The 114,105-nt window shown below is 43.1% G+C and overlaps 7 protein-coding genes and 2 non-coding genes across 12 annotated transcripts; 5 read left to right on the top strand and 4 right to left on the bottom strand.

Moving 5' to 3' along the window:
* Positions 1-470: 470 nt before the first annotated feature.
* On the top strand, positions 471-2,294 carry rbm12ba (RNA binding motif protein 12Ba). Its single transcript, XM_056444383.1, has 2 exons — positions 471-518; positions 781-2,294. Exon 2 carries the CDS (start codon positions 806-808, stop codon positions 2,195-2,197), a length of 1,392 nt encoding a protein of 463 aa, XP_056300358.1. The 5' UTR covers positions 471-518; positions 781-805; the 3' UTR covers positions 2,198-2,294.
* Positions 2,295-5,131: 2,837 nt separating this feature from the next.
* si:ch211-197h24.6 (uncharacterized) lies at positions 5,132-10,705 on the bottom strand. Of its 2 annotated transcripts, XM_056443963.1 has the most exons (12): positions 10,628-10,705; positions 10,250-10,337; positions 8,908-8,938; positions 7,884-7,961; positions 7,663-7,802; positions 7,450-7,575; positions 6,783-6,828; positions 6,623-6,688; positions 6,127-6,518; positions 5,935-6,039; positions 5,621-5,720; positions 5,132-5,470 (listed from the first exon to the last, which is right to left on the bottom strand). In XM_056443963.1, exons 2-12 carry the CDS (start codon positions 10,319-10,321, stop codon positions 5,427-5,429), a joined length of 1,200 nt encoding a protein of 399 aa, XP_056299938.1. In that variant the 5' UTR covers positions 10,322-10,337; positions 10,628-10,705; the 3' UTR covers positions 5,132-5,426. The 2 variants fall into 2 exon arrangements, with proteins under 2 accessions (XP_056299938.1, XP_056299939.1); XM_056443964.1 differs by lacking the exons at positions 8,908-8,938; positions 10,628-10,705 and having other exon boundaries at positions 10,250-10,338.
* Positions 10,706-10,951: 246 nt separating this feature from the next.
* tex10 (testis expressed 10) lies at positions 10,952-21,336 on the top strand. Of its 2 annotated transcripts, none has more exons than XM_056444004.1 (16): positions 10,952-10,991; positions 12,082-12,285; positions 12,382-12,569; positions 12,685-13,011; positions 13,101-13,313; positions 13,447-13,699; positions 13,780-13,892; positions 14,050-14,297; positions 14,508-14,643; positions 16,129-16,298; positions 17,372-17,549; positions 18,407-18,623; positions 20,047-20,127; positions 20,228-20,412; positions 20,566-20,776; positions 20,880-21,336. In XM_056444004.1, exons 2-16 carry the CDS (start codon positions 12,103-12,105, stop codon positions 21,000-21,002), a joined length of 2,826 nt encoding a protein of 941 aa, XP_056299979.1. In that variant the 5' UTR covers positions 10,952-10,991; positions 12,082-12,102; the 3' UTR covers positions 21,003-21,336. The 2 variants fall into 2 exon arrangements, with proteins under 2 accessions (XP_056299979.1, XP_056299978.1); XM_056444003.1 differs by lacking the exon at positions 10,952-10,991 and adding an exon at positions 11,024-11,254.
* A 2-nt stretch (positions 21,337-21,338) lies between these two features.
* Positions 21,339-41,866, bottom strand: invs (inversin). Its single transcript, XM_056444002.1, has 19 exons — positions 41,804-41,866; positions 41,131-41,236; positions 35,930-36,029; positions 35,094-35,257; positions 33,625-33,798; positions 32,853-33,020; positions 32,544-32,724; positions 30,823-30,932; positions 30,465-30,636; positions 29,463-29,618; positions 29,183-29,304; positions 28,564-28,671; positions 28,373-28,479; positions 28,076-28,285; positions 26,896-27,107; positions 26,125-26,692; positions 25,346-25,497; positions 22,077-22,163; positions 21,339-22,006 (listed from the first exon to the last, which is right to left on the bottom strand). Exons 2-19 carry the CDS (start codon positions 41,131-41,133, stop codon positions 21,891-21,893), a joined length of 2,910 nt encoding a protein of 969 aa, XP_056299977.1. The 5' UTR covers positions 41,134-41,236; positions 41,804-41,866; the 3' UTR covers positions 21,339-21,890.
* trnat-ugu (transfer RNA threonine (anticodon UGU)) lies at positions 22,350-22,422 on the top strand. Its single transcript has one exon. It is a non-coding gene; the product is annotated as a tRNA-Thr (tRNA).
* trnat-ugu (transfer RNA threonine (anticodon UGU)) lies at positions 24,411-24,482 on the top strand. The gene has a single exon. It is a non-coding gene; the product is annotated as a tRNA-Thr (tRNA).
* Positions 41,867-42,081: 215 nt separating the features above from the next.
* erp44 (endoplasmic reticulum protein 44) lies at positions 42,082-53,980 on the top strand. The gene is made up of 11 exons (XM_056444163.1): positions 42,082-42,209; positions 44,440-44,512; positions 46,980-47,019; positions 47,354-47,469; positions 48,275-48,459; positions 48,552-48,667; positions 48,753-48,927; positions 49,140-49,251; positions 49,354-49,495; positions 51,716-51,818; positions 51,909-53,980. Exons 1-11 carry the CDS (start codon positions 42,150-42,152, stop codon positions 52,017-52,019), a joined length of 1,233 nt encoding a protein of 410 aa, XP_056300138.1. The 5' UTR covers positions 42,082-42,149; the 3' UTR covers positions 52,020-53,980.
* On the bottom strand, positions 53,521-63,209 carry stx17 (syntaxin 17). Its single transcript, XM_056444164.1, has 7 exons — positions 63,075-63,209; positions 62,155-62,363; positions 61,989-62,054; positions 59,961-60,293; positions 58,987-59,037; positions 56,644-56,730; positions 53,521-55,042 (listed from the first exon to the last, which is right to left on the bottom strand). The coding sequence occupies exons 2-7, from the start codon at positions 62,275-62,277 to the stop codon at positions 54,812-54,814; spliced, it is 891 nt and encodes a 296-aa protein (XP_056300139.1). The 5' UTR covers positions 62,278-62,363; positions 63,075-63,209; the 3' UTR covers positions 53,521-54,811.
* A 2,823-nt stretch (positions 63,210-66,032) lies between these two features.
* Positions 66,033-86,109, bottom strand: nr4a3 (nuclear receptor subfamily 4, group A, member 3). Of its 2 annotated transcripts, none has more exons than XM_056444053.1 (8): positions 85,999-86,109; positions 83,021-83,191; positions 78,566-79,398; positions 74,440-74,569; positions 73,574-73,737; positions 73,234-73,433; positions 70,214-70,392; positions 66,033-67,864 (listed from the first exon to the last, which is right to left on the bottom strand). In XM_056444053.1, the coding sequence occupies exons 3-8, from the start codon at positions 79,394-79,396 to the stop codon at positions 67,602-67,604; spliced, it is 1,767 nt and encodes a 588-aa protein (XP_056300028.1). In that variant the 5' UTR covers positions 79,397-79,398; positions 83,021-83,191; positions 85,999-86,109; the 3' UTR covers positions 66,033-67,601. The 2 variants fall into 2 exon arrangements, with proteins under 2 accessions (XP_056300028.1, XP_056300027.1); XM_056444052.1 differs by lacking the exon at positions 85,999-86,109 and adding an exon at positions 82,168-82,249 and having other exon boundaries at positions 83,021-83,081.
* Between the last annotated feature and the right edge of the window lie 27,996 nt (positions 86,110-114,105).

Raw genomic sequence — 114,105 nt, 5'->3', positions numbered from 1 at the left:
ATGTGATTATGAGGGGTGTTATAAAGCTGGATGGACTTTGTGTTTGGACGAAAAAGGCTGCACAAAGAATAATAACCAATGGGCTTGAGTGGTGGCATATAAAATGTGCTCTCTGTTGATTCATAAGTGCCAAGTGTTGGCTGAAGACTATTTACTCTTGATAGTGAAATATTGTGGGCCCTGTCCTTTCCTTTGACATTTTCGATCTGAGGGGGAAATGCATTATTCTTCAACTGTAAAAATGTTTGATGAGGTATATGTTTAAAAAAAAAGAAGAAGAACAGATCAGTGTGGACAAGACACAGTTCGGCTAAATGTGGTTTAATTTAAAATTCAGACAGAAACAAAAGTAATATATTATTGTCTTGACTTGCAGTTCACACTCCAGTCTGGTAGGTGGCGCTAACGTGCTTCAAACACATTACCAAGAAGGCAAAGACACGGGAGAGGTAAACGAAGAGAAACTAAAAAGTACGGGTAACAGCGCTCATTGCGCAGTTTGGACGAAGAAGTGAGAGGTGAGGAATCCGGTAAACTTCTCTTTCAGCATGTAGTCATGGCCAACCTGAGACATGACGCAGCGCCTGCAAACACATTAATTGTACTGTGTTTAGTATGTGTGCACATGCAACATAGAGGGGAAACTTGTTTTCAACATGTGACCGGGTTCTCTTTCGCTTTCACCACGTGTTTTTTTTTCGTGCCAGGTATCCTGTAGAAATATCGCAACGTTCAACATGTTACCGTGTCATTTTTCATCAATGTTGTCTTACTTTTCAGACACCACGTGGCCTGTCGTGGCAAAATGACCATAATCTTGCGATTGCAAGGCCTGGATGTAAAGGCAGGTACTGAAGATATACGGACGTTCTTCGAAGGCCTTCGCATACCTGATGGGGGAGTGTACATAGTGGGAGGACGTCTCAAAGAGGCTTTTATTGCATTCACCACTGAGAGAGATGCCCAGCTTGCCATGCGGTACACTGAGAAATTCCTCAAAGGATCTAAGGTGATTCTACACATAAGCAGCATGGCTGAACTGGAGCAAAAACTAAAGTCATCATTAAAGAGGAAGAAACAGTCCCACATGCAGCCGTCTGTGAAGAGACCACCGTCGACTACAGATGTGAATGTGCTACCTTTGAATGCACACCCTCTTAATCCAAATAGTGCAAATCTGCCTCCGCCGAGTAATCCTGAAATTAAGAACCTCCAACTCTCAAATGCACACTCACTTGATTCCAATGCTGCATTTCTTCTTGGGTTTTGTACTGTCCTTCAAGGTCTCCAGTCATCCCTTCAAAGTGAGAACAGTGTGGCACTGCCAAGAGTTGATTCTCCCAAGGCCGACGACACAGATGTGTGTGATGAAATGACACAAAAGCAAACTCTGGTCTCAAGGCCAGGCTATGTCAGACTCTTTGGTTTGCCAGCCTCCACTACAAAAGAGGACATATGCCAATTTTTCAAAGGGCTGACGGTACAGGAGGCCATAGTGAATGTTGAGTTGGGACGTAGCCACGCATGCCTTGTGAAGTTTGCAAACGTGCAGGACGCACGTGATGCTCTTCTCTTCAACCAACAGTCACTGGGCCCCATCTGTGTGGAGGTACGTGGAGCTACTGAGAAGATGTGGACTGCTTTTGCAGTTGGTGGGGAGAGTGTGACACCCAAGAAGAAACCTCTTGGTGGAACTGGATACCTCACAGAAAAAAACACTTCTGCAATGCAGTGCAAGAGACGAGCATTCAACAACCAGTTCCCATCACAATCTCTAAAAAAGCCAAGACATCCTCCAACTACGGAGTACATTGTCATGGTCAATCATATTCCCAACAGTATGACCAAGACTGAAATAAAAGAATTGTTTGGCTGTCCAAACATTGCACACTACAATATACAACATCTGCTTGACACGGAAGGCAAAAGGACAGCCACTGCTTTTCTTATTTTTAACCGCACTGAGGATTATGAGTACGCAATGAATCTCACCGGCTGCCATGTGGGCTCTAATGCCATTGCGGTCTCTTCAATCACAAAAACAATGATGTGTGACATGATGGCCAAAACGCATCACAAAAGTCTTGAGCAATGTCCGAAGACCGGCACCGAGAAGAACAAACCAAATGGAAAGAGTAAATCAAATCCATTAGACACCGGAAGAGCCACCGATCGTAAACCCGGACCCAGCAGCTAAGACGTGTCTGTCAGAAACATGCCTGCAGATGTACAGAAACACTGCATAAAAAAACTTTTCCGTACATACGGTGTGAAGGAGGGTAATATCAGCTCACTGCACGACGGTGAGGGCAACGGTATTGGCGAGGCTGTGGTTCAGTTTAAATCTCAAATACTCGCTGCACTGGCTCACAAGAGAAACGGTGAACTCTTCATGGGGACTAAAGTGCTTCTCACCCTCATAAATGTGACACATATGGAGGACATCTTGGCAAGAAATGTTTCAGGAAATTGAACATTATCGCTCACATGCAATCACAGGCCAAAGATTGATTCCACTTGCCTACCAACTGTAATTCTGCTTCGTAGCATCAACCAACCGAGTCTTAACCATGTCTTAAAATGTCCATGCGTTAAATAAAAAATGTTGGTACATTTAACTGCTCAGTGATGTGCTTCTATACCATTATAGATCTGCAACGTTGGAGCAGGAACCACAAGATAGAATAAAGTTCAACAGCAAAATTAAAAAGAATCATAGACATTAGGGCTGCACCTAACGATTATTTTGATAATCGATTAATCTGTTGATTATTTTATCGATTAATCGGATAAAAAACAAAAACACTGTAATTTTCAACCCTTTATTCAAAACAGGGTCCGTACGGTCATGGAAAACCTGGAAAAGTCATGGAATTTTTAAATGGCTATTAGCAGGCCTAGAAAAGTAATTGAAAAAAATAAAATCCCCAAATGTTTGGAAAAGTAATGCAAATTTGTTTTATTCAAATGTTAATTTTAGGGCTGTGAAACGATTAAAATTTTTAATCGGGTTAATCACAGGTTTTTGGGGATTAATCATGATTAATCACATATTACCGATATTCTCGGTATATTTTGTGAGAACATAGAGATTTATGACAAAAGACGGATATATACATTTATACATTCTTCTATACAATGGTGCTGCAACTCAGCAGTTATTTAGCAGTTTTCTTCCATCTGGAACATTAATACATCTTCATCCTAAACAGAATGACCCTCCTGTTACCTTTCGGGTCAATTTGACCCCAGGCTGTTTTTCACTGTGTCAAACATATAAGAAATATCAACTTTTTTATATATTTAAAGGGCTATTTAGGTAGTCAACAAACAAACATAAAGTACCTCACACTTAAACTTGGGAAGCAATATTAATTCTAATAATTTTCTGGAGGTTTTAATTGCTGGGGTCAAATTGACCCCGAGGGTAAAATATGTTAGTAAATGTAAAGGTAACAGGAGGGTTAAACAGAACATTTTTCTCTTGTTTGTCAACCATGAACTCCACCATGATACAATCTAAAGGCCTCTAGTCTTCCTCTAGCAGCTGCTGAGGCAAACTGACTGTGTGGGTTTTCTTCATGAACTGGGCCGTGATGAAAGGGACGGCGGGGACACCGCTGCAAAGCTGAAACCTCACCGGCCCGGACACGGGGACAGATTGACAAGTGACTTTTTTTTTGCTCGGTCCCGATGCGCGCGCACGGAGCTCTGTGGTGCGCGAGACGGAGATCGATAAGTGTTAACGCAACGCGAAGAGACAGAAATGACATGCTGCTGTGGAGATACGATCAACAACAGACGTTTAGTTTAATAAAAGAACAAAGACGTGCTCTAGAGAACATGTCAGGGGGCGGGCCAATCTTTTTAATGTCATGCGATCTACCAACACTACGCCGCGATCGACTGGCAGGTCGCGATCGACGTGTTGAGACCCTGATCTACAGGAAGTAAAAGTCGTCACAAGGTTTCCGTAGGTCAACCTGCGGAAGGATCATTACCGATGAACAGACCGTCTGCATGAGAGCGGACAGAGTTCAGATTGAAGTGGTGGATTGGAAGCTCATTTTGCAAGTGCCTTTTTTTTCGTCCCGTCGACCAACAACAGACGGATTGGAAGCTCATTCTGCGCATGCGTAAAATGCGTTTAAAAAAAAAAAACTAGTTAAACCTGAAATTGGATTAACTGAGTTAACGCGTTATTTTTCACAGCACTAGTTAATTTACACGGTATATATACGGTATGCTTTGGAATTCTGTTATTTTAAATACTACATCTTCTCACTTGTTCATGTATACACAGAGTTTTCATTAAATGTTTAATCATGGAAATTTGGTTTAAAGTCATGGAAAGGTCCTGGAGATCCACTGGTCAGCGTGAACCCTGTTCACTGGTCATGTGGATGAACCCGTCACAAACAGACTGACAGCGTTTACTCTCCTGAATTGGCTATTTATGGGTTAAACGCCTAATACGGTGAGGGGGCGTGGCTTATCTCCGTTGCCTTTCTCCATGGAAAAATATTTTCAGCCATCCGCCACGGAATAAAGAACCATGTTTTCTACGTTATAATCTTGTGGAAATGCCACACACGTCGTGACATGTAGCGCCCTGGTGTCTGGGGTCATGACGTCACCCGGAGGCGCACTTAGCTCCGTGAATGTCTCCGACTACGTGAAGGACTTCCGCATCCAGCGCCACGTGAGCAGCAGCAGCCAATTAGATTCATCAACAGAGGAGCAGCTCAGCGCTGATTGGCTCTCACAACGCAGCGTTCCGTCTCTCCCTCCACTCTGGTTTCTCCTGCGCCGCTCTGCGCTCAAATCTACTTTGTTTATACTCCGTGACTTCTTGAGCGCCGTAATAATCGCGCGACACAACGAATCCATAATGAAATTCGTTGCCAACTATTTTAATAATCGATTTTTATCGATTCGTTGTTGCAGCCCTAAACATGCTTTATCGCGTAAACCTGGGATGAAGTTATTTGTCCACTGAAACTTGCTCCACCAGTAGATGAGTGTCTAACACTTCTGGGACTATTTCAGAATGTATTTGGAAATACATTACCCACAACTGAAGAATGTGTTTTTAACGGAATGGTTTGCATTGAATGGATATCAAAACACGCACTTTCTCCATTTCTTTTAATACAACAGGGCCTTGGGAAATGAAAAATGGTCATACACTTGAGTTCAGTTTAAGCTGCTGAAAACATACACTTGTAATTCTATGTAAAACTTCCAAAGTAAGACATCTTTTCATTCTAACAAAGTTAACATTTTAAAAAAAAGAAGGAAAACTAAGAAGAAAATGAACAACTACGCCTAAATTCATAAACATTACCACAACATTTAATTTGACTGCTGCACATGTCTTAGGCAGACCGAGGGATGAGAAGATGACGTATCGCATCTTGGGATTGTCATTTGTAATACCTGGGCGGGCCATCAGAGTGCCTGGGTTGACCTGCAGAGACAACATGCCAAGAACAATCAAAAGACGGAACATAGAAAGATGTTTTTCACGTACATGTTGTCTTGAGCAACTGAGACGTCTCCAACTCTTTGAATCGTGGATGCATGAAATGTAAAAATTGAAGGGAGACTGTTTACACACCCAGGAGGCTAGTGGAAGGGAATCGGTCGCGACTGCTTAACAATCTGGGGGTTGGAGTGAAGTTCGTGGAGCTCATCAAAAAGTTGTTCGCACTGGGGCCCTGAGGAGGAAGTGAAGACAGAACATTTAGGAGGACGCAATGCACATGATGACAAATACACCGTTGCATCTTTCAATGAAGTCACCAGAATTCAACAACTGAGAAATCTCGACACATGCAAATCTGGTTTTCTGAGCTAGATCAAGGATTTATTTTTTAACACTGTTTTAAATATGAGAACAGGGCTGTGTTTGAGTATAAACAAGCTCCATACCCTTGATACACTCCTCAGTCTGTACTCCATCAGCACATCTGTCAGTTTCTGTGTCACCTTCAGCACCATCTGTGCGTCATTCTCATTCTCTATCCGGAAGGTATCCTAAAAAACACATTTAGAAAAGTTACTGCATGTAACATTGACACATTTATTATGTTGTGGAGGGACCCGAGGAATGAGATGCCATACCAGGTAGGTGAGAAGTGTATTAGAACGATTGCTACTTTCTGGCGCCGCTCCCATCAAGCCTGGCCTCTCCAGTGACTTGTCTATTGGTCTGTCCAATAAGCTCGTCCGGTACTCAGTGTGCATCCTGCCTGGGTTGTCCTCGAGGAGGCCACTCCTTCCATAGCCATCTCTTCCACCCCCTGGTCCAAAGCCATCTCCATGCCCAGGTGGGCGATGACCCAAAGCATCTGGGAAAGGTCTTCGATCCATACCAGAGCCAAGAGAATCTTGCCTGGCCGGGTAATCAAAGCCGCTGAAGTCAGGCTCCTCATAGTCTCCCACTGGATAGTCAGGGAAAAGACAACCCTGAGGAGCAAACTCCCCTGGAAACCTTGGGTCAGAGAACCTGGGACCTGAGAGACATGTGCCATTTAAATACATTGCATACAGTTATTAATCAGAAAACAGGCCTACATGCACAGCATTAGATTATGCGTCAAGGATAACAATGACTCACCAAAGGGTGGTCTCTTCGGTCCCATCCCGGGTGCTGTTGGAGGCATACATTTAGGAATAGCAGTACCTGTGAGAGAGGGAAAGGACACGAGACGTTCACAACTTAGTTACCGTCCAACGGGAAATCCTTTCTTACGAAGCTATTTCATAGAGTGACTTACGGAGTCCTTTAAAAGCAAGGACTTCACATGGCTCCTTCAGAATCACCTGTCGGTCACAACAGGAATAGACAAATGTCAAATCCACAATCATGATGTATTAAATAAATAAACCCACTGCTCAAATAGAAACGTGCAACATTTGTAGGGCTGTAGAGATTAAACGAGTGCAATTTTCTAAACAGATTCCCATTTCAGATTTTTTTTAAAGCCTGCTCTTCCAATTTGGCTGAATTAAGATTTCTTTTTCTAAATAAGAATTATAATGAACAGAAATAACACAAAACATGAAATCAATTGAATGTCAAACGTGCAAGAAAAAGAAAAGTATCTGGCTTCACTACTGCTGCAATGCACACACTCTTGTTTGATGGCTTTATAATGTAAAAAGCCGAAGTCTACAGTTCACCTTGCAATCGTTGAAATGGAAGGTAAACTATTCATTAATGCTGTGGTCACCTTAGGAGTTGTGATCCTGCCTCACAGTATTATCAACTACTTCTGTGTCCTGGTGCTTAATAAGCTTTCAAAATTATGGATGTTGCACTTTTTATTTCCTCTTCTCACCAGTGCTTTGACTTTATTTTCCAATGATTGATACAAAATACGCCAAGGAGGATAAAACAAGACTTTTCTGCCAATGCTGCTGTGATATGTGCCCAACACTCACCTTCAGGGTCCCACTTCCCTCTGCTTCCTGCACCGAAATGGAAATTTCTTTAATTGCCTTCCTTACAGCCGGGTCTTTGATGGCCTCTTCCTCCTCATATCTGACCTTGTCAGGATAGACATGTTTCTGTGTACAAGACAAACATTCGAATAGGACGAGTCATTTTGGAATATCAAACCTTTGGAGGCAGAATAAGAAACCAGCAACACTCACCAAGTATCTGAAGCTGTGTTTCCAGCCTTTGATGTGGGCAACCATATCATGCTGCAGGCGGGAGACGGCACAGAGTTTGCACTGGTAGTGTGGTGGGACGGATTTACTGGGGCTGCGGTACTCCCACACAAACTGAAGACCTGCAGACATCGACGGTCATTGATTATGGGAATGATATTCCATACAGAAGGGGAAGGCGGTAAAAAAAGCCTTCTGCTTACCTATGACGCACTCAGTGTTTCCCTTCAAAAGTTTGCTGAGCGAGGGCATGGTCTGGATAGACGCCCCTTTGGAGTATACTAGAATAAACAACAGTGGTCAACACGAAGCAAAGCTTTATAATGATCCACACAGAGAAACCTGTGATGGTAATAATCCTCGCTGAGAAGACAACAAAGTTAACAAATTGCATCCTGTGTCTGGTGATGACCAAAACATTTTATTCCGTCTAAATGAACTGAACAACCATTAGAAACCCAAACTCATGTGCACTTTTGAAGCCTGGGGGAAGAACGGGAACATCAGTTCTTGGCTAACCCCCATGCAGGCCCAGATTGGGCTGCAGGACTCCAGCTCCAACGATGCATTGCCTCTCACTGTGTCCAACCACAGGAGAATCACCTGTGTGTCGCGTTGATGAAGCAGTCCAAGTGCAAACACAATACAATCCTGCATAATCTGAAACAAGTAGGGTTATCAGATTAAAAAAATAATGTATTACAACCAAATATCACTCAAGCCAGTGTAGCACAGGCTTCTGAATAATACAAAAAGATTGCATTCAGCAGTGATCAAATATTTAATGGTGGGAAAGAAAAAAAAACTTCCCAGCACAAAAGTGCATTAAATCAGCAACCAGCATATGTGCCGCTGCTTTAAGGCCATGTGTCGGTGTCCCGCGGGACTAGTAGAGCCTGTGGTGCTGCTCTATCGCATCATTTTAGGAGAAGGGGTAGAACTTTCTAAGATTGTTCAGTATATTTCTTCTGAATCATCGAAGTGTTGACAATAATTTGAAAAGGGAAAGTTGTGGCAATATATTGGAAATAGTTTTGCATAATTTCTGCAGTGGTGATTTCCACAGATCAAAACTATGGATAGCAACACAACAGCCCCCCTCGCCCGTTTCTGAGAGTGCAAGTCTCAAAGAGTGGTGAACATGCCACCATCACCCATGATGTGAAGCAGGGAATCAAGATTTCAAGCTTCAACTCTCAGCACTGGCACTGTGTATAAAGGACTTACCTATGTCAGCAGAATGCTGCGGCTGCTTTTTCTGTCAATGGAGGGAATAAACCCACATGAAGGAGAGAGACACATACAGGCATTAGTGACAGGGTGACACTTAGCAGAGGACTGAACTCCTCATCTATGTCCGCCACATATGCCATAGCGCCAATAGTTTCCTTATTCTTTATGACCTCTGCATCAAGCAGTGTCAGTCAAAGAGACAGGTATGTAAATATAATATAATAATAAAGTAAAGTAGTCTGGTGACCAGTCTAAATTCTCAATAAATGAGAATATAGAACAGCAACATTTAAATTATCCGTTAGAAAGGGAGGCATTTGAAAGCTTTGATACTCTGAATGAAGGGTACATAAAAAAATGTCTTCAAACAGGTCGGCCATATTAACAAACCCTTTCACAGGATAAAGAAATCAAGATGTTGCAGAAAAGTGTGGCGTGTCTGGGAGCCCCTATTTCTAGGTTTGATTAGCAAACAGACAAGATCTGAAACCAACTAAATGTTGATCTCCTTTTTTAGGAGGAGCTAAGGTAAGGCATTATTTTATTTTGTGGCCTGGTTTGGGGTTTAGGGGTTATCTCTGGCAGTTATACAACCTGAGACATGTATTTCACAAGGGAATATCAAAATGCTGCATGTGGGTCATAAAAGCAAAATAAGCGGTAATGCGCGTGTTAGATGTAAATAACTTTTACAACAAATTCACCAGTTAATAGTGGGATTTCTTGTCCTGAAATCCATTAACTTTTAGTAATCACTGCATACATAGTCTGCTTTGCAGCCAAAAAACAGTCCCCCTCTAGGAGAGCTGCTACAGTCTTTATTATTGTGGACGTGACGGCACTCAGGTGTAAAAACTGAGTGACCATTAGACATTGGTTCGGAGAACCCAGGTCACAGTCCACATAAAACTAAATGTGAAATCTGAGAAAAAGTGTGAACTTTAAATCAGTTTCAGAACACTGAAGAAATGTTTGCATTGTGAAGCCACCAAAGTGGACTTTGCAAAACGGGTGCTGAGAAACTCCTTTAAACCACAGCAGTGATAACACTGGCCACATATGTGAAGCCCAGACCACTGAGTGGGGGTTTCAAACACCGGAGTGCAAAAACAACCGATCCTGAGAGCACAAAGGCTGGCACCAAGTCCAAGTGCCAAAGGACTGCTGCCGCCTGACTCCATCAGGCATCACAACAGCCCGTGTACAATATCACCAATAAGAAGAAACAATATTCAAAAAGAAATCATGTTTCCTCCATGAGCGGTCAGCATGACCCATGTGAGGTGTTTTTGTTTGTGCCGTTATTGGTTGCATACATTGTTATTGTGATACCTACCGTGCCATTTCTCATCTGGTATGACTGCGGCCCATGTTTTGCAGGCTGGTTGACTGAAGCATGAACCTCCATTTCCTCAGTTACTCTCCTGTGGGTCAAAGAAGAGGAATTTAAAACATTCATATGCCAACAAAGCCTCCCTTCGACGTAGAGACACGCTCTCATTAGTCGTTATTAAGTTATGATCCATGTTATGTTGTCCTCTTTGTAATTGTGTTGTTTCGTTTCATCGCAGGCCCAGCCGAGCCTTCATTTACCCGCTTCTTGACAATATTACGCTTGTTCTGAACAACATCGAAGCAAATACAAACGCCAAAGAACAAACATATCACCACTAGCTAAACAGCAAGACACTAAACTAACTATTACCGACCTTACCCGAGATATTTGATGCAAACTACGAGTTATCCGAAGCAAACGAGCGGCGGCGCAGGAACAGCGGTATGACGAAAAAAAGAGAAGACCAAAGCTGCTTCGGAGATATTAGGTGGCCTTGTTTTTTGCCAATCTAAAAAAAAGCCCAATTTAACTATTTTACATTTTCAATAAAAACACAAGTCAAATTAGGTTACATTTATTCGTGCATTTGTCAGGCATTTCCATGCCATTTACAATTTGACCATTTATTGTATTTATTATTAATTATAATGTTTCGAAGGCACTCGCCAGGATACCTTGGCAGTGCGTTCGTTTTGTATGCCGGGGCTTGCCGTTCCACCTTGCTGGAACTAAACGGAATCAGGTATTGAGCACGTTTATATTTCTCAGGCCACGAAGGGGAAACTTTTGTACTTAGTAAATTCCAATGACCAGTATAGGCTTTACGTATCGGCGGGGCAGCTTAGAAACGCTCGTGGGGTCCTAGTCGCGGTTACACGTTTTGTATCGTCAGCCTCGCAGCGGAGGACTGAGTTAGAGGACCCGAGGCTCAACACGAGATTGGAACAGAACATTTTATTTTCATATGTATTGACAATTTATAATCTTTACCGACACACATATCGGGTGAGTGTTTGATGCCATGTTAACCTATTACGAGAATAGCAGAGGATTACAAAAAAATAGGAAGTTAAATACATAAATAATGCATGATGCTGAACAATTAGCTAGCTACAAGCTAGCTAGCGTTAACTCAAGCGATCTGCCGTTGACAGAGGCGCCGCCTTTACGATTTAAACGCTCCCATAGAGAAACATCAGCAGTGTGTACAGACTACAATCAGGGATGGATTAACCAACGGGCCTACCGGGCCCAGGCCCAGGGGCCCATGAGCTCAGGGGGCCCCTGGGCCTGAGCCTCCGCGCGTGACGTCGCTGTTATTAACATTGTATTGATATGAATATGATGATATGACACGATACGCCGTAGCCGGTATATGCTGGGCATAAGTCATTCATGTCAGTAACAAGGCCCCAATAGTCCTACTGAGGGATGGATTACCGAACGAGCCTACCGGCACCAGGGGCCCATGAGCTCAGGGGGCCCCTAAACCAGAGCCTCTGCGTGAAGTCGCTTTTATTAACTTTGTATTGATATGATGATATGACACGATGCGCCATAGCCGGTATATGCTAGGCTTAAGTCATTCATGTCATGGTCATATAATTCGCGTTATGTTGTCTGCTCAGCTCCGGTATCGTTGTTCCATACGGACTGTTTTGTTAGGGATGTTTTTTTTGTTGCGGGGGGGGGGGGCCTTGACACGTCCAGGCCCAGGGGCCCGTGGTTTCTTAATCCGTCCATGACTACAATGCATTTTGAATACTCTATCTCTCCAGACCGAACATGTGCACTCAATGCTCACTCAGTTCCTCTCACCTGCCTGGTTACAGACAGCAGTCTAGACTGCTAAAATGAAGTCCAAGAAGAAGAAGAGACAGGATGACTTCCAGAAGGTCAAGTTAAAGGTGGGAAAGACGAAGCCCAAAGCTGATAATGCCACCAACACCAACTTCCGCTCAAAGGGGATAAATCTAACCCAGCAGCTGAAGAAAGACTCAAGTGGCCCCACCACGCAAAAAAATCTTGGTATCAATGTAAGATCTTGTCAGCAAACACATTATTTCACTCCATTCACGTTTGGACTACTATAATTTGTTTTGCTTTGTCTCCCTTTCCTTCTGCTGCACCAGGACCTCCTGTCTCAGCTCCACCATCACAATGCCAATATGAAAAATAGTGCCTTATTGGGTTTGAGAGAGTTGCTGTCCCATAATCCTTCTCTGTTAGAGCAGCATCTGTCTCGCCTGATTTCTGAAGTGGGGGCTGTTTTCACAGATAAGGATGGCAACGTTCGCGTGGCAGCTATTCGAGTGCTCAGGTTAGCGAAGCAGCAGTGATGCAGGAATGCAACAATACAGTAAAAAAACACATTGCTTTTATTTAGAAAAATAAAATGTGAATAACATGGGCTAAACTGTCCACAATCGTTCCAGGTTCATTGCACAGTCTGTGCCTGCAGAACGAGTGGCTCCATTTCACCCCGTCCTCAGTGCCCACCTAACTTGTGCTATGAGCCACATTGAGACAAGCATCCAGGAGGACTCCATTAAGATCCTGGATGTGTTGCTGGAGCACTACCCTGCTCTGCTAGCAGCACGGCCTGCAGTACTCCTCACTCACTTCTTGGAGTTGATCTCTCACAGACAAACCAGTGGAAAAGCCAAAAAGGCCCAGGATGCTAAGACACAGACCTGGGCACTGTCCATCAACCCTAACATGGCTGTAACTAATCAGCAGTGGCGGCTATCTGTGCTCACCAGGTATGAAAACCATGTGCAAACAGGTTTTAAAGAATTTAGTTATCAAATTCTAGCTGATAATGCTTTGGTTTGTGTCATTTGTATTTCAGGCTGGGGTGCTTTCTGCAAGCAGTAGTTGAGGAAAGACCGATGGAGGAAAGTGATATTTTTATTCCAACTGAAGGAGCATTTGGCTCCAGTGGAGAGAGCAACCTTACACCTCTGTATCTCAACTGGGAAGAACTCGCCTACAGCAAGGTCGGAGTGAAGGTGTATGAGCATTCTGGGTCCAAACCAACCCCCCAGTCCACCTTTAGACTCAGGTACCATCAAGGAATAGGAAACAGACAGGATTTAAATTAACTAGACTTAACAAATAAATAACAGTTTTTGTTGATTTTAAACAATTGGATTTAATCTGAATCATATTCTTTATTTTTTTCTCTCTCTGTATAGATCCGAGGTGAACCCTGGAAACACAATGGATGAAGGTCTGGACTCAGCTGAGACTGTTCAGAGCTTTGCAGCCACACTGGTGCCTCTTCTGCTTGAAGTGTGGGTAGAAGCCATTACCAGTGACTGTCCCTGGAACACCACTGAGGGCGCCCACCTGCTCAACCCAGATGCCATGTCAGTAATGTTCCAAGTGTTGTCTATTCTGCAACTCTTGAGAAAACTGGCACCACAGAGGGAGCACCAGGATGCACTGGTGAGAGGAGGAGAGGACAAGCATCACACGGTAGTTTTTGTACAAGAAACTGTTTTCTAAAAATCCTTGTCTTTGAGTAGGATGGATGGTTCTACAGAGAATACCTCAAAGATTTTAAGCAGCACTTCATGAAAAACTTTCCCTATGGTGCTCGGGACACACCAAAACATACCAAGAAGGTTGGTCTCAAAAGGTTAGTACGATCAATGTTTTAAAAAAATCCATTCTTTCTCCCTCCCTAATATTTTGAATTATCACTGTATAAACTCCCCCCGATCTGTAATCCTAACTTCTGCTATGAAGACTTGTACTTGCACAATCTACTGTAATCCTTCGGGTCTTCCTTTTAGGAGTAAGCAGACTGCAGCCGTCCCAGTGTTGACAGTGGAGCCTCTGGCCCTAAACATTACACTATGCCAAGTTATGGTTTCCCTCAGCCAGAAGCAAGGACTCGGCCGAGAGACAGATGGAGAATGGCTGACGCCTCTAAGGACATTTGTCCGTTACACTCTGGGCAGCGGCGTGAAACTGAGCTACAAGCAGCTCCACATGCTACTGGGTACCGTGTGGAAGATGGTGTTCACACAGAGAAGCAAAAGTAAGCTTGTGCTGATCTGATCTTTGTAAATGCAAAAGTGTAAGAGTTTATTAATGTTATTATTAGGCAAAGTGGACTACAGAACACACCTACATATTGGGATATATGTGTTCACTTCAGTTCTTTAGGACAATAATATATATATAGGTATCCATATTTTTCAACGTCATTTTAACAGTATTCTCTGTATGTGTGTTTGAATTTGTGCAGCGGTGACGGATGATCTGTTGGCGGCGGTGTATATCTACTATAAGCAGCGGACCCTGACTCTACAGACACGATCTCTGCTGCTTTCTTTTTACAGCAAGCTCTATCTGCAAGAACAAGGACATGCACACATAGCACGGTAACCTCAGACATTGTTTTTCAACTTGTGAGATCTGCAAACTGGGCATTTCCAATGCTTATTATACACAGCTAAGACAGCAATAGCTCCATATTGTAGATTAGCTGTTTTGAATATTTATAGTATAATAAATTAAAACTCATCTTGTAGATGAAAACACTATCATCGCACAATGGCATGATGGTTTTTCACACTCAGACTACATCTCACAACCTCAGTTTTTGTGCGTCATAAGCACAGACCAGTGACTGTTTAGGGAGCAATTTTGTTCAAATGCATGACGGGTTTACGAGCATCATGTGTTGTTTAGTCTCCATGAAATAACATCCTACTCGAGCTAATTCCTTCAGGGCTGTGCCATTGCCTAAGACTTGTATAAGGCAAAACTTTTTTCCACTTGGCTATTGTAGCGCTGCGTTAAAATTAGGGATGCACCGATCTGATCGGCGCCAATCCATATCGGCCGATATTCCCATTATCGGCGTTCTCAAAACGGCCGATCAGATGACGTAACATCTGCGAGAACTATCAGAGACGTTTCAATCGCGGCGCATCGCAACGGAGACAATGCGCCCGGCGAGGGCCGCAGAGTGAGAGGTCCACGAGGGGATCCTCACCACCGAGCGGCGTCCCCGTCCCCCGAGTTGAATCACTGGGTCAACTCAGCCGACTCTCACATGTCTGCCCCTATAGACTGATGTTCACGGTAAACACATTCGATCGGGAGCGCGTGAGGGTTTTGATAAAGTTAGCGGAAGGATTTAAGTGACAACATCCGGTTTTGCAAAGTTAGCGGAAAGAACCACGTGAAACAACATCCGTTTATCAAAATAAGATGTCGACAAATCATACACGAACATATAAAAGTAAACAATGAACTGATTTTGTATCTTTATAGATCGTTTCTGAGATTTAGCTTAAATTATGCTAACATTAAAACATTTTTACTGTACCAAGGAAGAGTTTATACAAATAAGTCAGACTTTTGTATGTTAAGAAAAGTCCTGTAAATAGATTTCCCCAAGAGTTCCAGGAAATGAATAATGCAGATGTGTTCCATACATATCTGAAATCCCCTACAATAGCAATCAAACAATTGTAATGTATCAATTAGGACATTTTTCAAAGTAAAAGTCCTAAATGTTTAAAGAAATCGGTAATTTCTTTAATGTTTGACTTGCTTTATATATGTATTTCCTCATAGTCCTAGGCAATAATGCTACACAATAAATAGAATGCTTCAATCGACACCGTGATCGGTATTATCGGATCGGCAGGTACTGATTTCAGTGATCGGTGATCGGCACCAAAAACCTGATCCGTGCATCTCTAGTTAAAATATTTCTTATTTATTTCTAGACCTTTACACATGTGACATGAACCTATTTACATCATTCTACTGTACCATTAAAAAAATATCCAGACACTTAATTCCAAACCGACGCTTGCTGCGTTTGGTTCTCCCCTCCCTCCGTCTCTCTGAAGGAGTAAGGTGCTGTGTCGTTGGTTGGAATCTCTTCCCATGCAGCTGTCCCTGCTGGGCCACCTTAACCCAACTCTCTCTGCACAACTCATCATGTCAATCCAGGCTGCCGCCTCTCGGAGACACAAAGAGCTGCTCAACAGCCTGCAAACACACGCCTGCACCCTCTACGGTACGCACACTCAATTAGAGGGACAATAAAGGGAGAATGATCATAGAGGTTTTCTGATATCAATTATAATTAATCATTTTAGATATAATCGTCAGATTTATATCGCAGCCATGCCTGAAAAGCAGACATCACCCACCCTCATAGGACAGAAAACCTTTATGGCATAGATGTTTGTGATTTGTTGCACCTCTGGATACAGATACACGTGTTTTCCATCAACAAGCAAACACCTGAAGTGGCAGCACGAATCGGGATGTGGACAGAGGTCCACGGTTTGAATCATTCAACCCAAAGATAGTCGCTGTAGTCTTGGAGAATTCTCTATCTGGCTTGTTCAAGACAATTCCAGCTCAGTTTTAGCTGCAGATTTAGAAGTAATTAAAGGGATATGCAGTCGGAGCTGATGCTGTAGTTTGATGCTTTTTATTTTAACAACTGAATTAATGAAAAGGATAATAATTAATACTTGTGTAAAAGACATTTTAATTTCCATGTACATTTAATACAATATAGAACGCAGCAACGATGGTCAGATTACCAAAGAGAAAAATGTTACTGTGCCAGCAGGATTATGAACCATATGTTACACCAGAGTTTCCCTAGGAGGCGGTGTAACTCCATGTTTCCCACCCCAGACAACTTTGTAAAACTGAACTACCACCAGAGATGAAAGGTGGTTATACGCCTGTACACAGCCACTGCTCTGAGGGTGAGAGGATAGTCGGCTTGTGTTGTGACCGAGTTGGGCCACGAGAGGAGGGGGTTGGACAGAAACTGCGGCAGAGCCAGCAATTCACCATCACAAGACTCCTTTTGTCCGAGGGCTTCTGACATCAGCATGTGCGTCAGAGACGGACGTAACGCCACACACACATTATCTGAGCCCTCACGGTCGTGGCTTTGCCTGTCTGTCTCTTTTGTCCTAGTTCGTACGTCTGGTTTTTTGGGTATCTCTTTGGTGTTCTTGAGAAAGCTTACTCTTGTATCCCCAGAGGGTGTAGTGTGTTGCTGTGTCTAAGTAATAACATGTGAAGTGTGTGTGTGTGTGTGTGTGTGTGTGTGGGCGTGTGAAGATCCACAGAAAGGAGTAATGGTGTTTTTACCAGTAGAGTCCCAGCAACGAATGGTCCAGCTACTCTACTTTCTACCCACGATGTCCCAGTCTCTTCTGGCCAACCTCAGCTACTGCTGCACCGCTGGACGAATCTCTGCCGGCCTCACTGCCTCTCTGATTCGTATCGTACACCTTCGGTGAGCTTGGAAAAACCCCGTACACATGTAGAGGCCACTTTAACTCAATGTATTGCCATATGTGTGTGAGGAGACAATCCTGTGAAGGAAAAAAAGCATTAACAGCGCAGGAATGCCCTCCCTTTTGGAGCCAAACAGTTCAACCGATCAGGAAATGGTGCTGGACACTCAAAGCACTCTATCCTGCCGCCCTCAGATGGCAGTATTGCGCTTTGACAGTTAGATCCCAGACATTTCTTCTGGTTTCTGACCTGCCTGTTGACATGTGCTGATGTGGATTCCCCGTATATTTAAAAATATTAAACTTACAGGTGACGATAAAATCTGTTTCTATATTTTAGCTCACCTCTGCCTGTGACAGTGTGTGCATCTGCATGCATTTGTGTCTCTGGCCTTCTGCTTGTACCAGTGTTGTACACATCTAGTGGGGAGGGATGTGTGTGTAATGGGTATGATACAAAGAGCTCTTTGGGATGCTGGAATGCAGAGTCGTCATGGAGTATCGAGGAGACTGTTCAGTCGGCATGTGCCCCCCCGGGCATCACAAAACACACTTGTTATTCACTCGCATTTCCTACTGTTACAGATCTATCCTCCCCTCGGGACAAGGAACTTTATTTCCATCCTCTATTATCCTCAATTTGATGCTCTCACAAAACAGGGCATCATGAAAAAGATCATAAGAAATGTGATGAGGAATGAATAACCAGGAAATTGTTATCTTTTGTAGATTAAGTACCATTTTTTTAAAGTTGCAAAATCTAGAAGCCATTAAAATGTTTGATACTCAGAAAGACATGGTTTTGGGATTAATGCCGATTTTGAGTCGATAATGGTTCACTGCTTGTGTTCTGTAGGTCGTCTTTTAGTGGCTGGTCGGTTGGGAGCCAGGAAGCGGCTCTGCAGGACGTGGACTACATCAGCTTCTTGTTTTCCACCCTGACGGGATTCTCGTCCGACAAGCTGGCCTCTCTGCAGGAGGCCAGCGACGCCCTTCCTCCCTCCCCTCTCTCGCCTCTCAGCCTCTACCCCACGCCGCTGGAGCAGTTCACGCACCACTGGGATGTTGTTGAGGTGCGTACACTGCACACTCATAATTACCTCCAACCTCGCATACGTTCTAACTTTTTCCATGACCACTGCCAATCAGAAAGATTTGGTCACAACTTTGAAAATGAACCTAGAAGGGACTTGGAGGCGAAGGAAGAGAAGACATTGTTTTGAAAATTGAAAAGTGTTGATATTCTGGACACAGCTCTGGTCTTTCCGTCTCCCTGGTCCCTCTCCGTCTCTCATATAGAGCTCAGAGGGTGGAAGCTTTATCGTCGCACTACGGCTGAGAGGGGAACCTTTATCGCGTTGCGCAGGTTGGAGATGCGTGGTTATCGGGCATAGCGGATATGCACAAATGCTAATGAGAGCCCATGGCATGATGGGAGTGTGACATTTCTGCACAGGAAATTACAGTTAACATTACTATGCCCTGGGGCAAGTGTGTGTGTGTGTCTGTGAGCAAGGGGGGGGCTTATAATCACTTATTCAGCTCCTCAATTAAGCCCTCAGATCCTGCCTCTCTCATCTCCCTGTCTGAGTCAATCACAGGCAAGTGACGGGAAGGAGGAGGGAGGGGCCACGTGGTGGTGAGGGGGGTGGCATTAAGGGACGGACTGTGTCAACTCTGGTTCGACTAATGAGACAGGATTGTTTTTAATGACGGCGAGAATGCCAACAGGTGCACCGTTCTGACACGCATTGGCTCGCAACTCACTCCTGCACTTCAGCACGCAATTTGATAAAAGCTAATGAGAATTTGATTTGGATTTAAAGTTAATGAGGAAAAGCGTAGCCTTATTTTTCACTTGTAAAAAGTTTGTCGCAGCATCTCGTTACCCTCCCTGTAAGAATGAAATGTACATCCTGTTTAGTGAATCTTTAAATAGGTAACAACGAAGTGAAGGCCTTACCTTGTTCAGACGGGGATGTAGAAATGTGCTTTCTTTATTTCCAATGCGCCGTCTATTTACAGCAGTGACGTGGTTAAAGCTGTTTGAAACCAATCGTTTTTCCTTAATTTTCTCTACAATCGTTTCTCTCTAATATCATTACTGCCGTTTTATTTCACAACCCGGCCATTGTTTTTCTACAAAGAACAGCTATTATTACCTGACATTACACATCTGGGAATGAATTGTATCCAGAGAATTTTGCATGAAAACCCCAACACGTTTGTTTTTGGCATGAATTTTTATTTGATACAGAAATTGTAAATTTCAAAAGTCGATGCGTCACAGCTTCAGTAGCTCTAAGAAAATAAGGTTTAGTGCAGTTCTTCCTCTGGGATTTTGCAGAAACACATTTTTATAGTCTACTGAAAAGAGTTGAAAGCAAAACTCTGACTAGAAAACCTAGAATTCTCTATTTCACTTGTAATCAGTTTATCACTGAAGGAATTCTATGAAAACGGCTTGTTTGACATTATGTTTTGTTTTATTCACAGGAAGTCTGCCACAGTCTAGAATCTCTGGGTTCAAAGTCTCAGTGCTTTGACATCTTACAAAATGGCATTTGCAAATACCTGGTAAGAAATAGTTTTCACGAAGCATTCGTCAATCATGGTTGAATGCGTTACCATTGTCTTTATTTGAAAACATGGTCCTGAATGCCGCTCCGTGTGTCAGACCAAGTTAGGAGTGGTGCCGGACAGCATGGCGGCCGGGCTGCTGAGAGCAGTGTCCAGATTACTGGACCTGTCCATCCTGCCGATTGAGCCCATGCTGCGCTTCCTGTCCCAGTGCTGCCTGAGCCTGCTGACTCTGCTCGTCACCCTGGAGCCGGAGTTGCCGACAGAAACCACCCACAAAAGGTGTGTTGATCGAGTCCAACCTCTCGCTGCTCCGTGATGGAAGGACCTCCTGTTGATGTGAAATCTTGACCTCTCGTGTAGCGGTTTTCCATTATCATGTGATAAAGCTACACGGTAACTGGGATTTCAAACACTCGTGTGCCACGTTCTCAGGGAGGCGATATGGGGCGCTTGCGTGTCGGCGTTGAGCTCCGTTCCTCGGCTGCTTCGAATGGTTCTGCAGTCGGTGCGCGTCGGCGATCTGAGTGAAGAGGAGCTGCCGCGGCTCGGACAGGTGCTGTCGATGCTGCTGCAGCACACGCCGATCCACAACCAGCTGCTGGCCAACGCCGCCCTGCTGCAGGAGATCATGCAGCACCTCACGGTGACCGCAGCTCACGCCGCGACATTCACAGAGATCGATTTAAAGACCACAGTTTCGATGCGGAGCTGTAGGATGTTAACGGTTTTATCTGTATGTGTTTCAGAGGTATACCCGCGGTACGACCAGGGAGCAGTGGTTGACGGACTTGCTCTACTGTTATACGGTCACCGTGGGTCACGGCTCGTCCGCTCGCCGTGGAAACCTGGGCCTTCGAGACATGTACTGACCACCAGACCACCACCACCACCACCTGGTGTGTTTCCCAGTTCACCATCTCAAACAACTTACAGTGACTTTGACAAACAAAACACTCACAGATCACAAAAGCAAAACTTTCAGACAGGAATAGTCAAATGACATGTTGGTTTGTTTTGAGTGACGAGGAAGTCTCTACATTGATTTAAGAGCTTCAGTTTGTTTTGAGCTGCTTTAATGTTTCATTCTTAGCCTGGTATTTGTTTGTCTTTTGGCTTTTCGGAGTATTGTTGGCTAATGTTGTCCAGTGCACCTGGCGACTTTTGATACAAAATAAAGTTTAAAAAAACAAACTTAAATCCAAGTATGCTGTGTTTTGGGTCCATTTGTTTTATTATATTTCTTATAATACAATACAAATAAAAAACATTCAGGCACATCTAAAATTGCACAAGATGAATTGATTATTTTTGTGCAAATGCATATTTAAGTAAATGCAAACTGCATAGTTAAGAAATACAGCTTTCTCTCGATACGGAAAGCACTTAGAGACCAGCCTGTTGTGGAGAGAGTAGCTGTGTGTGTCCGTGGCTGCAGGTGGGCTATCTGTATGACCGGCTGTTGATAGACTGCCTCATTCTCCAGAACAGGAGGAAAGGTTATCGCAGTGTGTGTGCGAGAGCAATAGAGAACGAGGGAGATGTGTGTATGTGCTGCGTCCACAATGGATGAAAGGTTATCTTTTACACACGCCGTTTCTGTAGACTTAACCCTCACCCTGTGAGGTCATGGCTCTGATGTCATATGGCTTGATTTTAGAAAGCTTGGCACATTGAGCCAACAATGTGTAAAGTAATTCTATAGAGGTAAGGCCGCTAGCCAGCTGAGAAAATGTGTGTGTGTGTGTGTGTGTGTGTGTTCAGTTTTTCCCCCGGCCTCTGGTCCCCTGTCCAGCACTATGTGGTCTCAGGTGGTAAGAGTACTGCTTGGCTTGATTTACAGCGTCAGTCAGGTGCACACCGTCCATACTGCTCACTGTAGAAAGAGCAAACAAAATGACTCCTTTGCCGTTATTACCGCTGCGTGTTGATGAGCGTTGACTTACACTGGCTCTGTGTGCGTAGAGACGTGTCCAGCAGCAGCTGAGACTGAGAGTCCCGGAGAGAACGTCCCCGTCTGGCCATCTTGTTGCCTGAAGGACAGTTAATGAATGTTATCGCCGTTTAAAGTCGGACATCGTTGCATCATGTGGACACTGTATGCATTCAAGCAGCTGGTGGACACACCTTTAACTTGTTGCTCTATTCAGGTACCACACCCGAGGTGGTTCAGAATGCCGTCTTCATAATCCTGATCTGGTTCCATTACTCATAATTATGGCTCTATAGCTCAGTGGTTAGAGCACTGGTCTTGTAAACCAGGGGTCATGAGTTCAATTCTCATTAGAGCCTTTTTTATGTTTATAATAATGACTTGAATTATAAAAAACTAAAGCTTGAATACAGTGTTTTAATGCACAGCCTATCAAGACGAGCACAGGGAAGAAGTCATTGTCAAGTGTTGGAGGAGCTTGCTGGAAACAACCATTGTTACAGTTATTGTGTTTTAACCCTCCTGTTACCTTTACATTTACTAACATATTTTAGTAAATGTAAAGGTAACTGGAATTAAAACCTCCAGAAAATTATTAGAATTAATATTGTTTCCCAAGTTTAAGTGTGAGGTACTTTATGTTTGTTTGTTTGTTGACTACCTAAATAGCCCTTTAAATATATAAAAAAAGTTGATATTTCTTAACAGCCTGGGGTCAAATTGACCCGAAGGAACACCGACATTAAACATTGAATGGGGTCAAATTGACCCGAAAGGTAACAGGAGGGTTAAAGGGGAGGTCTACGACAGGGAAAACGCCTTTTTTCATGTTCTGATAATGAAATTTTTGGCTATTTTGTTCCATAATGTTTTCTTTCAGACCCGTGGAAAGAAAACATCCAAAATACACATTTTAGTTGTTTAATTTCTACTTTGTCTTTGTGTGTTTGTAGATTTTGCATACATTTCCATATTCAACCATAACATTTCAGAAAAACACGTAATAAGAAAAAGAGAAATGCTTAACTTGACTATCCAATCTTCAAATTACTTAGAAATGTGCAAACTAGCCCATATTTAATAAGTGAATGCCTCATTTGCGATTTTAAACATACAATTTTAGAACACTTCTACGACAACAAGTAATTGTCTTTAATGCAAGTAATCAACTGAGGAAGTGTCGTGGTGTCTTTGCTTAACATGCAATGTTACTGTGCACAGGTATAGCATTTAATCAACAAATAAATCAAGCTTGCACACAGCAAATCTGTGACGCACGTAGTTGTGTTATCTACACTAGATAAAATAATTAACAGACAATTAAGAAATGATGATTAACGGAGCAGTGTGACCCAGTCTAGAGTTGTGTCAAATGCTTGACTTCCCAGGAAAACAAATAAACACAAACAAAGGTGTGTGTGTGTGCGTGCATGTGTGTGGCTGTGTGTGTGTTTGTGTGTGTGCGTGGCTGGCTGGCACTGTGTCGGGGTTTGTGTGTGCGTTCAGCTGATGGCTCTACGCAGTCGTCTGACATTCCCCCTGACAGCTCTGAACTTTTCACAGTGCCAGGACTGTCAGAGAGCGAAAAGGGGAGAGAGAGAGGGAGGTGAGAAAGGGGTGGGGAAAACCACGTCAGGGGGCTCAGTCTGGGAGCGGTGACAGCGTGCATGCTTGTATGTTTTGGCGCAGCCAGGTTCCTGCCCATTCCCCCATCATCACCTAGTGATGTGTGATGAAGGTCAGGCCTGTCTGAGGGGCTAACCCGACCAGAGGTTCCACACAGGACACCAGGCTGATACTGTCCTGGTATGTCGATTGAAGCGTCACCCAGACATTTACATGGGTTCCTGTTTCCAGAATGTGTCACTGACGGCATGTTCTACACTGGGATGACAACCATCCTGATTTCCAGCTTCTTCTGTTTCCAATGGGATGATTTTCATTGCACCATTCGCCCATTAGGGTTAGAAAAGTGCTGTAGCTGCGCTGCTCTCTGTCGGTTGCAACTCAAGAGAATGCTGCTCACAATCTAAGCAGTACAGGCTGTGACCTCGCTGACATACGGCACGCGTGGAAGTTTCAGCCTTGAGAGCAGTACAGCAAGTGATTCAACAGTTGGTTTATCATGTCAAGATAAGGCTGGCGATATTCATAATAACATTATCAGCTATTATAGGCCACAGTCCAAAGCTTCCCAACATTTAGATTTGCAGTTAACTCGTGGGAGCAGTTCCTGCATTCAGCTGCTGCTGCATAACAAAGGGAACTGGTCAAACAAGTCACACCAACGCCCATGGTTGTTCAGGTTGTCTTTATGATGCTGAGCTGAAACATGTCAGACAACAGAGGCTCTATAGCTCAGTGGTAGAGCACTGGTCTTGTAAACCAGGGGTCATGAGTTCAAACCTCATTGGAGCCTGTATTTTGCATTTTCTTAATAATTTGTTGTCATTAACAAACCTACGTTACCAAAGTAACTTCAAGTTTTTTAACGGCACTACTTATGCCTGATCTGAAGACATCATGTACTTCAACAATCTTTTTTGCATTGACTTGCATTGACTACTTCTTCAGGATCTGTAAACTTTTATCCACAATTATTTTACTCCGCTGCAGTACAATTGACAAATCCTCTTGCATGTTTGAATTGATCTCATCATGAATCATAATACAATGTTTACTAAGTAACTTGTAGCTTGTTTTATGTTTCGACCATCCCAGTCTGTGGCACCCAGCTCAAAGACCATGTGTTCCCACCGAGGACAGAAATCTTTCCAAAATTGGTCTCAAACACATCGTTTTATTGAAGAAAAAAGGATGAATTCATTATCACGAGTTTATTTTCCATAAAAGCTGCCCATAATAAAAATACCGAATATCACCTGACTGATCCATGAATGCATATTCACTCCCATTCACTTAAATTGAAACTCATGTGACGGACAAATCCAAGGAATACGTTTTTCCTGTTTTGATGTCGGGTCCAGTCGGCTCTGACGGAGTCACAGCTCTGAGGTTACGTTTGTTAAATTGTGACCTGCAAATTTGTACAGCTCATGGAAACAGTGATGCGCTGTTATAATAATGACGTATCCATTTCCAAACAGTGTGCCATCATTCTGATAAATTACACCACCAGATATACAAACTGCTCTCAAGGACGGCTAAGGGTCTGTAACGACTCTGCTCAACAGATATATATCATATCTAGAGTATATGAATGGCACATTTAATCTGTGTTATCACATCTTGTGTCTACAGAGCAAAAAGCAATGATCTCACCATAGATACTTTGTAGCACTGAGCCTTTACCCGCCGACAGTTTGTTGGATTGACCTTGGATTTCCATCTTCTTCCTGGTGTGGGCGTGGTTTGAATAATTTGACTCCACCTTCTCGGGGCTCTGTCCCTCTTTCCTTGTGCGTGTGTGGAACCTGCAGACACACATGCACAGTGTTCAATAAAAGAGAATTCAGACTGTGTTCAAAGGTTTAAAAGCTGGCAAGTCCTAACACTAAGACTCACTAAGCATAAACAAAGTAAACAAAATGTATTTAAGGCAGTTAATAGGCAGCACATATATAATATAATTGTGAAGCAGAATGGAAACAGAGGACCTCCTGTGGCGGACTGGCAACGTCTAAGAGGAACACGGAGTGTGTAAGAGCAAGAGGAAAGCAAAGAGCGCCTGCTGGTAGCGATTAGAGCAGCACGGCTGAACTTTTAGCCTCTTGTTAAACCAGTATGAAAGCTCTAGATTATAGCTCGTCTGTCCCCTGCCTCCTCATCTCACCCATCTCCCACGCTCTCCCCCTTACTGCTCAAGTGTTGATGTTGATGGCATCCAGACCAACAATGTGTGTGTGTGTGTGTGTGTGTGTAAGGGGGGGGGGGTTACAGGAGAGATGAGAATGGGTTGGCATGTATGTGGGAGTGGGCACATGTGGGCACCACATGGCATCACCTATCTCCCACTGCTAGAGAGGCTGCAGCTACTGAACACCCCTCCAGGTACAAACACAAGCGCACACACACACACACACACACACACGTGAACTCACCTTCGCCAAGCTCTCTGGATGATGCGTGCAGCCTCATTCCTCCGCCTGCGCTGCTCTTTGTTGTGTTCCCTGTGCGTGCGTGTCAAGTTGGGTGCATGTGTGGCAGACTGAGTCTTTCTTAGGGGGCTTTTGTGGTCTAAAGATGAACTGCTTCTTAATGAGGGAATGTAAGTTACGTCTTTGGCGGCCTTTTCTGAAGTCGGCTCCTTATGGTTTCTGTGCTTTTGTGGAGCGGTGGGAGCATCAGTCTGGCCGGGGGCCGCCATGTGAGCGTCTCTCTTCTTTAGAGGGATGCATTCTCTGGTAATAGTGTCAGTGGTGTCTGTCATTGCAACACATGTGTTTGAGGAAGGTCGTTCCCTGACTTTGGGCATAGAGGGGGGTCCTGGTTTGAGGCTGGGTGGCCGGCTGCAACTGGCAGGAGAGAGAAGTTCTTTCAGCCTGGTGGTCTGGAGAGCACCGGGCACAGTGTCGTCACCGGTCACATGACAGCGGCGGTCCGGAGCGTCGTCCGGAACCTCATGTGTTTCAACTGCTTTACTTCTTCTGGAGGATCTGCTCTTGTGGGCTGGTGGGAGGAAGTATATATTTATGTATATGTTATTCTATATAATCAACATGACACCCACCACATGAAAAACAAATGCAATTTCTCAAATACAAGTTTACTTTAGCCTCTAATACCAATACCATAACTGTCAACCCCACTATTCATAAATTCAAAGTTCAAGTTCCATCATAGCAATTTAAAGAATTTCTGCACATGTGTACCTTTGAGTCTCTCCTCTTTGCTCTTGGCGCGTTCAGCTTTGGCTGATTTCTTGGTTTCCCCCACCGAGTCATTCAAGGATAAGTCCTCTATAATGTTCCCCAAGGAGAGCTTTTCCTGCTCGGTTCTCACCACAGGGACCCTCCGTTTCTCTGCAGTGGCCAGAGAGGCTGGCTGCACAGCTTTTCTCCTTCGCTGTTCTTCCCCTCGTTTCCTAGACACAAAAAAAGCGGTTGGATATATAAGCGTGGATAACAGTTTTGTCTGAAACGTACCACATGAAAAGCCAAAGTCTAGGCAGGAAGCATGGAGACTCTTCTTTGAATGTATAGACATTTGTTGAAGCATGTACGCTCTGATGAAAGTCCTTTAGACGGAAAGCTAAACACAAAGTGCATAAAGTGCTATTCTACCAGAGGGGACACTTGACTATGGGCTCTGATGACACTTTTTAGGTTAATACACATCATTATATATTCTGTGTCCACTTAAAATAGACACATAATAAAACTGTTTTAAAAAATTAGCTTCATAATTTCATCAAGTATATACAATGTAGATGAAAATGATCAGTTCACAAAAACTAAATTTTAACTTGTTGGTGCAAAGGGATTTTAACTTTAGGAGCAATAAAAAAGTTTGGTCACAGCTTGTTTAACAATCAGAAGAAAATCTGATAAGAAGGCAAAATATTTCAAGTACTTTTTAAGAAACAACTCTCATAAATCACATTCAACTCAATAAAACTGGCTGCTTGAAATAACAAGAAATGTTGAAGATATGTTGCCCTCTTAAAACAACTTGCCGCTCAGTAGCATTGTGTAACACAGAATAAAGGTGAGACTGGTGAGCAAATGACAAAATAAGAACACGCCAGAAGAGAAAGAGACAGCGGGATGACATATGTGTGTGCCGGGATGACAGAGAGAAAGATTGATATGGACGGAGTGTGACTGTTCCTATCGGAGCGATAAGAAGAGGCAAGAGACAGATAGTGAGGGATGAACACTATGCATGCAAATGTCAAACGCAAAAGGTATTGTGTGTCAAAGAGAGGGATGTTTATGAGAGTCGGACGACGATCACGAAGAAATGCAAACGGCAACTAAGGCGTCGGTGCATGTGTGGTCCTGTGTGTCCACAGACACCGAGATGGAAGTGTGTACATGTCTCATCTCTCACTTCGCTGCATCCTTGCGCAGCTGCTCGTGCCTCACGAGGAGCTGCTTTCTCTCCCTGAAGGCCTTGCGGACGGTGTAGCCCTTGTAGACGGACTGGATGGAGGCAGCAGCGATGTCCTGGATGGCTGCGATGGACAGAGCTCCGTGCTCCAGCATGAACTGAGTCACCTCACTGTGGCCCCCCAGCAGAGCGTAGTCCAGAGGGGTGTACCTGCGCACAACAAACACCAGTGTCACTCATACCACTTCTACTCCCCCCCCCCTCTAGCTCCTTCCTCTGGACTGGCTGGGTCCTCACCTCTCTTCAGTGTGCTCCATGTGATTAGGAAAGGCATTGTAGCTCAGCAGCAGTTTCACAGCGTCCAGGTAGCCATTGTTACAAGACCAGTGGAGAGCAGTCCGCCCCTGTGCACCCAGAACAAAGCTCCCGTTTAAAATATAGTTGCGTTCAGAAGCTCACATAGCTCACATGTAAGAGTCGATGTGCACCTCCTTGTCCTGTATGTTTGGATCCGCATCGGTCTCCATGAGAACAGCCATGCAGGTGATGTAGCCGCCATAAGCAGCGCACTGCAGAGGAGTCCGTCCCGCCTGGTCCTGCCCAGGAGAGGTCAGATCACTCACGGTCAGATGCAGGACGATTAAAAGAGTACATCGGGATGTATGAGTTTGATCCGGATTTTATACTCTCTGCTCTTAAAGCAGTGTGGAGAAAGATATCATTTCCTGTTATCCTCATTTATTTTTTCATTCGTACTAGACATGCCGCTTCAGCCGTCCAACTGTTGTTGGCGCATTTAATAGGAGACAAATCTACGATCCTTGTGGAGTCGATAGAAAGCCCTCCACAGTGTAGCCAGAGCTAACATGATGCTGAAGCTGTCCTTCATAGCGAATGTCTATTACAAATAATAATAATGATTCCTATTATTTCCATTATAATGTGGGATTATACAAATTGAAAAGTGCAACAGATGAATGCTGAGGACAAATCATTTCTGAATAAACTGATTTGTCAGGTTTGCTAAACCAGATTTTTTTCTTCTGCACTAAAAGAGGGTTGTAAAATACTTTGTTTCTGATCGGTTTAGAGCGTGTGCATTCATACCTGGACATTGGGACTGATCCCATTCTCCATCAATATTTGACAGACCTCAGCGTTTCCTCCCAGAGCGGCCCAATGCAGAGCAGTGTGACCATCAACGTCCACCAGGTCCACACGTGCAGAACCTTCACTCATTGCATTTACAATTCAGTCGTGGGGACATGCATACAGACTTGTGGTGAGCGACACTCATGTCTCTTTAATAGTAAGTTAAAGATTAATTATCAGTTAACAGTGGTACAGAAAAGCAGATCATTGGGATCCTTGTACCAACGACACCAACCTTTGATTAGTGTGAGTATGACATCTCTGTGTCCCATCTCGCAAGCTCGAAACAGCGGCGTGTGTTTCATCACATCCAGAGAATCGACCATGGCTCCCCTCTCCAACAGAAGCTTCACTGTGCTCACATGGCCTGACAGGGAGGCCGCATGGAGCGCTGCGTGAACACCCAGACAGACACGGAAACATAAAGACAAACATCCTGAGATAAGAGGTCTTGAAACTGGCCAGTAAACCCTCAGGACAACTGCTCCTCCCTTGTTCTTTGTTCATGCGTCCCCCTTGACTGCAGCTCCACTCTGGGCTGTGGCTAAAGCCTGGTCAATGGCGGGCTAAACAGACAAAGAAATATAATGAGGAGCAATGCACTTCGGCCGGTGGCTACCCATACGCCCCCCCGCCCCCTCCAGTCCCCAGATAGCAGAGACTAGAGTCAAGTGCATGTAAGTGATCTGGGCACCAGTCCACCGTCCTGCACACCGTCTCATTAGGATGACTCAACCGTCGCATGTGATGCATGCATAAACATTGACCGCCTGGCTCAGCAGAGGGGCTATCGCCATGGAGATTGTACGTCCAAACAGCCCAGGGGGTCAGAGTGTGGCAGTAAGTCGCGTGTGTCTGCATTGGTGAGCGCTTATGTGTGTGTGTGTGTGTGAGGACAGTGCTGGCAGTGGTGGTAGTCTATTGAGCGGGCTCACACTAATTCTGCTGATAGTATCACTTCCCTCTCTCTGTCAGTCTCGTGCTGTCTTTAGCAATTTAGTTGGAATTCCCGTGGAATCATCACCCCTAGCCTAAAACAAGCAGCACGCCACACTCTGAAAGAAACAAACCTAACCAAGACAAACGTGTGTGTGTGTGTTTGTGCACAGTATCAGGACATGGGAGATGATGTTGCCATGCCCTGGAATTAGACAGAGAGCTGCGGGAAAAGTGGGGGATGTGGGTCAAAGCAGTTTCGAGGAGCCTCAGATGCTCCTCTTGCTTCTCAGTTGCTCACCGGTGCCTCCATACTTGTCGGCCATGTTGATGTCAATGTGAGGGGTGAGGCCCAGCATGGTGCGGATGACATCATCACTGCCCTTCCCAGCGGCCCACATGAAGGCCGTCCTCCCCTCCAGATCGGGTTCATCCTTCACAGACGGGTGGGACAGAAACACACCCACCGTCTCCTGAAGACACACATGGGAAGATCATTTTGTTTTGGGTGTAGTTTAGTTTATTGGACATTGGAAGGATACTGAACATGCATGATGAAACAGATTTATTTCTTTATCGGCAATGTTGTATTTTGAATAAACGTGTGTGATGCTGACTCGGCAGGTTCCCAGCTGTTTGTGTGAGTGTCTACGACTCACAGCGTTGTTGCTCTGAGCACCGTAGTGCAGAGGAGTGGCTCCTTGACTGTCAGAGGGAATAGTGCCCGATGTGTTTCTCTCCAACAGTAGGTGGACAATTCTGGCATGGCCTGGAAAACACATGTTTACAGCAAGGAGCTGGAACAACTGCTTGACTGTACTCTCCAACAAAGGCCCCCTTTTATCTCTCATTAATCTCATTAACATTGCTTTTTTCAGTTTACTTTACAAACTGTGAACAGAAAAACAAATAACTCCACACTGACTCAACATTATCAATATTTACACAATCTCTAACCAAAGTTAATGTTAAGCAGGTATAATGTTTAAAATATTTACCATCTTACCCAGGCACGTGCACAGACATTTTGGGGGGCAGGTGCTCAAACCAAAAAAAAGGGCACCCAATGGCAAAAAAAAATTCTGACAGAGTTGAAGCATAAGCAGCATTACAGTGATGAAGCTGTCCTCGACCTGCGTTTCCTCTGGGCAGGATAAGACCGCTAGCTTACATTTTCTTTATGAATAAAGATGAATTGTTATATAGCAACAACAGTACAAGCGTTCTGATTGGCTAATGGAAGTCATGCCAGCCACGTATTGCCCTCCTCGCTTGTCTGACACGGCTCCGTATTGCCCTCTTACGTCATTTTCAAAATGAGCGATATTGATAGACATCAACAGCCAAGAGCAGTGGTCCTCAAACTAAGGCCCGCGGGCCGGATCCGACCCGCCTCCACATTTGGCCCGGACCTCTGAACAATACCAGAGAGGCCGTATGATTTTTTTTTCAGTCTGGCCACGCAAATCCTAGACTAGCCCCTGTTGAATATAACATAAGAATTCTCTCTCTCTCTCTCTCTCTCTCTCTCTCTCTCTCTCTCTCTCTCTCTCTCTCTCTCTCTCTCTCTCTCTCTCTCTCTCTCTCTCTCTCTCTCTCTCTCTCTCTCTCTCTAAGCATAACTAATGTCAGTAAACAGCTGGACAAGGCTTTGAAATCACGGATTTCGTGAGCGTCGCGGAGCATGTCGGGGCGAAATTCTCACAATAACTCAAATAAATGCCCCGTCGGATATTAAAACACATTTGGGGGGAGTTGATGACAGAGAGAGTAACTTTTATTCTTAAATCCTGATGAATGAAAAAAGTGGGCTCCAGCAAAAAGGGCACTTTACTCATCCAAAGGGCTGGTGCTTGAGCACCACTAGGGCTCTATCTGTGCACGTGCCTGATCTTACCGTGTCATGTAAGTAGAGCCAGGCAATATATTGATATTATTTATATTGTTATATGAGTCTTATATTTTGGATATTGTGATATGGCATAAGTGGTTTTAAAGGCTGGATTACAGGAAAGTGAACCCTCATTTTCTAATCCAACCTGATTATTCCATCTGAAATCCCCAATGGTCATCCTTGATATCTTGGTATTTGGTCAGAATATTGTGATATCAGATTTTCTCCATATCGTTTGGATATTTGAGTCTGGTGGCGGACCAGAAGAACAGACAAGCATCGCCATCCCTAAAACACGATGCTATTGTGGCTACATCATTTTATCATGTGGATAACAAACTAATCCATTTTGGCTTTGATTCAGTTGACCAGTGTAAACTTTTTCTAATTAGAATTATTTTTGGGGACAATTTGAAATCCTTAATTTCAGTGTGTAGCTGCCGTTCAGGCTGCAGGGGGTCACGTACAGGATGTGCGTTCACTCACCGAGCAGCGCTGCCCAGTGCAGCGGTGTTCTGAAGAGGTTATCATAAGCGGTCACATTACAGCCCTCGTAGGACGTCAGCACCTCCACCACTGCCTCGTTACCGTCGGCAACGGCAAAGTGCAGGGGCGTCCGGCCCTCATAGTCCTGCCAGTTCAACAGGGATTCAGTGGGAGCTGCTTCCTTCTCACAGACACACACACACACACACACACAAAAAGTAAAAGACTGACGGTTGGAAATGGAGGATGATGATGGCAGATTCACTAGAGTGTGTGTGTGTGTGTGTGTGTGTGCACAATAGTGTGTACCAGTATACAGCGGACAGTTTGTGTGGCGCTGGCCTCCTGACTGTGCGCTGCCCAGTGCAGAGGGATCTTGCCCTCGCTGTCTGGGATCCCAATGTTGGAATCGTGCTTGATCAGAAGGCGAACGTGTTCCGGTCGGTTATAGAAAGCCGACCAATGGAGAGCAGTTTGCTGCACAGAGAAAGAGTGAGAGATGAAAAGGAAGAGCCACAGATGATGAAGTTCAAAACAGAGGGGGCTGTTGTAACACCAGGTTTGAGGTTTCCATTTACGTTCAAATAATTACTCCACTTTGACCAGAAATATGAAGGCATCGTGCTAAACAAAGCTCTTATTGAAGATCCAGCACTGAGCTGAGATTGTAACTCAGATAGTGCGCCCATGATGGCTACTGAACTATTCTGAGATTTACTGAAACCACTGTCATCTGACACGATGATGCATATTGGATTATTAGAAGACTAACTTCTGATGTCAGACACACATCAGCCCCAACAGACAAAGGAGACTGTTTGTGTGTTTGTGCTCTTATCAGCTGAACACCAGACAAAGCCACAGATTGTTAAATTGTTCACTGCTGTGTGAGTGTGCCTCTCGGTGTTTGTGTGCATGACCTCAAATTCCTGAAGCTTCAAACGAACTATCCTCAGTCTAAATAACAACATGCAGAGAGATAACTGATTGATGCCCAGACTGGCTGGTTTCTGACTGAGGACAACCGGTAATTACAAACAGTCTTCCAACTACTTGTTAGTGTGTATCGGTACTGTCGTACCTTGTTCTTTTCCTGTGTGTCAACCTCTCCGGGTCCAATGTGTTTGAGCAGCAGGGCGAGGGCTTTTGGGGATGGGTGTCGGGTGGCCAGGTGGAGCGGGGTCATCTCCTCTAAATCTTTCTGCAGCCAATTAGCACGCCTGGACAGCAGCAGCTTCAGAATACGCACATTCCCCTGCGACACACAAGCACAATTTTCCCAGAAGTCACCAATATTATTTGTGAATGAGCAGCGATGATACGCACAGACCCACACCCACACGCGCGCACATACACACACACAAACACACACCCACACACACACACACACCAGGCTTTTAGCTGTGTCTGGTTCAATCCGCAGGTCATCCATCTTCCCTCCTCCTGCCTCTGCGATGAGCTGTTAAACATTAAACATCGGCTCTCTGCCTGTCCTCCCCTCCAAATCCTCATCCTCAGTTTTGGTCTCTCGCCACCGGGCCGCCGGATGATGTATTGTGCAACAGCTGTCGCTGGACAACAGGATGTGAGTGTCCACACAGGCATGACCGTGAACGCGGGCGAGTGTGTTTAGTATATTTGCCGTCCTGTGACCACAACGCCACAGTCTGACAGATCTATCGTGAGTGTGAGCATGCATCCAGACTGTGTGAGTGTGAGTGTGAGTGTGTGTGTGTGTTCCCTTCCTCCCTATTCTCAGTCCAATTAGATCGGTAATCCCTGGCCTCTCTCCCTGTCTCAGCCATTTATTGATCAGATGTCAAAGAGACAGGGCTTCCCATCACTAGCATCCCCAAACACACACACGCACGCACGCGCGCACACACACACACACACACACACACACACACACACACACACACACACACACAATCTAGCTATGGGACAATCCCCAATAACCTATTAATCCCCCTCTCTCTTCAATGATATGATGATCCTGTATCAGTGCATTTCCATAAAAGAATCCACCGATAAATGAGTCGTAAAGAGATGTTATTAGTAGCACATCCCACTGTTCCCCCGCTACATCCCTGAAGAGACAACAGACCACCCTGTCTCATGATTATTGTCTCTTTTGGCTATTCCTAAATCGAGACTTGGGTGGAAGGTGACAATTACATTAATCTCTTCTTGCTGCATACGTTCTGCTGGGTGAAATGCAGTGAAACAGGATCTTCACCATGCAGAATTATTCTCTATTCATAAGACTTTTTGTGTGAGTAAAACTCATTACAACAGTGTGGCAGGATTTTAAATGAGTTGATATTCACCCCCATAAGCCCTAAAGCCATAACTACAGCCACTAGGGGGCACTGGCTTCCCACTGGAGTTAATGGTTTCATTTTCTCTCTTTGCCATTAAACCTTTATGATCACACTTAGTCTTCATATTGCGTCTTTTTACATCCATCCACTTAACAATTCTTGTGAATTAACTTTATCAACAGTGCAACATGTGTATGTCCGTGTGTGTATTTGTGAATGCAGAAACCTTCTGCGCGGCGAGGTGCAGAGCGCTGCGCTGGCTGTGGTCGGTCTTGTTGACCGAGGCGCCGGCCTTCAGCAGAATCTCTGCACAGTCCAGTCGGTCAGCCAGCACGCAGTACATCAAAGGGGTCCGGCCAAACTGGTCCTCACGGTCCCGCAGCGACGGATCTGCCACACACACACACACACACACACACACAGCACAGTTTAAGCCAGAGGATCAAGATTTGTTAATATGCGTATAATTTACAAAGAACAATTTCGTGACTTGTGATGGAATACGTGATACAACTATTTATAAAAGGTGACTCCTCATACTTAAAATGCAGTCTTTTACTGCTTGTGTTTATTAGGAATTCCACATCCACTTTTTTAAATTTATTTGGAGCAGCTGGACGCCAGAATGAAATACTGTAACGCTGTTCATCTATTTTTTTGCCAGACATTTCTAGTCGGAGCAAGACTCAGTTTTCTCCATATTCAAGGTTAAATATCCACTTGGCTGAATGTCCAGATAATGTCAGCACTTTCGCAGAAGGGTGGACCATCCTTTCAGCTGATTGACCACGGTTCCAGCTTCCATGCTGACCTGACCACCTGCTCTGCTGTAATTTCTACTCCTACCCGCTGCTGCAGCTGTCCCTGCACTCTGACCTTTCTCCAGATGACTGAAAAGCAAAGAAATGTTCCTCATAGAAACAAGAAAACACTTCCAACTAATTAATGAGAGTTGAACCCTGTGTGTTTAAGGCGTCTTGATGGCTTTGTGAGCGTGACCTATGGGATGCAGTTGGTGTAGTAATTAAACCTGTAATGCGTTTAGGAACTGATTGCCTATACCTGTGATGAGTTTGAGGAGAGCGCTCCGATCGCCGTTGACAGCTGCAGCGTGAACCTGCGAGCCCAGAGACGCGGGTCCTGGGCTCGACGTCGCCGAGGCCTGCAACACAAACGCATAGAAGGTCACACACAACCCGCCTCGACAGACAGTCGGCTGTTTGATGCCGAGATATTCCAAACACACCTCACAACTGGACATAAGTACATTTAAGCCGTTCATGCACAATGATATATAACACACCGTGTTAAAATGCTCATTTCTAAATCACTCCTAGTAGCCCACACAAACAAATGTAAAGAAATTATGAATTTAGTTTTATATAACACTCGCATACAGAAACACCATTTACAATGTCCCCTCATAGTTTACATTTATTTCAGTCGACGACAACGCAAACTTTAATTTTTGATCCTCAAACAATGCAGTCAACCACACAATAGAACAGCTACTTTCTGATGTTTCTTTACAGTAGGGAGTTTGTGCGTGCACACGCTTATATGTGTGCTTGTGAGTGTATATGTGTGCGTCTGCTCCTGCTGAGGGGGCTAAATCTCTTCCTGGCCCCACTTAACCAGAGCCCAGTGAAAGCTGGGTAATCTGCAGACAGGAAGCAGCTGGGGAGGGGGAGACCCTGTGTGTGTGTGTGTAAGAGGGGGGTCTCTCTTCATGTCTTATTCATGTCTCATTAATACTGCAGCATGCCTTGCTGTGTGTGTGTGTGTGTGTGTGTGTATGCACATGTGCGCGTGTGTGCGTGCATGTGTGTGTGTGTGTGTGTGTGTGCATGGGTTTAGAGATGTGGGACAAGCCCTGCGGGGCACAACACAGAAATCAATTATTGCCCCTAAACACATAAACGCTAGAGGCATAAACTTATGCCGAAATTTGAAATTTCTACAATTTCTTCATTATCGGTGACACAAATAGATCTGAATCTCTACTATCAGTTTTATTCAGTACAACTAATAGGACATATTGATACAGGCAGGCTGATTACCTCGGCCACACTCAAACTTTTTAACTATTGGTAAAAATAACTAAGATCTGAAGTGGGGAGGAAATATGCCGGTGTCATCCATCGTTCCTTCTCATCCCCCTCTCCATTCCCTCGCCATCACCTCATAAAGTGTTCTCCTGTAGACCCTGCGTGCAGCATGGCAATTACCCATCATGCTTGCTGCTTTCTCACGCTCTGTCAAGTAGTGGCGGAGACTTAATACAGGTTAGTTAATTTACTATATTTACTGGAAAGTAGGTATATGTGCACGTAAAGTAGGTTGGTAGATGCGGCACATGAAGGTGTGTGTGAGCGTCGGTGTGTGTGTAAGTTTGGCACATGTGCCACGTCATGGGAAGTTATTTTCCGTGAGAGAGAGTATTTACGGGGGCTTTACCAAAATCAACCACAAACATTTCTAATTTACAATGATTACTCAGTCAGTAATGCATGTGCGTGACGGCACACACACACACACACACACTCATACACACACAGACACACATACAGCGTGCTCATACTAATATCTAACACATGCAGAAATAGCAGAGATACATGGCCACAGTTCAGAAAAAGTAATATCATGATTCTGATTTTAACGACATCTTACACAAATGACAGATATTCACATCATTCCAAACTTTTCTCTTGCTTTTGTTGACTTATTTTGCTCTTTTTCTGCATTTCTGAAGTCAATATAAAATCCCCAGGTGCCACAATGAAAATATGAATTGATTTATGAGAAATCTTAGATGCAGAAACCCTGACATGAGGGACACAAGTCAATATTTAAATCTATTTGAGGGACATTCATAAAGCCAAGAGCGGGCAATTAGAGTTTCATGAGGACCCGAGTGTTTTGGAAACACCTACAGTGCATCCAAATTTGGCTAAAAAGGCTTTTGCAAAGTCTGAAATCAAACAAAGGATGGTGTAAAAACAACACCAGGTCCTGTTGAGAGGTTTGAAGTGGTCTCATTTAGCCATTCATGTGTTCCTCAGGGAGCACTCCACTTGTTAATGTGAAGACAATAACTCAGAGTCAACTATTGATCACAGGCTGAGGTCCAGACCAAGTGATTGTGCATCTGTATAAGTATTGATTCATGCTGATGCTGACATTATTTAGTCTTTATTCATATTCAGCCTCATATAACTGCAGTGAGTTTAACAAAGAATCCAGAAACTCCCACAAATCCTTTCAGCAACACTACAGGAGTGTTGTAAAACACACACACACACACACACACACTACAAAATGGAGAGTTAAAGTGTGCATGTTAGTTTTCGGTGCGTTTGTCTCTTTGTTTCTCTGGCGGTCTTTCACTATGAAGGTGTCTGCTTTTGATAGAGGACATTGCTACGGCATGCTGGGAAAGCAGTGGGGAACAGATCCTGAGCCGGTGGCCTTTATTTCAATTCAATTTCACACAAACATACACACACACACACAACCCCCCCCCCTCACACACACACTGTTTAGTTTCTTACATAGGGCCATTATCGATCCAAAACTATCAACATGTCTGTCTGTCTGTCTGTGTGTGTGTGTGTGTATGTGTGTGTGTGTGTGTGTGTATCAAGGTTTTCGATAGGAGATAAAGGCTGCGGGGATCAGTCCTTGGGATTTGACTGACAGGTAAAGAATTGGGAGGAAGGATAATATCAGCCCACAGGGATGCCCAATCTGTAAAGCCCTATTTCTAGGGGACTTCCTGGTTCCCCAAGGACCAATGAGCTGGCTCCCTCAGCTGGGGGCCGGGCCCTGGGGCTCAGCAGAGCCAATCAGCAGGGGGCGAGAAGACTGAGTGACACATAGATCTGCTAATTTACATCATTACCACAATACATCCTGACAAATGAGCCCCCAGGGCGTGAGCCAATCACCTGGGAGAGTAATGCAATTAGGCGGGACCACAGCTGTCAATCTCACAGCTACGGGGGTCAGGTAGTGACGCCTGTGGCTAAAGCACCCCTGCCTGCTGCCTGTCGTTCTCTCTCTCTCTCACACACACACACACACAATATGAGGTGTCGGGTGTGTGAGTGTGTAGAGTACGGGACGCAGCAGGAGTCGGTCCTCTATCTTTCTCCTGCAGGTGGAGGGTAGGATGGAGTCAGAGCGGAAGGTGATGTGTGTGACTCCTCAAGGGACTCAGAGATTGACTTGTGTCCTCTGAGGCGCTTCATCTGAGCGCAAGTGTCCACATCCAGCTGGGTGTGTGTTTACACTCGCCCAGGTGTATTGGGCCACTGGGGCACCGTGTTGTTTATGCTCGGAGTCAGCGCTCTGTGTGAGAACTATGACAACAAAAGGGGGAACAGGGGAGAAGCATAAGGGAGATAAAAATGATGCAGAATAGCGCTGCATTTGACTGGCATGTAAATGAGCACTGCTGCTAATGAGGCTTATCTTAGCCTCATTAGGTGTAGTGATATCATACCGGAGCACTCCACAGAGTCGATAGGGTTCTGCCCAGCATGTCGTTAATGTTTGTGGCATGTGTGTGTTTGTATGTGTGTGTGTATGTGGGGGAGGTTGAGGGGCTGGTCGATGCTGCTGTGACTGGCAAACTGTGCTGGAGATTAATCAGAGACACGAATAACATCCATGCTCTGTCTCAAACACCTTTGCTTTCCCTTTCAATACTACATGACACCCAAAAAAACACCCAAAAAACAAGCATGCAACTTCTGTTAAAGTGAGCTGATACTCTGGTCCAGGCCCTGCTTGAGACACTCTAAGAGTTAGAGAGCTGTGTGTTTTGTATCATCCCATTATGTCACTAATGAGCCGCCCTCAAGAGGCAGGGCGGCGAGAGACGGAAAAGCGAACAGAAAAAGACAGAGGAAGAAAATGAGTGAGTAGAGGAGGGGAGTGAACGAGAAGGGGAAAGGGAGACAGAGACCAGCTTGGGGACTTTTTCCTCTTCTCCCCTCCGTATCCCTTTTCCAACACCTCTGAGTCTAATTGGACTAAAACTGTGATCTAATTAAATGTCCAATTAAAGCACAGAGAGCAATTTGCCCACCGGCGAATCAGAGTACAGGGACATAATCAGCTGGAAAAACAAACAGAAAAATCAATGAAAGCAATGCGAGATAGAAAACAGAAAAGGCAAGAAATGGCGAAATAGGAAGAGGATGGGCAGATGAAATCAAAGTGCAGGGAGAGCTGTAAAGGTGTAGCAGCATTGAGTGTGATCGGACTGTCTTTAGACAAGGTTACCTCACAAAATACACATGTACGGTTAGAAACCAAAATAACTCTCCATATGTAGCTTTATTTGCTTTGCAGCTGAGTACAAGACAAAACACAAACTTGTAAGAAATTCAACATGTCACACATTTTTTAGTCAGTAATAACAGGCCTGATTTTACAGGAGGATTTTAATGTGTAGACATTATTACGCTGTACCTTAATTTGCCAATCTACTGAGAAAAAAACATTTGTATTCCATAAATGAATTATTGGAGAAGGCTTTTGTATTATTTTTCTCAAATATAAAGAGTATCTTCTTTTTCTTTGTTTCATATTTCTGTAACTTTACATCAATGTGTCTTTTCTGTTCATAAAATAATCAGTCAATGTAAAGCCTGGTAGTAACATATAGTGAAGAGCTTGGAAAATATAGATATTGTTTCAGTTTGAATTAACTTTACCATATAGTTTAACGCAACACACACAGCATAAACAGCTCAACAAGTGTTTTTTTCATACCTCAGCAGATATGGTGATATATGTAACAATACTGACAGATTATTCTTTGGGGGATATTATGACATAGTTTATTCTTATTTTCTTTCTATCTTAACAATTTAAGAAAGACATTATGCGTCCCTTTGTATCCACCCTGATATTCAGACAGGAAGAGAGAGATACATCTTCCTCTGACTCCATCTGTGACTTGCTCACACACTGTGAACCCCCTATGGACAGCTTTAGCCCATCAAATATTAATGCTGGGATTCAATTCAACATTCCACCTTAATCTCCTTAACAATTAGGCTGTTCCAGCATTATAAATTAGGGTTGTTCCACAGAGTGTCAATGGTTTTACTCTAGAGAGAATTATACACCAGTAGTACAGGAGAGAGATGGAAAAAAAACCCAGTTACAATCAATAACTACATTAAACTATTCTGGGATTTATAAACCTTAATTAAATATGGCTAGCTTCTCTATGTGTGTTGGATTCTCACCATGGCCGCGTTGAGGGGGACACTTCAGCAGACGTTTCTCAGCTCAGAGCATCCTTTGTGGGTGTGGATGCACATCCAGGTCCCCGACCTGCCCTGATCCTGGCTCCTGCAGGGGAAGAGAAGAGGATCACTCACATACTGAGACCAGCCCACCTGTTCCCACAAATAAGAGCCAGCATCTCATTGCCCCTGTACTGAATACAGGCAGAGAGATGATGCCTCAGAGTGACATATAATTCTGGTTAACCAGTCTTCTCATCTGTGGTGGGATATTATTTTGTTTAAGTAACGCGTTGTTGAGTTTGTGGAGTCTGTGTTTGACAAAGCAGCAGCTGCATATTTACATGCTTCTGGATTTAGGGAAACTATTTGCAATGATGATCATCGAAGTATCTAAAGGTGAAATTACTAAGTGTTGTGCTACAAAGTAAGTTCGAGTGCAACAACTTCAAACGCCTTGCTGGATGGTGGAGAACAGATCGAAAAGACTATTACAAAAAGTGAAGCATAATGATGCAACTCCCCCCAACTCGAGATAAATCAGTTATTTATACGCGAGCTAAGAAACACAGAGAACAAATGTGTGACAGTGGATACACTATATATAACGTAAATGCTTTTGCATTCTAATAATGTGTCCTTTCCACTTCTCCTTCGTCGGTGTTATAGTTACCGTTTGATTTTCTTTCCTCTCAAATAAAACGCTTTGGAAAGCTTTCTTCTAACTAACTGTTCCCGTTGCATCGCCGACGTCTGGGTGACAAAACACTACAACTCCCGTTAGTGTTGTAAAACAATACAACCACCATGCTTGGAGTTTGGCTCTTCAACCGAGTATACCTGTTTAGTGACTTTAAGTACTACATTACCCACAAAGCCAAGCGATACCCGGAAGTCTACTCGCGTTTCCGTGGTCACCGTGAGATCTGTTCGCCGTCGGTTTCCGCCTGATGTCCAAAGCGGCGTCAAGACGAACTGGGAAGATTCAACACCACCACCTCCAGCAACGAAACTGAACAATGAAACTGCTCGCGATATCTCCCTTCCTCGATGTTCGCTTTGTCCCGCTTGTGCTGCTGGTAAGCAAATGTTTCTCAGCCCGGCGATGTGCGCGCGACACCGCGTTTTTTTGCGACAAGAGCAAAAAGCTAACGTGAAGCTAGCCAAGATGAGAGTTAGCTACTAGCTAACCGATGAGTTTCTCTGTGGTGTGACGCGACTTTTAAAGTGGCCAAGGTGACGAGCGAGGCAGGTCCCCCACTGCTGCATGTGTTGTTATTAATCTGTCTCTTTGAGGAGACCTTTTGACTGGGTTTCACCAAACGTCTCCCATAACTAATGACGTTATCTAGCTAGCTGCAACGTTCATTTAGCAGGTGGAGTTGAGTGATGCGAGCTGTCGTAACAAGCCAATGTCCAATGTCTATCATCTAGATGTTACTCGCATAACACCCCGTGCAATACAAACTTAAGAAGTGGGCGCATGTTGGACTCCTAATAACATTTTTGAAGAGAAATAAAGCATTCAGCTAGCATTAGCTAGTGCAACATATCGACAGCAAATAGATACTTTGGAATTGCTTGCATGATTAGTTCATGGGTTTTATTTATTGAATGCGTTGATTTACGGCGGTTCATCACGCTGTATGGTTAGTTGTACGGATGCACACATGCCGGCATTCTGCGTGTGTCTGTCACAGACTGAAGGTCTCTGAATCGTGCTCGCTGGTTGGAGAGTTCCTCTGTTGTGGCTCATTCTTATTGGCTCACAACCCGGAACTAGACACAGTGCGACTGTTCCGCTGTGGTGAGAACTTGGGGCCTGAAATGAAAACATAAAACTTCTCTGAGTTTCAGAGAAGTTGTTTTTAATAATGTTGCTGCTTTTTAACTTCCAAAAGAAAATCAGACATTATTTTCTATAGAGCTGAAATTACATTTCTATGAAATGATTAGTCAGTTGACATACATATGAGCGGTAACGTGTTTCATATTTGAATGTTTGCTGAAACCCTTGGGGACATTAAACATGTCTGCACACTTGATGAACGTGTTTGTCGCAGCCTCAAGAAAGATGACAACAGTCATATCTCCTGTTTGAGGAGGATCTTGAGTCCTCAAAGCTCACACCGCTGTTAAAGAGATAATGCAGGCATACTTTGAAAGCATTGCCATTTTAAGTATTACATACAGGGGTTAAAGTTAAATAGATGCAGTGTGTGTCGTGCGGATGAAGAAACATGGGATTGCACTTGCAGCCGCAATTAAATTCTATATAAAAGACTAATACTTTTGGTAATATTGTCTTCTTTGGTCTTCTTTCATGACGTTGGCATTGTTAAACATGGGCCCTCTTAATGAATGATTTAATTCAGGCTACAAATGTATTTTTTATTTCCATATCTAGGTTTTCATTTGGCAATTAGCACCTCAACAATGTTGGTGTTCTTTCCCACATTTCCGCCTCCAGTGAATGTCATTTTACACTTTTCTGTGGTGTTTTCTTTCATCCATAATTATTTTATACAGCTTTGTAATCAAAGTTGGAATTTGGGAATCAGTTGGTACAATTTCACCATATACTTTTTTGTGTGTGATTCATCCAGATATGAATGTACATGTAAGAGAAAAATAATGGCTGTAGGATTAGTTTCCTAAGTAAAAGTAATATCAATCTACTGACCATAGTTCTAGCTCATGTTCTCCAACAGCTAAGTCGTCAGAGAAAATATCTGACCAAGAGTATTATTGTTTCATGTTCATATTATCAGAGTGAAGAGGGACTGAAAGAATATGAATGCAAATGCAGTACATGCAGCCTCAATTAAGCACCAAGATGACCCGTTTAATGATCGATGCAAACTATTGTGCAATTGATTGAACCGCTAAAAAGTGTATGTGCTTAGAATGAAGCGTGGTAAGGAGCTACAGAGGACTCCGGCTCCACACACACACACACACACCTCACTTGTTGCTGAAAGTTGCAGATTGATTGATGGATGGATCTCATGATATTTTTGGTTGAAATTGGTTGGTACTAGCTGACTTAGGCACAAGCCCTATTTTTTTTATAGGAAGCTGATTGAATTTTAAAACAAAAACAATGAGTACATTTTACAGCAATACCATCTCAAAGGGTTAAAATGGCATTTAAGAAAAAAATATTCTCAATTTAAATTTCTTTCTAGGCTTTTGTTATCTCATTCAAATATCTTCAGAATATGTTCTCCCTCCCCCCAACAAGATAGTCAACCAGCATGCATGTGTTTTTATTTTTGACTGCTGATCTATTTCTTCCTGTGCCTGCAGGTGATGGGCCTTTCAACTCCCGGACAAGCAGAAATCACCAGTCTGGATTCAGTTAACATTGATGACGTCCTAAGTAAGGCTTAAAGCTTTGTTTATATTTGCATCTTGCGCCGTAGCTCGAGCCTCCGCGGATGGCAAGCAAGCGCTGAACATAAACAAAGCTCTTTATGCGCAGTGCACTGCATTATTTTCCAAAAAGACAGAGGGCCTCCCAACAAAATTAACAGTGGAGAATCAAAAAGACAACGAGTGTAACCCAGAGATATCTCCATATATGGCCCAGAGACTGTATGTGTAACTGGCAAAAAGCCATTAACCAACCTTCACAATGACAAGGAGGGCTGGTAATTAACTGTAAACTCATATTGCATATTAATGGTCTACTCTATTGCCTTTTTACAAGCCCTGTAAATAAACAAGTCAAGTATAACATGCATTATAATGAAACACAAAGGTTGAATATCCTGTCGACAATTTTATTTGTCTGGAAAAATATTTACCAAAATGAAGATTTTTAAGACCTCTTGGTTCTAAAGCATTTAACAGCAAATTGGGTTTCCTAATAATATATCTGTTATCAGTTAACTTTAGACAGACAAACACCCAGATCAGGGACAAACAGGGACGACTCCTCACCACCAAAGAAGAACAACATCGAAGGTGGACAGAACACTTTAAGGAGCTGCTCAACAGACAGCCCCCTGCCCAAAAGGTAGAGATCCCACCAGCCACACACACGCTGGACATCAACTGCGGCCCCCCAACAAGATCTCAGGTGAGGAAGGCCATCAAGGAATTGCGACGTGGTAAAGCAGCAGGGCCAGATGACATCCCATCAGAGGCTCTACAAGCAGATCTCGACACCTCAACCACCATGCTCCACCAGCGAATAAAGACCATATGGTTGGAAGAAGGAAACATACCAACAGGCTGGAAGGATGGGCTCATTGCTGTCATACCAAAGAAAGGAAACCTCAGGGATTGCAACAGCTACCGAGGGATCATGTTGCTATCAACACCAGGCAAAGTGTTCAGCCGCATAATCTTGGAGAGACTGCGTAAGGGGATTGATGATGAACTGAGAGAAAACCAAGCTGGTTTCAGAAATAAAAGATCGTGCACCCACCAAATTGCTAGCCTCAGGATCATCATTGAGCAGTCTATAGAATGGCGAATACCTGTTCATGTCAATTTCATAGACTTTGCAAAGGCATTTGACAGTGTAGACCGTGAAATGCTATGGAAACTCATGGCACACTATGGAATCCCCCCAAAGTATACCAACATCATTAAGAACATGTACTGGGACATGCAATGCAACGTACTCTTCCAGGGATGCGCACAAGAAAAATTCAAAGTACTCACTGGCGTGAAACAGGGCTGCCTGCTTTCCCCTTTCCTCTTCCTTCTGTGCATTGACTGGATCATGGTACAATCAACCCACAATAAAAAGACTGGCATCCAGTGGAGTCTAACAGAACATCTGGAGGACCTCGACTTTGCGGATGACATCGCACTACTCTCCCATAGCCACCAACAGATGCAGGACAAATCCGAACTGCTAGAAAAAACGGCAGCTGGACTTGGACTCAAAATAAAAGGACCAAAAACCAAAGTAATGCGGATAAACACCAAGAACACGGACCCAATAACCATCGGGGACCAGACGCTGGAAGATGTCGACAAATTCACCTACCTGGGAAGTGTGATAGCTGTTGATGGTGGGACAGAGGATGACGTGAAGACGAGAATTGGGAAAGCAAGAACAGCATTTAATATCTTAAACAAAATTTGGAAAAGTAAAAACATCTCCCTCAAGACGAAGCTTCAAATCTTCAACTCCAACGTCAAAACCGTGCTGCTCTATGGCTCAAACCTGGAGAACTACCACTAACATCACAAACAAACTACAAACCTTCATAAACCACTGTCTAAGACGCATCCTTGGAGTCTTCTGGCCAAACACAATCAGCAACATCAACCTATGGGAATGCACAAAACAAGAAACAGTAGATATACAGCTGTTAAGGAGAAAATGGAGCTGGATTGGACACACACTACGAAGAAACACAACAGCAATAACAAAACAGGCACTGACATGGAACCCACAAGGCAAACGGAGTAGAGGACGACCCAAAAACACCTGGAGAAGGAGCACAGAGCAGGAATTCAAGAAGAAGGGGCTGACGTGGAAACAGCTGGAGAGGATGGCTCAGGACAGACGAGGGTGGAAACAATTCATCAATGGCCTATGTTCCGAGAGGAATACAAAGGCCTAACTAACAGTTAACTAATTGTGACAATCACGTGATTGGGCATGCCAAGTTCCAAACATTCAGAGGTGCACAACTTTCACCGTGGAGAGTATGAACTAAGCATTAGCTTGGCCTAAAGAAGGAATCAAGGCGCATCAGCTTATTTTGGGGTATTTTTGGCTAGGAAACATAGGAGTATTTCCTAAAATGTCAAACTATTCATTTAATACTAATTCACGTTTAACTGGTCATATATTTATTTCCTGTTTACGTGTTTCTTTGCAGATAAAGCTGGAGTGTCTATAGTAAACTTTTACGCAGACTGGTAAGTGTGCCGTTTGTCTGTCTCCCTCATCATCGGATGTCATGGATGCTCAAACGAGTTTTGCTCCTAATATTGATTTTCTCGATGAATGCCTCACGGTATAATTAGATTACTGTCATTGGCAGTAGAGATTTTGTTGATTTTTACATAGTGCGTCTGTTTTATTCTCATTTGGTTTAATTAATTGATGGATTGTCAAAGGAGAAAATAATTTGGCAAAATTGTCATATACGGAAACTTTGAGTCCAATGAATCTGAACAGCTCTATATAATATACTTTCAAATTATGGAGATCGTTTAGGCCCAACACCACTTCCTCTGCCCGGCTTTACAGGTGCAGGTTCAGTCAGATGCTCCATCCAATTTTTGAGGAGTCCTCTAACATCGTGAGGGAGGAGTTCCCTGAAACCACGCAGGTGGTGTTTGCCCGTGTCGACTGTGACCAACACTGTGAGTGTAACTTCCCTTTTCATTTGTTTTTAGTGTTCGTTAACATTGTCAAGAAAAGTGGCAAACAACATACAGATACATTTAACACTTATTCATCTTTTTTTAAATTTGTGTAACCGATAACATAAAATATATGAGACATGCCCAACACAAGTTACCAGAGCTATACCGTTTATTTATTTGATATAAAGCCAAAGTATTTATTTCATAACAATGTGAAACAAAGACCAGTGAACACATTTAAATGAGTTTGAAGCTTAAACTTTCTTACTTACTTTCTGACAGATTCAAATTATGATATAATAATATTAATATTGGGGAGGGGAGTGTTTATGGGTGAAAACACATGCACACACTCTTACTATATTTGATGCACATATGTCCACACAGATGCCCTGGACACCAAAGCAATGAAACATAAACCGCCAGCCTCAGCCTTTTGAGATAAAGCAAATTAAAGAGAATTATTGATGACCTGCAAACTGTTTGAAGACTAATGACAAAACTGCTGCTTCCTGTGAAGACGGGAGGCTTAAAGACACCCCGCAGGGAGATTGACACCTGCCAAACACACACACACGCGCACACAGAGAGTATTTACTCTTGGCAGGGGGCAGCTTTCATGTCGGAGATCAGAGCTCGGAGCCGACTGAAGGCAGTGTTTTCAGACTGAGGTTTAACTGCCGTCTCTGTCACCGCTCCGCTCCTCATCCACCCATCCCCATGTGTTTTTTACTCGGCTTCTTCCTCTTCATCAATTGATTTGTCCTTCTTTACTTAACTTCTCCCCTGCCTCGCTGTGTAGCGGACATAGCCCAGCGGTACCGCATCACCAAGTATCCAACATTGAAGTTGTTCCGCAATGGGATGATGATGAAGAGGGAGTACAGGGGTCAGAGGTCAGTGGTGGCCATCGCTGACTTCATCCGCCAGCAGCAGGTCGACCCAGTAAAAGAGATGAAGTCGATGGAGGAGGTTAATACTCTGGATGTGAGTGGCACGCACACTAAACACGACAAATTGCCACATTTAAAAGGAAAAAGAAACGGTATAATTTATTTTCTCTTTCTCTTATTCAACAGAGGAGCAAGAGAAACATCATAGCTTACTTTGAGAAAAGAGACTCGGATAACTACCACACTTTTGAAAAAGTTTCCAACATCCTTCGTGATGACTGCATCTTCTTGGCTGCCTTTGGGTGAGACCATCTTCACTTCAGTCTTGGATTTCATTCTTCAATTTATATTTGTCTTTAAATCTTCTCATCTACTGTTCTCTTATAGAGCCGTATCTGAGGCCGAGCGCTTCAGTGGAGACAACGTCATCTACAAGCCGGCGGGGGAGAGCGTCCCTGACATGGTCTACCTCGGCTCACTCAGCAATTTCGACCTATCCTACGCTTGGGCCCAGGACAAGTGTGTGCCTCTGGTCAGGGAGATCACCTTTGAAAATGGAGAGGTTTGTTACCTGTTTTTTTTATATATAGAGCATCGTCTGATTGACCTTTTGCTCTTTTTATCTGATATTAAATTGTAAATATTAATATCTAGATGTACCACAGCCTGTAGGGTATTTATGGAGTCTGTGTGGTTGGTCCATCTGCTGAGCCACGGAAAGGCCCTGACTCCATCTGTCTTTGACACTTTGTGTGTGTATTTGTGTTTTCGCAGGAGCTGACTGAAGAAGGAATCCCTTTCCTCATCTTATTCCACGTTAAAGAAGACCCAGAGAGTTTAGAGAAGTTCCAGCATGAAGTGGCTCGCCAGCTCATCAGTGAGAAAGGTGAGGCTGTGTGTTTGTGGCATTTGGTTCCTATCATTACTCATGAGTCAAACAAGCGTGTGTTCAGAAGTGGTGTTTATGACACCGGTGTCTCCTCTTCAGGGTCGATAAACTTCCTGCACGCAGACTGCGAGAAGTTCCGGCATCCTCTGCTTCATATCCAGAAAACTCCTGCTGACTGTCCTGTCATTGCTATCGACTCATTCAGACACATGTATGTCTATCCCGACTTTAAAGACATCAAGTGAGTACCACCTTTCACTTTTGCTTTCAAATTAACTGTATGTGTGAAGCAAAATAGTCCTCAAACATGCACAATATTATCACTGTCTGAGAAATTATTTAATTGTGTTGTCATTTCAAACAATACCAATACATTGTATTGATGTTGCAATAGCCCCATGTGGGCATCTCCCGTTACACATTTAGTAAAAGGTTTCTGAAAAATACCAGCTGGTGATTTGCTTCATCCAAAAAGAAATTGCCAAATATAAGTGAAAATGTAACACAAATGCAGCTGTAATTAACAAATGAATCACCCACATGTCAAATTAGTCTGATATATTCAGCAATCTTTTGGACATTTTTGAGCAATTATTGCCGGATACTGATACCGTATTATATGAGAATGTTCTAAACGAGATCACCCTAAATTAATCCGATTACATTTCATTCATTGCACACACATGCACACACACACACACACACACACCATAATCCACTGTGCACTAAACAACAGAGAAATGTCACACCTCCTAAAATCTGTCCTTTATGAATGGGCCAGGACACCGGAGCTAATGTGACATGATTTGGCACGTGCAATAAGTGCTAAACTAATCCAGTCTAATCTAATTTAATCTTATTTATTCTGCCCACCACCACACGGCCTCCCCCAGTCCCCAATCAGGTTGATCAGATAGACGGAAGCCCCGAGGACTGACCAGCTCTCCACAACCTAATTACATCACATCAACCCCACATGTGGCACACAGCTTGGAATTACATTAGCACAGTGTATGCTTTTGTGTGTGTGTGTGTATATATATATGTATACACACACACACACACACACACACACACACACATACAGTACATGGATACATATGTGTGTGCATGCTGCTCTGCCACACAGGGTTAGCTGTGACTGGAGACCTGCTCTGCCTCTGATATGACAACAGCTCATGACCTGTCGTTAATCAGCACACTTCACAGGACGGCGTTGATATGGATTAATGCTGCTTCATGACACGTCCGCGGGGGCTGGTGTCCTCTGCCACAAGCCGTTTAGTCTCATATCAACTTTATTGCTCAACTTTGTGTGTTGAAATGCCTTCGTCAAAAAGACTGGCTTTTCTATGAGCGATTCAAGATAAGATAAGATTTCTTGGAGCCAAAGAAGTTTCTCTTGCTTATAAAATGAATGGTCGAGCGCTAATGCACGTCGAGTCATGTGCACATAGTCTGAATCACTCCATAAGGGGAAAAAACAAAGAAGAATTTGAATGCCTCAAACTCAATGAATTTGGAGTTCACGTGTGTTCCGGAAATCTTTAAAGTTGGATAACATAAATTAACATAATATTCAGGTCAAACTATCATTATGGCTTTTACATTTTTGGCATTACGACTTCTACATCTTAGGAGTTTAGGAAAATTCTGGGGCTCACAGTTGCCTAGAGATCAACACGCATGGTAACATTCTGCATGAGAACACCTGACCGCGTCACGCCATGACTTCCTCGAGTCCATCTCCCGTCCTCTTGACCTTAATGATCGACCAGAGTAGGTCGTCCATTAATTGCAGGTTTGCTGAGTTGTACCCTGGCTGCTCCTGACCGCAAGATATTTAAAGTGACCGTTCACCCCAAAATGCATGTTTTTTCCTCTTGCCTGTCGTGTTATTCATCAATCTCGATGTGTTTGGGTGTGAGTTGCTGAGATATCGGCCGTGGAGATGTTCGCCTTCTCGCCAACATAATGCAACCCTGACCAGTTTACTGAAGATAATACACAGACCTCGCTGGGCTCAGTTTCATTTAGGAATTATTTTCCTTCTACCAGACTACACCCTCCATCCGTATCACAGCGCAGGAGAACTCGCCATACCGCGAGCTCACATCGCACAAAGCCAAGGAAGACGACATTAATGTTGACGTCGTCCATGGGTCGATGCACGCTTCCCTCTGTGCGGGGATACGGATGGCGTTTGGTGGACAGAAAGTAGTTCCTACATGAAACTGCTCATGGCTCGAATATGCCAATGATTCAATTTCACAAACACGCACCTACTAATGAATGAGACTGAAGTTCAAATATCAAGCGTCATTTATTTGAATCTGATTTCTTTTTTCAACCACTTGCATGAACAAAACTCCCAGAAATAAACAGGCTTTTTGGGAGACATGTATACATAATTGTTCTTGTATGATGTCCAATGGGTTTGCTTGTTGTTGTTTTTTTCTAGTATTCCTGGCAAGTTGAGACAGTTTGTGCTGGACCTTCACTCTGGAAAGCTGCACCGAGAGTTTCACCACGGCCCCGATCCCACAGACAGTACGCCAGGACAGGTCCGGCAGCAGCACACACGAGTACGCGGCCGCTGAAAGCTGGTTTTACGTCGCCATGTGAACACTGTTTGCTCTGACTGTTACCCTCAGGAGGAGACGGGAGAGGAAGTGGCCAGCAGCCCTCCAGAGAGCTCGTTCCAGAAGCTGGCGCCCAGTGAGACTCGCTACACCATCCTCAATCGGGACCGCGACGAGCTGTGACCTCAGCAGCCTGCCAGTGATCCTGTGACTCAATGCCATGCCCCAGGGTCAGGGGGGGGTTAGGGTTGGGACAGGCCGCGGGACAGAACAGCAACACCCAACACCCTTACTGAAGAGAGCTATAGAGAAGAGGAGCCGAAAAGGAAGAGTTCAGTCCACGACACAACCATGTTGGAATAACCTATATTTTCATAACTCTCTCACAGTTTTTATTTTGGATCAAAAGATAGGGGGAGGAGGGAAGAAGAAATTGTGTTAGGGGCATTAGGACATCAAAAGAACTGTTCTTTTATTTTTTTTGGAGCTTGTAAATATGTTTGTGCTACATGAGTCTCCTTGTTGGTCTAAATTAAATACAGAGTTTTCTTTATTTTATTCCTTTTCTTTTACATCACCTGGCTTTTTGTAGAGTAAAATAACAGCGCAGCCCCCTCCCTCCAGTTGTACGGTTCTTATCTGTGGGTAGTCCAGCTCGGCCTGTGTGATACGAGACGTTTGTTGTTTAGTCTCACTGACCTCATGGCTGCATCTCAATGCGAACAACCCTGGTCTAATTCATTTGTACATTTATAAGTTATAACAATATACCTGTTTGAAGTAGCTGTCTCCATATCTTCTCCACACACATTCTGAAGGAATAGACAAATACAATTTTAAATGTTTAATTGTGGCCACATCATTTCTAACCATCACTTGATAAAGAGATGGAGCTACTTCAGCCGATTGAGATGCACCCCTTCTCTCCCTGGTACTAAAAGGTTATAGATTATGATGTCTCTTACAGTGCTTATAAAAAGTATTGCCCCCTTGGACATTTTTATGCGTCACTGTTTAACAACAACGAGTCACAGTGGATGTAATTAGTATTTTATTTTTCTCGTCAGTAATAGGACTGTAATGTCGGAAGTGAATGAGCCCTCTGGCCATGATGGTAAATTGTGTGTTTAACACAAGCCCCAAACTGCAGAATGCCAGAACCACGTCATCCCCATCATGAGTCCTGGTGGTGGCAGCATCATGCTGTGTGGAGGCCTCTCGGCAGCCGGCCCTGGGCGGCTGATGGCGGTAGAAGGTTATCGTTATGCAGCAGAGAAATCCTGTTCAATGGACGGCTATAGACGTACCGATCTACAACCACAAACATGCCAAATCTACACAGGATTTAATAGAAGAATGTGAAATTATGTTCCAGATGTGTAAAACCGTTACAGACCTATTGAAGTAGACCTGAGGCTGTAACTGCTGCCAACGGTGCTTCTTAAGTCTTGTCTTGAAGGACATAAAAACTTGTGCAATTGGGAATTTTTATTTTTTTTGTACCCAAGAAATCTGAACATCTTATTTTTCTGTTCTTTTTCTGGCTAAAATGCTGATTACCTCCACTGCTGTTCACCGTTGAAAGTCAAAGGGGGCTGCGTACCTTTTTAAAGGCACAGTATTTGCCATAACACCTGAGTTGTGCTCCAATTAATTGAATTGAGGAAAACCATTTTTTTGCAATAATGTACTTTCAAATTATTCAAAATTTATGAAATGGCTGTTTTTGCTTTTACCTGTCAAATGTGTCGTCATGCGGGGGGAGAAACAACTGCATCCTTCCGTGTTTTAAAGAGCCGAGACGAGAGGGGGAAACCCACGTGATGACCGGTGGACATTTACAGTCTGCCACATTCTACAACTTCTCTTAAAACTGGTTTTGTCTCTTTATACGTCTTTCGAGGTTTTGGTTCAAGTCCAGTTCCCTGAGACGCTCCGAGTGTGAATTAATCCAGAAGCGGAAGCCAGATTCAGAGTTCATTGCTAAGTTAGTACTGTGCATCCCTGTCCTTCCATAGAGGCCTACAGAGGCCTGCTTAGTGACATATCAGCCCACATACCCCCTGTAGCTTCTAGACCAGTCATCTCAGAGGGGGAAGAAGAGTTCAAAAATGAAAAGGTAAATTAAAAAACATTTTACAGAATACTGTTGTCTGATGTTTTGTATGTCAGTGTCTCTGAACTGTGTGATATGTATCCAAGGAATAACCTGATTGAAAAGAAACATTATTTGCATCGGTATCATCGGTACATGGCAGTTTGTTCCACTCCAGTCCCTGAAGGGATCTGGATTGATGCACTTTGGTGCTTTATGGGCAGTTTTGCTCTCACAAGTTGCAAAAGCAGTACAGTAAGTAACTTTAAACCGTATAATTAATGCAAACATTGAAGCATACCTACTTAAAAGACTTTCACCACATATCATTGTAATCATCAGTTGTGCAGCTGTTCACACTGGGATATTATTTTCTGCATAATGTGCTGAAGAAGAATAATGTTGACAAAAGCTGCTAGCTTGAGGAACAAACGACGTTCTAATAATCGGCATGATTGATGCTCGACGCATCCACAGGGGTTACGAGTGTCGGCACCACAGTATGACTGAGGCTTTCGTGATGGCATTCGACCGAACACACACATGTGTTTTAGTGAACAGATGTGACGTCATGCTGACAAAGACACACTAAAATATGTCGTGAAAACGGCTTCAGAATTAAAAAATAATGTGTGTCGAAAGTGAGATGGACGTCCTCACAGGCGGACCCGGCACACCTGACCATCCGGCTGTTATTGCAGAGTTGTTTTACAACCGTGCAAACAGTCTCCAGCAAAGCCCGGTGACGTCTCATGTTGAGTCTGTCAGGCACCGTGACGCCGCCTGAGTTCCAGTCTGTGCTTCTGATTGGTCGGTCAACACTGGCGCTTCGGCAAATAGTCGGGAACTTGGAGTCCGAGGCCGAGCCAGAGCTGTGGGGTCATTTGTCTTTGTCTGACTCCGGCGCTGTCAGTTGTTTCATCTGTTCATCCACCCGGGCTTTGCGGTGTTTCTGGACCAGTTTTCCGCTTGCGAAGCCCAGGGCCCCCCCTCCCAGAGCCGCAGCCAGCCCTGCAACTTTGAATCCAGCCAGCAGGCCAAGTGGACCTCCTAACACACCGCCCAGCAACGCCCCGGCAACCGGCAACACCATCAACTTGTAGCCAACCGCCTAGAGAGAGACAGGAAGAAGAGATATGTTCTCGTTTAATTCAACGGCCACATACCTTGCCTTTTGAGGCATGAGCACTTTGTGGCTTCAAGACGTTCTGCGGTCGAGTTTGAACGTGTTTATCCTTTCATGATCACACCTGCATGTGTAAATGTAAATCGACATTTCCTTTGCAGCATCAAAGAGTTTTCATTATATCCATTTAGGAGAAATCGGAGAGATGTGGCCCGTGTGTTATTACGGCGGTTATCATCAGACTGGAAGGTGCTCTTTGCTGATGACAATTAATGACACACACACACACACACACACACACACACACACACACACACACACACACACACACACACACACACACACACACACACACACACACCCACCCACACCCACACACACACACATGAATAACACTTTACTGTTAAATTAATCTAGTTCCAAAGTGAGCATTTCTCTCCACCCCTGTGGCAGTTGAGGGAATTTTAATTTCATCTGAGCAGAGTTAAAAGGACTCTGGACACAGGTTGTACAAGCAGGAGGAAATGTGTGTGCGTTTGTGTGTGTGTGTGTATCTGTGTGTGATGCTGTTTGACCTGATGACAGATTACAAGCTTTCAAACACATTAAAACATCAGACACTCCTCTCATCTGTTGTACCCCCCCCGCCTCCTCCCTCCCCCGGGCTAATGTGCAGCCCACGACATCTACCAGCAACCTCACAGAGAGGGCAACCTTTGTTTGCGCTTCCAATTGGGGGAATTCAATTTAAAATAACTATTTCAAAAGAATATTTAATAATTTGTAGCATATATTTCAGAAATGTTGGGGATACAGTTCAAACTGTTAAAGGGTTGTTGTACGTACTTAGTTTTTTTAACAATACAATTTTGGTTTTACTTGCTTATTATAATAGACCAGTCTGACATTTCTGCTGCCATCTAAATACAGTGGGGGTGAATAAAATGATGCACACACAATTCAATTTAAGATGAAATTAAATTACATTCTTTTCGCAAATTGTCTCGAAATTGTATTTCCATGTGTACTGATGCTGTGGGTCGCTAGAAAATGTCACAATCCTTGATAAAAATGTGTGTGTGTGTGTGTGTTTGGAAACAGGTGATTTATTCTGAGTATTACAGACAAAAAGTTCAAGTGCGTTCGATGTGTGAAGGAGGCACTGAGCTGTCCTTCGGAGTAACACTCGATGTGTGGTGGACTGAATGGATTTTGGAAGGCCAAACACTGCTCCTGAAAAACTATTAAACAGTCATTCAAATCCTTTCTTAATGCTACACACACACACACACACACACACACAGATACACACGCATATACCCTCTCTTGTTACCCCTCGTCCTACCTCTCTATCACTCTTTCTCCCCTCCACTCCACTCGACCCCTCTCCTCTCTCTATTTCCTTAATTGCAGCTTTCCTCCGTATTCGAATGGATCAATAGGGACAAATGCTGTGGAATGGCTGGGAGGCAAAGTGCCATCGATCTCCCATCTCCCAAACACTACACAAACACACATCAGATCATCAGGCCACACGCACGCATGCACACACACGTACACAAACTCACACACACACACACACACACCTTCCCCAGGCTCTTGGTCCCCTCCTCCACGTTGGCAGTGGCTGTGTTGACGCTGTCTTCTATGCTGTCAATCTTCTCCTGCTGGGACTGATGCACACACAAACACATATTAACAAACACACACACACACACAAACACAAACAGATACACGCACACACATGTGAAAGACCTACCACCTGTTGGGTATTAAGCTTTCTTTTATCTCTCCAAATTTTGGTCTCCGGCACAAGTTAACACAGGAAGGGCGTGAATGAGTGTGTGTGGACCTTGTAGGTATATTCAAAGGAGATTTCACCGAGGGGTGGGGGGGGCGGTAATTGTGTGTGTGTGTGTGTCTGTGTTTGTGTTATTGTGTAGATCTCATGAAATATTCAGAGAGGCAGCTGTCTCTCTCCATGAGAGGGCTGGATGGACACAGTGATGAAACAACAACGAGAGCACTTTTCTTCTTCTCCTCTTCCTCACCTTTTCTACATCTTTCACATCATCGATAAAAGTTATTTTACAGATTCAGCGATGTTTGTCTTTATAAGATCTTCAACCTGTTCTGACTGAAAACGGACCGTTTAACCCTTTACTACTCAGATTCACGGATTAGATCTTCTTCTCTCATTTTCTGTCGTGATATTTTCTCCCTTAAAAGCAGCGGTTTCACCAACACGATAATTGAGCTGTAACTAACAATTATTTGTATTATTAATTCTTCTGTTGGTTATTTTCTTGATAAAACTGTGAAACATGCACATCATAATTTCCCACAGTCCATCTTCACATGGTTGTCTTATTTGGCCAACATCCCAAAGCCCAAAGACATTACGCTTTCATATGAAACAGAAATCCTCCGCATCCCTCCCGTTCGAGACCAAAAAAAGACTCAAGCAGAGAGCCCTCGTGGCTTCAGGGTGAGGAATGTCCCTGGTTCAATTCGGTCAGGTACCTTTTATTATCTAATAAAGGCCTAAAATGCCCAAACATGATGATACAAAAAATAATTACAATAGAAAAAAGAAAGAAGATGACAAACATAATTGTTTCTAATTAATTTCCTTTCCAATAATGTGGTGAATATGTGTGAATATGTTCAGATGTTTTGGTGGAAATTTTGAGTTAAAATAAAAGTGTATTCTTCACATTGAAAACACGAGTTGGTAAAACGGTTTCATTCCAAGATCCATTCAATCGTTGATGAACAAAGAAAAGAGACATTTTAATACAAATCCATGACAACTGGACATACTCCCATCTGCTTGGGGAAATTGTAGAATTTGATTTAAAGTGCCATTAAATGAGCTTTGTGGCAAACTGAACATGTTTTTATTTGTCATATTCATTATTTAATACCTAAATGGTAGCTGTACCCCATAATCTCATGGTCTTTTAATATCAGAAGTTTAAAATCTGTGAAATTCAATAAGTATATATGGTGGAAGTTAGTGCCAATAATAAACTTCTGATTAATTGATTGATTCAAGTACGAAAAATCCATTGCGGTTTGGTAAAACTTTAATCATTTTAAAATTAAAGAAATATATATTTTGCTTTATTGCTTTTGTTTTATTCTAAATAACCTCTGTTTTGAAGCTAAAGTGATTTATTTCAATAAATTAAAAACATAAACTTTTTTCCAAGACTTTTTATCAAACTGCAATTGCCAAACATACATTTTAAGACTGTATCTTTACGTTTAATACAGCAAGACGAGCTCATAATGGTGCGGCAGAGAAGACACACAAAGAGAAAACCTACAGGTGAGGACGGACACACACTAACGTGACGCCGACACAACCACACACTCCCACTCCACTGCGGCTGAGAGCTGGAATGGAATATTACTCCCCTAACGACGTCCGTCACCCTTGAGACACCACAACAACATGTCTATGCTCTTTCTGCCCCCCCGCCAGTTTTTTTTTACCCTCACTACATCTTCACTCTCGGCCTCTTTCTTTCCCCCCGTTAATCTCTCCTTTGCTCGGCCTCACTGCTTCTCTTCTTCTCTCCCTGAGGATAGAGTGATAATCTGAGCTGTCTGTTCTCCACCTGCTCCGATGTATCCATTGTTCCCCACCTCTCCCCCACATGGACAACCCGGCGTCCTCCCCCAAATCTAGCCTCCTGCCTCGGTGAAGGGCCTCTGGGGCCCCAGCGGTAGTCCTGAGCCGATCTGTGTGACGTCCTCTCCGAGGAACTTTACCAGGCAACACAAGCACACACTGTCGAATACGCACCGCTTCCTCTGACACATTGTTTTCGTTCACAGGCCTAGCTGTGCACAAATTCAGATGGAGAAACGTGAATGTGGCAGCCAGGAAGTACTCAGTGAAGTTCAGTGTTCGTACTCACGTGGACGAGCAGAGAGAACTCCGTCACCAAACCACTCAGTTCCTTCAGATCCTGAGACACAAAGAATCACCGCATTTATTTCATTGTTATGTTTATCTCACAAGTCCACATCTACATTAGGTCTGAACTGTCAGTGTCTGGGATTGACAGTCACTTTCACTAATGGACATGCATATGAATGTGTACTGTATGTATCACAGTAGAGCAGGGAAGAGGGGTCAGTGGCATTAGATGATCTTGCAGTGACGATGAATAATGCACGTAACCATAGCAACATTTAGCAGAGCCCAAGGATGGAAACTACTTTATTCTACTTTGTGTTGAGTGCTTTCATTTTAGAGCAACCTTTTTCACAGAAAAAAATTGTAAATCCCACAGCAGGAAAAGCACAATTTTTCTTTTTTCATTTGAATAGTATAATATCATGATGGCTGAATCCCATTTTGCTGCTTTGGTTTCAGGGTTATTGTGCATGTTTAACAACTATCAATAAAATAAATGAAAAACAACAACAGATAAACTAGTTCAATCACAGGTATGAATTATTAATATTGCCAAAAATCTTTCGTCAAGATTTCGGGGCATAGTTTTGCTGTTTCTGCCAGTGAAATCGAATTTGATGATGCTTAAAGAGCGAAGCTGAAACGATTCATTCAACTCACATGGACGAGATGGAGAAAGACAAATACATTATGAACATGAAGGTTGCTCCAAGACAAGTTGCCTGTCCATGTTAAATCTATTACTTGGAGCTTTTTTTATTTATTATTTTACAGGAAGTAAAGCTAACCTAAACTAAAATCTTGTTTTGCTGCACACCTTGAACCCACATATCAAAATAAGGGTCTATAACAACAGTAAAGCAACAAACAATAACAGTTAAATTGAACATATTCAGTTTAGTTTGAAAAATAAACGACTATAAATTATAAACTTCGATATCCAGACTGTATGTTAGGGTCCAGCCCTCATACCTCTTCCAGGTTGTCCCAGGACTCAGCCGCATTCTGATCCGCAGGGATTTCTGGAAGGTAAAGCTGGATTTGCCTGCTATACACTGGCTTATCGCACATATTGTCATCAGCGTGGCAACTGCTGGACACACAGCTGGACGGCTGAGCGGCAGGTGGTGTTGCTGGCGCAGTCTGCGGCTGCGGCACGGGGTTAGAGTGCAAAAGCAGGAAGTCTCTTGCGGCGGCTGATGCCCGATCTCTGACCGGCCTGACAAGCGCTTCCAAAGCGTCAGCGTCTTCGGCGCGAACTCGTGTGCACAGCTTCTCCATCTCTCTGACGTTAGCTCTCAACTGCTGCAGGGAGACAGACAAGAAGCAGTGTGACGTCTGAACATTTTCAGAGAGGGACAGACAAACATTGAATCTTGGTACCGGGATGCTTGACTTGATTAAGGGACATACTGACAGACCAAGGACAACCTGTGGTAACATCTAGCCCAAGTTAACGAGCCATTCAAATCATATTCATTCATGCCACTGCATCAAACATTTTAAACGGGAGGAAATCAAATCATTTGGATCCTAAACTTTAAAATGAATAAACAAATCTACACAAAACTTTTAAATCTTCAGACAAAAATACTAGTTATTGTTCATTTTGCCGGTTGCCCAAGTTGGAAAGAAGTGCTCATGCTGACAGGTTCAGCGTCCCAATAAACTGTTCTAGTGGTGGGAAATGCGTGTGCGTGTGTGCGTGTGTTGGAGTGCGGGCTTAATAAGGTTCAGTTATGAGGCTGGGGACCACAAGGCCCCTCATCCCACCGTGCCCTGAGGGTGACAGGAGGATTACATTACATCCCAGCCGTCAACCCTCCAGGCCGCAGCCCGACCGGGGCTCAGGGGGTCAACACACTGCCGATAACACATTCTTCTAATTACACAACATGAATAAACATACATGCATACACTCGTCCTTGTGTGCAAAAAACTGAAAAACACACTAATTAACACAGAGACAGTCAGGGCAGGCACCTGTCAGCCTGTAAATGAACCATGAGTGTTCAACACGGACAGACCAACCCAACACATCCTCAGTAGCAGATATTCTATCTATGCTATGGAATATGAGCACACATGCACACCCATCTAAAGCAGAGGAGACGAACCTCGACTCTGGATTAACACCACGAGGACATGGTAAAGCACTCTGTGCGTGTCCCTGGAGTTTACAGGGTAATGGTGAGAGGATGGGTTTTGCCTGTTTGGAGTTATTTCACCTTCAGAGACATAGCGGCTTCCAGGCAACAACATCCTCCGAGACATTTCACACCCACCATGTGAACAAGGCAGCAAGTACTTACACACACACACAGGAGACGGTCCATTGGAGGTTTGGCGACAACAACCCTTTCCTTGCCCTGATTTTCAAGTGAATTTCTATTCCGAAAGTTCCTTTAGTTGTTCAAAACTGATCTAGTCTTTTTATGTATTTCAGATGTGTGTATATGTTTTTCTGGGTAAGCTAATTCTATAGCTTCATCAGATGGAGTGGCTCAGTTGCCGTGGAGATGGTTTTAGATGTTATCATGTGACTTGGGGGTACAGCAAGTACGTTGGACCGTGTGTTGAGTAAACGCAGAATGTTGAGTGTTTTTTGTCACGCGTTTGATCCACAAAAAGCAATCTTCACTCTGCTCATCGTGGGGTGGCGGGGTTCAGTTTCTCTCGTCATACATTAGTTCAAGAAGACACTTCTATCCTTCACTAATATACTTATCTGGAGACGCCACTCGGTGTCGTGCCACTGGTTTTCATTTTAGATTTCAAACTGGAAAATCTGACCGCCACAAATCAGGAAATGTCAAGTTCCTCCAGAACCAAGCTTCTCAGCTTCCAGACAATGTGAGATAAAAATGTACGACACAGTTGCAGCATCGTGCTTGTTCAGGGATTTCTGAGAGGCAGTGATTCACATCATCATCCAATCAACGCTCACATTCACATGTTGGCACACAACAATGCTTTAGTTTACAGAGTGTTATCTTATACCTGAACCGTTCTGCTGGCATTTATATGCTCCAGATGAAGCCGGTCCCATTGCTGGCTTTGTTGGTACTGCGGAAATGAAGGAAAAACTATCTGTTATCCATCTGTGGACACCAAGAGTGTGGATGTGAGGGTGCGATCATGTGTCCAACCAGATCTGAGATGTCACCTTCAGTATGTTATTGTGGTGTTTCTGCAGCCTCTCCAGGTCCGTGGGTAGAGCCACTTTAATGAACTTGTGGATTGGTGCCTCCAGGCGCCTCAGTGTCAGCTTGTTGCCTTCCTCTGCCATGTGTCCTGCTGACGGCCCACAGCCAACACCTCGATGGAACTCAGACACTGCACCTGCTCAGCTTTATATCACTGCCCCAACAGACACTGGACATACCAGCAGAGCAGGATTTTAATAAATACATAGATCAAATGAATAAGCTATGTGACACATGTGAATATGCCCACACATCTGAAATTGGCATCTCCATAAGCCTAATCCTTTTTTTCTTGCCAGCATCGTTCAGTGAAAAGAGTAACTAAAGTATTAATTGCAGGATAGCCGACAGTATAACATCAAACAGAAATTAAATTGGGAACTGTGACTGACAATTAATCAGTTATAAGAAAATAGTTGACAGATTCATCAATAATGAATATAATGGTAATAATAAGATCTAATCTTTTGTTGCAACCATATTCTACGTCACACTTTGTCATTTAAATGTTCATGACAATAATTTATGATACACCTGCTGTGTAATTAGTGAGGGTATTTTAATGGCTATGAGAAGCTCATAACAATATCGACTGAGCTTTTCAGGCGACCTATTCTTAAGGTCGTTGTGAGCGCCACTATATGTTTATGTTGCTGATGTCACAGTCAAGACACAGTTCCTTTATGTGGAAGGTAAGTGTTCACATGTCAAAGAACTGGATGGAAACTGTCACGCAAACAGTTTGTCGACTCGTTCTCGCATGAGCTGTTCGTGAAGTGCTGAAAGTAGAACTTGTATTCACTTTGCGGCGACGCACCGATTCAGCCAGACAATCATGAACCACACAACCGAAACCTAAAGGACATATAGCGACACTCACCACTGAAGATATCACTCGAGGATGTAACTTATGTTCGCTAAAGACTGTTATGATCCTCCATGCTGTTTAGGAAGTTAACAATGTGCTACATCTGCTGGTTTTCGGCAAAGATTTCGTGTTTTTCTGACACTTTGCTGTTTGTAAACAACTCTCTCCCCAGTGCGTCCGCGAAAAGGTTCCGACCTCCCCCAGCGCCCACAGCATCGCGTTCCTCATCGCTGTTCCCCGGACTGCACCGCCGACCACTGACGACCAGCCACGGACATTCCTAAAATATAAAAGTATTTAATTATCTTTTGGATTATTTTTGGTCTTGTTGTTTGGAATTAGAAAGGTGCACCATATAAAATAAATAACATGGAGTCCAGAAATATTATACAGCAGTAGGCCGGAATGAATATATATATATATATATATATATCTCTCTCTCTCTCTCTCTCTCTCTCTCTCTCTCTCTCTCTCTCCTCTCTCTCTCGCCATTATTTCTGCTATTAAAGAGATCAGAAGTGAATTTTGTTTCAATTCATTAAATATTGAATCAATGATAATCCTGTGATGATATTAGGCTACATGTGTTATACTTTGGGGTTTAATGGCTTCTGTTAACTTTCTACTATTTTATTTTCATTTAGTCTCACAGTTTTTTAAAGCTTAATAGTGATTTTTTTAAAACACTACATATAATATAAATACAAAATGACTGTAGGGTCACTATGTTAAAGTACCATAAACAAAAATGTGTGACCTTTTAACATGTGTCACAATTACTATCACTTTTATGTGAACGTGGTAATATTTCAAGCCGGGACAATATTTCAGAAAGTCCTATTCAGATCACAGCCCCAGACCCGTCATCACTGACTAACACAGATATGATAGTTATAATCATTAGATAAAGGTCATAGGACAGAGATTGATGAGTGGATTTGACATATTTGCAAAAGTGTTTTTATTGTTTGTCATTTTCATTTAGCGGTGGAAAGAAACATAACGTGTGATGTTTTTGTCTGTCTTGTGTTTGGGAGGAAGCCAAAGAGAGAATTGGGGTTCCCCCTGCGCTCCTCTGAGATCAGCCTTTGTGAGTGGGTCTATTGCATGTTTCCACTCCTCTTGTTTGGCACCTTTTACCTTTGACATTTAGGCCAACCCCCCACACACTCTTACCTCAGCGGCTGCTCCATGCAAGGGCCCCCAGTAAAACACACGGTCCCCAGCTACAGGGGATTTCCCCTGGTGTATACACATGTTGTGTACGTGTATATGTGTGTCTGTCTGTCCACTTTCAGGGGACTCCCAGAGTCGCAAACTGAGAACATAGCTGACAGAGAAAGTCTGAATAGCAAATTATCAAAGAAAAATTGGTTCATGTGTCTGCCTATGTGTGTGTGTTTGTGTGTGTGTGTGTGTGTGTGTGTGTGTCTGTCAGAAGGACTCAGGTGCACTTCGTTTCAGTCTAATCCAGGAAGTTTGTCAGCAGGAGAGAAGGCCAGCAGGGAGCTTCGTTCCCCTCTTACCTCCTGCATCTTATGGTTTTTGTGATCAGCACATCCGTGACAGTGTGACATTGAGCCAGCCAGCACAAAACCAGGACCCTGAAACCGAAGCAGCAAAATGGAATTCAGTCATCATTTATTTTATTGTTCACACCTGTACATTTAATACTGTGACACGTCAAAATCTCTTCTGTGAAAAAGGCCTGTTCAGATCCCCACCTTGTATGTTTTTGTAAATCTCTTCAGATGAACACATTTTGATATCATCAGTATTAAAGGGCTCATTTTACATTTCTGAATGGATTAGGACAAACTTTGCATTTGTGTGTGCATGTGCAATTGTATTTGTGTGTGTGTGTGTGTGTGTGTGTTCTGATGGGACCTCTAATTAAGACTCTGGGGGTATCTGATATCTGTCAGCACTGATCGATTGGCCACAAGATTGACAGCTCACTGTGTGTTTGTGTTTGTGTGCGTTCACGTGTAAGTTTGAGTGTATATTCCAGGCGAGAAGCTAAGCTCTCGGCTTCGTGGTCGTGTTTTTTTACTTGCCACTCAGAAATGTCGGCGTTGTAGAAATAGAATGTCCATTTGCACACACAGCACACAAGTGCACACAACCACACTCACGCCACTGCAGAACTCGTGTGAATGGTATGTTTCTGCCTGCTGAATACAAATACAGAGACATCACAATTATAGACAGATTCTAGTCGGACACGAAACACCAACACACACACACTCGGAAAAAATTTCTTTGTCCTTCCTGGTTGTTGTATAAAAGTGTTTTGTGATTCTAGAATTCATGAGGAAGGGACACATTTCTTGGAACTATTTTATGTTCACATCATAGCTCTTAAATGGAGCAAGTTCAACACTGTGCACTCCACACTTATATACTTACTCTGAACTTGACCCCCCCCCCCCAATCACACACACACACACACATAGTCAGAGGAGCGGTTCACAATTCCACTACCACAGTTACTATCAATCACCTGGCTGTCGGAGATACAAAGTAAGTGTGTGTGTGTGTGTGTGTGTGCGTGTTAGTGCTCGTGCTGTTGCGCAGGAGGACGAGTGAGTGATGGCAGTGACAGTATAGATGGCATGTGCTGGGAAATGTCACCGTGGCGATCGATGGTGTTTAACGAGGCTGGAGGCTGATCTGGACCTCATGCTAACATGAAGCTGTCCTCGCTTCCCTCTTCCTCCCCCTTCTCCCTCTCCTAATCCCCCTCTACTCTCTGTGAGAGCCCACGGGTCCCATGGGGGAGAGGCAAGGCCTTTTACCTGTCAAGAGGCTTTTGTGTCCTACCAGACTGACACACAGATTCAGGATATAATCAGCTACATTTTCTTTTTCGACTAAATAATTCTTGAAATACTTTAATGTTTGGATTCTTTTTGCATTTTGTGCGAAAGTCATATAATTAAACACAAATCAAAACCAAGGACACAGTCGGGCAGAATAATCAGAACTAGTTTATGATTTCAAAGTGCTGAACAGAAAATCCAGTGAACCAGAGAAAGAAAAAAAAAGAAGATCAAACAGGAAACTCAAACCAAAGAGGGACATTGAAAAACAGCAACTTTTGTCTTTTTTGTTTCTCTTCTTCAAAAAACAATGCACAACTCGTACCACAATATTTGAAAAAGCTAAAAACACTTCAAAATATTAGTTTTGTATATATATATATATGTATATATATATATATTTATATCTATATAATTCATTTTTTTCATATTTCAAACTGCCGCCGTGAGTGTGAGTGGGTGGTGGAGGCCTAGGGAGATCTCCGTGGAGCCACCGTCTGAGACACAAACACAGGTCGAGCTGTTTTGACAGGCTATGGCAGCTCTTGACAGCTTATAACACACCATGCATATGATCCTGGCTTCTCTAAGCGTATACACAAAGACAGTATGCAATGTCCTCCACACTCTCACACGGCCTCCACAATAGAAACAAATAGAAAAAGAGCATGACTGCGGAATGTTTCACCCCTGGACATACAGCTATCTGTCGAGCACCCTCCTCTCCCCGACTCACGCCGTCCTCCAGGGGAGCAGGTAGGGTGTGTGTCTGTGCTTCTAGCCCTTCTCAGGGTGTAAGTGCTTCAAGAGCCAATTTCTGTCCATGTTCATTCCTCCGTACTTCTACTCGAGCTATGATTTCAAAATGAGTTAATTAAAAAAAACATACTAGAGCAAGTTCAAGTCTGGGTGACTCAGTGATCAATCGTTAGTGCACAGTATGACCTTTGCTTCTAAAGCCAGGTGTGGACTGTCTCTCTTTCTTTAGTTACTGACAGTACAAGACATTTCTTTCGACTAAAATAATTTAGAGTTTGAAATTAAACCATTACTTCTCCCTTTTGTGGTGAGATAGCACTTAAGAAATTGCACTTGGAATCAAGAGCCCAACTCAACAGCCACTTCCATGTGTTTATGAAAGATCGGTGTCCTGCTTCTCTACGCTTTCGCTGTCTGACTTCTGACATTTCAGCACATTTTCAGCACGAAAACGCCCCTTCCTTCTTTCAGCAGGAGGATGTAGAACACCCAGCGACTTGTGTTTCACTGGGACGTCGAACACAGTGACACCACCCCTTTCCTCTGCACTAAAAATAAATCATCATATTGGATGAGTCAGGCCAAAACACAGATAAACAGTACTCATAAACCTTCTTTCTTTTTTGCTGGATGAGCTGCCACCCAGATGGCGAGAGGACAGTAAAAAGTCATTTTTCTGTTGTCCATCTCCGCCTTGTCATCCACCCCCACGTGAGAAAAACAGGAGGATCAAATAAAAAGTAATCGTTTGAGTAATTGTCTTTTAAACTGGTGAAAAGCCTTTAGTTGGTTGTCCTGTTGAGTGAAAAGCATTTGATTGTCTCTCTGCCCTGCATCAGTCAGAGTGGAGTGAGAGTCTCTCTGAATGTGTGTGTGTGCTCCTTGAGGGGTGGGAAGTGGGGGAGGGGCCTGAACAGAACATGACGTGGGGTTTCTCTCTGTGCGGTTAGCTCGGCCATCAGTAGGGCAGAGTGTCCAGGAACCTGTCAATTAACGGAGGGGGCTGTACCAGGTCCTCCAGCTTCAGGTAGAAGATCCGTTGGAGGCCCTGTGTCCTCTGGGAACGGAGCTCTGCCCTTAAACCCAGAATACGACTCAGAGGGAGAGCCGCCTTGGAGGAGGAGGAAGCAGGGCTGCAACCCAGGTGGTCTCTGAGACAACAGATCATTCTATTCTGCAGCTCCTCAACCCGCTTTGAGTCCTGCAGACCTGGGACTTGCTCTGTGGATGGACAGAAGGAAACATTAGGAAGATAACACATGAAACAGCAAAAATAGCATCCATTAAAAACACACACACACACACACACACACACACATAGAACTGAGCTCATTCAGCTACATCTTCTTTTATATTGAATTCCACCTCATTAGCCGGTATGGCTAATGTTCTTAACTTGTCTCACTCACTACAGATCAATACACAGTCTAACCTAATAAGCCCCCTGTACACTGTGCACACACACACACACACACACACACACACACACACACACACACACACACACACACACACACACACACAGTGTCTCAGAAGAAAATTAGAATTTTGAATAGTTTCTTTTTTTTTTTTAATGCAATTAAAAAAAAAAAATGTCATGCATCTGGATTCATTACAAATCACTGAAATATTGCAAGCCCTTTTATTTTTTTATATTTGCTGATTATTTACAGCTTAAGAAACTCTAAAATCCTATCTCATAAAATTTTAATATTTCCTCAGACCAAGTAAAAAGATTTATAACAGCTGAGTGTTTGTCAAGGCTCAGGAAACCCTTGCAGGTGTTTCAGTTAATTAGACAATTCAAGTGATTTGTTTAATACCCTACTAGTATACTTTTTCATGATATTCTAATATTTAGAGATAGGATATTTGAGTTTTCTTAAGCTGTATAATATAATCATCAATAAATAAAAAATTTGCAATATTTCAAATTTCATTTGTAATTAATTAAGAATGCATGCATTTTTTTTTTTTTTTTTTATGCAAAAAAAAAAGACTTCAATCACAAAATTTTCTAATTTTCTGAGACAGTCCTGTATATATATATATGTGTGTGTGTGAGTGTATATATGAATATGCGAATATATATATATATATATATATATATGTGTGTGTGTGTGTGCATGTATATATGTATATGCGAATATATATATATATATATATGTATAAATATTTGAACCAGCACACAAATTGCACACAAATTGTCCCTGCAATTTAAGACATTGACAGAAGCAAAAGTGTTCAACAATTAGCTGATTATTCGGCCCTGTGAGCAGCCAAATTAAATTAGAAACACGCACACACACACGCACGCACACACACTGCTGCCCGTAGCAACTCCTGTGGCACCCGTACCCGGCTTAATGTGACTCTAACTCATTCTGCAGAGAACAGGGTGTCCAGCCCCCACACACAAACACACACACACAACAAGTCTGCAGGGAGGCTGTCACTAAGACCAGTCTCACTTTGAGCCATCCATTATCTGAAGCTTGTTTATTGTTTGTTGATGTGACTCCTTTGTTTGTTCTGTGTTTGCTGCCACAGAGTCACTCCAACTCTCCTTTCACGGCAGCTTTCAGACCTCTCGCTTCCCTCTCTTTCCCTATCCCTTCTTTCTCTATGCACGCAGGCTCCCGGGGAGGGATCGATGACTGCCTTTCTGCAGGGGCCACTCTGAAGCGGTCGATCGCCTGGTGGCTCTGGCGGCTCTGTCGTGGTAGTGCTCTGTGTGCTTTACCGAGGTGGCAGAGAGCCACTGAGAACGGCGCAGACGCCATTCCAGAGCTGCGCTCCACGGTGGGCTGGTCGATCAGGCACAGAGTTAAGTGCTCCCCCAGAGAGTGAGGATGGGGTTGGAGGGCTTAGACAGAGGAAGAGAAGGTGGAGGAAGAGGAGGAGGCGGCGGGGCAGGGTGAGGTAAGGAAGACGAGTGTAGGGGGGAGTGGGGTTTTACCCATTACCCACACTTATATGGTGTCTGACTCTGACGTGAACGTGTACAAAATGAAATGTGAACACTTAATTGCACAGGCCTCCTCTGTCACCTTTGGCTACATTTGTAATTGACTATTTTTAATGTACTTCACTGATCACAAAACGTTCGCGCCCGAGACGTGTGGTTGCAGACAGAGCTTTGACTATCCCTCCGTTTCTCACATGCACACTGATTAGAGGGCCAGGTGGGAGGCAGGTGCAGCAGGTGCTCCAGGATATCGGGTTCTTGTTTCAGGCAGAGATGTGTGAGAACAAGCATACACGTGTGTGTCTTTGAGCGTATGTGTGACGTTAGTGGATGGATCCACCTGATCACTGTCACATTAAACCACACACAGGCGAAGCTCTGGATAAAGAAGACAAGATGTCTGTGGATTTGTCTCCATATATTTACGCCCGAGCAGCTTGTATGAATGACATTGTTTGTTTGTGGATAATGGAGATGTGCAGCTGACTTGGAAAACAACGTGTGTTTTTTGTCAACCTCATTTATACTCTATCTTTTTTTCCCTCTTACTTTTCTCCTGATGGCGATTTTGAGATTTAAAAGTCACCGGCTTGTGTTTTTACCTGTGAGCAGTACGAGGGAAGCCAGGCAGGCGAAGGCGGAGGCGTCCAGGTTTAGGCTCTGGAGGTGGGTGGAGAAGTCCCGGATGGAGTCCAGCCACTCTCCGAACCCACGAAGGCACTGAAACCTGTGCAGCACCAAGCCATTACAGAACACCAGCTTATCCTCCGACAGCATTGACCTGAGACACAGAGAAAAAAGGAGATGAAGAGATTAGGTTAGATCTCTCGTCCAATGAAACACTGCATTTTCCCTCATGTATTGTAAATATGGCTTGAGATACTGTGGCAAGGAAACAATTACAATAAAAACAATGAGAAAACCTGGCAGTATGCACACTCACGCACAAATGGGACACACATCAAACACAGGCATGCAGCTGATTAAGGTTGTGTTTTCCAAATTATAGCATTTTAATACATTCCTGCGTTTCCTTCTGGCAGGGCAGGGTGAGGGGGTTAGGGCAGAGTGCTGCTCTCTGTGTGTGTGTGTGTGTGTGTGTGTGTGTATTTGCAGATAGGTAAACTGCTTTGGCTTTAATGTGCACGGGCTGTGCAGTGGAAACACAAAGCCTTAATGAGGAAATGAAAAGGCTTCTCAGACGCATTTAGACATCAGTTACTCACGACACACAACATCCCAATCCTTTACCATCGAGCAGAGAGGGAAAGAGAACCAGCCGTGAATGAGGGAGGGCTAGGACTCGTCTTTATTAGTGCCTAAATGAAGAGCGCGTCTGTCTTCAGAGAGCTAGAGAAGTGTTTTGTTGGAACATCTCAAGAAAGGGCAAAAAGTGTGTGCTTGGAAAACAGTTGATAGATGAGAGAAGAGAAGACTGAGAGACACAATGGATGGGTGGGGGGGGGGGGCTCAAATCGCATCACCAACATTGGTGGAGCAGTTATAAGAAGCGGACCAAATACCATTTATGTCTAATTATCCTCATTGTAATTTATAAGAGGGACTCCGCCCACCGTCAGCAGAACACAAGCACACAAATGCTCTCGAACATCTCAGGTTCTGTCAATCATGAAGTCAAAAATACCGATCCCCTCCTACACACACAAAAAGATCACAGCTAGCCTTCAGGTCAAAATGGTCACCGATGACCTGGAGAGAGGGGAAACAACTAGGACATGTGGAGCAGTTGAATAAGAGCAGGGATGGATGCAACTTTGGAGGGAGAGAGTGGAGAATGTGGAGATGCTCATCAAGTTTCTTGACCTATGATAACGTGTTTATCCTCCATAATTCATGTACACATATTTGTTTTCATATATTTCTTTACAAATTCCCCTCAAATGTAGCATAACACCATGTGCTTATTTGGGATTTAAAAAGAAGGTTTTGTGTTTGTAAACAATTATTTTTGACACGATGCATTTAGAATGATACATTGAGAAATACATGTCGGCAAATGAATCTAAAACTGAAGAAAACAAATCCCCCTCTGGTACACTGAGATACTACCAAGAATTACAGAATTAAATGTGACCCATGTCTGATGGTAGCACATGAGCAAAACTCAGCAGACAGGCAGGCAACAAGCAGCCAGGCAGACGCACACACACACACACACACACACACACACACACACACACACACACACACACACACACACACACACACACACACACACACACACACACACACACACACACACACACACACAGCTGGATGTCTGCCACACATTCCACTCACTCCTGACTACACGGTCACCACGGTAATCAACCAATAACCACAGAAACTGTTTGGTAACGGGGTGCTTACGGCAATGCCGACCCAGAAAACCGGAGCAAATTTGCTCTACACACACTGAGCACACACACACACACACACAAGCATAGAGACATATTTTGCGCAGGGGTCTGAGTTCAGCACAGGGTCAATGTAAGGCTGCGTCAACAATGAGATGGGAGCGTGGACCTGCACTCTCAGAAGACAGATAAAGTAAGACAGTGTGTTCTCCTCTGTGCCGTGGGAGTTTGGCCGATGAGAAGATGAGCACTGTGTGTGAGCATGTGTGTGTGTTTGACAGAGGCCCCTATGAGTCCACCATTTAGCATGAGTCAGAGTCCCCGCCTGATCCCCCTCCTGCTGGGACTGTGATGCCACCACCCATCCTCTACCCACCCTGCACCTGGAGGAGGAGAGAATGTGGGGATTCTGCATCATCAGTGTGCGTGAGTGTGTGTGAGTAAGTGTGCTTGAGTTTGTGACTGTGTTGGTTTTCGGCACTACACGACCGCACAGACAAAGGGATGAGCTTGTAGCCCAACCCCCGTCCTCCCCATAAATTTAACCAGCCACATGCCTTACGAGAACAGAGCAGTAACCCGGGGTAATTCTGAGCCAAAGATGGGCAAGGGCAGTCATAATGGCACCACAGGTATCCACGAGCCAGGCACACACACACACACACACACACACACACACACACACACTGGACGAATGAAGTAAATCAAGTCGATTCCCCTTTTTTTTTTATTTCAGTCAGATAAATTGAATATGTATTTCCTCCCATAAAAGCCCTTTTCATTTTCTCAGCTGACTAGCTAGAGATGGAATTGATTCTATCAATTCACAGTTCACAATGTTAGCAGTTTTCAGTTTTAGGCCGCAGAACACACACAGAGCTCTCTGTGCGTCAGATATCAGACGAGCGGAGCGGAACTCTGTGGGAGTAGCTGCTGTCATAGCTACAGACTCCATTCATAATTTGGTTCAAATGGCGATTACTCAGCTCCACTCCTCCTACTCTGGATATGCACAGCAGCAGCACACAGCTGTGTCAGTTACACCCTGGTCTGTAATGGTACAGGATATGCCTGATATAGCTGCCTGTGAATCCTGGGCCAAGTAAAGTTTTTCATAAAGTCGTAGGTGTGTGTTTCAAACCGTGTCGAAGAAGTTTTCGATGCACACATATGGATGGAGACGTACATGTATGTGAAGTGAAAATAAATGAACTAAAAGTGTCATTCATCAGCGTTTTGTTCTGGCACCATCTCCCCTTTCTTACCTGTGAGCCAATCGCAGGACAAACAGCTCCAGGAAGGCAGAGTCAATGAGCAGGCTCTGATCGTCACGCTGGAGCTCGGAGAACCCGGGCAGCCGTTCAGCCCAGCACTGCGTGGTCTCCATCGAGATGGTGAGCAGCCTGTAGAAGAGCTGGATGTGCTCGGCCTCTGAGGAGGAGGAAGGAGGGTCGGCAGCACTGAACTGGGAGAGGGAGAGAGAGAGAGAGAGAGAGGGAGAGAATGAGAGAGAGATACATAACTGAATAAACTCCTCAACAAGCCATATTTATCACTTAACACATTTTCTTTGACTAAAATGATATAAAAGGGGCGTGGGGGTACCTGGCTGTAGTCAAGGTCACGGGGCGTGCAGTGAGAATAAGCCCTCAGCAGAGCGGAGAGCAAGCTGAGGGGTGGAGAAGGAGGAGAAGCTTCTGTCTGCAGGGGGCTCTTTGGTTTGGAAGGCAGGCGGCCTCTGCGACCCTTCAGGCTATCAGTACGAACCACTGTGAACAAGATATGGAGAGAATACGACACGCAATAATGAAGAGGTTGTTCCGTTGAATCTGGTCATATTCAAGCAGCATGCACAACAACAACTCCTATTCTCCACCTGATAGACTTGTCACCAATACGTTGATAGCGGTATAATTATGACTGAAGCTTTTATCACAGTAGCTCTCCGACCTTCCCACAATCCCTACACAGGAGGCCACTAGCCAGCAGATGGCAGTGGAGCTGTTCTGCGGGCTGCACACGTGTTAACGGGATAGAGAGGTGTGTGTGGGTTTGTTTGCATTCATGAGAGTGAGTGAGTGTGTGTCTGTGTGTGTGTGTGTGTGTGCGTGTGTGTGTGTGAGACAGGTGATAAATGAGTGCAGTATACAGGACAATATAGCGATACAGCTGTCACATGTGATGGCACACTTGTAGAGAAAGTGATCATTTCAGAGCACCTTTGTGCCTCTCTCAAAGCTGGATTGAAGAGTTAAAAAAGTTATGGACACTAATTAGTATAATGTGTATTCTACTTTGTCCCTTGACCAGAAACAGGAAAAGTTACTGTTATTATGAAAGTATGTGATGTCATTACACCTTGATAGCAGAAACAGACGTCTGGACTGGAGGTCAGATGTGTGTTATATGGTGTGTGTGCTCGTGTGTTCAGACAGTGGGTCTCAGGTGTGTGGTCACTTTGTTTCTCTCACCTTCCTTCACCATGCCGACACTCAGACACTTCTGAAAGCGGCAGTATTGGCAGCGGTTGCGTCTCCTCTTGTCCACAGGACAGTTCTTACTGGCCAGACACACATATTTGGCGTTTTTCTGCACGGTGCGCTGGAGAGAAACAGACATTCCGATAATCAGCCTCCAAACACAATCAGCCACCGACTATTTGATTTGTTTAATTCAATTTCATTGTGTTCTTCTTCCCGTCAAAGAATGAAAGCAGAAACTCGCAGGTCAGATTTTAATTACGCTCTGAAAGGCGGCGTTGACATCAGTATAATTAGATAAAATTAATTTCCCAACAAGCCTCGCCTGCAGGAGGGACAATTTTATTAGCGCTGGAGCTGACAATGGGGACCGAGCGCGTGGCGTGCCGAGGCGGGTCCCGCGAGACTGGAGGACCACGCGGCCGTAAGAGCCGCATGATCAGATTGTTTGTGAAGCTCGTGGGTCAGCTCATGGCACCTCCGGGGCCTCGCGCATCGCGCCTCTCTCAATGAGCCCCGCGGGAGCTGTTTTCTCCTCGGCTGACTCGCGCGATTATTACTGACCTTATTAAAATGAAATCAGAAACGGGCCACGTGGGGGCCGGGTGAGCTCCCTGCATGGATGAAAGACCATTTTAACAGAGTAGCCTATAGTAAACGCGTGTCCGCTCGGTGCGCGTGCGCACCGATTGGCCAATCCTGTGCGTTTTGGAAGGGAGTTTAAGACAAAGGCAACTGCTCTCAGTTCGAATAAGTGCTCTCATAACTCAATGAAAACGTCCCTGTGCAGAATTAGAGGCGTTTTCACAATTAGCCTATAATGCCGTGTGCAGGGGAAGTGCGCGGTTTGGTCATTTTTCTTAATAATCACAGATACTCTCGGTGCTCGTGTCACGGTGAGGCCTCCCGGGGCATGCTGCCAATCTTTAGACGTTTATGGATTAAAACTCTCGGTAGGCAAGCTTTTAACTGAGGTGCAAATCTGTTTCAACGATAGGATTACACTATAATTACTATCATTTGTGACGTTTGAACGTTGTCATGCTGGGACGTCAGTAGTCCCCTCACAAGACACCGGCAGGACAAACTCAAACTAAACACACGGAACACGGAAAGTGTCGCAGCTTCTCCTCCTCTTTAACGCCTCTAAAACACATCAAAACAAATAAATCCAATTAGGAACCCCTCGCGCCACACATGCCCGCGCCCCCGGGAGACCAATAACACACCAATTATTCCATATGCTGCGGCGCGAGTGCGGAACTGGCGCGTAATGGGCGCCAGCGCCGAATGAGAGCCGTTGCCATGGCACCGCAGATCTCTCTGAATGAATCCCTCTTATCCCTTCAATGGCCAGTGACCCGTGCGCGCGGCGATAAGTTAGTTATGGTCATTAATGTGTTTGAGGGGACATAGTATCCGTTTAGTATAGGAGGCCGAACTAAACATAACGCGGCATTACATTTATTTACACCTTCACGACATCGTCACATCTTTCGTGTCATGTTGTCCACCGGAAAAATCAAAGTAACATAAGTAAACTGAGTTTACCTGATGGGTGATTGAGAGGTAAGTTCTTTTTAGAGATTTCAGGGCCTAATTAATATTAAAACTGGTTCCAATAAAAGCCTGAGTTTTAAATGATCAACTAAGGTTCTGATAAATTAAGCTGCATGAGCCGGCCTGTCAACTGTCTCTCTCCACTGCTGTGTGTGTGTGCGTGTGTGTTTATGTGTGTGTGTGTGTGTGTGTGTGTGTGTGTGTGTGTGTGTGTCTCTGTGTGTGTGTGTTTATGTGTGTGGTTAGGGCTCTTGTGACCTTGCCTTCTAATAAGCAGCATGGGGCAAGACTGGCGTCTCAGACCAGAGACACAACATATCAGAGCTAATACACTGTACATATAACTAGTCAGATCAAATTATCTCAATATGGTTTATACATGTGTGTGTTTTTGAGAGCATGGCTTATAATGTTTAATTCAATTGATCTTATCTGTCTGTCTTGTTATTCTGAATTTCAATTTAATGACAACAAAAGATCAATTTAAAATGTGCTTGGCATCAGAAACTGACATTTGAGATTGACAGTTTGTTTGTGTGGGCAAGGACTTTAAACTGGACAAAGATCCAGTTTAATGTTGGCGAGTTGAGGAATTAGTTTTATGCACTGAAAGCACACTCACACACGCTTACAGAAGCTCACATGCTGTGGGAGCTATGAGGCATGGATGGAGGCATGCAGAAGCAGATTTGACATGTAATGTGCTAATAGCCGAGCTTAAATTAAAAGCCTTTAGGGACTTTGTTCCCCCTTCTCCTCCCTCTGTCTCCTCTATCCCCTCCAATCCGTGGCTTCTTAATCAGAGGTAATCTCTCTTGTTCCGTCTGTAGAGGAAGTGAAAGGGTAGTTTGTAGTTAAAGAATCATAAGTGAGATGATTTATGTAATAAACTTAACTTTTAAATCCTGATTCAGTGCAAAGCATTTCTCCTAGATATGGCTCCCATGTTTGTGACTTGCATGCTGTGCAAGCAGCAAATAAGAACTTATGCGATTGTGTTTTAAGCACAATGAGAGTAGGAGGTGCAGAACACAAGTTACTTTTAATAGTATTTTTTTGTCCATAATGTTTGGATAAACCAACATCTGTGATCTAGTTTTTAATTTAAAAAATAATTATATATATATATATATTCTGAATAGGTTTCCTTAATTAATGGGAACTAGTGAATAGACTTCATTATTCTGCAAACAATAATAAATACAGGAAAAATAAAATATTTGTTTAAGAGCTCAAATTAATTCACAGTGAAAATGTGCCTCAAATTGCACTAATGACATAACAACAAATTACAGGAAGCCTCTGCTATGGTTTAATGTGTAATAACCATTCAGGGATAATGAAATGTAATCAGGAAAATATTTTTAGGGGACAATAAAACCATCAGGATAATGGAGGCAATGTGCCTGATAATATGAATATGAAAAAGAGCAGGTGTTTGAAAATGTCAGTTTCTGCTGCTGCAGCCTGGATTCAGGGTAAAACAAACTGAAAAATATGCACACGATAGTGAATGGATGTGTTGCTGTGTGGATATGATGTGTGTGCATGGTTGGTTGCATCTACATGTGTGTGTAGGAAACATAGTGGGGTTTGACAGGGTGCTGAGCGCAGCAGCAAGCAGATAGCCCGCGGCCTGCTGCCACCAGACGCTGCTTTCATTAATTACTAACTAAAAACTAATTGTGAAACTAATTGAAAAGAAGGATAATTCATTTCCACCTACCAGAGGCATTATTCAATTACCTCTGTGTGACCCCTCCTTCTTGCTGCCTCCTGTCTCATGCAGCCAATACGATGCTTAACAAGTGTGCCAGAATATGTCATAATTTAAAAGACAATGCAAATTACTTTAATGAATGACTGTGAGTTTGCTGGTATGCGAATGAGGTGTTCACTTGTCAGAGAAGAAGTTTGTTATTATGTTATGTTGACTAAGAAATGTTGCCTGGTGATGTTTAACTTGAGTTGTGTGTATGGGCATGTGTGCGCTGATTTAGGATGTGAGACAGCAGCTGAGAAGTGTTTTATTTTAATCTTTTGATGGATCTCAAACTGACTCATATCATGCTCAGTAATATGTCGGGGAAATATGGTCAATGGAAGAAAACGTAAATTTAAAGGAGGATTCCTTTGACACATTTCCCCTGTTTGTCTGATTGAGAGTGTTTGTGTTTATATCATCCTGTGTTCTCACCTAACAGAAGCAAACACACACAAACCATGCACACACACACACACAAGTTGCCCACTTGGTTGCTGCGAGAGACGACCCCTGTGGGAGTGTTGTGCTATCGCGATGACTCTAAAGACGATGTAGAGAGCGCAGAGACGAGTGCAGAGCGGGAACGAGGCAGCTGCAAGTAACACGTTGAAAATCAAACACGTCAGTCAGTTTGCAGCGACTCCAAAGTCACTGGGCGATATTTTAAGGTGGACTGTAAGTTGTGAATGTGAGTGTGTGCGTCTGGTTGTGTGGGTACTCGTACTTTAAGCTTTGATGAGGCCTCCTTTTTTGGAGCGACACTCCTAAATGACATATCTGTTTGGTTTTTACCTTGAAGAAGCCCTTGCAGCCCTCACAAGTGCGTACGCCGTAGTGCTGGCAGGCTGCGTTGTCCCCACACACCGCACAGGTGCCCTCTCCTTGGGGGCCGCGCGGGGGAGGCGATGGCAGGCTGTCTCCTAGTAGGGGGCCACAGGGCCCGAGAGCCAGGGAGCGGAAAGCCAGGCTGCTGCCCCCGGACCCGCGGTGGAGCTGGTACATGGGCTGCTCCAGGGGTGGACAGTGAGGATGGGAGACAGATGAGGAGGAGGAGGAGGAAGAGGAGGAGGTGCGAACAAGTCCTCCACCCAGGCTCTCGTAACCGTTGACGCTGCCGCCGCTGTGGGGAGGCGAGTGCTGGTAGAAGTGCGGAAAGCGGGGCGACTTGAGGGGGCACGTCTCCAGGCTGGAGCCCAGAGAGTGGTGGTGCGAAGGAGGGGCCAGGGGGTGCTCCTCCCACAGAAAGGAAGTGCCAGGCTGGGGCGGCAGGGACGGGGTGGTGGGGGTGGAAGGCGGAGACTGTTTAAAGTACATGGTGGAGGAGGACATGGCCTCCAGTGGCGGAGCAGTTGGATAGCTCTCCTCCTCCTTCTTGATGGGCCGGTGTGATGGCATCTGGTAGAGACAGGAGGATTTGGGCTCATAGCTCCCCTCCACAAAGACATTGAAGCTGGGTAGGGAGGTGGTGGCGGCGGCAGAGATCTCTCCACCACCGAGGTCCAGCTTGGTGTAGTCAGGGGTCATGAGGTCAGAGCTGTAGCTGTCGCCCTGGTAACTGAAGGACTGGCCAGAGTAGGCGGAGCCTGGAGGGGCTGGCCCGTACTGAGCCTGCACACAGGGCATGTCTGCCAGGAAGACAGAGGACACATGTAGGTTAGAGCTTTGTGGCAGGTAGACCACATGTAGTCCAAAGGGTTTAAATTGAGAGCATTTTATTGGTGTTAGTAAAGTACAGCTGTACGGCAACACAGAGTCAGTGAGGAAATAACATATTAGTTAACTACTGATTTAAACAGAAAAGCAGGACATCGAGAGGGAGATTGCAGACAGAACCCAATTGGAACAGTCCTTCAGTAAATCTAGACGGCAGACACATGCTGGGCTAAACAGGGTTAACAATTAAACAGTTTATGACTTAAGGTTTCTGTTCAGCTTCATTGGAACAGGCAGTTTGTTCAGCCCTTGAGGTGTCAGAGATTTCACAATGTCATAAAAGTTTTCTGAATGCACCTTTTAAGGATTCTGATAATCTTTCCATTGACTGCCATTTACTCAATTTCCTGTTTTAACGCTTCTTGTACCTCACTGAATAAGTAGAAACATTTGGAGCACACAGACCACAGCAGACACTGCCGATTCTCCCGGTTATAGCTCAGGAAGAGAAGCTGCAGGTCATCAGTGCGCATCTCTCAAAAAAGAAAAAGCAGTAAAAGCAAAGATCCAATCCCTCACAAACCGACATGCTGAATTATCTGCAACAGTTTGTGTTGCACGTGTGTGGGTCGGTGTCCTCTGTTAGTCAGATGGAAAGGCAGATGAGATAACATTAAATTATAATGGAACCCCATGGTCCGGCTGGATGCTTGCTGCACAACCTACACAAAAATACACACACACAAACACACACACACGCACACGCATTTCCTCTAACTGCAACAGACGCCAGTCGGTATGCTTTTTCCGTTTGATTTCATTCCGTCACAGCAGCAGGGCACCACCTCCTCATCTGTTTGTGTGCGTGTGTGTGTGTGTGTGTGTGTGTGTGGACTATGGTATTGTCTTATCAAACCCGTTACGCAATACTCTCCACCTGTGTGTATGTGCATGATGAGTGTGTGCGGGCCAATCAGTCATGAGTGTCAGTGCAGCCAGGGCTTCGTGGTGTTTGCTCGTCGCTCCAGAGGGGAACTGTCAACACAGCGCAGCTCCCATTGACGCCCAGCATGCGCGCGCTCCGCCGTAATCGCCCTCGTTGAACGCGCGTCATGTTTGTAGTGAAATATGGGACACATCAAGTCCCGCTGTTGTTATAGCACTTACAAATACCTCAATCCAAACCGACGTACTCGGACCCATATCTTCCGCTTCTCAATTGTATTGGTCAACTAACGTCTACTATGGCTAATAATAATATATATATATTTGTAAATACAACTTTCAGTTTGCGGTCATACATGCCTAATAGCATACCGTGCACGAATGTCAGTCATGGCGAAAGCAGACCGAGTGACGCGTTCACTTTATCTGCTCGAACACAATTAAATTATTCCTAAGGGGCAGCCTGCGTTTCTGCTGCGGGGTTTCGAAGAACAAAAGCATGACTCAAAGCGTTAATTAAAGAAAAAAGGGACACTCATCGATTTATTTATTTTCTTATAACAAGAAGACAAAAGGTCAAGAGAGAGCTGACCTCTTAGACTTGACCTGGTGGGAACAATTCGAATAACCCTGTAATAAATGTAAAAAAGAATCCCAGCCTAAAACAACAATTTTATTTGGTAATATCAAACTTTAACTGTAAATTATTTTTTCAAAATGAACTATTGAGTATAGCAGACACAGCATGTGCAAACAAATATACACTTTGTTTCAAATGCAAGAAGTTTGTTTAGATGTAGATATGAGTCAAGCTGAAACCCTGCATGCGCTTGACATCATAACACTTTATTTTTCTTCTTCTTCTAGAATCTATAGTGACCAGCTCTTCAACCCACTTGGGCTCTACCTAAAGTACTTTCGCAAAGCATCGGGGAAGGCATTTAACCATGAGCGGACAGTGGTGCACGTTGTGCATGGCTCTCTGTTTTGTGTCAGCAGGACAAGCCTCAGGTCAGTGTTGGGCTTTAATATGTTTGGGTGCATATATTCAATACATATACCCCTGTCAAATGCAATATCTTATCAGCAGCTATATGCACACTCAGTGTTAAGTGTTCAGTTTATATGCCAAAAGAACAGATGAATGACAAAAAGAGAGGCTCAGAAATTTTGTAAAACAAATAAAGGCCTATTCAAACTGTATTGACTGTGATGTTTGTCTATGTGTGTGTCAGGTGAGGAAAGATGCTTTTGATGACTTGTTTTTTCACACTCACACACAAACACCAACACACACACCAACACACACCCACACACACATGCTTTCATTAGTGATAATGTTCAAGATGTCAACATGAACCTGCATGTGCTCCTTCTGCCCATAACAGGAGCCCTTATGAAAAGAACCTGTAAAACCACTAGTGTGTCTGCAAACAGCTCATCCTCTTTGGTGCTTTAGTCGTGAGCCTTCACTAAGTAACACACACACACACACACACACACACACACATACACATACACACACACACACACACACACACACGCACACGCTCACGCTCAAGTGTTCACCCTCTCATCATAATCACCAATACAAATATATATGTGAAGCATCCTTATTTTCATGCAACTGAAGATAACTTGTGGGAAGCCTTCTACACTCCAACACCACCTTAGATCGTCTTCATTAGCCTAAAGCAGGTGTGTGCGTGTGCGCAGGCACAAGCAAGAGAACAGACAACCCAAGCAGAATCAGACACAGGTGTGCAGCATTGAGGCGAAGGGAAACAGTCTCTAACCTCGAGGTGTGCATTTCAACTGGACAAACTGCAGCTGTTCCAATAACTGAGAGCGCTTGTTCATTGTCAGAATGCCATAGATCTAACAAATAAAAACATGAAGTTGAAGACATAAATACAAAGTCACAGTATTTATTTTATCAGTGAATTATGAGATCAATTGGTTGATCTCAATTCAGTGGCCTTACACAAACAAGTGATTTTCATAAATATGTATAGGCCCCCACAAAAGAACACTTGTACCACCACTGACTATATGATAAATATCATGTTATTTTTTCATTATCATATTTTCAATTTAGCCAGTACATAAATTATATTATGTGGAGATTGAATCATAATTTGACCAGGATAAACATGATATAGCCTAAATAAAAAAATGTATGCAACTGAATTAGTACACAAATATATTTAAAGGATCAACGTCTTTGACCAAGGTGATTCTCCCCCAGATTAAGGTGTGAATGGTCTCGATTATTTAAATGTAGGTTGAGTCTGCAATCGCCAGCCGACACACACAATCACTCACACACACAAGGGCACACGAACGGACAACGAACAGATCAAAGGCATGTTCATATTTTGCTATTATAAAAAAAAAATCGATACAAAAGTTAAAATGCAACCTATTATACACGTCCCCTCTGATTCAACCTCTAAGTGTACAATATAGTTTCGGACTCTTTTTTTTCGTACAATATTACACCAAACATTACCAAACACCTATAGGTGCACAAAAACAGACCCACACCAGTCTTATTTACTCATCAATTGAGGAAAGAGATTATTTGAAGAAAGAAAGAAAGAGAGAAAAAGATCGCATGAAATTGAAAAAGAAGGGATGGGGTCTTACCTGGTGAAAGAGCTTCGCGCTGAATGGTGCTGAGTGTCCGGGGTTGGGGGCTGGCGTGGCTGCGGCCGGGACAGGGCTTCTGGAGCGGGGAGGACTCGGCGGGCGTCGCAAAGAAAGTGTCCGATCGCCGGTACTCCGAGCTCGGCTGGGCACACTCTTCCGAACCTGTGTCTGGAGGAGAGACGTCTGGGTTACCCACAGTGATGTTGCGACACGCTGAATAAAAAGGTAAGGACCATCATCTCACTGTGTGATCATCGCAAAGCAGCAATATAAAATGATATCACACTTGGAGTTCAGAATATGGCTCATCTGTGTTTACTATTTTTTATATAATCAGGCTTACTTCCCAAACTTCATTTAGCACATTGCTCCAAAGAGGTCGGACTTTATAACATTCGTGCCACCCTAAAACATTTCAAACCCAGAGAAAGAGTGCTCCACTTGTTAAATAATAAGCCACAACTCGATTGTTCGCTCAAATAGAGGAACACTACTTTCGAAAAATATAATCCAACAAATAAAGTGAGGAAATCGGAGGAAAAGGAGCAGAAAGATGAAAAAGCATCCACACTTCTGTGCGCACAACATGAGCATGATGCCAATTGCCTGACTGGTAAATCCTTGCAATAATCACTGACAATCCACTGGAAGGCAAAGTAAAAGGAAGATGTGCACATAAAAATGAAACGTTGGCATTAAATATGACACTGAATCTGTGCTATAAAGAGAATATTATGAACCACTTTTAGCTCATTTCAAGACGTACACGTTTCATTATAACAATACGCGGTGCTCTATTATTATAATAACTCAATCAGGTTAAAACTGTCCACATCATCACATACAGACCTACAAAAGTGACAACTTGTATAAAAGATGTCTATGCCAGTGTCTCCAAGCCATCGGGTTTCTTGTCTCTGATCAGCACCGTATTCGCCTGCTCAGGTTCATTCAGATGCAGAGTGAAATCTAGAACTGTAAGTCGGACCTGAAAGCGAACCAGTGGACTTGAGCCCGCCGTGCGCCTCCAACTCGCTCACTGCAGTGATCCGGCGGCACCGTGACCGCCGGATTTCAAGGCACAGAGCGCCCCCTTTCTGTCACACACTCCTATAAATACACGCTCTCTGTGCGAGACGCACAGACCCTCAGGGGTATACGGTCCTTGTGAGAGACTGCTCGGTCTCCGGGTAGGCTTCTCAACCGACTCTCGGGGCAACAGCCACCTGCAGCCGGCTGTCATCTCTTATCTGTGTGTCAACAAATCAAACTCCCCCGCTTGGTGGTGGATAACTTTTCTCCAAACTAGTATAGAGCAAGTCTGAGAGAAAACGTGTATTCTTCAGAGTCGTCAAATGTGTTTAAAGAAAGAAACAAGACAAACCAGAGTAAACAAACAAGTCAGGATGTTTAACACATTTTATTCTGGTCGATTTGGAACACACTCAATTTGATGTGGAACTATTAGAGGGCGGAAAAACAAACGTTACACCAATGAAGCTTGTTTGTTTCAGAAAGTCAACATCGCCTCATTCTTTGAGAAGCTTCTGAAGTTGAGAGCGCAAGTGCGCGTAAACGAGCCGGTGTGGAGAGAGAGTGGAATAAAAATGTTCACTTAACTAAAAAAGGAGAACAAATTAAACAAATTCTGCAAAGTGAGACATTCGCTCAGTTTTTTTTATTACTTCTAAATGAGCAAACCCCTTTCGCTTTCTTCTCAGACCGAGCCGGTCGGTGGCTCACCGGTAACCAAGAGAACCGCACAAGAGCTGCAAAGCACGCGCCCCGGAGCGCCGGTAGCCCCCGGTAGCCCCTTGCACCAATAACCCCGGACAGCGCGAGACTTCCAGCAAACAGACAGAGAAAAGAGAGGACATAAAGGAGAGACCAGAGAAATATGTGAGTACTGTAAATCAGTCCTGAGGGGGAGACTGTCAGAAGTCCCCTCGTACGCGGTTGCGTGCGTGTGTAAACCTGAGTGTGTGAAAGAAATAAAGAAAGAAAGAAAGATAAAAACAGAAACCACCTTAATTCAGCAGTGGTATAGTTTCACACATTATCTAGCACTAAGCTTTACTTGTGCCATAATACAGTGTCTGTGTTGCCATCAGATGTTTCTGGGAAATATTTCACAGATGGCTTCAGAAATTGGATGTGGCTTTATGGTAAACAGCCACTGGTATGTTCTGTTCAATGGGAGGAGAAGCCGTGTCTTCAGAGACAGTCGACAGTGAGACAGCTGACATCTCACACAAGACTGTTGTGTGCAGCTTTTATCCGAAAAGCAAACCAGGGTGGAGAATCAAAACGCTGTATCGTACTCATGGCCGATCAGTGACATTGTATACACACACACACACACACACACACACACACACACACACACACACACACACACACACACACACACACACACACACACACACACACACACACACACACACACACACCCGTATCCCACAACACGCTGCGCGAACTCATAAACAGCACAACCCCTCCGAAAATCCAACATGGTGAGGCAAACAAAAAAAATAAAACCCACACATGGCATTCAATCAGAGAGCGTTACCTCTCCTCTCTCTCAGCTTCTGATTGTAGCCTATAGATTCTCCACTCAGACCATTAGTGCGTCTGACTCCACTATTCTCTGCAAAAGAGAGGCATCCCATTTCCATGACAACCAGAAAGGATATACCTTCTCATCGTAAATTAAATTAAAATTCAGCGTCATTGTTTTACTTGGAGACACCACACAGGACATACAGCGTATTTGAGTTTGACATATCAACAGGTTAGAGGCACCACGTTGGACAGACCTGACACCGATTATTATAAAAGAGTACATATTCAGAATGTCTTATATTATTTAATGTTGCCAAATATGAACATGCGTACATCTGAGAGTTAATATGTTTTGGTTCTGTCTAAGTTATACGGTAGAACATCAGAGACTCATTCATTCACAATTTACTCACTTGTTTGCTGAAGCGGTTCCGTCTTTACATGTGGCAATAACCTCGCTTGAAGTATCCCATTTCCATCCAGAATAATCACCAAGAGTCGAAGTAATAGAGAGAAAAGATATATAAAAAGGTCGGGCTGTTATTTCAGAGGACCAGGATACATCGGCGGCAAAAAAAGTTTCGTCTTCTCACTTAAAGTAGAAAAAACATCAAATGAAAAACTCCCGGATATAAGGAGTGGGTCTTCGTCCGCTCCCGCGAGTGTGTCGGTGCTGATGGGTGCTTTACAAAGTGTGGAGTTGTAACGCGGGTTTGTTTATGTGCGTCGTCTGAGGGGAGAAAGTCAAATAGTGCATTTATGTGGGCTCTGCCTCCTCATAGAGCGGCTGGTATGCGCTACGTCAATGTGACGCCATGGGAGAGGTGACGTCACTCATTCTCTCTCGCTCTCTTTCGCTCTCCCCTTCAGTACCAGACACATAAGCCCGGCTTTGACTGCCAGAGAGAGAGAGAGAGAGAGAGAGAGAGAGAGAGAGAGAGAGAGAGAGAGAGGCGGTTGGTTTGATGGTTGCAGAGGATAAAGCCGGGAGGGATCCGGCGGGCAAACTTGCGCTATTACTCGTATTCTCTACATCTTTTCTCATCGTTATAATGGAAACAAAATATAAAATAAAAAACATATCGTAATAATAATTACCTTCAAAAAACTACTTACCATAAAAAACAAATCCGTGAGACATGTAAGAGTTCAGTTTCACTTCACAGGGGTGAAAAGTAATTAAGTACTATTTTGCACTATTTTGAGTGGATAAACATTTCACTTTTGCACATATTTATGAATTTTCAGATTCAGATAATAAAAACAAAAATAAAACATTGTATTTTTATTTTGAATGCAGGACGTTCATGTGTTATTACAATTTAATTGTCTGCACTTCCTGGGACAAATGAGCATGCCTGTGAATATACATAATGTGCCTTGAATCCACACAAAGTCTTTATCTTTACTGCTTTCTGGCTATGTTCATGACCTTTCTTTAGCTCAAGCCATTTTGTCCATTGTCAGGTTGTGTTATTTTGTGAAGTGAAATTATCTTATTAGATGATTAACCTTTTTCCTAATACAAATCAAGTTACCCTAAAATCTCACGGCAGTGTCCAGCCTTATTCTGTCAAGACCTTTACACAAAAAGTGTGTGATAAGGTGATTATTTCATCCTATTAGTAGAATCATTTCTTAATACAAGAAATCACATTTTCAATATATATAACGAAACCGTATTTGTAAAAACAAAAAGAATTGTGTAAACATAACTTTTTATTTGCTCCTTTTGTTTTTTGTTTACTAGATAGCCTATGATCTAGCAAAGGTTCTACAATACAAATATGATGTGACTAAAGCGACTCAGTCGGGGTCCATTGCCACTTAAAATGTTTAATCTAATTAATAAAGAATAAATTGCTTTTGAGTCAGGGACAACCGGATAAGGCACACTTTACCGACAGACAGGGTTTAAAGGCAGACGCCATCGTTCTCACCAACCTCAATATTAAAAACACTCCTCGCAGCGGCTCAGAACAAGGAATCACATCAGCCAATCACGAGCCGCGCATTTTTAGGCAAACGTCCTAATTCTGACCAATGACGAGTTTCAGGGGGCGGGGAAGCCTTGACGCACTGAGGCTCGTGATTGACGCAAGCCTTGTTACTAAAAATAACTGGCCGACGGAGGCAGAGTGAGATAGCAGAGAGCCCATTCATTGTCCCGGGGCGGGCCCGACTATTCCAACGCTGCGTGTGTGATCCAGCCAAGCCAAATATAGTCGTAGACAGGTATTTTTAGCCGTACAGCGTGTCCCCTTTTTCAAGCGCCAAAAGCTACCTGTGCGATATAGGATATAGGGAAAGTGAGCCCCGGCTCCAAAACCATCAAACTAAGTGTTAACCTGTTATTCAGTAGGAACATAGTTTTACTACAGTCAGTTGATACATGCGCCAAACCCAGAGAGGAACGAGCTGTCACTGCGCACAGCTTCTCCCTCTACCCGGGGACAAGGCTTGAAAAGCGGGGAGTGAAAAGACCCGAAGATGTGTACACTTCGGTCCGTCAAGTAGACCCATGCAACAGGTTTGTGAATGGGACAGCAGCGCGGCTTCTTCCACAGCAGCTGAGCACATACTTGTATTCTATCCGAGAGGACCACTGGGGGAACAATCACGAAACTGTAGGCAGGAGAATGTTCTGAATTAATGGCTGATGATAGGCTCACGTGAACCTGTCAGCCCCGGGAAATCCCTCCCCACGTGTTCGCCCTGTTAGAAACACCACAACGTGCAATAACACGACCAGTTTGTCTCATTCACGTGTGCACTGTAATGCGCACAGCGTCCCACATTCCAGTTCTGCTGCATTAGTGTGTAACATGCTTGAAGAGTGAGTGGTGGTTGATGCTGGAGAACACTGAGGTCAGCCCCACATGCCAGGATCAGCTGCAGGGCAGCAGATCACATGCCACAGGCCCATGAGAAACAAAGGGACACAAAATAAAAAAAGCTCTTTCAGTCACAGTTCATTCATTTTTAATTATATTATGTTTGAAATGTCCCCCTTTTAACTTACATTGCAGTTCACACTGAAACAGTTGTCTTATGGTTTGTATTGTTTATGTTTTCTGTTTTAAAGCTAAATCCAGATCATCAAGGGTAAGATGATCTGGATAAGAACTTAATAAATTATCATTTATTTTATAACTGGCGCTTTCAGATTTCTATTTTTATTATTATAATACAGCACGGTGGCTCAGTGGTTAGCACTGTCGCCTCACAGCAAGAAGGCCCTGGGTTCGAATCACGGTCTTCCCAGGTCCTTTCTGTGTGGAGTTTGTATGTTCTCCTCGTGTCTGCGTGGGTTTACTCCGGGTACTCCGGTTTCCCCCACCATCATAAAGACATGCACCCCATCGTATGGATACGAATGAATGTTGGTGGTGGTCGGAGGGGCCGTAGGCGCTGATTGGCTGCCACGCTTCCGTCAGTCTGCCCCAGGGCAGCTGTGGCTACTGATGTAGTTTACCACCACCGGGATGACTGTGTGTGTATGACTACTGGACTCTGGACTCTGTAAAGCGACTTTGGGTACTTAGAGAAGCGCTATATAAGACTAAGGATTATTATTGTACATTTCACATCATTGCCTTCATTCTTTTTGTTCGCTGTCAGTATCTATGAGCCTTGCTTTGGTAATGTAAAGTAAACTGGATGAAGAATGGATCATTTATCTATAAAAACAACACATTTCTCTTTCTACTTTAATGCTCATCAGCTTCTTTGTTAGTCTCCAGTCTTGACCTTGTTGTTTCTCCTGTATCTCTCACGCTCTCTACCTGGCTGGTCATTGTACCAGCTGCCTCCGCTGTGACCTCACCATGGTGACGTGTAATCCAGATCAACCTGCTCTCTTATTCCGCCAGTAATGGAAGGGATTAGAGATTATGACCGTATCCTTTTAATAGAATTTGACGTGTGGGTAATTAACTGTGTCCATCAGCGTCGCATGTCCTGTGATTCATTCCCAAAGACACAAATGTACACAAACATAAGCACTTGTTGTTGTTTGCTGTCGTCATTGGTGTGATTTACAATTATTTCTTTGGAGACTCACACTGCCTCTAAAACTAACTGACACAAGCTTGACCTCAAACTTAATCCAAACCTAACCAACACCTAACCAACATTAGAACCAGATTTATAAATCTATAAAATCCACTTGCGTAACAGTTCCACAAGTTAAACATATAAATATTGATCTCAAACCCTTTGTCTTCCATACCTTCTATTCCCCCCCCATGCATTTATTCTATCACTTTCAAGACAAAGTAAATCCCATCTTCTTTTTGAAGTTTGCTTCACGTTTTTCTTGCTTTTCTTCGGGGTGAAGTTAATTCTGAGTTTCACGCTAAGCTGCTGTGCAAAAACATCTTGGATGAATGGTGAGTGCATCTTGACAATCACTATTTCCTGTCAGACAAATTTAATTTAACAAATCAAATGAATTCTTTGTATTCTAAAAACTAATCATTGCAATGACAGGTTGACTGTCTGCTGCTCTGTAAACCTCTGCAGGCTTGTCAGATTCATCATCGGAGTCCTTTTCATGAAATGTTCCTCTGTGGGGCATCTTGTGACAGTTGTTGGAGCACAGCTGTAGTCGATATACAGCGGTGGAGCATCTTGATGCGTCTGCACAGAGCTGCTGGTGGACACTCTGAACTCTGGCTTATCACAAAGCAGAAGTGAAAAGTGATTGTGTCAGTTTGAATGAGCTCTCTATGTCTATGGCCAAGGCACCAGCACTCAGCGCTCTGGTGACATTGGAGAAAGAGGAAAGCAGAGAAACAGAGGAAGGCTTTTATCTTCATGTCACCAAATCTGCTTCAACTGTACGTCAGAGTGCAAGCGAGGACGGGAAGGGCGGAGGTGCGGGGGAGAGGATTGCTAGCGCAATGGCAGGGTGCTCAATGGTTGCATTCTCCTTTTCCGTGGCCACACACACACACACACACACACACACACCAGGGGGATTCCCCCCGGGAGTACCCAAGTGAAGTAATACAAGCCGTCACTGCCTTATCACACCAGTGCCCAAAGACAGGAGAGTGTAGAGAGGTGTTCCATGAGCCACGGCACAGGAGGTGTACTGTATATCACTCAGGGATTGCGGTCCATTATGTGATGTTATCGTGATGTGTTTTTACACTTTTTTTTAATGTGTATGTGTGTGTCTCGACTGAGAGAGAGAACGGTAATACGCAGCAGCTTGCGCGTGATGATCAGTAGTTTCCCTCGCTTGTTTGATGGCAGATTTATCACTTCTCTTATTATTACCCTGCAATGAAATGTAACAGCATGATTCAGAGCCTTGTGTACACTTTAGAGAGTGTGTTTTGGAGAGTGTGTGGCAGTGTGAGTAAAACCCAGCCCCTTTGTTTGGCAGCACATTTATCGGTGTTCTATTGTGCATGCGTTCATGTGTTTATGTACAGCGTGAGGCCTCCACCGTGCATCCGGATGTGTCTCCTCAAGGAGTGAGCTTTAGTTTGCACGGTTACGAAGGCATATGTCTATTATATTTATCCTTCTGCCTTTACGCTGTAAAGTCCACGTCATCTTATGCACATGTGTGGAGTCAGGGGAGTAGACATGGTGGCCTGTTCTTATCAGGGTCCTGATCTGTGTGACTCTTTACATCAGTTAAGAAATATTCTAGACAGAAATATCATTTTAATGATATGAATAAGTGAATTAACATTGAACTTTTGAGGTAGAATAGAAGCTTTGCATTATTATTCTCATGGCATAAAGGTTCTTATCAGTACAACTGGGTTGACTCCTTTTTAATAAGTATTATTGTGTGTATTGATAGCTTGTCTACACCCTTGTGGGTATACTTGCAGACAAAGCAGATATCTCCATTATTAGCTGCAGTGATGTGCCGGGGCAGAACAGTTGACAGTCGCAGACAGTATTCAACCAAATTCGGTGACAGATGTCGTTCCATGTTTAATGAGCTGCTGCAGCAACAGTAGATCAGTAATTACCAGAGAGAGAGAGAGAGAGGTAGTGTGGGCTTTGGACCATTGGAGGATGTGGATACCAGTCATGTCAGTCACACAAAGGATCTGACAGACAGCCAGGACTCCATGTGGGTGAAGGACCTCTCATAATGTGCAACTGTGACTTGAGAGAAATCAAAACGGCAAGATCCTCAGCACATCATGCAATGTAAAGATTACTTATTGACGTCCTGGTGTTACTGACGGAGCAGAACATGAAGAACATGTATGTCTTTATGTCAAAGTCCTTCAGTCCACTTGCTTATTGCTACTTCACCTGGATGATGCAAATTCACTCTATCTGGAGAGTTTTTCTTTTCATATTCTTTTGTTAAAAGAAAAATGTTTGTCTCTTTGCTCCTCTTGAATTCATGACATGTACGTACATGCATGATTTTGTGATATCGCTTATCAGTTTGGAAGGCAATTGTTGTCCAATATGCTACCTGCGATTAAAGCCATGATGCTTTTGGTTTGCATGTTCTGAACTCTGTGTGGCCCATACAGAAGATATTGAGCAATCTCTGAATTGAGTCATTGCATCAGACAAAACCTTTTGAGGGCAGGTGTAACTCGTTCTTAACTTTTTGTATTCTAAATCCTTCTGGTTTTCATAATGATCCTGTGTCTGTGGGCGCGCATGTCATCTTGCATTAAAAAAGGGAAAACTTGCTGATCAACACCGTTGCGCCTTCCAATCAGATATAACCACACACTTGTTATGTAATAACTGGAAATACCGAATAATCATTACTGTTGACTTAACAACTTAACTGCCAATGGTGAATTTAAGAGCGTATGCGTGTGATTTGTAAGATAGTTTGTGGAAATATGTGAACAGTGGGTGTATGAGTCACCTTCGTGTAGGCCGTTGTTTAAAGGCCATTTCTAGATGTCAGAAACGGGAACATGTATTCGTGTATATGTGTGTGATGTGCGTCTGTCATTGCCCCTCGTAGGGTGTTTCGATGGAGACACCAGACAACAAACAGGCAGCATCTCCTCGTGGGGGAGACTCACTTGAAAAGACCCAGTGACCAATGCAGCAAGTGATGGAGGATTACCCAAATATTTGCATGAAGTCTGCGAATATACTTAATAGAAAACCTGCTGCAGAGGGCCGGCAATAAAACTGTGGAGGCTATTTCTATAGTTTGGACATTTTGTCTGAAAACAAAAGTTTGTATATGTCTTTGAGTATTTATACAAGTGTGAGAAACAGTTGCCCTTTAGTTAATCCCATCTGGGCCCTGCTTTGGGGAGAAATTTGCCACCTGGCAGAAAACCCTGCACACCTCCATTTGTTTCACCTCTGCTCATTCCATTCCCACAACTTCAACCCAGGTATCTGTCTGGCAGCTCATAATTGCAGTTCAGGCTTATTCAGTATAAAGGAGTGATGACATTTTGGTGGCTGAGTCAGTGTCTTTGTCGCCCTTCAGATATTCAACACTTGAGCAGAATGTGTGTGTGTGTTTGTGTGTGTGTGTGTTCTGTGATTTTTAATCTGCGTGCACGGTCTAATTATGTGTTCGGTGTTTGACGCTTTGCTGTGGCTCAGAGTCTTGTCATTCTGGGTCACACACTGACCACATGGGCATGTGCACGGGTAGATGGGCGCACGCACACATGCGCACATGCACACACGCCAAGTGCACGCACACACACACGCACGTGCGCATGCACACACAACTACACATAAACCCCTACACCCCCACACATACCCCTCCCCCCCCCACACACACACACACTAACAGATAAACAAGTGGTTGCATTTCTGCATGAGTCACAGTCGTGGGCAGAGGTGGAAAGTTTCCTTGTTTGGGCTCTTCACCCCTGCCGACACTTTTTATACTTCCTTTTCGTATCTGATGCGTTTCTAACTCGGTCACCTCGTAGTGGACGGAGGTTTCAGGTCATATTGAAAATACAGACACCCTGACTAATTCCCCTCCCTTTCTATTTGCTCATCAACAGAAGTACACATCATATCCTGTATACATGATATTTTATCACACTGTTTTATTTTTTTAATTTATTTTTGAAATGGAAAAATAGCAGTGCAAGAGAATATTGCTTAAAACAGTAATAATTCTTACTTATCTTATAATATCACCATTACTGTTACTACTATTTTTGTGATAATATTCTTGCTGGCGTGAGGTGTCCTCATCTTACTCTACTACAATACTTTAAAGTGGCAGCATTTATGTTTCATATGTAATGTCATCAATATATAATAATGCTATTAACTACTTTTGCTGCTTATAACATATTTGTTTTGTATGATTTTCATTGGATACATATCATTTACAGTTTACATTTCTTATGCATTCTTTATAGAGATGCAACAATTTAATTAGTTGATCAAAAGGAATTTATTTGTCGCCTAGTTAATATTTCAGTAATTTATCAAGTAAATTAAATCATTTAAGGAAAATGTGCTTGTTTTTTATTATCATAAATGATGGTAAGTAAATTTTTTTTGTCTTTGGGCTGTTGGTTACAGTCCTAGTTAACATTTTTAAGGGGGTGGGGGGAGGAAAATAAAATAGCATAACTTGCCTAGGTGCCCTTGAGCAAGGCATTGTCCCTTTAACTGCTCCAGTTTAGCAGCGCCAGTGGCTCGCCGGCCATCGAATCAGATTGTGGTTGTACTGGGCCGGCTGCAGGTGAGAAAGTGTGTAGCCCCGTGAACAGGGTGTTTGAGAAATAAACTTGATTAAAGAAAGGTTCAAACATTTCTTTTCAGTATTATACCACATTGTTGCTCCAGAGATTACATCATCACTGTATATGTTGATGTTTGCATATTAATTGTCAGCTGTTTCAAATCTCAGAGATGGTTGACTTTGTGCTTTTTCACTGACTAATCAAACTAAGTATCTATGTTTCTAATACATAGATCGTTTTTTGAGACATTTATTATTTATTTTTCAAATATACTTCCAAGAGTTAATAAATACTATCAATGCTACAAGCCAAGCTTTAATTCACTCTCTTCCTCACAGTGTATGAATGAAATGCATCTGTTGTGAATGAGACTAATACGTTTTATGCTTTATAAACTTCAGGTATGTGCAGCGGAGCTTAAACAGGAGGAACAGCCAACGTTGACTTGTAGGGAGGAACCTGTCAGATCATGTCTTTGGCTCCGGCCGTCTGTGAGTGTGCACAGTTGTATGTGTGCGTGGGTGTTGCGTGATCACATCAGATAAAAGCTTTGAATTTGTTTGTTTATGAGTTGACGCACTAAGTTCCATGATTTTCAAATCCATTCACCTTTGTTTTGTTTTCATAGTGTGGGGATCCACACGTACCAACTGCATTCAGATTGTTTTGTTTTTGCAGCCGGTTTTGGTTGCAAATATAAAAAAATGTTTTCTTTCAACATAACTCCTCAGTGCTAAATTCAACAATGAACAGATGACCTAAAGGTTTGAATCTTTCATGAGTTTTCACACCTGTAGATTGAACCTTGAGGACATTTATCCAGTGAAACCTCATTTTCACTAAATAAGGCGGCAGTGGATGTAAACACAAAAATAAATAAATAATTTCATGAAGAGTTCATCAATCGTTGATATTTTCCAATTTGCCACACAATATTTTCAAGGTAATCACAAGTATGTTTCAGTGTGTTTTTACAGTGTGAAACATATTGGAGTCAAAACCAGAAACTAAACAACAGTTTCACTTCTTATTTGAGTCTAATTTTGGGAACTGTTGGTTTTCAAGATGAATAACTCAAATATAACTTATTTGGGTAAATGTTCTAACATTTTTGGAACTATTGTACAAATGTAAAATACAGATTCTCTCACTTTAAAATTGTTTTTGACAAAACCAGATAATGTATGTGTGCCTGCGATACACATTTGGACTTTGATTTTAACCTCAACTCCACACCTCTGCAGTTTAGTGACTGCATCCTGCGCGGCCGTGACACCATTGTGGTGTCAACATCTGTCGATAGACTTATAAACATCTTGCAAAGTACTTAAAACTGCCACAGTGGCAGTTCCTGCTAAAGTCGGTGTCTTCAGGGACACAATTTTGGCGAGGTGAAAACTATACTAATGTTGCTGATTATAAAACTATATGGTTATGTGCAGGAGAGTAAAGTAGCAAAGAGGTTTAATGTGTACTCATCTTCTCCAGTAAAAATGTCATAAAGAATAACATCAGACAAACAAAAACAATAAGAGAGGGGAAAAAAATGCAAAAAAGGGAACATTCAAAAACTGTAACAATTATATTATATATTTTATAATTATATATTTATATTATTATAATTAATATAATAATTGTTTGAATACAATTTAAAACATTGTCTATTTCCTGATATCCATCGTATATAATTATTCAATTCTAGTTAACATGCAACACCTAATGATACAGTGTATACAGCTTCCTGTGAAGCGATGCCGTAGCAGGTTAGACACGTTGTTGAGTTTATTCACTAGTGTCCGTGAGTAACCTCGTGCAGTCGTCTCCAACATGTCCTCTTGTTAGGTTTAAGTGGCAATCTTGAAGATTTTCGTTGAAATAAATGCCTGTTAAGTCTCTATTTATGACTGAAGAACACATTGGTAATAGAGCCTGTGGGACTCTGATAAAGGCATTGTTATATTTCTATATTTACAACATTACAAACTGGGCTCTCCATGGTATACACACACACAAAATGAATGAATAAACAGCTCAAGACTCCAGACTGCTAAACTCTTGAGCACAATTCGACAGTTTCCCCTCAAATATAAATTCTAAATCAACCTGGACTGAAATCTTAAGGATGACCACTTTATCAATATTGAGTTATTTCTTATTTCTTGTTGGTTATCGTGTTCATCCTTTTCCTTCATTCTCCCTTTTTATTTTTAATAGACGCGAATAGTCACTGTTCCACAATTTGAGAACAGCGGCGGTTTGTTTGTGAGTAACATCTTTTGGGTTGCACAAGAGGATTGCTTGAGCCTTGACCTTTACCTCCAAGAGGTTTCACCCCTTATGATTCACTGCATCTCAAATCTGACATTTAAATTCCCTCTCCTTCTCACGAAACCCGGAGCTCAACAATTACCTGGCTCCGGGAATCTAATATATGCAACATGGCATATAAAGGATAGTACGTGGGCACTAGCAATGAATCCCAAACCACGCATTGGCGCCATTCTGATTCCCAGAAGCCACGACTACACAGCGAGAGACACTCCCAGAAAGTAACACAACAAAGATTTCCTCTGATGAGAGTGGAGAATCACAACGTCTCCCCTGATGTTCGGCGAGCTGCATACCTGAAGAGCAAGTTTTCACGCGTGCCGCTCCCCATGACGGGAAGGGTTGACTTGTGTGGGAGTATGAGGCCAACATGTTTTACATAATATGTTGATGATGTAAGAGCTTCCGAGGGAGTTCCTGCATCAAACTATCATTTTCAGGAATATTGGTCATCAAAAATCAGTATCCCTGTTGGTAAGCCTACATCCAAACGCCCACCTGCTTGTGTCATGACAGTCTTAGAGAAATGACAGAGGAACATTTTGTTTTGCATCATATGAACACGTATGCTCCAGGTGTCCTCCCTCACACACGCGCTGAAATGACCACATAATAGAGCTCCAATCGGGCTGGTGTTTTTTGAGACTCAGAGTTCTGCCCATCCTGAGACCACCAAGGTCCTGCTTCCTCAGTTCTCCAGAGCCGACGTCATGCCCACTGCAATCGGCCTGCACTGGTATCCAGACAGGGTGTGATTGCAATCCTGAGATCTACAGCTTGCAGCCACTTGGAAGTGTGCGTGCAACCATGATTAAAACCATGCTCAGAACTATTTGCTTGATACTACCTTCTGTTATAGTTATATTAAAATATTAGAATAGTTACATTAGAATTGATTTAAAAAGGGTAATTGAGAGAAGTGCTCAGCTATGGGATGTCTCGAGAATCAGCTGCTCTTCATATGGTAAATAAACAAACCTTCTCAACTTCAAATATTGTTTTTCTCCTCGCATAATTAAAAATCAAATATTTTTAAATATATAAATACTTCTATCATTAGAATAACATGTCTACAAACTGATGTAAGCAAGATGTCAACTAATCAAAGCAGTAGAGGCCGAGGTACACTGACTTTTCGTTTCTAGTTGGGTCAAGGTCCAAAAAGACAACTCCTAAAATTCCCATAATGCAACTCAGTTGGATGATGATCTGATCGCATTATGAGGTTTATTTATCCAAACTTTAAAGCTGAGCTACAGATGTGAGCTTCAGAGAACCTCATTGTAATATTACCGTAGTCTGCAGGTGTGTTGATGTGTATATGTGAATTATCTGTGATGGTGACGGCAGCTTTAGCTCGGTTCCTGGGACGAGGGAGACGTCACTCCTCTCTTCCCTCTCTGTTGAATAATCTGCTTACTCACTGGACGTGATTCACCTAACTTACTCTGTCAGAGGGTTCTGTTGGCTAAATGTTTGCTCCGTAATGTTGTGTCGTGTTTGGAAAGTTGTGTGATGGTCAGATAAATAACTTAATTTGCGCCTCAGTCTGGCTGCTGTGCTGCTTTGAAATCCTCATCCAATAAGTGGCTGAGGGGTCATTAGAAAAGAGTGACGTCATTGTTTTAGATTACATCGTGACCGCCGAGAATGCACAGTTCTGATTGGCCGGTTAGTGTGATCGGCTCTAATGTGGTGGCCTTTATAATCGTAATCGTCTACGACTTCTCCCACATGTTGTTGAGGAACATTTAGATTGAAATGCTGACCCAGAATAAGACAAAAAACATACTTAACATGATGCTCATGCTTTGATTGCTGTAAAGTGGCTCCATGGATTATTTAATTCAACTCATGCAGTCATGAAAAATAAAGTAGTCTGTGTCAACTCGTATTTTTTGTTAAGAGCACAGATTGTCATGGATTGTTCATCGTTAATCAAAGGTGTACACCCTGATAGGCATTATGTGTCTACTTGAGGCCTAAATATCATTTTATTATATAGAAATAATAATGTATCCTTTATTGATCCCACAGTGGATCAAACCGGATACTTTGTGGTCAACGGGACGACTCTCCCCACTGAGCTACAGCCGACCCCAAATATACATATGGCTTCTAAGAAAACATTTGTAATGCCATTTAAAAATAAATTCTTTAATTAACTGAAATCTATCCAACATACGAGTCTGGAACAGCATCTAAAAACCTTTTCAAGCTTGTTTCTCTGATTCACGCTCTCTTGTGTTTCTTGGTGGGTTGTCTTGGTCTTTTATTGCATGCGGACACATTTGAGTTCTTCTTGGTCATCGTTGAGAATGTGTCTCAGGTCACAATCGTTCCCATGTGCTTCTAAAAACAGGAATGTTCTTTTAAAAAATATTGCTCCTCAGCACCGATAATGGCCTGAAACACCACAGGGTACATTTTTTATTCATAAATAATTTGTCTGACCATGGCATCATACGGCCGAGAAGCTGCTCTTGAAGTCTCGCAGACGGTTGCCAGACCAGACTCGGGTCAACGGCAGGTCTTGACTTCAGACTGACCCACTTAGCCAATGCCAGCCGCCCCCCCCCCTCCTCCCCCGCAACGCCTCCACCATCACTGTCTCTGTTCCACTCTCCTCTCCACTTCCTCTTTGTTCCTCTCTTGCTGTCTCTGAGTGCGCCCTCCTCTCTCTGCTGGCCTCTTTAAACTCACCACTCAGTCCTTCCTTCTGCTCTGTCTTTCCTCTTCCCCTCTCCTCTTTCCCTCCTTGTGTTCCTTCGCTCCATGAGAGGGAACTTCCACTGCAGCTTCTATCCAGGAACAGGCTTCCACTGTGGAAACACACATAACGCTGCTCCGGTTCACTTTCCGCACCGAGCAGGGGAGGGGGAGCTGGGCTTTATGTCTCACTCACACACACACACACACACACACACACACACACACACACACACACACACACACACACACACACACACACACACACACACACACACACACACACACACACACACACACACACACACACACACACACACACACACACACACACACACTTCACTAATTAATTACTTTAATCTTTTGAGGTCATCATATCCCTTTTCTTGTTACCGTACAAGTCATTTCTAAAAGCATCTGGCATCATCTGATTTTACAGACATTAGAGAAAGATCCTTTTTTATCTCTTAGCAGCCCTCCTATTCAATTTATACTCTAACATCCAGCGGACATCTAAGGCGAGGGCATTATGCAAAGCATAGGTCTATATCTATCGGACTGTGTGTGTGTTATTTTTGATCTTCTCCTGAAAGGCACCTGCTATAATTGGATACTTATCAGCATCAACGGATTAACAAGACACATATGCATCAGCACCACACACAACCACACACACACACACACACACACACACACACCTACACACACACACACACACACACAAAGACATTGCGTACACATCCAGCAAACACAGGACGAGTCATCGTATTCAAAGCAGACAGGAATAGAAACAGAATACATGATGTAGCGTAGGCAGTAGCCATTAACTCAACAATAACCATGACCAGTAGCCATCTTTGTGTGTGTGTTTCTGTGTGTGTGTGTGTGTGTGTGTGTGTGTGCATATGTGCCTGTCAAAGATGCCTTTCTATGCTCATTATGTTTTTTTCCCCCCCATGAACATTCTATGGTCTTTATATAAGGAATACCTGTAACTTAAATAATTGTTGGCGCTTTATGTTGTTTGTGTGTGTCTGGAAAGCTTGTGGAACTGCAATTGTGTGCTTGTATGTGAGTGCATGTGTCCGTGACGCCTTGGAAGCTCTCCTGGCCACGGCTGTGGAAATGCTCCAGTGCCCCACTCAGTGGGCACAGTGGTGGAGAGGCAGAGGGATGAATGGGGAGAGGGGGCTCTGATGGTTGGATGAAGAAGAGGAAATGTTAAACTGCGGCACTGCCAGAACAAACTGTGGCTCACTGAGAGGGGGAAGGTTGTGCTTACTTCAATCTTTTGTGAACCAGAGCCCCTCTGTTTTCACTGGGCTGCAGGTTTTAACTTGATGCGAGAGGCTAATGTCATGTCAGTTCACTTTGTTTCTTTTTGTTTCGTGCCCAGTGCCCCATGGCGTTTTCAAAACAAGCAAATCAGTCTTTAAATATTCTTTTAAAATAGCTACCGGTATATACTGTCAAATATGAGTTTTATTGGTCGGTCCATCACTTTAGTTCAGACTGAAATATTTTCAACAACTACTGGTGGATTGCCAGGACCTTATACGGATTTCCACAGGATGAGTCCTAATAACTCTGATCTGTCATGTAGTGCAACCCATCACATCAACCTTTCAATGTGTCCAGTACTTTTGCATATGACTGTAAAATGAATGACATTCCCTCAGCTGTATTTTGTGTTTACAAATGTAGATATCCTACTAACAGGAGATGGTAAAACAAGAAACATGCTGATGTTCGCATGAAGCTCAAAGCACGACACAGCCTCACAGAGTCTTTGCGTTGGTCATATACACTCCAAAATGGCAGTTTTGTTATAGCTTGATGCTGCTTTGTACACGAGAGGACAGTTTGTTATATTAAAATAGACCATCTAAAAATAATATGTTCTGAAGGTTTCAACATTTATCCTATCAACACATTTTGTCTTTGTGGAACTTAGATTGTTAGATTTATAATATAAATTGGCGTTATATAATATATTCATTTGATTATGTATTATTATATAGTTCTCAGTGTGTTTTCATTATCTCCTCTACAACATTTGCTTAAAGTCTTGTGGAAAGTCATATGACGGCGCCCACTGGCAGGCAAATAATACGTTTCGTGGTGTATTTTGAAAGTCACAAATTCATATATTTCAGTTTAGTGTATTTGTGTTCAGGCATACATTTTTACTTCTGTATTTGAGGGGCTGTCCTTACTTTGTAAATGGGAAGTCCCATTTTGATCTGTTTCCTGTTCCATATTTGCATGTTGGGTGCATGTGCTGGTTCACTGCAACGACCTGCCTGATTGAGTGCTTACCTCCACATGACACTTATATAGCAATAGGTTAGGAGCTGTCAGAGAGTGTTCTCTCAAGTTATCTCTTTTATTTCCCATTGTACATTAGACTGGAATTCATACTGAGAGGCAGCATGTGTGTGTAGATGAGTGTGTGTCTCACTTGTAGTGGAAACTCTTTGGGAATCTTTGTAATGGAATGTCTGGGCAGGATTCCCTCTTTTCCCCAGCGGAGAGGACAATTCACACACGACTATCTGAACGCAACATGAACACGTAGCACAGCATGGAAACACGTTGTCCATTTGTGTGGACTTGACCTCATTGCAGTTCATGAGATCTGTGCGTTTGGCTACTCAGTCCAACATGTTATCTACAGGAGGATCTGTCACCAAATCACGAAAACATAAACTACCTGCGTCTGTCTGTTACGTCTGCTTTTCCTTTGCTATCTGACTTCTGACTTCTTTGCTCTCCCTTCACTGGAATGCAACTCCAGTTTGACCTTATGACTCATCTCTTCCACGCTGACCACACCAGGTTGTCTATCCTATCCAGACGCAGCGCTGACCTAGACTCTCACACAGCACATGCACGGCAACACACACTGTTGCGTCACTCTCCTCTTGTGTGGCTTGTAACTACGAGCCAGCTGTTTCTGCTTTGCTGTCATGTCAGCCATGATGTCAGAACGTTGTTGTGTGTGATTGGCTGACGTCTGAGTGCGTACTGTGTATGTGGGAGATACCATGTGGGCGACTGTCGCTCGCTGTGACACAGAGTGTTGTGGTGGAAATGGTCAACTGATCTGCGACCTCTTCCCCTGCAGTAGGACATTTACGTCTTTTTTGTCACCGCAGTGTAAACGTGTGTGACATGGGGGCAAGTTGTGCGTCTTCAGATACACAAGTGGCCCAGAACTCATCGAGGCATGTGTGTGATAAAATTAACATATTGCACTTTAAAGTTTTACTGTAAAGAGTCGACATTTTTGGAGCTGAACTAAAATGGACACATTTGTATAAAAATAAAGAGACATGTATTGACACACAGGTCCAATACCTGTTTAGTGGGACCCTGCTTGTAATCTCCAATACTAGGAACCAATTGGACCAGTAAAAACCTACAATTCCTATCCAACGATTTATATTAAAGGCAGTTTTGATCTGGGTTTTAAAACGATGAGTCGTAGATGGAGTTGAATCAGGAGCTATTTTGACAAAAAGTTCATTTTGTGGGTCAGGCATTTGTGTGAACATAAAAGAAAGAGACAAAAGTGTGTCATTCACTTACTTAAGAAATATTCCATTTCACTGGATTAAAATTATGCTTCAGTGTGTGTGTGTGTGTGTGTGTGTGTCCAGTCATGGTCACCATGGTGAAGTCCTACTAAAAATCGTCATGACAACTCTAGCCATCGACAGCTATGTTGTAAGCCAAAACACGTAACTGGCTCCTACGCATCAACACCATTCACACATGCACTCATGCAAACACTTCCACACACACACACACACACACACACAACAACAAAGACGCCTACACGCATAGCGACGTATATGCCAGAATCAAGTGTCAAAATAGAGTTACTTGTTGATGAGATAAAATGTGCGTGTTGTTTACTGCCCAGACTGTTGTAAGACATGAGAGGTTGACAAACGACAAAATATAAACCCCAAACTGAAAAATAGTGATTCTGACAGATTTTCACATGGATAAGGTTGATGTCATCGTGTGTGTCTTTGAGAGAGAAGCACTGGCAGCGGGTGCCCGGAGGTGATTCCAGGCCTGGGGGGCTCACCACCAGCACACCTCAGTCACCTCTAAACACACAAACACACACACAGTCACACACCCTGCCCCCGGAGCGCACACTGCTCGATGGTGGAGACGGAAGCCCCCATCATCCATTCTCACCCATTTTCCTGTACACTGTGGACGCTGGTGAGCGGCCCTACCACCCACCCTTCCTTGTTTCCACTGGGGTGGAAAACACTACTGGAGTGGGAAAAAGAGGAGTGTGGAAGGACAGGGGTAGTGGAAGATGAGCTTAAGGGGGGAGGAAAGTATCAGGGTGAGTGAGTGCGTCCATAAACCCCCCAGACCTGCAGGGCTGTGGTAAGTGTGTGAGCGTGTTTTTATGTGTGTTTGTTGTGGAAGGTTAGAGTTCGTTCTGAAAAATGCAATTCTGCATTAAAACATTCTCCATCTCCCGTTCTTCCATCCATGCCGGGATGCACCCAGAACATCAGAAACTATTGAGGTTGTTCTCATGTTCCTTACTTCTACTTGTATGTTTAGTTGTGTCTTTGTGTTTTAGTATTTGCTGAATGTCGTCCCCCTTTCGCTCTCTCTACTTTTCCACTATCACTATAAAAAATATGCATACATCCCCCAAAAATTTACCTTAAAAAATCAAGGTCGAGATTTTCCAACTGTTACCAAGGTGGAGCTCCAACAATTATGAATCCTTAATTTTACTTCATGTAACTATAGTTTCTCTTAGTTAAATGCTCTGTGCCTGATAAATACCCACTTCTACCGACCTCCACATCCCCATTGTGTCTTGCATGTTTCCTGTTCAAAGCTGAGATACTGGTGATGTTATTTAAGTTATTTTTTAGACTTGTCGAAGCTCCCCCACCTGCCACAGGAAACATTACACAGCTGTATTCACAAGCTGAATATTACTACACGTCTTTACACAGATCTCCAGCCATTGGGTTCCACTCATTTCATTACACTAGAAACATCTTCTTGAAGAGACTTGAAAATGATTGAGACATGTGACCCGTCATGACGAACACTGAGTTGTCTTTATTCTTTTATCTTCCTCATGGGGTTATGCGACTTTGAAACAGAACCATTCGGAAAACTCCTTGTTTGTTGGCATTGAAGCGCTTATGAGGAACTCCAACCTCCGACAAGAGGTGTCATCAATAACTAAAGTACCACACATGTATCATATTTTAAACGATGTCCATATTTCCTTATTGTTTCCTGATTCAATTGCGTTTGAGTTCTCCTGAAAACATTCATACGTAACTTGCGCATTCAATGCTTTTCAGCAGCTAGATGTCAAATCAAGGATGTCACAGCTTCCTTGAACGCAGTACAAGGAGTTTTAAAGCAATGCGTGCTTCCCTATCACCCCCAATGTTTTCTTTGAAAAAGACAATGATTTGCAATGGAAATGGTTTACCGATAGTATGTAGTAAGTGTGGATCGTTTATCTTGAAATAAATGAAAAGCTTGAAACCAACTTAAAAACACATGATATGCCCTCTTCAACAATATAAAGATCATGTGTTTTGTAGATGAGGCCCTAAAACATGGCGTGGTCCTTTTGGTGGTTGTATTTTGTGATTACCTTCGCATTGAAAATGCGGAAGGTGATGTTTTGATCGCCGTGTATTTATTTATTTATTTATTTGTATGCGTGTTATTCACGTCACAAAAAAAGTTGTAAACCGAATCGCATGAAATTTGGTGGGATGATTGGTTATTATCCGGGGACCATTTGATTAGATTTTGGGATCGATCGGGTCAAAGGTCAAGGTCAAGGTCATGAAAAGGTCAACATCTTCTTTTTACCATAGCGCGGTCAATTTATATCCAATTGGCATGCAACTAATGCCAAAATGTTCATAATTCAATGCCCAATCTTGTGATATGCAAAGGTATGCGCTCTACCGAGTGCCCGTTCTAGTTATTTAATGTATTGCTTTAGAATAACAAGGCTGTGTTTTTAAAACAGAAACTTTATTGATTCTTCCAACACAGCATGAAGTGGGCTTGGTTTAAACTGACCGGGATGGTTTTCTCTGAACCCGATGGTCACAGAGAGAGCTGGGTTTGTGGTCCAGTGATCAAGGTAGTGACACCGCCGCCCACTCCAGTCTCACTTGCTGGTTTCATCCTGCGACCATGTGATTTAAATGGAAGTGAAAGCTCCCACTCTGTCTTCAGGGCCACGACAATCATGTGACATCAGTATTGCAATGACACAGCTTTATTATCACCTGGTAGAAGCAGCTTATTTCTGCTGATTAGTTGGTTAGGTGGTGATGATTTGATCCTGTGTGCAGGTGGGTCTGCACATCTGAAAGAAAGTTTCTTATGAGCCGTGGATGTTCGGTTAGCTGCAGATCTGCATATTGTTAGAGGAACATTACCTGCCAGTGAATATTGCATTTCTTTTTTTTGTGAAACACGACTACACACGTTGCATTAGATCCAACATTGTGTACCGCTATAAGACTGTTGGTGTTTGTGGCAAGGAAGTGTGCACTTTCACTGTTTTTGCTTCTGTGTGTGTGTGTGTGTGTGTGTGTCTGTATTTTGTGTATTTGCTAATCTAGAGGTCAGATGGACACTTCCGCTCTATTCTAAAAATGTACCTTCCATTGCAGCTTGCATCACTTCCTCTTTCTCATGCATGCACTCACACACATATACATGTGACTTAACGGCGCTTACCAAATTTCCTTATCTGGTATTGCGTGGTAACCACGATGTGACGATGTGTGTGCGTTTGATTGTGCATGTGTTTGTGAGTGGAAAGTGGTTTGGCGCAATGGCACATTGTGTGGGCTGGAAAACAGCTGGTGCTTCCAATGAACACGCATGGATGCACAGAATCCTGTGTTACAAAGGGTTACTCTAGACAGGATGTACATCATCTATGATTTTATATATATATTAAATATATATATATGTATGTATATATATTTACATATATATGTATATATATACACATATATGTAAATATATATATATATATATATATATACCATCTGTGTGTTTGTTTGTATGTCATTGTGTGTGTGACTTTCTTACTGAGAAAAGATTGAGAGTTGGAAAGTGGTGTCTCACCACGTGACGTAGGCTTCTGGTGTTTTCCGAACCAAAGGAGTGGAACCAGCAGTGACGAGGATGTGATGTCATCGTCAGGCTTTTTTCTCTCGCTCTAACTGCGCCCCACGTCTCACACTTACTCTTTTGTTGCGTACTTTTTGTCTGTGTCTATATTTCCATCTCTCTTTGTGTCCGTCTCCGTGCAGAAGCACTTTTTCGTCTGTTTCTTTCTCCGTCTTTATCTCTTGCTTTTCCTCTTCATGCACGGTAAGGGAGTAGGCGTTCGCTGGCAGTTTTTTTATTTTTATGAATGAGATGTGTTGTTTACTCTCTGATGGAGCTATTTCTGTCAGCGATGATGATGAACACATACAGTGTAACTTCCTCCTCTTTCGCCCAGCTTCCTCTCATTGGCTAAGGTTGTGCGTCGTTGAGGTAGTTGTGAAAGAGTTTTTTATTTTTTGTGGCAGTACTTGTGTGTGTGTGTGTTGAGGGGTGTCAGCAGACCTCTTTTCAGAGATAATTGATGAATCCATCCTGTTTCCAAGGGTGAGATAAACAGGTAAATGTTTTTTTAAGAATGATGTCACAGCCTATGCATACAAAAATTATAATTTGCATTTAAAAATATGATTGTGGCAGCCTTACATCTATCAAGTATTATTCAGCTATGAGTAATCTTAGGCCACTCAACAATGAAACAAAGACTGAATACTGACAATGAATAATCTTTTCCCTGTTGCGTATTTAAGGTTTGTTGTTTTCAAACTGTCCCATTTCTTTACTGACAGAAAAGTATCTATATATTTTTTAAGAATATTTGTTTGCATTGATTTTAATCCAGATTATTTTCCCAATTAGGGCTAAACAATCAATTGAAATTTGATCAAACTAGCAGAATATATAATATATATATAATTTATCGTTATGTATGCTGCAGAGATGTCTTGGCCTCCAAATAAGATTATGCAACATTAACCAAACACACTTTGTTTGGTACAGGCACAAATAAAAGTGAGAATAATGATGTGACAATGATCATTCTCTTTAATATCGCATTATCAGTCAAGGCCTTTGCAATTTCAAAATATGTCATTCCTATTCCTAACTAAGGATATATATATATATATATATATATATATATATGTGTGTGTATATATATATATATACAGGACTGTCTCAGAAAATTAGAATATTGTGATAAAGTTCTTTATTTTCTGTAATGCAATTAAAAAACAAAAATGTCATGCATTCTGGATTCATTACAAATCAACTGAAATATTGCAAGCCTTTTATTCTTTTAATATTGCTGATTATGGCTTACAGCTTAAGAAAACTCAAATATCCTATCTCTAAATATTAGAATATCATGAAATAGTATACTAGTAGGGTATTAAACAAATCACTTGAATCGTCTAATTAACTCGAAACACCTGGAAACACATTTTCAAATGTTTGATTTTGTTTTGCTGTTATAAATCTTTTTTTTAACTTGGTCTGAGGAAATATTCAAATTTTATGAGATAGGATTTTAGAGTTTTCTTAAGCTGTAAGCAATAATCAGCAATATTAAAAGAATAAAAGGCTTGCAATATTTCAGTTGATTTGTAATGAATCCAGAATGCATGACATTTTTGTTTTTTAATTGCATTACAGAAAATAAAGAACTTTATCACAATATTCTAATTTTCTGAGACAGTCCTGTATATGTTTATATACACTATGTTTCCAGGACCTACAGCTATAATACAGTAATTCTTTAATTTTACAGTTAAAACTTTGTCTTGGGACAAGTATTTTAATCAACCGATGAGGTTAGCTATCTAAATTGTATTATATCTAATCGTAAAATGATTTTTAGATTTCTTTTAACTGACTTTCACGCATTTTCACAAGATATATATTCATTCTGACATTACTTTAACATAATATGTTCATATAAATTGTTATGTTTATTCATAACTTCAATAAATTAATTCATAGCTTTCCTTTTCCAGGTACACTGTTGTCCTTTAGTTCATCACCAACTTGATGCTACTCCTGGAATCTCAGCGCGGTGATTTGCACGTTAGTTAGTCAGTTGCTTCTCCTGCATACTGAAGTGGTTTTGTAAACAGGATATTGCATTTGTTTTTGTGCAACCTCCTAAAGGCCTGAAAAAAATATTATACATGTGTATGACATTTTTTCAGGCTTTTATTTATGTACACACGTGCATGCTGGAAGGCATTTGAGCTCGTCTAAATGGATCCACCACACAATAGCATGTGAAGCCTGAGGTGGTATTTATTGGATGAGTATATCTGAGGACAGGTGCAGTCTCGTACCTAATTACTCATATACTGTACAAAGTAGTGTGTGTGTGCGTGTGTGTGCGTGTGTGTGTGTGTGTGTTTGTGGCAGTGGTCTGTGGGAGGATGTTTGATTGATGTGTGAATGAGGGGAGCTTGAAGGGGATGGGTCTTAAACTGACAGGTTTAAGACCCATTGTGTCAGAGAGGGTGCGGGTCATGGTGACGTTCACTTGATCCTTTTGTTACGTGACTTGAAATGCAACGTGTGGAAAGGCGAGGCCACGTGTTAAAATTCCCCATTGTGTTATGTTGCTTCTTTGGCGGTTCAGATGAAGAGCTGAATGTTTAATTAGCATGCCATAAAATATCTGTGGTAACAAGCCGCACACACTGTTTAAAAACACAAACACACACAAGCACACACACACAGACTCACACAATAAAACTCTTGATAATATTACTCGTGTTCTCTACTGCACACTGGGTTCTGTGGCGAACATACACTCTTCTATGTTTATTTAGTTTGTGTGTCCTGTTGTACAGATACATGCATTCATATTTCATAGTTTACATCATAGGTAAACTATACGTTTAATGTGCTTAAAGATATAATTATATATGTTAGGTCACCCGACTGGCAAAAATTGTTTAAAAAAAAAGAAGAGCGTATCTGCTTCTGAGATTTTTAAATATTCAAAATGAGAAGGAAAAATCCTCCGTCGGTCTGTATAACTGTTAACAAAATCCTCAAACTTCAAAATATGTTATTCTCTGAGGGCCTAGTGGGAGAAACTAATGTTCCAAAAAAACAAACCAAGGAGTCGACAAACATTTTAAACATATGCACGGGGTAAACAATGTTCATTCAAATGGATGGCCATCATCCTGTAGTACTTTATCCAATTCTTATAACACATCCATGTGGTATCTTACATTCTGATAAACATCTGCATGGCCACACCTCCCAAGAGTGAGAAAATATGTTTTTGACCCTAAAATACAATTCTTCTTCTGCCCTGTTAGAGACAACTCTTAGCTGTAAGCTCAGTCACATGAACACATTTCACTTCACAAACACACAAAGGCTGCAGGGCCACATTGTGATGCACAGAAGAAACCAGACAGACACTTAATATTGTGTTTCGGATATCGTTAATGTTAATTGGTGATGCATGATTAAATACATGCCATTGTGTTTGATGAAAACAATGTGCAAAGTAGTTTTATGATTTCTTTTGGAGCAAGTTCTCTTTCTTTGTCTCCAATGTTTCTATTGCCAAAATTCAGTATTGACAACTTTCCCTGCATGCTGTGTGTGTGTGTCTTTCTCTCTCTCTCTCTCTCTCTCTCTCTCTGTTTGTGTGTGTGTGTGTGTGTGTGTTGAACTGCTCTGAGGACATCCAGTTAGAGTGTTTCTCCTTCAATGCTCTTTCCGGTTGAGGAACAGTAGTTTTTCTGTCGATGGGGCTTATGGATTGGAACATTCAGCATCCCGGCCCACACTCACCCGCCCACACACACAAACACAGGGCAAACTAGATTCAGACGATGTTGCTTTGCTTAGGTGACAGAGGGGCGACTTTTCAGTTTGAGCATCGTTGTGTACATAAGTAATACTAAACAAACTGGACACCAGACCTGTCATATTAACTATGTCATTAATTTAGTGTTGGTTTGTGCATGGTAGGGAACGTAAGGACGGACACATAGAACATGCTGTTCCTTTAAGAACACGGATACCACAAGCCATCAGAACAAGAGTGGATATGTTTTCCTTTTTTGGAAATTAGTTTGTGTCAGTTGTTAAAGTTGTGTGATCATTTTGTATTCAATTACTAAATTCAGTCTTCAAAGGCACAAAGATCCACACAAATATTCAGGATCATGAATGATAAGGGGAGACTGTTTTACTTGGTTCTCTGAGAATGCACCACTTTAAGGATGTTATTCGGGGGATTTTAATGTCATCTCACATTTATTAAATAGTCTTCTGTGGGTTCAGAAGCTTCTACCATATTGCTTTTAGTGACGCACATTAAATAAAGGAAGAGGTATAAAATGGCAGATGGGCTATATTTACGAAATACATCCATGCCCTTAACCCTAAAGCAAGATTATCTAACTCTTAAGAAAAGAACAAAACACAATCTTCTTCTGACAAATGCAAATCCAGTTTATGAGTAATAAAAAAAACTCGAGATCAATTCAAGACACTCAGGTGTGTGTTACTCCACTCTTTCTTGGTCTGGTACGTCCAGTAGGTGGCTAATGATAGCTTATATTAGAAAACTTTAGATAGACATTATGTATTATGGACATTAACAGCTACGCTTTGACATTTTTCATAATCCCAGAATTGTCATTTGGGTCCAGTAGAAGTTATATACATTTGCTTTAACTTGTTACGGGTTTAATGGAGTTGGGTCCTATTAATTCCCATTATTCATTGAGTGAGCCACAGGGTATACTGCTCCCTGCAAGCCGTTGGACTGAGAGCACTCGGAGAACACAGGACCGTCTCTCTCTGAGACCACACTGCCAACCACAGATCTGTTATCACTACCCTCTTGTTGTCCTGGGATCTTCTCCCCATGAGATGACCCATGAGGGTCCTGACCTCTGACCCATCCTGATGCCAAATATATTGTTAATTTCTTATAATTCTTTTATTAAAAAGATTCAGTCAATATTTTGTTCTTTGTCATCCAAAGGATAACTTAACTGAGCTTTGTAGTGCGGGCACACTTTGTTTGGAGGTTCTTGGGCATCCCCACACTCGATAACAACTTGCTGGGTTGGATCCGGTAGGGTAAATTCATCTTTTACTCTTTGTGTCTTTCCTTTTCTTACTCAGTGACGTCATGCCTGTGTTAGTGATGTAATCTCGTGTTTGGTGTTGCCGTGGCAGCGGGAAAGATACTAGTCATGGGGTCACGACAGCGAGTGTACAGCTGCCTTTGAGAGTGACGTGACATGCATGTCTTACTCCAGCAGCTTTACGATACACACCGGTAAGCTGGGGAAGCCCTCACACAGACACAGACACACACGCACATAGCCACACACACTAATCCAATTAGGACGTTAGTTAGTTGCAGCCTGGCCCTGGCCTCTTCGGACAAACGCTGATCCAATTCTTAGTGGATGGATGCAATCCCAGTGTTTCCCAGCTCTGAGGTGCTTACGTGGCACGATGCCACCGCATCAGGAGGACACCTCATACGCAGGAAGGATTCCCTTGCTATTTTTGTGAACATACAGACTGCCTGCACAGTGAGTCAACAAAGATGAGCAAGAAGCCAAGAATCCACTTCCACTCGGTCAGCAGTGTTGCAGAGTGAACCGGAAACTCAGAGCCGTGCGCAGGACAGAGACTTTCCCCTGCGCACAGCTCTGTCTACACAAAACTCCTAATCACTTGCCAGGAATCGTCACGGACATATAAACTCTGGAAATTATTAACAGGAACACAGAACAATCGACGGATGGAAGACCTTGGGATGCTGCTTTCACCCACCAAACATGCATTCAATTTACATGTGCCAGAAAACCATTGATACCATTTGTGTGGAGTGTTTATGTGTGTGTGTGCATGTTTGTGTGTGTGTGTGTGTCTGTGCATGTGTATTTTCTGAGAGCCTCTTCATCAAACAACACACCAGAAAGAGGCACACTCCAAACAAGGCCGCAAGTCCAAACAGAGGCTCTTAACCAACACTCACTGCGCAGAGCTGTTATATTCTCTTTTATTCTCTTCGACACACACACATGCACACACACACACACACGCACACACACATACCGATTTAACGGCTGTCTGAGGCAGCATGATTGAGTACAATGGCCTATCCTCTTTTCATGTGACGAAGTGTGCTGTGGATGTTGAAGTCACACACTCATGTGAATATGCCACATAAACAAACAAATGTACGCAGGCAGGACAAATATGTCACCGTCCACTTTTGGTCGAAGAAAGCTCATAAAAAGGAGAGTTATATCTGCCATGTGTCACTTCAGGTCCTCCCTTATGCTAATGTTCCATTCATCTGTGTCATGGACTGATAATGAGTCTCAGCGCAGAGAGCCGTGTGGAGCACTCGATCCCCTCAGAGAGCTTCTATGTCCGTCTGCTTCTGTCTCTTTGTCTCTTTCCCTGTTTCTGTCTGTCTCTTTCTGTCCACGCTCTCCACCTCTATTCGTTTCCCTTTTCCCTCTTTTGCTCCTTCACAAACTATCAGGTTGTATGGACTTACAAGGAACTAAAAAACTATTTCACAAATTTACGCAATGAACACAACATTTTCCTTTTACACAATGTCAAACTTTTATATTTCACTTCCTGGATAACAATACATTAAAAGTGTTTCCTTCTGGTCTACCAGTAAGTAATTTTTGTTTGTGTATTCTGCACTCATTTAATTTGTATATATTTTTTCTTTTATTTTTTTATGTATGTTCTGGGAATGGATCTGTCTTTACACTTATTATTTAACAATTGTGGAAATCAGATCAAGAAGTCTAAAATATTTGTGACAGTCTGGCAATAAAACATTTTTTCAGAACAAACACTCATTGTTTAATCGTTACTATTTTTGATTTGATTTGTAAATGTATGAAAGACTGTGGTCCATAATCAGCTGCTGGTTTTTGTGATCAATTTCTGTAACTGGAAGGCTTTCAGAGCTGGGCTCGTCACAAGGGGACATTGTTTACTGTAAACTGTGATGTGCAGCTTCTTCTTGCAAGAGGCAGCACAGCAACTTTGGGCTACAGTGGGAACATTCATTAAGTTATCATCAATTTGTACCAGTGCTGCTTTAAAATATCTGGCCACTTTGTGGTTCTTCTGTTGCCTAATGCATACTGTAGATCAGGGCCGGGGTCCCCAAACTTTTTCCTGAGAGGGCCACATAACGTTTCCCTTGTCTGCTGGAGGGCCAGCCGGGGGGGGGGGGGTGCGCTCTTTTAATGAAGTATCGATACTAACAATATGCTAAATCACATCATTTTTAACGTACGGGTACTTTGTTAGTATCGCTACACCGTGCAGCGTGACAGCAGCAGATGTAGCGGACTAACATTCAAGCTAACCTAACTTCCCAAACGCTGTGGACATCTGAACGCTGATTGGCCGAGACGCGACACGTCCATCAAAGATGTTTTATTACGAAGAGCACCACTTCACATTTTTTCCGCGTCTCACTGCAATCTCAACAGCAGCGGGCCAGGTGAATTTTTTTTTATTTATCGGAACGCGTCTCTGGTATTGTTCAGAGGGCCGGTCCAAATGTGGAGGCGGGCCGTAGTTTGGGGACCACTGCTGTAGATTGTATGTGGTATAACAACT

Source organism: Pseudoliparis swirei, chromosome 22 (assembly GCF_029220125.1).
Source record: "Pseudoliparis swirei isolate HS2019 ecotype Mariana Trench chromosome 22, NWPU_hadal_v1, whole genome shotgun sequence".
Lineage (NCBI taxonomy): Eukaryota > Metazoa > Chordata > Actinopteri > Perciformes > Liparidae > Pseudoliparis > Pseudoliparis swirei.
The sequence above is the reverse complement of the archived record's forward strand: the minus strand, read 5'-3'. Positions and strand labels throughout refer to the sequence as shown.

Excerpts from the sequence above, each read along its gene's own strand:
- si:ch211-197h24.6 (XM_056443963.1), bottom strand. The coding sequence starts at position 10,321 with ATGGAGGTTCATGCTTCAGTCAACCAGCCTGCAAAACATGGGCCGCAG. Across the intron at positions 6,040-6,126 it reads ATACACTTCTCACCTACCTG|GATACCTTCCGGATAGAGAA; the intron begins GTATGGCATCTC and ends TGTGTTTTTTAG. Across the intron at positions 5,471-5,620 it reads CCCTTCCACTAGCCTCCTGG|GTCAACCCAGGCACTCTGAT; the intron begins GTGTGTAAACAG and ends TTGTCTCTGCAG.
- invs (XM_056444002.1), bottom strand. Across the intron at positions 30,933-32,543 it reads GCACTGGGCAGCGCTGCTCG|GCCATGCCAGAATTGTCCAC; the intron begins GTGAGTGAACGC and ends TGTGTTTTCCAG. Across the intron at positions 27,108-28,075 it reads CTGCGCAAGGATGCAGCGAA|GAAACGAGGGGAAGAACAGC; the intron begins GTGAGAGATGAG and ends TTTTGTGTCTAG.
- erp44 (XM_056444163.1), top strand. The coding sequence starts at position 42,150 with ATGAAACTGCTCGCGATATCTCCCTTCCTCGATGTTCGCTTTGTCCCG. Across the intron at positions 48,668-48,752 it reads ATCTTCTTGGCTGCCTTTGG|AGCCGTATCTGAGGCCGAGC; the intron begins GTGAGACCATCT and ends GTTCTCTTATAG. Across the intron at positions 49,496-51,715 it reads CCCGACTTTAAAGACATCAA|TATTCCTGGCAAGTTGAGAC; the intron begins GTGAGTACCACC and ends GTTTTTTTCTAG.
- rbm12ba (XM_056444383.1), top strand. The coding sequence starts at position 806 with ATGACCATAATCTTGCGATTGCAAGGCCTGGATGTAAAGGCAGGTACT.
- tex10 (XM_056444004.1), top strand. The coding sequence starts at position 12,103 with ATGAAGTCCAAGAAGAAGAAGAGACAGGATGACTTCCAGAAGGTCAAG. Across the intron at positions 13,893-14,049 it reads AAGAAGGTTGGTCTCAAAAG|GAGTAAGCAGACTGCAGCCG; the intron begins GTTAGTACGATC and ends TCTTCCTTTTAG. Across the intron at positions 20,777-20,879 it reads AGATCATGCAGCACCTCACG|AGGTATACCCGCGGTACGAC; the intron begins GTGACCGCAGCT and ends TATGTGTTTCAG.
- nr4a3 (XM_056444052.1), bottom strand. The coding sequence starts at position 82,231 with ATGAACAAGCGCTCTCAGTTATTGGAACAGCTGCAGTTTGTCCAGTTG. Across the intron at positions 79,399-82,167 it reads GTTGAAATGCACACCTCGAG|ACATGCCCTGTGTGCAGGCT; the intron begins GTTAGAGACTGT and ends TCTTCCTGGCAG. Across the intron at positions 70,393-73,233 it reads GTCCTGCGATTGGCTCACAG|GTCAATGCTGTCGGAGGATA; the intron begins GTAAGAAAGGGG and ends TCTGTGTCTCAG.
- stx17 (XM_056444164.1), bottom strand. The coding sequence starts at position 62,277 with ATGGCAGAGGAAGGCAACAAGCTGACACTGAGGCGCCTGGAGGCACCA. Across the intron at positions 62,055-62,154 it reads ACCACAATAACATACTGAAG|TACCAACAAAGCCAGCAATG; the intron begins GTGACATCTCAG and ends TCATTTCCGCAG. Across the intron at positions 56,731-58,986 it reads AGTTCTCTCTGCTCGTCCAC|TCCCAGCAGGAGAAGATTGA; the intron begins GTGAGTACGAAC and ends TGTGTGCATCAG.